The sequence below is a fragment of the Furipterus horrens genome, unplaced genomic scaffold (genome assembly GCF_987537825.1).
Source record: "Furipterus horrens unplaced genomic scaffold, mFurHor1.1.pri manual_scaffold_11, whole genome shotgun sequence".
Taxonomy (NCBI): domain Eukaryota; kingdom Metazoa; phylum Chordata; class Mammalia; order Chiroptera; family Furipteridae; genus Furipterus; species Furipterus horrens.
This window is the reverse complement of record NW_028327181.1, coordinates 863,018-1,003,110: the sequence shown is the minus strand read 5'-3', so window position 1 is coordinate 1,003,110 and position 140,093 is coordinate 863,018. Positions and strand designations below refer to the sequence as shown.

At 59.4% G+C, this 140,093-nt stretch overlaps 2 protein-coding genes and 1 long non-coding RNA gene across 3 annotated transcripts; 1 reads left to right on the top strand and 2 right to left on the bottom strand.

Moving 5' to 3' along the window:
• The first annotated feature begins 23,401 nt into the window (after positions 1 to 23,401).
• On the top strand, positions 23,402 to 37,559 carry PIWIL1 (piwi like RNA-mediated gene silencing 1). Its single transcript, XM_090291427.1, has 20 exons — positions 23,402 to 23,479; positions 23,731 to 23,842; positions 25,834 to 25,959; positions 26,213 to 26,427; positions 26,761 to 26,882; positions 27,700 to 27,780; positions 28,337 to 28,534; positions 28,878 to 28,989; positions 30,665 to 30,791; positions 30,950 to 31,067; positions 31,439 to 31,553; positions 32,414 to 32,601; positions 32,915 to 32,987; positions 33,764 to 33,964; positions 34,053 to 34,156; positions 34,837 to 34,907; positions 34,996 to 35,149; positions 35,379 to 35,504; positions 37,150 to 37,297; positions 37,443 to 37,559. The coding sequence occupies exons 1-20, from the start codon at positions 23,402 to 23,404 to the stop codon at positions 37,557 to 37,559; spliced, it is 2,586 nt and encodes an 861-aa protein (XP_090147553.1).
• Positions 37,560 to 41,365: 3,806 nt separating this feature from the next.
• LOC149996700 (uncharacterized) lies at positions 41,366 to 42,043 on the bottom strand. The gene is made up of 2 exons (XR_016513958.1): positions 41,832 to 42,043; positions 41,366 to 41,580 (listed from the first exon to the last, which is right to left on the bottom strand). It is a non-coding gene; the product is annotated as an uncharacterized LOC149996700 (long non-coding RNA).
• A 50-nt stretch (positions 42,044 to 42,093) lies between these two features.
• RIMBP2 (RIMS binding protein 2) lies at positions 42,094 to 130,736 on the bottom strand. Its single transcript, XM_090291044.1, has 23 exons — positions 130,679 to 130,736; positions 106,165 to 106,299; positions 83,672 to 83,761; positions 82,339 to 82,461; positions 77,920 to 78,024; positions 73,190 to 73,240; positions 66,962 to 67,166; positions 65,765 to 65,910; positions 64,605 to 64,681; positions 63,203 to 63,312; positions 61,615 to 62,418; positions 61,154 to 61,305; positions 60,293 to 60,733; positions 58,722 to 58,865; positions 56,168 to 56,326; positions 52,963 to 53,595; positions 51,426 to 51,543; positions 49,507 to 49,691; positions 48,847 to 49,015; positions 45,915 to 46,018; positions 45,559 to 45,630; positions 44,644 to 44,778; positions 42,094 to 42,709 (listed from the first exon to the last, which is right to left on the bottom strand). The coding sequence occupies exons 5-23, from the start codon at positions 78,019 to 78,021 to the stop codon at positions 42,521 to 42,523; spliced, it is 3,996 nt and encodes a 1,331-aa protein (XP_090147170.1). The 5' UTR covers positions 78,022 to 78,024; positions 82,339 to 82,461; positions 83,672 to 83,761; positions 106,165 to 106,299; positions 130,679 to 130,736; the 3' UTR covers positions 42,094 to 42,520.
• Positions 130,737 to 140,093: the final 9,357 nt, after the last annotated feature.

Below are 140,093 nucleotides of genomic sequence, written 5' to 3'. Positions count from 1 at the left end.
ATGTCCAGGACTGTCCCCATCTTCTCAGATGGAGCACCCCACTGGACTCTGCACATGTGGCTGGCTGCAAGGGGAGGGGCCCGTCTGAATACCTCCCCAGGGCTTCAGGGGCCGTGTCTGGATGTGGTGGTTTTACTTTACACGCCGTCCATCAGCCAGAAAGAGGGTGATAAAGAGTCACTTAGGCACAAAGGGACCCAGGAATAAAATGCATCAGCTTGTTAAAAAACTCGGTTGACTTTTCTGCATTAATTATAATGCTTTACCCATACAGAATCCTTTATGGTTGTTGAGAGTCTTGTTGATATATCTCATTTCATCCTCAAAGTCATGGAATTAAACAGATAGTATTATTATTATTTATGGAAATGAAACTGAGGTTCAAAAATATTCATTTTCTTACTAGAGGTCAGACGGCCACTAAGAGCTGGAACCAAATGCTGGTCTCCTTGTTTCCCCTTTGATGTCTGTTATACACATGCCTGCCTTGATTCATGAAGTCTATTGTCCTTCAGAAATAGCTATTTAGGTGAAAGTAACAGCCCTCCAGAATTGAGATGTTTAATCATTAAAGACTTAAGTTATTCATTAGCCATATTCAATAAAATAATGCACTTCTAGAGTTACTGGGTCTCAGGCATTGTTCCAAGTGCTTTTATATTTACAAACTCTTAATGCTTAGAGCTACTTTATTAGGTGTTTCTCATCACCACCATCATCACCATCATCAGCAGAATCATCAGCATCATCACCATCACCATCATCATCACCACCATCATCACAATCATCACCATCATCACCATCACCATCATCACCACCATCATCACCATCACCATCATCATCATCATCACCATCATCACCACCGTCATCACCATCACCATCATCATCATCATCATCACCATCATCACCATCGTCACCACCATCACCTTCATTTCTATCATAAGCTTCATCTTCATTTTAGGGGGAGTCTGAGGGGCTCATCCAGGGCCCAGCAGCAGTGAGTGATGGTGAGGGGCTGTCAGCACCGGCCATGTGACTGCAGGGGCCACCACACGCCTCTGGAAGCTCAGCATCTACCTGAGGCGGCCGCAGTAGACACGTTGATATCTTCCTAACACCGAACGCGACAGCAAGGCACGTGAAAGTAAGGAAAATGCTTTATGTCTTTGATTATGATCCAAATTTTCACTTTAATGAAAAATTTACAATATAATTTATATGCAGAATATTTTGTAGAAAATATCATTTTAATACGTACCAATTTTAGGTGTTCTTTTTGTGTACCTACTTCATGAGAGCTATAGCAATAGACAATTTTTTCTTGTATTTTCTCATTAATGTTCTTTTTATGTAGTATTCCCTATATTAATGTAGCTGCTATACTTGATAAGCTGAATTTATATCATATTCTATCATATATCATATCATACTAATGAGCTGTTTCCCCAAGCGGTCCCCAGTTCCCAGACATAGAATTCCACCTGGTTTCTCACCATTATAAATGCTTAAGCTGTGAATACTCTGGATAAAGTGTTTTTAGATGAGCTGTTTCCTGGGTTGTAATCCACAGAGTGGGATTTTTAGGTCAAAGGCATAGATAATTTCATTGCTGTTCGGATATATTTCCTTAAGCAGGAAAAATTATGTCTCTATTTCTGTAACGCTAACAAAATAGGTCCATTAACAGAACTTACATAAAATTGATATGTATTAATGTACATTCTGCAAAATATTCTGCATATGATTATATTTTAAAATTCTTACATAAAGTGAAAAAATTGATCATAATAAAATATAAAGCATTCTTCTTGTTTATTTTTACCTTCATTGCTTTTCTGTTCATTTAAATTAAGTCTGTAACACATGGAATACATAATAATTTATGATGACTTTTAAGTCTGGGTCTATCAGTCAGGATGCCTTTAGCTACAAGAAGCAGGAGAGGCACCAAGAAGGTTGGAGGGAAAACGGTATTGGTATCGGCCGGGACCCCAATTTTTTCCACCGGGCCCTCTGTCATCCGTGACATGATGGCTGATCTCTCTGGGTCCCAGGACAGAGGCCAAGGTCCTGGAGAGGAAGCAGCGTGTATGGGGTCGAGGCCAGCTGGCTCACTGTTATCACAGTGACAGCGGAGGGGAGAGTTGGGGTGCTCAGGCCCGGGCTGCAGCAAACGAAATGGTCAGATTCTAGAAATATCTTGAAGGCAAAACTCAGGGAACCTTCAGACAGTTGGCTGTGGGTTGAGCACAGGAGCAGCTGCCCGGGATCCACAGGAAGACAGAGCCGCCTCCCCCAAGGACGGGCCGCAGGACAGATCGTTTGGGGAGAGAACCGAAGCCGCAGCCTTCAGCTCCGCGGGGATGTGTTTACGCACCCCCAGGTGAACAGGTGGGGAGAGGCAGGGAGACAGATAACAGAGCTTAGCAGCCATGCCTCTGGGGAGAAAACCCAGACCTGAACAGCTCCACTTCTAAGTGAGGAGAGAAAACCAGTCACTCTAAAGGCATCCAATCAACACAAGTCGGTAGATGTTATCGAGCCCGGGCTCCCAGTTAGGCATTTGCCTGCTGTCTAAGGGAACAGATATGACGCTACGTTATTTTTGTGGGAAATAGAGTCACAGCACTCACAGTAACAACGCCAGCAAACCCTCAATGACCCCGTAGCTCCGGAAAGGGCTCCAGGTCCCCTAGGACAGAACTTCCTGCCGGCAGCAGGACAGAAGGGGCCCCGCCGTCGCCGTGGCTTGGGGGGCTTGTCATTCTTAAGCGTGTTTAAATGTCTCCCCCTTCACTGTCTAAAGCAGCGTTATTAGCCTGACCGCTCGTGGTCCCCTCGCCCCCGTTTCTGGACAGAACTACTCGGCAGCCACACGGGAGACGAGGCACAGGAGGGCCGCGGGCAGGAGCTGACACGGACCCTCGCCGTCTGGGGAGCGAAGCACCCGGGGCTGCCCCTGGCTGACGACTGTTTCAACACGTCTGAAATGAAGCACAAACATTCTTCAGCCGCCCACGTGTCTTCTGCCAACCGCTGGGAAGCAAACATGGAACAAGCCATCGCGCGATAAGAGGAGGAAGAGGGAGAGCTGTTGACAAGCCCCCTTCCCTCCCAGGCCCGGCCTGCGGCTTGCCTGACACCGCGCGCTCTGAGTGGCAGGCCACGGGGCAGTGCGCCCCAGATCAGATCGCCTGGTGAGCGGGGGTCGGGGGCGCAGACGCGGCCACCTGCCCCGGGCCCGGGGGCGGGGAGCGGCTTCTCAGCCTCGCGCAGTGTCGCTCCCGCGTGGCCGTGCTCCGTCCGCGCCCGCGGCCCCCCCGCCTTCTAAAGTGCCATCTTTTCCTGCGTGCGTCGCGAGGGCGGCACATCCGCTTTCTGTCCTCTTTTATGAAAACGGCTGAGCTTCCTCTGTGCACTTATCTTTTCATTTTGAAATTCTTTGTAGCAATAACTTGAGATAATAACCGACCGTATTTCTGGCCCCTTTAAAAAATAAATGGGGCGGGGCCGGGGGGGCAGGCAGCCTGAACGAGCCGTTTCTGGGCTTTGAACTCCCTTCCCTAATCCCCCCCTTCAGGCCCGCGGAAGGCTGCTCATTTGCGTTTAGAATGGCCGAGTCCCGCGGTGGCAGTTTGCTCCTCCCGGCCCAGCTTGAGGCCGCAGGATTATGCGGCAGCTGCCCGGCAGGGGGGCCGCTTCTTCACCCCCTGCCCCGCCACAGCCTTTGGCTTCCCTTTCTGAGCCTCTTTATCCCCCCAAACCCCTTCTACAGAGCCCGCCCCGCCACAGGGGGTCACTTGAACGTACAGGACACGGGTCACCTGCAGCACCTGACCCGCGCCCCGGCCCCCACCGCACTTGGCCTTGAATTGCACAGAGTAGGCGGGTCCGCTGACCGTGGCGGGTCCCTCTGCTTTCAAACGGGGCCCAGGCCGGTCGCTGGGGCCGGCGTCGGGGGTTGGGCAGGTTTGAGACCAAGCGCTGAGACTCCCTCTCCGGACTTCCTGCATCCATCGGCCTGCTTCCTCTGAGTGTCGATGAAGTGGGGACTCCAGGTGTCGGGGGGCGGTCCCCTGGTGACGGCGAGGAGACGCCGACCGTCGCGTGGACACCGTCTGCGGCGACCCTCGGCTCCGCTACAGTGTGACGACCTTCCGGGGGTCCCTGCCGGCCGCTCAGCTGGGCGCCCAGGCCCCTGGCGCTATTCACCCTGCAGGGCCGGCGGGGGCTCTCCAGGATAACCAGCCGCGAGAGCGGGTGAGACTGGAGGGGACCGTCCAGGTTAGAAGGTCACTGCTGTCGAGGCCCCACCCCAGTGTCGGCACCAGAAACGTGGAAGGACGCCCAGGTCAGCTCCCCAGAGCATCAGGGCTGTTAGCCTTCCCAGGACACGTGACAACATAGAATCCGCAGCCGGGGCCGAAATCCGGCTCTCACACGGACGCGCCCAGCCTGTGCCCGCGCCCTCGTGCCCCGTGGGGGCGGCCCCGGAGTCTCTCGTCCTGACAGCCGCCCCTGCTCTCCGTGTGGCTCCAGCCCGCCTCCCAGCCGCACCGGGGGCGTCGGGACAGAAACAGGCCTGGCTTCCTGGGGCTCCGCGGCCGTCCAGCAGGTCAGGCCCCGCGCCGTTTCCTGTCCAGGTGCGGGCTGCCCTCTCACCTCCACGCCCGCGGCGGCACAGCAGGCACTCGGCCCCCCGCTGCGGTCCCTTCCTTGTTTCTTTCTGCCACAGGGCGGGGGGGGGGGGCAGGGGGGGGGCAGCAAACACACCACAGTGGAGGGTAAATGAGGAAACGCCGTCCCCCTTCCCAGGACCCAAACCAGGAACCCACACCGACCGCGTAATAGAAGGAGGAGGCTCCCCTGGGAAGGGGCCGGGCCGGGCCTGGAAGAGCCGCCCCGCCCCAGGGGGCTGAACTGGGCATCACCCAGCACGTCCTAAATGAGGCTGCAGGGCCGGGACCATGTCCTGTTACTGCTCCCGCTCACACCCACACTGCACCCTGAATCAGTCGCTGGGAATGCCTGGGAATGGCGTGTCGCCCAGCTAGCCAGGGTCCCTCTGGGCTCCTACCAGTCAGGACGGCTGGGGTTGTGCTGCACTAACAAACAAGCCCCCATCTCGGAGGCTTGAAGGACAGAAGCTCCGGTCTCAGGGGTATTCTGAGGCCACGGGGGGTGACTGCTGCCACCCCAGGGCCTGGTGGAGCTGTCCCCGTCTGGGCGGTGGAGGGGTCCCTCCGGCAGAGGGGAAGGGAGGGACCACACACTGACTTTGAAGCTTCTGCCACAAGTCCCACGCGCCTCTTCCACACACACGCCATCGATCAGCACAGGCCACGCGGCCGCCCTCAGCTCCAGGGGCTGAAGAAGGACAGAAAAGACCGCGAAACTGTTGGGTGACAGTACTGACAGACGTCCTTGTCACCCTGCATCACCCGAACCCTGAGCGGGGGTCTCAGGAGTCTCCCACATTACGCAGACTCAGCAGGCAGGTGAGCCAGCCTCGGCAGCCAGAGGCACCCACGGGAGACTCAGAATCTGCCGTCAGTGTCACAACAAGGAAGGAGCGGACCCTCCCCCCTCAGACAGGGACAGGCAGCAGCAGCACGTGGCCTCGACGCAAGACAATGTCACCGTGACGCGGCAGGGGAGGCGTTCGCCCAGCTCTGGCTGTCCTAGGAAGTCTCCTCGCTGTCAACACCCTTTCTTCCTCTTAGCTGGGGTAACACACACGACGTGTACGTGACCACTTGGTGGCCTGAGGCATGGTCGCGTGGTCTCCGGCGCCGCCGTTCCACTCTCTGTCCCTGCGGATCGGCCAGCATCCTTCCCGCGGCCTGAACGCGCCCAGACCTGCCCTCTGCTCCTCACAGGGAGGCCGGGGCTGAGTGTGACCATGCTGCCTGCTCCCAGTTGCTGAACTGCGTGCTGCCCGTGACTGAAAGCCTGGCATCGCGCGAGGCTGCTCCAATCACCCACGGAATCATCTGCCGCAACACTGAACGCGTATCATTATGTTCTGCCTACAGCAGATGAAAAATCCTTTTTTAGCAAGAAAAGCAAGTGAACCATCACCAAGGATTCTGTTTTCTGAAGCGATGATTCACGGGATGTAGAGGATTCACGCCCTCGTGATGTAATGCAACGGTCTAACCCCGGGCAAACTTGTCCCTGAAATTACCGAACGGGTAGAGCCAACGTGGGGCTGGTTTTGTGGGAGAATTTCACGTTCCCATTATCCACAAAGATGCCGTGGAAATGCGAGTTTGGTTCCGAGTTCACGGCCCCACAGAGCAGGGTCGCAGCCCTGAATCCTAGGACCGGCGTCACCCAGCTGTGTCACGTGTGTGCAGAAAACTGCCCCGATTCAACGACCAGCCCTTGGGTCTCCGGACTTGAGACCCTGACCTTCCCCAAGGCTCTCCCGCCCCCTGCCATCTGTCCTGCCTCTCACCCTCTGCACGGCTCCTCCTGCCGCTCGGCCCCATCCCTGCGCCGTGGGGACCCTGCTCCGAGCCCCGCCACTCCCACCATGCCCGCCGCCCTCGCTGCCCCCAGTGCCCGGTCCTGCGCCCTCCAGCCTGGCTGGCTCCTGGCCGGGTCCTCAGTGACAGTGGCAGGTCCGTGCCCACACATGTGCGCCCTCAGCCAGGCCCCCCATGCTGCTCTGCACACCCCGGGGCCCCTCTGCTCCTCCCTAAGTAGCACAGTCCCGAGCGCCAGCCGCGGCCAGAAGTGTGGGTGCATTTTTGCACAGATGCCACGCCAAACAGGCTCCCTGACGGCCCCATGCTGCCTGACCTCGTTTTCCTAAGAACTGCCGCTGGCGCAGGATGTCGAGGTCCTGCCGCCCTGAGTCTCTGAGTCCAGGCAGCTCTGCCGGTGCCACAGGCGGGGCCTCTGTTCTGTCCGCCAAGTTCATTCCCCTTCCGGTACACATCCCCTTCTACCACCTATCACAGTGGTCCCTGTGAGGATGTGTGCACGTGTGTCTCATGTCTATGCATGCATGCCTATGCGTGTGTGCGTCTGTGCATGTTGTGCATCTGTGTCTTGCATTTGTACATGTGTATATATGTGTGTGCATGCATGTGTCCATGTCTGTGTGCATGTGCGTTTGTATATCTCTATGTGTTGTGTGCCTGTGCATTTGTATGCAAGCGCACATGTGTGTGACATGTCTTGTGTGTGTGCATCTGTGCACCTGTGCATGTGTGCCATCCATTTGTGTTGTGCATGTGTGTACATGTCTCTGTGCACATGCATGTGCATTTGTGTGCCTGTGTTGTGCTCCTATTTGTGTACTTGTTTGCGTGTGTGCTGTCACGTGTCCACGTACATGTATGTTTGTGCATAAATGCACATGTGCACGTGTCATCGTGTGTCTGTGTGCGTGCGCGTCTATGTGCATGCTGTGTCTGTGCATTTGTGCCTGTGTGTGCGCACATGTGCGTGTGCATGTGTGCTTGTTGCACAAACGTCCCCCACAACTAGACAGTGGGCTCGGTCAAGGCAGAGACGCCGTCCACCTTCCCGGCCTCGATGAGGGCAGACCCCCAGGTAAGCCCATTCTGGAGACTTCCGCCCCGCACCGCCTTCATTTCTTGGTCTTCCTCTCATACGAGGCATCAACAGGCCAGGACTTTGGTCCCTTTCTCTGAGCACTTAGAACAGGCCCACGACTCCCTTCCCAGACGAGGGCCACATGTCCAGGCAAAGGCGGAGGCCACAGCCGCGCCCCTGCCCCTCCCCCTGCTCCAAACCCACTTCTGTCCGCACTGCCTCTGGCAGCCACGTGGTGGGATGTGACAGACATTTCGGAGGTTGCAGAGGCCGCACCTGTGACCGGGGCTGCGGGGGAGGCAGACACCGGGCCTTCCCACTCCCTTCCGGTGCCGGGGTGAGGGTGAGGCGCCGTCACCCCCCGAGACGGCGGGTGGACCAAGAGCCGAGGGCTGAAAGCGCCGAGTGTGGGATCCCGCCCCACGTCGGAAAGGCGAGGTGCAGGCGGCGCGCAGACACCTGCCGCCCTGGCCATCAAAGGCGGGCCCGGAGCAGAGAGGCCACGCTGTCAGTCATCCGCACATGCAGCTGCATGAGACGGGGCAGGGGCGGGGTGGTCTACAGCGAGCCCTGAGGACCCCAACAGTGGATGACCCTGGAGAGAGGGAGGAGCGGACGCCGAGAGACAGACTATGGAAGGAGGGGAGCAGAGGGGGGCATTCTGAAGGGGCTCAGCCAGCGGGTCCTGCAGACACATCACGGGGCCTCGTCATCTTAGGTTGTCCCGGGCAGAAGGGAAGCGCGATGCAGGCCAGGTGTTAGCCTGATGCTTGGCCCCCATCATGTGACCCCACGGGGGGCCTGAGCTGAGCAAGGAGGCTCCCCTAGGACTCGGGGCTCCCCCAGTTTGCCCTGAGCCTCCCTGCTTAGGCCTGCTGTCCTGGTCTAGCTGATCAGCGCCCCTCCGTTCTCAAAAGCTCCCAATCTGGACTTTCGGTCATATGATTGCTCCACCATAACAGGGACCATTAGCACAACTTCATGGAGTGGGAGTCAAGGACATGAACTTGGGCTAAACTAAAACCCCGTCTTCCCTAGGAGCCCATAGGGGTGGCCCCACGAGGCGCCTGCTTCAGAGCAAGGGCGTGATTCCCAGGCAGCCGAGTCAGGGCCCTGCAGCGAGACGTTCCTGGCTCTTCACGAAGCCAGTAGAGTTGTCAGCCCAATAAAATCCACTGTCAAGGTCTTAGAAATCTATGACATTTATTCCCACATTTAAATGCCCTTGTAAACGAAACTCCGTTGTAAAGTGCGGCTTGACATATTCTAGCCTTGAGAAAAAAATTTCATCTAGAAAATGTCCACTCATAAATGAGTCATGCAGGGTTTTTATTTTTAATTTATATTCCTTTGATAAATAGCTATCAGTGCTGATAAATATTCCAGCGCTTTCAACAGAGCCTCAGAGATCAAGTCCCGATTCTGCGGGCGAAGCGGCAGCCCGCGTTACCCCGACTGATTCATCCTCAACCAGCGCTGTTAAAGAAGATTTATAGGGTGTGGGGAGCACAACACTCTTTAAAGAGAGACTTTGATGTTGACAAACAAAAAATGCTTTATTTTATCGCTGAGAGGCGATTATTTTTTTTAAGTTGAGATACTAAGACGTGTTTAAAAGAGAAAAGAAAACAAAGACCAGCGTGACAGGATCGTTGATTCCAAAAAACGTGTCATGTTTCTGTAAGTGTAACATGAAGGAATTTGACCACCGTGCCAGAGAGCTGCTCTTGGGCCCCCGCCCCCACCCCCCCACAGAGCAACCCCCCAGGAAAATAAACACACGTGACTCAGCTGAGAAGAATATAAATTACATGGTAACGGGATAGTACTACGGGGTGATTCTCATGAGACATGTCAAGACCTCCAAATGATTTTATTAAAATACAGATTTTTTTTAAACAACGATCTTGGCAAGATCACAGGAAAATAAGTTATTTTCAAGGGTCTGGGGTTTTTTTAGATCAATTTACTGAGCCGTCCCTCCCAGGCAGTGAAACTCGTCCTTTAACACGGCTGCGGGGCGGCAGGTGGACTCAGTCTACACACTGACTCCCCGTCACAGTACGTGACCTCAGGACGTCCCCGCCGGGACAGAAAGTGCCCACCTGCCTGTTAGCCGTCACTGCCCTCGGCTCTCCCAGGCCCAGGCGCCCATCGATGCCCTTCTGTCTCTGCGGATCTGCCTGTTCGGTGGGGTCTCCCCCTGGGACCTCTGTCTGCCGCCTCTCACCCAGGGTGTGCTCCGTGTCGGGGCAGGTGACCCCGCTTCCTCCCTGTGACTGAGAACTTTTCCGCTTTAGAGACGCGCCACATTTTGCCGATGCGTCTCCACGGACGAAGAGGCGGGTTGTTACCACTCCCTGGCTACTTGGAACACTGTTGTAAGTGGGCGCGTATTTTTATTTCTCTTTCAAAGTTTTTCTCTCTCTCGCTATCCGGGTGACCATGAGAGAGTCACAGGCAGGGCTGTGCTCCCTCCTGCAGCTCCTAGTGGCTTTCGGTGGTCCATGGTGGCCTTGGCTCGTGGCCACCTCCCTCCCGTTTCTGCCTCTGTCCCCACACGGCCGCACTCTCTGTGGCGCTTGTTCTCTCCTCTCCTTATGGGGACACCGGTCACGGGATTTAGTGCCCCTCCAAACCCAGGATGACCTCACTTCAGGGTCCTTACCCAAGTGGCCTGCGAGGACCCTGTCACACCTGGGGTCGCATGTGGACAGGAATTTGCAGAGTCCTGACTTCCCCATGGGCAGCGTCCCCCAGGCTCCCTGGCTGGCTGGGCTTCAGCTGGGCTGAGTCAGGGGGCAGCAGCCAGAAATCAAAGGGCAGGAGGGGGGAGGCTGGTGTGTCTTCCTGCTCCCCCCATCTCAGCATCCCGGGGGGGGGGGGCAGTGGCTGCGTCCTGCTTACTCTGTGGCTCCGCCTGTCTCCTCTGCGTACCCCTCAGCACTGCCCCCCTTTGCAGGGGGTCCTTGGTTGAAATGTCTTCCAGTGCCCCATCTGAAAGACACCCTCGTCCTGCTGGGACCACAGTGGATAAAGAGGGCCCCTGACTTGTTTTTCCTCAGCGCGCTGATAAAGGCGATTCTTCCTGGAACGAGCGACTCTTCATTTTACCCACGCAGTAGCAAATCGTGGCCGTGCTGGGCTGGGCCGGGCCTCCAGTGGCCCTTCTAAGCGAAAATTAGCTCTTAAAACGGGAGTCACAGAGGACAGACATTCGGTGCCATCAGCGGGCGTTGTCACTGTCCCCATGTGTCTGCCTCACCTTCTCCCGGAACGATCCTCCCGGCCACACCTTTGGGTGTGATTGCCACGCCCCCTGGGGGCCCTTTGAAGACTCTCAGCGACAGTCCCACAGACGTCTCCTTGGCTGCCACTTCCTTGGGTCCGTTTCTGAAGGAAGAGACTCCTATGGGTGTCATTCCCCGGGAAAGTTAGGCGAGGGGGTGACCCGGGCGGCATCAGTGGACTGCGGCCACCGCCTCGCCCACAAAAGTCATTTCAGAAAGACACGGACAAGGGCAGGGAGAGGAGCCCCAGTTGTTCACGCTTCTCCCTAAAATAGCTGCACGAGCCATGCAATGCATTTGCCCGTAGACGCCCCTTTCCCACTGAAAACACACTGTGAGCCTTTCCGCACAGATACCCGCCCGACGCGCTCGGCCACCCCTCGCCTGCCGGCCGTGTTTAAGCGTTTGGTTCATTTGCAGCGCGTCCATCTCGCGAGCAGAGTCATACGAGCACCCTCCCTCCACACCTGCGGGCTGACCTTTGACAAATTCCTCAAGCCACGTTCCTCGCTGCAGGGTCCCCGTGTTAGAGGGTTGCATACTTTAAATTTCGAAGGACACGCCCAGATATCCCCCCGGAAGGCCCTGCTGACGTCGGTTCTCGCGAACTGGCCTGCACCCGCTTCGGCTTTGTCGCGGGCTGAGCGCAAAGCGCGAGCCCTTTGTTTGCCTTTCTTTGCTTACTCGTGAGATTCACTGGTTTTTACAAAATAGGCGTTTGTGTGAATACAGTTTCTTACCCATATTTCATTGCTCGTATCAGCTCTAGTTCATGAATTAATAAGGAGTCTTTCTAGAGACAAAAATTTAAGCCTTGATCAAAAATATCCTCCCTATTTGCTGTCTGCATTTTAACTTTGCTTTTGAAGTTCTTTAATTTTATGGGGAAAGTTTGTGTCTCTATACGGTTGTGCGCGGTCTGTCCCATCTTCCCTTCATCCCAATCCCTCTGCCACCGTCGGTCCCGTCTCTGCGGATCCCTAACCAGCATCTCCGCCTCTCGTCTCTGCCCCGGGGAGATGTCCGGCAGATGTCATGACTGAAACCCTGCCCGGCCCCCGGCTCCGAGTCCCTGCCCTCCACCAGTGTCCTTGGTGTTCAGGCGTCAATTCCAACGTCTGAGCACAGATCCCGCCCTCGTGTGTGCTGTGTGAGCAAAGACAAGTTACCTAACCTCTCTGTGCCTGTTTCCTGATTGGTGAGCAACAGTAGCGATGACCCCCAGTCGGTTCTCTGGGGCTGCCCCAACAAAGCAGCACCCCGATGTTTGCTGGAGACAGTTGAGCACAGAACTTGGCAGTAAGCGCTCCCTTTTGAAGGCGGGCGTGTGTGTGGCTTACCTGTTCTCATTTCCCATTTCTGGGACTTGATGTATTTTACAAGCGCAGCCGTCCACCGCACGTTGGACGTGAACAATGACCCAAGTCCTCCCTGCGGACGTCGGGGGCGACCGTTAGAGCGAGCCTGTGCCCCTCGCCTCTCCAGAGAGCCCAGAGTCCTGGGGCCACGGGAGACAATGTCCAGAGCAGCAGGGCCGTGCTCACGCCAGGTGCTGTGTGCATCACGCGCGTCAGGTGTAAAGGGTCGTGTCAGGTCACCCACATTCCCAAGCCACTAACTGAGGCCGAGATGCTTCAAAAACCCCTCGGGGGCTCAGATCTGGGGAGGAGCAAACACAGAATTAAAATTCAGAGCTCCCAGAGTCAGAGTCGTGGATCCCAAGTTCTTCTCAGGTGACCCAAGAACTTGGTGGCCAGGGAGGGAGGACATGAACGGGGGGGGGAGGCCAGAGACATCTGTCTTGATTGCTGTTGAAGGGATCATCTTCTGTTTGCCCCCAAGCTCCTCTGTCCAGCCCCCGGCAGCACAGCGAGAGAGAGGCCTAGTCTAGTGAGCACGCAGGTGCCTTAAGAAAAAACCCAGGGCACGCGCTCGGATTTTAAACAAGAAGCTTGCAGGCGTGAGCCGTCCCCACAGCCTGTAACCAGAGCACCGAATTACAGTAGCCAGAAAAAGCAGCCTTTCAGACCTCGTCCTCCGACAGGAGTTGTCTTTTTATTCTCTTTCTCTCTTTCTTGTTTTTAAGACAAAATGTGGCTCCAAGATGCAGAGCCCCGGGTGCTCGGATCCGTCCTGAGCAGCCAGGCGGCGATTTCTCCCCCGTGACCCCGCCTGCGGATTAAAGGCAGGCGTTTCAAAACTGACTCTGTCGCTTAAGAAAACATACTTCAACAATTACTGCTTCCTCTCCCGTGTAACCGAATTCACTGTACATCACAACTTGAAAGCTGAGATCTGAGGTTCAGCTCAGCCCTTTAATCCTGCCCGTGGCTTCAGGTCCTTCCTGCTCTTTACGAGAAGCGCTCCAGGCCAGCAGCTGCCTGTGAAGGAAAAGGAAAGAGAAAAAAGAGAGGAAAAGCAAGAGGACTGAGCTGGCAGGGAGCAGAGTGCAGCCTGGCACGGGCCACACGGGGCACTTAGCCAGTGGCCACTTGAGGAGCGCACAGCTAATGGCACAGGTGACTTCTTGTCCAGTTGTAACGTGAAGACCGTCTTCCGTGCCGGGAGCCCCTAACCTTGTTTTCCAAAACCAAGTGCACGGCCGCCCTTCCATGCACAGCGTTTTGGGTTTACCGGGTCCCCCCGCCCCGCTCACTGGTCTTCCACGCTGGCTTCGTTTTACCATCCATGACGGCGTTGTCATCGGGGGAGTCTGACACCGACTTCCCCTTCACGGTGCAACACAGACTCTCCACGAAGCCTGCGTTCACGTGCGTGGGTCTGCATTACTGCTCGTGACCGGCGGGGGCGTGTGCTTGAGCAAGCGGCCCGACCTCCGGTCTCCCCATGCATCTGCAGGCCAGCCTCGGGGGCGCGGACGGTGAGGTGGGAAGGCCGGCCCCTGCCGCAGCCCCAGCGTGCACCTGTGACATCACCGCCAAACCCCAGCGTTCCGTGGCTGAGGCGACCGTCACCTTACAAGCCCCCCCGAGAAGTCAGTCACGTCGGCCTGCCCTCGCAGGAAAGCAAGAAGACGTTCCGGCTGTACCTCTGTTAAGTCAAAACCGGCGTCGGGGGCAGCGAGACTTCTGTCCCGGCTGTGCCGCCCGGAGGCAGGTGGAGGTGCAGGCTCCAGCGCGTCACGAGACGAGGGCCCCCTCCTGTCCGTGCCCCTCCCATTTTTATACACCTCCTTTCACCTGAAACGCTTGCTGGGTGCTCAAGATTTTCTAGAACACATTTAACACAGCACCGGGTACCCTGTGGTCTCCCAGTGAGCCCCAGGTGGGGAGCAAGCTTTTGGTCCTCATTACACATAATTACCGACACCCTAACGTGAGCCTGGTCCCGTTACACGTTCCGGCTTTTCTTCTATAGGACCAGGATGTGTCGGAGCGCGGCTCAGTACAGAAGCCTGGGAAAGACATTGGCCACCCCAAGTCACCGCCAACCCGACCCTGAGCAGCTGGGGAAGGTCATAGGCTCCCCTGACCTGGATACAGCTGGCGTGAGAACCAGGCAGAGGGAACACTCTCAGACTCATTCAGAAGTCGGTTCTGCGGATCTGCAGGACATACTGGTGCCACTGAGTAAATCAGACACGGGCAGTTCTGCGGCCACAGACGTAACTTACACAGTGAGCCAAAAAGCAGGAGAACGGCAGGGTCCTCCTGCCGCCTCTCCTTTCCTGTGTCTCTTCCTCCGCGCACTCGGCGAGGGCCTCTCCCGGGCAACGGCGACGCGGGCTCACAGCTGGCCGCCCGGGGGATCCGGGCTCCCCAGGCTTCTTTCCTGTTTACACTTGAACATCAAATGTGCCTTTGGAAAATTCCCTGGTTTCTTTTGTCCTGTTTTCTTTGTTCTGTTTCCATTTAGAGATGACATGGAAGGGAAATGGGTTATTGAAGCAACTGGAGATGATGGGGAAGGGAAGCTGAGAACGAGAAAGGAAACACACATGCACGCACGTGCGCACACGTGTGTATGTGCACATGTGTGCATATGTACACACATGCACACACAGGCTATGAGAAAAACCCGAAATAACTCCTGGCTGCTGCTTCTTACAAAGGATCAAGAATGATGAAAGGTAGACCTTTTGGGGGAAATTTTATACAAAATGGCCCATCACAAGCTTTTCAGGAACTTCCAGCTTCAGGCGGGCCTTATTCTCAGCAGGTGGGCCTCAACATTCAGCTGTGGAATGCATCCTGCACCCCACTCCCCAACCCATCCCACCCCCGCCCCACCCCTGCCCCAGGTACTGACTTCAGGTCTCGTTGGAACCAGCCACCTCCCACAAGAACACACGTATTCATGTCACGCAGACCACTGTGGTGCTAAAACATGAGTGACTTGGCAATCAGTGTAGGAGTTGGTCCTCATCAAAGTCACTCCAAATGATCCTCGCACTGAGGTCCCTTCAGACTGGCATGTTATGTAGGACACACGGCCACCTCTAATGCCCTCAAGGAAAATTTGGGGCTGCCACTGTTTGCTCGAGAGCTGTGACGAACGAAATGCCCAGGAAGAACAACAATCACTGACATTTGTTTTAATTTGTAGCGTTTAATGGGCGGGCGAGAGGCCGGAAGAAGACACCCTTGAACAATCCCCAACGAATGACACTCCGTATCTGTGACTGTAACTCGGGGACATTGGGGGTGGGGCGGGCGCTAATAATCCTTAATATTTCATGGAACAGCCACTGATGTTCTGGGGTTTGGTTTTCATTAGACGTCCCAGCCCGGTGCGCTCACCCCACCCGTGGCGGGTACTGAAACAATACTGTGATGGGGCTTTGATGAGCCTTCTGTTTATCTTTCCGGCCACACCGGGCCCGGATGATTCTGAAGTCATATTTCTGTGGCTTTAACCCCGTGACCCCCGGAGAGCACAGCCGGCTGCTCTGTGAAAAAGTCCCCGCCGTGGGGAAGCCCTGGGAAGCGCACGGGGACGGAGACGGCCCGCTTTGCACGGCGCTGCTCTGTTTTGATGAAATATTCATCTGTGTGGGCACTGAAGCCATAAATATCAGGGCTGAGAAGTCCCCTAACCCCTTCCAGAGCTCAGCCCACGTGTGCAACGTCACCCTTTCAAAGGGTCACCGAGCTCTGGGTTTCAGGGGTGGGTTCCTGGCCTTTACGACAAGAACTGCAGCACCGGGGGGACCTCGAGTCCACCAGGGCTGGCTGGCATCAACTGCCCGTCCTTTCACCACTCTTTTCACGGAAAGAAGCTGTTTTTATTATTTTGAAAAGAGTGTGGGTCCACAAAAGCCCAAAGGATACAAACATGTATAAGGCAGGGCAGACAAGCGGTGAGTCCGCCACCACGCAGAGCATCTCTCTCCGACCTGCAGGCTTGTGCACGCACACACCCAGACACACATGGGAGATCATTCTACACACGTGGGGAGAAAAAGGAAGAGCCACAGGGAAGGGAGAGAGGAGAGGGGCAGGGAAGAGGGCCAGGCAGGGGAGACGTGCTGGGGCGCAGTCGCGCTCCTCTGAGAGTTGGCCTGCCTTCCACCAGTGACAACGAACTGATGCCGACGAGCAGGGACCTGCACGCCACCTGCCAGCGGCCCTGTAGGGTTACTGCTCTACGGACCCCCACGCATCCAGATAGCCTCCTGCTACCACGCACCCTGTTGCTTCCACACAGCCTAGCGTCAAGGTCATGTCTTCTTCCTCACTTTTAGGTAGCGGCTGAGCAAACTAACAAGGTCAAATTTGAACAGAAGTGTCCGTGAGCCGATGCTCTGCTGCCATCAGCTCATGGGTTAGGGACCCCGTTTGCCCGCTAATGTACCAGATCTCCTGGGGGCTCCCGAGTGCTGGGCGTGGGAAAGAAGCCCAGGTGACGCAGAAGAGGACAGATCTGGGGAACAGTCTCAGACCCTAGTAGGAGCTGTGTGTGTAGCTATGGCAGAAATCGAATGTGTATCCCCAAGATTAGAGTTATGTCGCATGTGTTAATAACTTCCGTTTTCAACCAGTGATACCTCATCTTCATTCCGGTACCATGCCCATCAAAGGCGTTTTTATGTCTTTTTAATTAATTAATTAATTAATTTTAATTATTTATTTGTTTGTTTATTTATTTTTAGAGAGAGGGGAAAGGAGAAAGAGAGGGAGAGAAACATCACTGTGTGGTTGCCTCTCACTTGCGCCCCCAACTGGGGACCTGACGTGCAACCGAGTCATGTGCCCTGACTGGGAATCGAACCGGCGACACTTGGCTCGCAGGCCAGCACTCCATCCACTGAGCCACAGCAGCCAGAAAGCCAGCCGTTCGTCCTGGAAGGGACACCAACAGCCGCAGTTGCTTTACGGGCGTCCACAACGCGCAGTCCCTTGTGTTAAAGGCTCTGACAGAACAGAACACGCACTGGGGTCACGCCATGAGCGGCTGTGACGCGCGGAGGCACTGAGCACTGAATGGGCGCGTGCTGACTTGCGCAGATAAACACACACGTGTAGACTCTGTGCTTAGAAGAACCAATCACTTCGCAGTTACGGACACGCGATTCAGGCCCAGCGAGACCTGCACCTAAGACGGGTCGGGTGCTACTGCGTGAACAAGCCCCCGCTTCTTGGTCTGAAAGGAGGACCCAGACAGTGCTCACCGTGCAGGAGGGGTGAGGGCCCCTGGGAACATGTCCTTGAGCCACGCCAGAGTCCGAGGCAAGGCACACGGCACGAAACCGTCCGGCATGAAGACGGCGCAGGTGAAACACTGCAGGGCTTTCGCACGTCGGAGCTGCTGCTGGGCATGAACACTGGACACGGATGTGTGGCTGACGGGACCAGGCCGACGCAGCGTGCGGCGAGCAGTGGCCTCCGCGAACGGAAGGGGGCCACGTGTTGGAGTGACCTGCCTTTCTCTTATAAAGATGCCGCTATCCCCCAAGTTAACTTGTAGGTTTTTTTCCCATTGTCAACCAAAAGGGACTTTTCCTGGAGGTAATGGGGGTAGTAGTGCCATGAACAGCCGTGGCTAAGCCGTCACTGGCATGTCGCGTCTAGACACGGAGCACAGCCCTCCCTGCGCCATCTCGCCTCATCCCCGTCACACCTTTGCTGAAGCGTCACACAATTCGCCTGGCAAAACCGCGCAATTGCATAAAATTCAGGGGCCCTCGGGAGACCTGCTGGGTGCGGCCACTGCCAGAACCGTTCTAGAACATTTCCATCGCCCCCAGAAGGAGCCCCCACCAACAGCTATTCCCCATCTTACATCCGTGTGAGCTTGCCTCTGGTGCACCCCGAACTGGGGACCCGGCCCGCAACCCAGGCCTGTGCCCCGACTGGGAATGGAACCAGCGACCCTTTGGCTCGCAGGCCGGCGCTCAACCTGTTGCTTTTTGCACGTTTTTTGTAAAAGTCTGTGAGTAGTTTATATTTATTCTTCTTTATGTGGGGTTAAGTTCACCAGCGAAGGCATCAGGTAGCCCAGGGAAGTGCTAATGACGGGTTTAGAGACAGAGACCCGACTTAACTCGATCAAAGTGCTGCATTGTTAGCAGCTGGCTTGCAACGTGCGGTTTGCTCGCGAAGGCCTGCTCCCTGCCGCGGGTTCCGTCGGACTCTGCAGCCTTGCTCACGTGAGCGGTCTGCCTCAGAAACCCTCCTTGAACTACAAAGACAAACTTCAACCCAATTAAGATTGCGTTATCCCTGGTTCTCATTAACCAAACTTAACACAGTAAATTTTCCCAAGCACCACCACTTACAGGCCTTGTGTTCATTAAAGTAAATAAAACCAGAGCAACTCAGACTCCATCTACCTGTAACGCGGGGTTACAGACCCCATCCTTAACGCGACACCAGGTTTCAGCTGTTTCACTTAAACGACCTCACTTAAACGACCTCATTTAGTTTGCACGGCGCTCCCCCGAGGCTGGGCGTATTGGTCCTACTACAACGCTAAGGCCCTGCCGTCAGAGGGCTGGGACTGGCTCCGGGGCACGCGCCCGCAGGTGTGCGCTTCATCATTGATTCTTTCAACGGACATTAAATAAGCCCCAGCCTTTGTGAGGTACCCACAGTGGCCTGGGGGGGCTTTAGCCACCCACCCTGATCCCCAGCCCCCACTCCAGCCAGCCCAGACCCACAGAGGACCGGGTGACCAGTGTGCTTGCCACACACACACACTTGCAGACAGCGTCCCAGAGCCCGCCCACTCCGTCTCCCGTGGCCCCTTCTGCTCAGGAATGCCAGCCTTGTCCCTGGGTCCGGGCTGGGTCCCCAGGCTACAGAAATGCCACGTGTGGTGCGGTCAGTCTAGTCCCCAGCCAGGGGCCAGCACCGGGGGTCCCTTGAGGTCAAGAACCTCCTGGTAATGCACAGAAAACCGCAAATGCGTCCACGTGCGTGTGTGTTTCTAAGGCTGGGAACCGCGGCTTCCAGGCTTCCAGAGGAGAACGGGCGCAGGTGCTCAGTCCGCTCTCCGGTGCACACCCATTCCGGGTTACGGTTTTAGCCGAGTTCTCTGCTGCCTCCCCGAGCGGGGTGGGAGGAAGGCCCTTACCACGCACAGCTTTTCACAACGCCCCAGTGAGATGTCACATCGCAGGGCTCAGCGAGCGCAACGTCCTGCGACTTTGTGACAACGACAAAATACAAGTATTAATATTTGATTTTTGCTCTTGAAGTTTAAAGATTTGAAGTGAAGCTGGACAAAATTTCAAAGGCACCAATTCGTAAATAATAATACAGCTCAGGCTGATACATGACTCAAACCTTTTCTACATCTGCCACTGGCCAGTTCATAAGCTCAACCATTTCCAAAAAACGCATATTTCAGTCTAGTCAGAAATGCAGCCAGAAACTAATGCAAAGTAATATTGCATATAAACTGTCATTGTAAAATAAACATTTTTTAAAGCTTCTAAAACAAAGGCTTTTAAGACGGAACTCAGAAGGAAGGAAGGAAGGAAACTCAGAGTAACTATGTTATTAAACAGAAAGAAGCTGAACTCTCCGCCAACAAATTTAGATATGTGTATGTGATTTTATTATCGTCGGTTGAGACAATATGAACCTCTTTCTGACTGATGTCTTTCACAGTACTCACTCTCCCATGAGCATCCTTCCCACGCTCCGGATGCTGAAACTTTGTGAGTTTCTACCGACCTATAAAGTAACTCGGGTGGAGGGTCAGCCGCTCCAGAGCAGAGACCAATGAGCGCCGGATGCATAGAACAAGAACACTTAATTTTCATTCATTCTCCCAAGTCCAACACCCAGTTGCCTGCCACGGGGGTCCTGTGGCCCGTCCTGCGGTCAGTAGAGAAACCGTGTTTCCCTCGTTTCTCCCTGGAGCTTCCTTTTTAAATTCTAAGGGAGTTTGGTGAGATGTCATGGCCGCAGCATCAGAAGAACGAGGGTACAAGAATGACCTACCTCTCGCTGTTCACAACTTCTCACGCCTTTAGAAACCAAGAGCGCGTGCACTGCCCGCGCCGAGACCCTCCGGAACCGCCCGGGCGACACAGGCGCGGTGTCTTTGGCAGCGGCCAGGGGCTCAGGCGCGCAGACGAAATGAACGCAGAGGGACAAGCGCGGCTGGTGCCCTCTCGCCGGTGCAGGAATTTCTATCCCTTGCAGCTGAGGCTGCGAAGACGTTTCCTGGTTTATGGCGCCATCTGCTGAAAGAGGGACAGCACGTCTTCTCCACCAAAAACATCCCCCCCCTCCTGCCCAAGTCCCTGTTCTGTCGTGTTCCAAACGGTGCCCGTTCTTTTACAAGAAGTGCAAACCTTTGTGAGGCCGGGTTTTCCTTTTTGCCCCAAATGAGTCCTGTCCTCCAGTGCCTCGCCTTTTCTCAGAGGTTCGTTAAGTGTGAATAATGCCCGGGTCAGAGAACGTGCCTCGGATTACTCAGGTCTCTGAAGCTGTAGGAATCACTCAGTGTCTCATTAAAACCCTTTGCTCCCAAACCTACTGGATCAGCAAGACCTGGGAATGTGTGCTTTGCAGAGCGTCCCCCATAGGAGTTTTACAATCAAGCTAAGGTGGGAACAGGGAAACCTAGCCCATTCCCTTCGCCCCACAGACAGGGTTGTAGGGCTGGGGGAGGCGCCTTAGGGAGACGCAGCCCTCCCCCGCCCCCCGGCTCCCCGACCCATCGGTATACACACTCTTAAATGTGCATAAAAAACAGTATGTTTGCCCTGTGAATGCAGCTTTGAAACAAGCCCCTCGAGGCGACCATGTTGCCACTAACCCTACATTTCGTTATAAAGGAAGCACTGAAATATCACAGGCTTATCTAGTCGCATAATTCGTTCCCATCAGCCGCACTTCCCAGCTGACAAACGACTCCTCGATTTTGCAGTATTTACAGCAGTTTCGTCCAGCGAGGAAACAGACTCCCGCGGGGGCCAGTCCAGCACCCAGCCGCGCGACTCGGGTCACCGTGGCCCCTGAACCAGGTGCACGAGCAGCACCTGAAACTTGTTAGCGATGCGCGCGAGCAGGTCTCCCCCCGCAGCACCTGCTGACTCAGCCTCCAGGGTGGGCGGAGCGACGTGTGGGTGCCCTGGCCCCGGGGTGCTGCGGGGCGGACCAGCGCGGGGACCTCTGCCTGGCGCGTTGGCGCGCACGCACTCAGCACGCAGTCTGTCACTGGGAAGGTTAACCGTGTCAGGTACGCAGCCGCCTGCCGTCCCGGCCTCGCAATGCCGCTTTATTTGCGGGGGGGTGGGGGGGCGGGGGAGCAAACTTCAAATCTCGTTTCCTAGTTGGTGAGTGAATTGACTTCCAAACCCCAGGCCAGCCCAGGCCTCAGCCCGCTGTCCACAGCGCAGCGCCCGGAGCGCCCCTGCCCCCAAGGTCACCGCTCACCGCGGGCGCGCTTCGGCCCGGGCAGCTCCCCAGCCGCCAGCGAGCCGGGCCCTCCCTGCTCCGGGGACCACGTGGCGGGGGCGGGGCTCGCTGGAAACCGCAGGCCGCGCGGCAGCCAATCAGCGCGCAGCGCGAGCCGCCGCCTCGACGTTAGTCCCGGTCACGTGCGGCGCAGGGGCCTCGGAAACCCGTGTCCGTCCACCCGACAAAGAGGGCCGCGGCCGCCTGTACCTGGCGCGACGGCGAGCCGGGCGGCGCCTCCCGGGGCCCCGCAGGCGCGGTCCGTTGGGCGCGAAGGCCGGGCGCGGAGGGATCCGGCGCAGGCAGCCGTTGGGGCCGCGCGGCGACTGTTAGTGCGCGGGCGGCGGGGGCGCGGCCGGAGCCCCGGGGGTCGCGTCGCTTCGCGGGCGGGCCTGGTGAGGCGGCGGGGGCGGGCCGGGCAGCCGTGGAGCCGGCCCGTGGGGCGCGGCGATGGGCGGCCGGGCAGAGGGCGCCGGGGAACGCGGGCGGCCGCCTGGACGGTGTGGCGGTGCCGCAGGGTGGCGGCCGCGGGGCCGCGCTTGGAGGCACCCGCTGCGCGTCGCCGTCGGGGGCCACGTGGTGGGGCGCCGGGGCCGGGGCCGCGGGAGTCTGCGCTCCGCCTCCATGGGCATTCCTGGAGCCTCGCGCGTCGGACCCTTTGCGCCTCCAGCGAGGCCCGGGGGCGGCCCCGGAGAGCAACGCCCGGCGCTGCCAGCACGACCCCCGCTGGGGACGGCGGCCGAGGTTTAAAACCCAAGTCACCGGCGCCGCCAGGCCCGGGCAGGGCGCGCAGGGGCCCCTCGGGGGAGAAGCGGGGTGTGGGGGTTGGGGGGCGAGGCGGCGGGCGGCCGGAGCCTGTGGTGCCGGCAGCTTTGCGGGATCGGAGCGAGTCTCCAGCGCCCGGGTGCGGACCCCGCGTGGGGCCCAGGCCGCGACGGGGTCGGGATGCCGTTGGGCTTGTCCCCGTGGGAAGCGGCCGTGGAACAGCGCGGCCGGAGGTGTTGCAGCCGCGGGGCGTGGTGCCGGGCTGACGGCCAGCGCTGCGGCCGGGGCTGAAACTCAGGCCCTGCCGCCTCCCCTGGAGAACGCTCTGCTTGTTTCCTTCGTTAAACGTTTAGCAAGTGACACGTCTACCGTCCTCTGCCGCAGGGGCGACTAGGTGCTCGATGCTTCTGTGCACCGGGCGCTGGATCGGCGCTCCGCAGGGTTTGCAGGTCACCCGGGCGGCAGGTGAGCCCGACCGCACCTGCAGGCGGGGGAGCCCGGCCCGCGCAGGAGGGGCTGCGTCCGGGGCAGCAGCAGCAGGGAGGTCAGGGAGGGCTGGCTCGGCCGGGGGTCTCCGGGGGCCGGGTGCGCGGTGAGGCCGCCCGCCAGGGACGAGATCAGCGGACGGAAGTGGCCACCCCGCCCACCGCGCAGCAGCTTAGGTAGTTGCCTGAGTCTCTCCGCGCCCGCGCCCGCGCCCAGCACTTGCAGGCCCCAGAGCCGGAGGCCTGGCGAAGGTGCGCCCTTCGTGCCACAAGGAACGAGGCTGAGTTAGTCACTCCCCACGAGCTCATTTTAGAATCGCCACTAAATCCATTCAGAGGCAACTTTGCGAAGCAGCCGAATGTTATTGTGGACACTGAGTTTTGTCTTCACCTTTATTTCCTTTCAAGACGGAAGAAAATGACAGGGCGAGCCCGAGCACGGGCGCGGGGACGGGCCCGCGGCCAGGACGTGGCGCAGCACGTGGGCACTGCTGTGGTGAGTGCCCCTGGTGCCCCCATTTTCCACTGGGGTGCAGCCAGGCAAAGCCTGCGGTGCAGGGGGCCCCACAAGTCGAGGGAGGTGGGAACCGGCCTAGGAGGCTCCACTCTGCTCCCTGCAGACGTTAGAAGCTAGCGCTGGACTTGCGCGTCTTTGGTGAAATAGTTGATGACTAACATCAGTTTGGGTCGGGGGCACCTGTGGCCCCTCGGCATAAAAAGGATCCTCCTCTGTTCACATGGAACTAGAGTCAGCAGCCGGGGTACAGCCAGCCTCGGCGCCAGCCATCGCTGACCGAGGGGGAGCTGGGCAGCCTCGGACGACAGCGAGGACCAGGAGGAGCAACAGCCAAGTCAAAAGGTGAAGGGGGAGCGAAAAGTGTGTGTGTGTGTGAGAGAGAGAGAGAGAGAGACGTGACCCGGCACTGGGGTACAAACCCTAAAGGAAGAGGGGCCCCAGTGGCCCTTGAAGGTTGAAGAGCACAGCCTCCCTCTCCAATGGCATGGTCCGCTGCAGGGTGGGCATCTCTTCTCCAAGGAAATGAAAAGACACATCCTTGTGGGGCCCCCAGCTGTCATGAGGGACCTAAACTCTAAACTAACGATAAATGTGCTGAAAATGCATTTTAAACCACTTTAGAAGGTTCCCTTGGCTTCTTTGTGATATCACAGCTGGGCCAGGGTTAATACCTGCCACTGCTTTATAAAACTCATGCAACACTGAGGTCAAAGCCGTGACTGCTGGTTGAGTCCGAACACCCGCTCTGATTCCAGACACTGTACTTGGCCGCAAAAGTGAATCATTTGGATGCGTGACGTCAGCTTCTTCTATGGTTATTGCTTGTTTTTTTAAGTAGGAACAAAGAGACCCATGTCCACACTGGGGTGCGTGTGAGAACGGGGGGCGGGCGGGCATAGGAACTGCTGCTCCAAGCCGCGGTGCGGAGGCGCGCAGGTCACCAGGGAACAGCTGCCTCCCTGCTCCGTCCCCTGCGCTGCGTTCCCATGTGCTCCACGTGCGTGGTCGCGACCAACGAAATGCGTAGACATGAGCAAACACGCAGCTGAATCTGACGTCCGGGACAGCGGTGCGCTGACTGACAGTGTCGATGTTGTGGGACAGCAGACACTGTTGGGCACAGGATGGACGTGCTCTTCTCTCAGCTGCGCCTTCAGAGCCTTCATCCTCACACACCTGTGCCGTTGAGCTGGGGACAGGGAGCAGAGGGGGCGACAGGACACCGCGCTGAAGAGGCAAAGGCCGGTGACAGCGGGAAACCTGTCCTCACGCTTGCACCGCGCTGGGTGGTGCTGACCGGCTCCTGCTCTGTCGTTGGGGAAGGGGCAGCTCTGGGTGGCGCGGCACCAGGCAGCGGTGCTCGTGGCCCTGCACCCAGTGGGTGCGCACGGGAGCGCCCAGGGTTGTCAGCAAGCACAATACCACACCCCTGACGCGCCCGAGCCACCAGGGGCAGGCGGACCAGGTGGGAGAGGCGATGGGGCGGTTACAGGACCGTCCCAGGAGGCCGGGTCAGCTCGGGGCCGGCGGTCAGGGGCACCGTAACAGCCGGGTACAGTGCCGGGCAGATGCTGGCAGATCTCACCGCCATGCTGTGCCCTTGAAACTCCCGTAAAACTGTGTTGACGGTCAACTGTAAGTGACGTTTTCTCACAAGTCCAGCGGCACCTCCTGTACCTCCATAGCAGAGAGCGCACTGGCTGCTTCCGGGAACGCGGAAACGCCCTGAGCCGCGCCCCATGGGAACGAACAGCCTGTGAACCAGCAGCTTCTGTGTGTTTGTAACACGTGCACGTGTGTGTATGTGTTCTCTGTGTGGAAAGTTCCGAGGGAAATGTGTATGTTGTTGGCGCTGCTCCATTGGAAGAGTCAGAGGACAGGGGTCGTGTGTGTGTTGGTGATGGGTGCGGCCACGGGTGTCACCTTCCTGGCACAAGGAGCTTCACTTTTTAAGTTAAGGTGCCCACCGAAAGCTTACTTATGGGCTTTACTCTCTTCACATTTGAGGGACTTCACGCACTTTCTCTAGTCTCGATGCCTCAGTTCTTCCGAAGCCCAGAACATCTGGCTCACGGGGCTGTGCTCAGGATGTTCAGCGAAACTTCACTGAACTAAAACCGTAGCGTTTCTGTGTCAACGCAGCCTTGAAAGGCACAGATGTGGGGAATACTGAACTCTGATTTCTTAGCCAATCCTCACTGCTTTTTAACAGTTACTGTGACCTCTGTGACACGCAGGCCCCCGTCCGAGGGTCACCGTGCGGGTCAGCAGGGGCCAGGCCCCGTGTCACCTCGGCATCTCATTTTCTACACCTTTTTTCTTTTTTTTTGAAGAACTCCAGATTTCTGCTGGATTTCAGGAGTTGTCTTTAGCAGAGAGGGGAGGTCGGCGCAGGGACTTCCATGACCTCGGTGTGAACACGAGACAGAACATCGACCATGTGAAAGAATCCAAAACGGGTGGGTTAACAGGGACACGGCCGTTTCCACGGCTCCTGCCGTCGGGACCTGGCTGCCCCAGCCGTGCAGCACCCAGTCTGAGGAGGGCTCACCTCTAGGCGTGTGCTTTCGGGGGTCGACGCAGCGAGCGCAGAAGTCCCCAGGGCCAGGCGTCCGAGGGGGCTCGGGCGGCTGCCCTGCGTTCACCGGGCGGGGGCGGGGGTCCCAGAACGCCAGCCTCGCGTCTGGCTCACGTGCGGGACCTGCTGCACAGGCTCCTCGGGGATCATCGTGCGGCTCAGCACCAACCACTTCCGGCTGACGTCCCGCCCGCAGTGGGCGCTGTATCAGTACCACATCGACTACAACCCGCTGATGGAGGCGCGCCGGCTCCGCTCCGCGCTGCTCTTCCAGCACGAGGACTTGATCGGGAGGTGCCACGCTTTTGACGGGACAATCCTGTTTCTACCTAAACGGCTGCCACACAAGGTAACTTCCAGGGGCGTCTTGGGGAGAGAGGGGTGGGGACTCCACTTCAAAGGCGCCACGGTCTAGGGAGCTCTTAGAGAAACCCTGGTGGCTCCATCGGGCAGGACCTGTCACCCTTCAAGGGTGCGTCAGTGCGTCGCCCTCACGCCCGCCAGAGGGACTTGGTGGCCACCCTGCGGGACTGCGTGGGTGCTGCGCCCTGTCCTCATTGCCATCCCTCACGTCTCATGGGGGCACCATGGTGCTTTGCGCCACTGCCCCAGGGAGCAGGCAGCACCCATGGGGCTTGGCTTCCAGTGAACAGCTCCCTTCCGTCCCCCTCCCCGGCCGCAGGTGACCGAAGTTTTCAGTCAGACCCGGAACGGGGAGCAGGTGAGGATCACCATCACGCTGACCAACGAGCTGCCTCCAACGTCACCGACCTGCCTGCAGTTCTACAACATCATCTTCAGGAGGTAGCAGCGCCCTGGACGTGAGGGCCGTGCGGGGGCCTCGGGCCACCCTGAGTGGGCGCCCTGCCAGGCGTGGTGCGCTGACGCGGACTCACTGAGGGTCGGCACCAGGTCTCTCAGACCCTGTGGGTGCTTGTGCTGGGATCGTCCCTGGCTCCTGTCCCTTCTCCCCGGGGACTGCCCCATGGGCAGGGCTGCGTGCAGTCTGTTCAGGTTTGCTTGGTTCATCGTGGGAGATGGGCTGCGTGCTCCGTGGTTTGCTCTCAGGGCAGATCCCACATTTCCCAAATTCAAAACCAGAGGCCTATTCCACGGAGCTCCCTGGGTGAGAAGCTGTCTGCTCAAGGCTGGAGCCTGCCTGAGAACAGTGAGGCACCATAGGACCTGTGTTTACCTTTTCAAGTGGGTCCTAAGATCTCAGTCACTGACACTAGAGTGTTCATTTTGGAAGGCAATTTTCAATTAATGTAACTCATAAATTGGTTTTTCTCTAAACAAGGAGTTAGCGAACTTTTTCTGGGAAGGGGAAGATGCTCCCACTGGGGGCCATGTGGTCTGTCTTGGCCACAGAGCGCTTGCCAACGAAGATGGCGCCAGCAAACCTTGACAGACGGATGCTGACATGGGGTGTTCATGCTATTCACACAGCCTTTGATTTTTCCAACCTTCACAAATTGCAGAGAGCCCTTCTCTGCCCCTCGGCCACGCAGAAACCAGCAGGTGGGCGGGTCTGGTCCGAGGGGCAGACATGCCTTTGGGACTGTGGTGTTAGAGGTACTTACCTGCTGTCATGTCTCTGTGCTGACCTTTCAACTCCTAGGCTTCTGAAGATCATGAATTTGCAGCAAATTGGACGGAACTATTATAACCCAAGTGACCCAATTGATATTCCAAATCACAGGTTCGTATGAAGTGGGAGATTCCTACTCCTCGAGCTTAATCACAAGCTTTGAAAGCGATGCTTGCATTTGAAATGACCCATTTTACTCCTGTGGCTATTCCTGGTGCCCATCACACAAAGTGACCATGTAACTGGGCTTGAGAGATAAAGGAGACGTCCCAGAATACCTGGGTCTTACAGATCACACAACGTAACCGTGTGTCCCTGGGAGCTCACACGGAGCTCGCTTCTGCTCTCAGGTGACAACACCTGCCACCTTGCTTCAGAAGGTGGGGTGTTGAGGTTGTAGCCCAAGTGGTTTGGTTTCTTATACAAATTCGAGATGTTTCTGTTAGATTGGCAATTTTTTCAGGTCTTGGGCTGGGATACAGAGCAGTTGAATAAAGTTAGTCTATTAATTTACAATGGAACTTATAAAATTGTTATAAAAGAACATCACTGAAGACCTCAAAAAGACAGGTCTTTGTCTGAAACCACGTAAAACTGAGCTGCAGGGACGTCCAGGCAGGCCCAGCCCCGGTAGCGTGGTGCAAGCAGACAGTGTGGTGTCTCGCAGGTTGGTGATCTGGCCCGGCTTCACGACCTCCATCCTGCAGTACGAGAACAACATCATGCTGTGCACGGACGTCAGCCACAAGGTGCTGCGCAGCGAGACGGTCCTCGACTTCATGTTCAGCCTGTACCAGCAGACGGAGGAGCACCGGTTCCAGGAGCAGGTGTCGAAGGAGCTCGTCGGCCTCATTGTCCTCACCAAGTGAGACGCTCGTGACTGCGCACCCGGTCCCCCTGCAGGCCTGGCCCAGCCCTGTGGCGGGAGTCCGTCCCCAAAGACGGCCCGGGTGTTTGTATCCCCCTCAGGAGCAGAGGTTTCGGGGAGCATACACCTCTGTGGAGGACAAATACCTAACGACTTCTCCCCCTTTCAGTTTTAATTGTACGTTCCAATAGTCGTGTGGTCCCTGCCCCACCGACCCAGCAGTCTCAGCAGTTCTTTTCCCTTTTTCGTCCCGTGACATTGCATATTACTAGGTGACTTTGAAGTTTCGGTTTTCAGTCTACGTCTTAATAAAACACCACTAAACGCACTTGTTCCGCAGGTACAACAATAAAACATACCGAGTGGATGACATTGACTGGGACCAGAACCCCAGCAGCACCTTTAAGAAGGCAGACGGCTCTGAGGTCAGCTTCCTGGAGTACTACCGGAAGGTACGGACCGACGCCGGCAGTGCCCCCCCGGGGCCCGGGAGCAGGCTGCTGTAACCGCGTCCGGGGAGGTGGGCCCGGCCGCGTGGCGGTGGCTCCCCATCATGTGAGACGTGCCTGCCCAGGTTCCTTTGCAGCAGAGCGAGCGTGGGTGCATGTAGGGCAGGTAGGGGGGGTCCTGGGGGTGAAGGCTGCAGGTGGCCGCTCATCACGGTGTCCCTTAGGCTGTTGTCAGCGCTTTTCAACCCCGCCTGGGGGTGTGGGCAGCTCAGAGCTGTCCCGGTGCGTCCTGACGGCTCACACAGGGGGACTCGTTTCCCGGGCCGTCTTCCAGTACGGGCTTTATAAAGATGACTAGCTTTTGCCACAGAATCGCTAAACTGGAAAACACCAGAGGCAAATGGCGGCTAGAGAAGGCAACCCCTGCCTGGGAGAAGGTGAAATGTTTACGCAGCAGTGCACACTGACGCTGTCTTAGCCTTCAGCAGGGAGCAGATCTGGCCCCTGAGTCTTGTCGGAAAGAACAGTAGCTTCCTGCCTTGGAGGGCTGGCGGGGGTCCAATAAGGAACAGAGTCCCGAGCAGGCTGGACGCCACGGCCTCTCAATTCATGAGGCCAAGCAGCAGGAACGTGTCGGGACAGGAGCAGGCACCGGCGGGCCCCTCGCAGCCCGTTGGCGAGAGGCTGAGGCCAGTGGGGTGAGGCGCGCGCGGTGCTTTTCTGATAAAGAGTTCCCCGCAGCGCTCACGGGTGCTAGCAGGTCCCGGGGTGACGGAAAGCGGGCCTTGAGGACGCGGCCGGAGGCTGAGGCGGGGCCGGGCAGAGCGCCCTCTGGTTCACTCGTCTCAGGCCTGACTGCTGCTCTGCTGGAGTTCACCTTCAGAGGGTCAGCGTCCGTCCCGGCTGTTCCTCCCGACGCCGGCCGTGGCGTGCAGGCCTCTGCCCGCCCCCCGTTTATTGGTGCCAAGGGGGGGGTTAAATACATGCTCCCTTACGACCCCCCAGGCAGAGCCCATGTTCAGAGGTGGACGGTTTGAATGCGGATCGTTTTAGTATGAAAAGCGATTTTGTGCAGAAACCTGGGGGCGGCTCGGGGGAGCGCCGGCACGGCCGCTTGATGCGGACCCTTGCTCAGGTGTGTCCCTTACAGAGCGCGGTGGGGGGCTCGGGGGGCCAGCTCGTTGCCCAGGGCTGACCAGCTGAGGGCTAAGCAGGGTGGTCCCAGCAGTGGCTGAGGAAGGGGTCACCCCAACTGCCACTCGTGCACCTGGAAGCCCCAGTGTGACGAACAGCCAGACACGGAGCCTTCCGACCTGTGGCCCCTGGGGACGGGCAGGCGCTCAGGGGATGGAAAATGCGGTTTTAACAGTGTTGACCGGTCACGAGAAAACCCGTGTCCCCAAGCCCAGACTTTAATCTGTGTTTGCATAGCTCTTAAAGCTGCGAGGAAAGTAGGGTTTTGTGAAAAAATTTTGTAAGTTGTTTCATTTTCATATTCAATTATGAAAAAAATAGCCAGTGATATAGGACAGCTTTCGTGTAAAATGGCTGGTCAGCAACGTGTTAAAACTGGCCTGGGAGCGACGCCTGCTCGCGGCCGCCGGCCGCCGCCTCGGCCCCGACACGGGGTGGCCACAGGCGGTTGCCGTTAGCGGGGCCCCCGCCTTCTCTCGCACAGCAATACAACCAGGAGATCACCGACCTGAAGCAGCCGGTCCTGGTCAGCCAGCCCAAGAGGAGGCGCGGCCCCGGCGGCGCCCTGCCCGGCCCGGCCATGCTCATCCCGGAGCTGTGCTACCTCACAGGTGCGGCCTTGGGGACCCGCCGGCCCCGCCTCAGCGCCTCCCTGGGACCTCCCTGTCCCCAAAGCACCCTCTTCCCCGCATCACCGCCTCATGCTCCGAATACCGAGCTGTGATTCTTGGTTCTGGAAACAAACACCTCTTAAATGTTTCGTTTAAAGGTCTGACTGATAAAATGCGCAACGATTTCAATGTGATGAAGGACTTGGCGGTGCACACGCGGCTGACCCCGGAACAGAGGCAGCGGGAAGTGGGGCGCCTCATCGACTACATCCACAAGTGCGTTGCATGCGTCGCGCGTGGGCGGGGCCCGGGCCGCGCTGGGGCCTGGCGGGGACTGTTTCCTTCGGTGCTGCAGTAACGGGGGCATGGGGGGGAGGCCTGTTCTTCCCATTTCTGAGTGGGGACGCTGGGTACAGTCTGTAGCCTGCGGCCTGTCCAGTTCTTCTGTCAGAACAGGGGAGTGTTTGGGACAAACCCAGTTCCTTCCTCTGTACGGTGGCGCCGAGGGGCTCACGGTGAGGGAGGGGGCTTGGCCGCGGAGGGGCCTGGTGCAGGGGCTCCGGCCCGGCAAGCGCGGGCGTGGGCCGGGCGGGGGTGGGTCTGCGCACACGCGCCTGCTGACCACGTGTGGTGTGTCCCATCGGCAGGGATGATAACGTCCAGCGAGAGCTTCGAGACTGGGGTCTGAGCTTCGACTCCAACCTGCTGTCCTTCTCCGGGAGGATTCTGCAAGCAGAGAAGATCCACCAGGGCGGGAGAACAGTAAGGCGGCCCTGCCGTGCTCCCCGCGGGCGGGCCGGGCGCACGGGGCAGCCCGCGCAGTCCTGTCCTCCCCGCCCCGCCCCTGCCAGTGACCGCGCAGCAGCGGAGGCCGCAGCGTGGACGCGCAGAGAACGCCAGCCGGGGTGCGGTCCTCGGATCCACTGCGGGGCTTCTCCCAGGTGCCCCACGCCATGTCAGTGCCCTCGTCCGAGCCAGTGGGGTGTGGGCGGGTGCGCAGCCTCTGACGGCTGCTCTTTGGTCTGCCTCTAAGTGATCTTTCCAGGGAAAACTCCCGTGATGTGGCTTCCTTCCTGCCGGGGCCACATGTCTGTAGAGGCATGTGGGAAGTGTCACGGGGCCTCGTCTGGCTTGCCTTCAGAAAGGGAAGGCGGTGTCTGCGTCTGTGTGTGCACGCGCATGCGCCTGTGACAGAGGCGGCGCGAGTGCCCAAATGTAAGGACCACCTGTTCAGCTCTGGCTCCGCCTCCATGGGCTCTGTGGACAGCCTGCCCCGCAACTCGGGCTTTGCCACCCGTGCACAGACGCCACAGAACCTGTCCCCGTAGGCCGGCTGGGGAGGCGGGGGTCACTGGGTTCTGGGTGCCGCGTGTGCCTGCGGTCCCGTGTCACAGCTGTCAGTGCCTGGCATCTCTCCCTGTGAACAAACCTGAAGCTGCCACCGTCCTGCCTTCGGGGACACTTCTGCCTCTTGCTTCCCCCTGAGCGTCTCTGTTGGCTCCCGCAGCCCAGGTGGAAGGGGATGCTCTGGGGACCAGACTTGTCCTGGCAGTCGGTGGTGGCTTTGCGGCTTCCCCCCAGACCCGCACACGACTGCACAGCGTCTCCAAACTCTCTTCCAGTTCGAGTACAACCCCCAGTTTGCAGACTGGTCCAAGGAGACGCGCGGGGCGCCGCTGATCAGTGTGAAGCCGCTGGACAACTGGCTGCTGATCTACACGCGCAGGAACTACGAGGCGGCCAACTCGCTGATACAGAACCTCTTTAAGGTCACGCCGGCCATGGGCATACAGATGAAAAAGGCGGTGATGTAAGTTCGTCAGGTCGTGTCTACTCTGAAACGGACGCGTGGGGGCCCTGGAAGGGCCTGGGCCCGCAGAAGGGGCGGGAGGGTGAAACCACGGCCTTGCCAATCTCACTGTGAGGCCCGGGCGCAGGCCCGCAGCCCGTGGGGGCAGGCGCGGGCAAGGGCTGAGCCCCAGGGGCGGGCCGCGCTGTGTGTCAGGCCCGGGGCAGCTGCTGGGCGACTCATCCCGTCCTTGCCCAGCAGGGTCTCACGCACGAGCCCGTGGGGGCTTCTCAGCACCCTCTTTCTCAGGGTGGGTTGCGCATTTCCGTTCCAGGATTGAAGTGGACGACAGAACTGAAGCCTATTTAAGGGTCTTGCAGCAGAAGGTCACGTCCGACACCCAGATAGTGAGTAGCTCGTCGACCCAGGGTGGCCGCCCACGGTGGCCTGTTTAAGGGGCATCTGGAACCGCCGGCGGGTGCTTTTCGCTTTCCTGAGGAACAGTTGGCAGGACGTGCGGCTCACCGTGCACAGAGTGTGTGTGTGTGAAATGTCAGCACGCAGGGGCATCAGCACCTCCACCAGCTCCCGTCCTCACCGCCCGGTGTGTGGCAAGAACCAGGAGCTGCAGGCTCTTCAGCAACCGTCGCACGTCCCACGGTCCTGGTAGCCGTGGCTGCTCCCCGGGTCGGGCGCGGCTGAGTCCGCGCCGCCCTGTCTGTTCCCAGGTTGTCCGTGGGCTTCCTCGGACGTCGTGTGGCGGGTTCTCCGGCCAGGGTTCTAGCAGCTTGGGAGCCGCGACCCCGGCTCCTGGGGGACCGTGTGCAGACGGGGACCAAGCATTGTAGGAAGTCTGCCCTGGTGCACCCGTGGCCCTCACTCCCTCGTCCGACCGTGTCCCGTCTCAGCCCCACGTGGCCATGGAGCCATGGCGCAGGCGTGGCAGAGCCCCCAGGGGTCGTGGTGCGCGGCTCTGAGCTACGCGCTTCACGCGTCTCCTCCTCAGCACCCGCGGGCCGCAGCGCACAGTGAACAGAAAAGCTCACGCTGTGCTCAGCGGCTGCGGGGCAGAGACAGAGGGAAAGGAGCCGCCGCCCCTTGTGCTGGGGGGCAGGTTCCGCTGTCTCCCCTGAAGGTCTTCACGGCTTCCTCACTCTGTCACGAGGCGTCTGCTTGTTTGCAGGTTGTCTGCCTGCTGTCGAGTAGTCGGAAGGACAAGTACGACGCCATCAAAAAGTACCTGTGCACGGACTGCCCCACCCCCAGCCAGTGCGTGGTGGCCCGCACTCTGGGCAAGCAGCAGACGGTCATGGCCATCGCCACGAAGATCGCCCTGCAGATGAACTGCAAGATGGGGGGCGAGCTGTGGAGGGTGGACATGCCTGTGAGTCCTCACCGGCCGGGGCGGCCTCGTGGGGAAAGCACAGGGTTCCCTGCCGTTGGTGCCGCTAATGTGGCCGCGCTTCCCGCAGCTCAAGCTGGTGATGATTGTAGGCATCGACTGTTACCACGACACCACAGCCGGGCGGCGGTCCATCGCGGGCTTCGTGGCCAGCATCAACGAGGGCATGACACGGTGAGTGCGCGGGGCCGGGCTGCGTCCGCGCTTCCGCCTGACCCGCTGACGGCGCCGCTCCTGCAGGCGCAGAGGTGGGAAGGAAACAGGCATTAGCTGCGGTGCGCTGTGACTTCCTCCGCTGGTCTCCGTCCTGGTCGGCAAACCGCATTCCAGGGCCTTTTGCCCTTTGTGCTGGGGGGGAGGGTGACCGTCTGCGGTCGGCCCAGCTGTGCCGTGTCCACGCACCGTGTTCCGCTTCAGTGCCTGGGGCGGCGCTGAGAGAATCGGGGAGGCCAGCGCACGTGACGCTGTGCTGACGCGCCAGCATCACCATTCCGAAGGTCTGAAGCTTCCGAAGGGCGACATCTGTCCTGAAGGGCCCTCGCGGCCACAGGGGAGTGTGTCCCCGCGCGTGCCACGGTTGAGCCCGGGGGCCCCCGTGGGGCTACCATGCACACTGACTGTCCTCAGCCTTGGAATTACAGGACTGAGTGCTAAGAAGAGAGCGCGCAGTGTGCGTGTTACCACGGGCTGGCTTACCTGTCGCTGCTGGTGCGGCGTCCTGCAGTGCTGGGGTGTCAGCAGGTCCCTGCGGGGAGGCGGGGCTCCTCAGCCGCGAGGAGCGGAACCAGCACAGAGTGCTCGAGGGAAGGAGGGCCGCGCGGCGCTGCCACCTCGGCTGTGTTCTCTCCGGACAGCTGGTTCTCCCGCTGCGTGTTTCAAGACAGAGGCCAGGAGCTGGTGGACGGGCTCAAGGTCTGCCTGCAAGGTCAGTCCCGCCCGGGGCTGCAGCTGCATCCTGGCGCGGGGCCCGCTGCGCCGCTGGCCGCCGCTGAGCGTGTGTGGCTCTGTTGCAGCCGCGCTGCGGGCCTGGAACACGTGCAACGAGTACATGCCGAGCCGCATCATCGTGTACCGCGACGGCGTGGGCGACGGCCAGCTGAAGACCCTGGTCAGCTACGAGGTGCCGCAGTTCCTGGACTGCCTGAAGTCTGTGGGCCGCGGCTACAGGTGAGCGATGGTCCAGCCCACGCGCCGTCCCACAGCGCCTGCTTGTGCCGAGGCCGGGCTCGGGGGGGCACGGGGGTCCAGGGATGCAGGGGCACAGCACATCCACAGCCCCCCCACCTCGCCCTGACCTCACTCCTGCACCCCCAGCCCCAGAAGGGGGTGTGTTTCTTCCTAAAGGGAGCGGCTGATGCCCGGACGGCCGCTCAGTGTAGCTCTCCTCGTCTTTAAGCCCCAGACTGACGGTCATCGTGGTGAAGAAGCGCGTGAATGCGAGGTTTTTTGCTCATTCCGGAGGAAGACTTCAGAATCCGCTTCCCGGCACGGTCATCGACGTGGAGGTGACCCGCCCGGAGTGGTGAGTCGGCCGATCGCTGGCTCTGGGCGCAGCCTGTCCCGTCAGCTCCGCCCCTGCGTGGCATCGCCCGCGTTTCTCACACGCTCTCCGGTCTTTGCCTCGTTTGTGCCGAGTCTCGTGCAGCTGCGTGTCTAAAGCATGAGCCGAGGCTTCCGTGTGCGCGTCTCTGCAGGCCGAGGTGGCTGCCGGGCACCCATCACACACGCAGACGTGGGAGGGCCTGGGGCGGGTCTTGCCATCTTGCACTTGTCTCTGCACGTGACCCTTGTCCACAGATGGCTGTCTCCCGATCAGAACGTTTAGATCTGTGACACACGTAGTTGTCCCAAGGCCAGAATGTGTCCCCGAAACGCAGCCGCAGAGGAGGAAGCGGCTTCTGAGAATAAAGCCTCCCTGTGCCCTGGGGCCGCTCTGCCGCAGGCCAACAGGAAGCCACGCGCAGGCACACGGGGGCTCGGCTCAGAGCCGTGAGCTTCTCCTGCGGAGTCCACGGGACGCCCTCCTTGTGAGCGTGGTGGCGGGGACGATGTCTGTCTGTGTGGACACACATCTGGGAACATCCCCTAAAAGGCGCCGTTGTCAGGGTCAGAGCCGACCGGAGCGGTGCTGCTCTGTGGGGCTCCCCCTGCAGAAACCGGGGGCCAGGGGCCACCCCTGCACTGGCTGCGTGACCGTGCGTCCAGTGACAGCGCCTGGGACGGCCACTCTGAGCTGCACACTTGGACTTCGCCTTTCTCTCGGGCGGGTGGCAGGGTGGCCACACTCCCAAGGGGCCTCTCTGTGGGGGGAGTCTGCAGGGGGAGACAGCGGCCACGACGCACGCTCAGCAGGCAGCCCGGCCGTTGGGCATCGCCCGGCACCGGCGCAGCGCTTGCCTGAGGGCACCCGGGGCCCCACAGCGGAAAATCCAAGCTGCGTTAGATGTAGGAAAACTCCACTCCTTGTGCTAACACTCAGCCAGTGCTGGCGAGGCCACTGGGTGCCCGCGTCTGCTCTCCAGCACCGCCAAGGACAGCGCCTAAGTGGGGCTGCGGCACTGAGCCCCCTCGGCTGCACCTGCTCCACTCCTGGGGGGAGTCGTTTCTAAAACCCTCGTTTTCCCAAGAACCCGTCATCTGTTGCAGATCAGTTCTGATTTTGTCATTTCTCTCATTTCTGTGGACAGAATAAATTGCGTAGTTAATTTCCTCATAATCTTTATCAGACCAGGCCACAGCATCTCTGGACCATGTGCTGTTGGTACTAAGAAAACGAGAAACACAGATACTGGGTATTTCTCGGGGCTCCCCTGCAGGTCCCACTCACGTTCTTCCGTGCTCTCTTGTCCTCTTCAGAACTCGCTTTGAAATCCCCAGTGAGTGAAATGAGCACCTCTGTGAGGCGCAGTGGGAACAGCTGGGGGAAAGGTTCTGTGGCGAAGGGGCACTCGGCGGGGACAGAGCCTGACGCTGGGCCGCCCCGTCCCCAGGGCTCCAGTGACGCGCCCTCGGTCCCGGCAGAAGCAGCTCAAACCTTGTCCACCCCCAGGGGGCCTGCAATGGCCACGAGCCCCGAGGCCCTGTCCCTGCGGAGACCTGCGTCCTGTGCCCTCGCGCCGCGGGACGGCGGGCCTCCCCTCCACGTGCGTGCGCCTCTGTGGTTGCAGGTACGACTTCTTCATCGTGAGCCAGGCGGTGCGGAGCGGCAGCGTGTCGCCCACCCACTACAACGTCATCTACGACAGCAGCGGCCTGAAGCCGGACCACATCCAGAGGCTGACGTACAAGCTGTGCCACGTCTACTACAACTGGCCCGTGAGCGTCTCCACACGCGGCCCCCGTTCCCACCGGGGGAGTCGCCTTCGGGACGGGGTGCTGGGGCTCTGGCCTCAGAGCCGCACGAGACTCAGCGTTCGGAGAAGCCAGACCTAGCGTAACAGGAGCTGTTTTCTCCCCCAAGGGTGTCATCCGCGTCCCCGCTCCGTGCCAGTACGCGCACAAGCTGGCCTTCCTCGTGGGCCAGAGCATCCACCGGGAGCCGAACCTGTCGCTGTCCAACCGCCTCTACTACCTCTAGCCAGAGCCGCTGCGGCGCCAGGCGCGCCCTGTTCACGGGGAGCTTCGGGATTTCTTCAGGCTGAATTTTTTAACTGTTCTCTTTGTAGGTGACTCGGGAAGGACATTAGCAGGTCTAGAGTCTTAATTCTAACACTGCTACTAACTTATTTTATAGGTAAAAATTAGGATTTTATATTGTAAGTTGTTTGCCTCTCAAATATATTGTAAGGAGTTTTGAAAAAAATGGATAAGGTGCCTTCAAACTATTTGCAAGTACTTTCATGAGTAAGAAAGTCCTACTTGTAACCTTTATTAACCTTATTTTTGAAACATTTATGTTGAATGTGAAGCAGAAAAGGCAGTAAGTGGGAAGCCCACCACGATTGTGCGTTGCGGCCCCACTCGGGCATCTCGTAGCTGACGATAAACACTGCCATTAACGACCGCTTCCCAGGCGCAGGAGGGCGGGGTCTGTGGGGGTGGGGGCAGAGAAAGCTGAGAAGTTTTAAATTTCTATTCAAACGTTTTAAGACCCTTTAACAGAAGAGGCCGTTGGCCTATATTAACGTTACTGTTTGTTTTGTTTTGCAAGTGGGACGTCAGTTTATTATAAAATAAAACTGAAGTGATTGGCACCTTATTTGAATTGCAGTGTGGTTTTTCTGTTTTGTTTCTGTTTTTATTGAAAGCATATGCATTTTTTCCATTTAACATAGTTTTCGAACTGTTGGAGAGCACCTTCAGTCAGAAGGAGATTCCATTTCTACAAGCTAAATTCAAGTCATGAACGAAGTCCAGCATCAGGGTACATTTGTGAGGAAGCTCTTCCCCTCCAGGGTTAACACTCTGCACCTGGAGAGAACGCAGCCTTGGGTTCGCACCGGTAGGAAGCGGGTGGCTATAATGAACTCAGGTCTATACATTTGTACGAATTTACAGGAAACTTTGTAGAGTAGGCTTGAGGTTGCTGAGTAACTGCACGAGGTCTGTCCAGAAGGTGTCCAGCCATGTATTATGAAAAATAGAGACATTTATTGAAGAAGATACAAGAAACACTGTACAGAGGACAATGATGCCTCAGTCCCCTTCAAAGTAGGCACCTTGGGACCTCACACAGTTCTTCTAATCGCCATCAGCTGCCCCATCATTTTTCCTGAATTTCATTGACAGTCTGAAATCGCTTCCCTATCAAAGATGACTATAGTTTTGGGAAAAGCCAGAAGTTGCAGGGCACCAAATATGGGCCATGAGGGTGCTGAGTCACCAGGTGATTTGATGTTTCACCAAAAACTGCCGGAGATGCGGTGTGTGAGTGGGTGCATTGTCGTGACGAAGCTGCCAATCACCAGTTGCCCACAGCTGCAGCCTCTGAGTCACCTGAATATTTTCCACAGAGGGATGTTCAAGCTTAACACAAAATTGGATGCAGATTTGTCACTACTCGGTCGCTCAGTCATTTTGACTGCGACGGCCACACAGCACACACGCTCACTCAACAGCATCTACTGCCCCTACTGACTAGTACAGTGAGGGCGGCATTGTTCACGCATGCGCATTCCAGTCCACGCTCCTTGGCTGCCAGGGTACATCGATGTTGCGCAAACTGTTCTCATTATTAACAATGGCCGGGCTTTTTCCCAACAGAATTCATGCATCACGACCCCTTTACACAGTGCTTGTCAGTGGAATGAATGTAGCACTGCCTGTGTGCAGGCTGTGAACAGTAATTTCATGCAGTTCAGCGAAGCTACTTGTCCGACTCTTAAGTTTACTTGGTCCTGCACAATAGCTATCTTTTGGCCCTGGCTGGTGTGGCTCAGTGGGTTGAGCGCCAGCTTGTGAACCAAAGCATCACTGGTTCGATTCCTGGTCAGGGCACATGCCTGGGTTGCGGGCCAGGCTTCCAGTTGGGGGGGTGCAAGAGGCAACCACGCAATCATGTTTCACTCCCGCTCTTTCTCCTTCCCTTCCTCTTTCTTAAAAATAAATAAAATCTAAAACTGAAAATACCTTTTGGAAATAGCCTTAACATTGTGAATGAAAATCTTTTTTTTAGTTCTTTGAGCTGATAACTGTTGTTAACATTGTTCTTGGCTATTAGTCCTGGTTTCTTAACCTGTTTGATTTCAAAACATCAAAAGAAAATGAGAGGATTGTGACGTTTCAGAAGAATGCCAAATGGAGACAAGAAATCAATGATAAAAATGGTCACAGTATTGAGGAGAATAAGGAATTCTGATCACGTAAAACATTGATTTGGGCGTTAGTTTACTTATGGATCTTTACGGTGGGTCAATAACTTTAGTCCTTAAAGTCTTAATCCTTAGCAGTTTTTAAACCATCCCTTAAAGTTGAAAGGCTTTAGTCTTTAAAACCATGAAAAACTGGGCCGTCATTCGCACCCGGCTGTGCTGCCTGCAGGCAGACGTTGCTCCTTTTCTTTCCCAGGCCTGTGGCTTCCATCCGCTGCTCTCTCCCTGTGGGGCTGCAGAAGCCGTGCACAGGGTCCCACGCAAGTCGTCAAGGGATGTCCCGCCTGGGTTCCGACGGAAGGGGGCGCGGCCAGTCCTCACCACGAAGGACTAAGGACGAAGGACTGCATGGGCCGTGAACTGCACCTACTGAAGGATTCAGAAGGGTTCGTTCTGCCAATGTTTCGTTAAGGAGTTTTCTTTAACTTCCGTGCATGGCGCTGTTGGTCTGTACTTCCCCTGCAAGGTATTTGTCTAGTTTTGGTATCAGGATGATGCCGGCCGCCTTAGTTTGGGCATTTTTTTTCTCTCGTCTCTGAAAGAACCTCTACTCAGTGAGCACATTGTGGTCCTTAAATGTTTGGTGATTTCACCAAAGCCAAGTCCAGCTCATCACTGCTTTGGGTTTTGCTGGGAAATTTTTAAGTATTTCAAAAGATTTAGAGAAACATAGTCCTGGCTACTTTTGCTGATTTTTCCTTTTGGAGCAACTGTCATCATTTTATTTTTTTTATTGTGGTGAAGTACGTATAACATGAATTTTACCATTCCAATCACTTTCCAGTGGGTGGTGGCATTAAGTACATTCACACGTTCTTGTATCAGTAATTCTTAAACCGGAATTAAAAAAGAAAAAGAGCATCACATTTAACCTAGCATTTCTGCTTTTTTGTTGTTTTTACAGTAGAGGGCCAGAATTTATCTGCATGCAGCTAAATGTATTTGTGTGCAAGTAAAGCTTTGTACACATGGACTTCCATCCCTGCCGCCCCCACCCCCCGCCCCCGCCCCTGGAGGCCAGCACTCTGCTCTGCTTGTGTGGGCTTGACACTGCGGCCCGGCCGCCCGTGGCCTCCCCCAGCACATTCCTGCCGTCAGCTCTCACGGGCAGCTGCAGGAGGAGGCCCCGTTCCACCCGAAGGACGTCAGCGTGGCATTCCGGTGGCTGACTTGGCGGTCGTCGCATGAAGTTACTCACTTGATCCCACTTCATCTTGCTGTCACGTGCTGGTCTTGCCTCTTATTAGGATAAATCCTAGCGTTGGGAGAAGGTTAAAATAACGAGGGCTTTGAGGGAAAACATCTGCCTCTGAGAAGTGGCGTTCCACGGGGCTTCCCGGGCGCCCACCGTGCCCACGCCTGCCATGCCCAGGGGCACGCGCGGCTGTGCTGGGTGGGGGTTTCTCGCGCACAGGAAGCACTGACCGGACGCTGATGGCCCGGCTCTGCCGCTGACTGGGCCGTCACCAATGCGAGTGCGACAGCATTTTGTAACATGGGTCAGAAGTGCTTTAGGAAAGAAAGGTGCTCCCCCAGGGGACACCGTGCCCCAAACAAGACAGGATGCGTGGCGTTGTGCAAAATAAGAGCTTTATTCCTAGAAAACGTTTGACACTAGCAGACACATGCACACACCCACACGGCACGTGACCACACACAGTCATTTCCTTTTAATAGGCCACACAGGTTCCATTACAGTTGACAACATGGTTTGAAGACACAATGGGGGAAGCTGTCATTTGTTTATAAATCTTCCACAAATTACAGAAGAAAGGCAGCCTGAAAAATCTGTATAAAGAGTAAAAACAAGTTACAAGTGGACAAGACTTACAAAATAGTAACCATCAAAGGCACCCGCCAGCAACTTGGGAGTCCTGTCCAAGTGCCAGTGGGACGGGTTGGTTGGAACTGCCGGGACGGACTTGGGTCTGGGTGTTCTGCTGTGGCTTATGGGTGAGGGGGTGGCTCTCCGTGGGTGCTGCTGGGGTCGGGGTCTGTGTCTGGCATTTTAACAAACAGTGAAAGTAACAGAAACCCACATGCCACAAGCGGTCACAGAGTGGGGGGCGGTGTCAGCTTCCTGGCAGGCTGGCCTGTGCTTTCACTGAAGGAACCCCTCTCGCTGCTCTGCTCTGCTCCGCGCTGCGTGGAGTAAGCACATCTCTGTGGCGCCTGGCTTGCCCGCAAAGACGCAGCCGGGGGTCTGCAAACCCACAGCCCGGACGGGCGGGCCTGAGAGCCTTGTGTGTGTGTGTGTGTTGGGGGGGGGGCGGAGAGCACTGGACGCACCACACGAACGAGTGGACAGCGACGTTTTATTAGACAGCACAGACCACGGTGCAGAGTAAGGCAGAACATCAGGCGGCTCGACTAGGAACTTCAAGACCAGAGTTAAGGGACAGTGAGAGGCAAGCGTCTGAAGGGGGGAGGCCGGGGGGGGGTGCAGATGACGAGGGCGCAAAGACTGGGGTCGGTGGGGGTGCTGCCAGGGCACTGGCCCGTCTGTGGGGCCCTCCCTCCCGTCAGCTCAGGCCGGGGGCCACTGCCCGCCCCCCACCCCCCAGGGAGGAGCCAGCTGCGCCCCACAGGCGGGGCTCCCAGGTGGGTGGGCGGAGGAGCAGAAAGCTCTCTGCCGGGGCTGGGGGCGGGGCGGGGTGGGCTCTGGGGGGTCCGGGGGATGCGGAGAACCCGAGAGCCGCCCGGGTCGCAGGTCTCCGGCAGCCGTGACTCACTTCGCCGCGCCCAGCTTTTTCAGCAGCCTCTTGCCTTTGAAAAGCAGCCCCTTTTTCTTTTTCGAGGACATTTCCCTGCCTCTCCCAGGACTACCAGTACCCACAGGTGATGTGGGCGACCCCGAATGGAGACGGGCTGTGGGGGACGGCGCTGTCCTTGCTGTACCTGACCCCTCAGGAGGAACCTGGTAGGCACAGTGTGACAGTGTGAGTTGTCAGCGCCGGCAACACCAGGCCGCTCGGCCACCTCACACACCCGCCCGCCACACGGGGAGAGGGAGGGCGGTCTTCTCTCGAGTGTCCGCGTGCCAGGAGGAGGCCCCGCCCCAGCGCCTCTGCCGCCCGGCCAGTGGCTCAGCGTGTCCCCAGGGCAGGGTGGCATGCTTTGGCAAGACAGAGCTAGGGAATCACGTCCTTTGTAAATTAAGACCAAAGGGTGGGGGAGCTGTTTTAAATTGATAGTAAAACTGGCCGAGTGCCCGTCAGTAATCTCAAACATGAACGTTCTGGAAGGGAGTTTTGTTGTCTTTGAAAGCTACTTGGGTCTAGAAACCCTGGAGTGGTCGCGTGCGTCCTGGGTTAGAAATATCGGAGATGGCTCACTGGTGTAAAGGAAAAAAAAACTAAAATGAACCTTAATTACAATCGAAGGAAGCTTAAAGGCCCTCATCGCATGCGGTCCCTATTCACACGTGACTGGAGAGGGAATTTTGTCCGCTGTGAGCAAGTGGTTAAGTTTCAGTGTCTCCATGACCTTGACCTTAAACTGGGAGCAACTGAGCTCACATGGCGCCTGGTGGCCCGGCCAGGTCCCGCCTGGCCTCACGCCCGACGTGGACCCCCCTCGCTGCCTGACCGGCCAGAGCAAGCCTCCCCTCCCAGGGTCCAGTACTCAGCAGGCGAAGGGCACCAGCCAAGGGGCTTCAAGCTTGCTTGGATTTGAAATCAAGGTCTGACTCTAATGGAAAACACCTCATCAAGCATCCCAAGGTCACCTGAAGATACCGTGTCCTCCGCCGGAGGCACCCAGTGGAGCTACATGTCTCAGAGAGCCGGGTATTGCATTGGGGGCCACTGCAGCAGCCTTTCCCCGCGTCTTTGTGCTTTGAGGGGACGCTTGGCCCTCACGACATACAGGTCTGGGGACTGAGGAGGCACCCCGGGCCTGCGGGCCAGCGCGTCCCTCCAGGTCAGCCCTGCTCATGGCCCAGCGGTGAGCTTGGTCTCGAGTTAGGCTTTTATAGAAGAGCGAATGTCCTGTAGTAAACATACACGTGAGGTTGTGCTTTTCCAGGAGTGGCTCGCAATGCAATACGCAGCTTCAGTTAGGAGTAGACATTGGAACTCGCTACGGAAACACACAATTCGCCTCTTAAGAAATATGTTCCCAATGTTGGCCTTTCAAGCATTCTCCACGTGAATAGTAGGAAATGACCGTGAAAGGCGGTTTATCTCACTACGTATTCAGTGGCTTTACAACTGAGACCAAGCGGTATCCTCGTACTTTAGGTCCAGTGACTTCTGAGACATATTTCTCGTTTTTAAGCCCACAGCAAACCTGAAGTCTGCCGCGTCAGGCCGCTAGGGTAGCTCAGGCCGGCACTTTACAGTATCTCCAGTTGCTCACTTACGTGAAGGCTACATTGCCTGATTAGGGTGTGAAATGAACACTCTTCTTCTGTTTCCAAGCAGATGAGCAAAGAAATAAAAATATATATATAAAAATATAATATAGAAAAACTCGCAGCGATGAAATAAAACAAGGATGACACTGAACGTGGACGTCATCTAAGACTGCGCTACGCTCACAGAGTTCTGTGCTCTCTGCAGGGACTGGGACCTCGGGGCAAGCCTCGCGCCAGCCCCTCGCACTCCTTGTCAGACCGAGTGTGTGTCTGTCACGTGGGGTGGGGGGCTGGTCAAGTAGAATCGGAAGGGTGATTTTTCGTGGAACAGAAGTTTTAGAAACAAGCATTTTTAGGCACGCCTCCCCACGGAAGGGTGGAGGGAAAATTCAGGGCGTGTGCTTTCAGCTCGAGATGCAGGACTAACAGGAGATTGTATGAGCGCGTAGGTGGCAGTGGCAAGGGCGCGAGACGCGGTGGGGGCGGCCACTTACCCGTTTAGCCTTGGAGCGCACCGGCGTGTCCTGGGCGTGGTGGGCCGGGACGTCCGACAGATAGACTTCCACGTCGTCAGGCACTTCTTCTAGGAAGTTCGAGGGCACAAGGCCTTTCTGCCCATTGAGCTCCCCCTGGAGACACACCGGGGGCAGGAGGACCCATCACCCCGCTGCCCTCAGCAAACGGACAGCTTGGAGGACAGTGGCATGGGGGTTCCTTCCGGTTCCCAGGGAGCACAACGCGGAGGTCCCCTGACTGCGACCGTGACCTCTGCAACCGCCCCTGATGTGGCCTGTGGGGTGGAGCCAGGTCTCATTTGTCATAGGGCCAAGGTGACCCTCACACCAGGCATGTCTGGCGACTCAGGTTATCTCAGCTCATGGTTCTCAGCCCTGGGGCCTAGCGTCCTGGGGACACCGGCCAGACAGACACCCTCCAGCTCAGGGTCGGGGGCAGCGGAGAACAGGTCGGGGAGTTAACTGCGGCGGCGAGACCGCGCAGATGGATCTGTCCAACCACGTGACTCCGTCCCCCTCCTGCCAACCACGTTCTCACTGAAAATTCAGACTTAACCGATTAAAAAGGGGCACAGGACTCGAACAGGCATCTCTCAGAAAGGCCTGCCATAGCCAGCAAGCATCCCTAACCGTCAGGGAAACAGAGCGAGACCCTCAGGCGCTGCCTCTGGCCCCTGGGACGGCCGCCACCAAAAACAAAGCCCAACCTTCCCCAAGCAGGAGTCCGCGCTGGGGAAGATGTGGGGGCGCGGGGCCCGGCACAGCCACCATGGGACCAGCTGCCCTGGGACCCAGCACGTCCACCCCGGGCCTGCACCCCATGGAGGGGGCAGAGCGCACAGGCCGGGCGCACCCAGGGGAGAAGTGGTGCCTCCCGACGCGTCACAGACTTACGTAGTAAAACCCGTCTTCGTCAATGTCACCGAAAACAGAGATGATGTCTCCCGTGCAGAAGGTGAGCTCGGCCTGGGGAGAGAGCGTGCAGAGAGCGGCCTTGGCCTGCGCCCAGACCCCACGTGGGGTTCTTGAGCCTGTCTGCAGGAGGGCACTGTTGGGCTCTCTCCACTGGGTGTGGGTCACAAACCGCCCTGCCCACGGTGGCTGCGGTGGCCTCAGCGGGTCAGTGGGCTGCAGCCCCCCCCTCCCCCCATGGCCATTCACTGCTCTGGGAGATGCTGCCGTGGAAGGTTCCAGAGCAGGCGGGAGCCACGCACCCCGAGCGGTGGGGGGTTGGGGGGGCAGGCTGGTACCTCCACATCGATGTTGGGCGAGCTCTCTCTCGGGTCGTAGTCGTACAGGGCCACCATCCTGCGTGTCGACACGGAGTACCGCCTGCCGCCTCTCCTGCTCCTCTCTGCTGGCACCACAGGGGAGAAAAAAGCCATTGTGACGTTACCGCACAAGCAGGGGCCCCACGTCCTTCTCAGTGTGGCAGTGGCCCGGGACGACCACCCTCTACCAGGTCTCCGGCTCACAGGCACCAGCGACAGCTTCTGCTTTGGGGGCCGTAGCCTGGGCTTCCTATTCCTCCATCTTGTTTTAATTGTGAATAAGCAAGCACACCCTCATGGGCCTTGGGGGTTATGTTTCCTTAAAACGAAATACATGTTTTCCGGAAGTAACAACAATGCTCTGAGGAGCTAGTCTCACAGGGAAGTTACAACTGTCAACGTCGGCAGCTGACAAGGACGCCTGCGTGTATTCTCCGCCAAGGTGAGACCCACACCACACAGTCCGCTCTTTCTGGTTACAGTGCATCGGGCCGTGTCACCGCTGGGACCTGCAGCATATGCTGCCACCCCGAGTGCCTGCACACCCCCTTATCGTCCCCTCCAGCCTGGGCGCCCACGGCCGGGCCTCTGTGCCCGTGCGTCTGCCTGTTCCAGAAGTTCGTTGGAGTGGAGCCAGGCAGCGCGTAGCTTTAGGACGGTCTCTGTCACCTGGGTAATGCACCTGAAACCCATTCGTTACGTGTCCTGTCTGTCCTTCCTTCTCTTTTCATTGGAGAGAAGGTCCTACTGAGTGGATGCACCGGGGTTGTGGCATCCGTTTGCCACCAGAGACACTTGAGTTGTCTCCAGTGTCACCGTCAGCCCTGTGTTTCCTGTGTGAACACTGCTTCCATCTGAGCCGCTGGGCGACACCACATGTTTTGCAAAGTGGGGGCGGCAGCAGCAGGAGGCAGGCCGGTGCCACACTGCGGCCCACGGCGTGGTCAGCCGGTCTCTCTGTGGCTGAGCTGTGGGTGCACCTTGGTGTCCATCTTCAGCTCCCCCAGTATGTCACCAACGAGGTCACATGTCTGTCCACGTGCTGATTTACCCGCGTGTATCTTAGGGGAAGGCTCTCTTCAAATCTGTCCACACTGCTACAGGGTTGTTTTCTTGGTGTTGAGTTTTGAAAGTTATTTGTGCGTCCAAAATACAAACCCCTTTTCGGCTGATTTACCTGCAACTACTTCCTGCCAGCCCGTGGCTTCCCTTCCTTCCTCTAATGGCATCTTCCTAAGCTCTGAAACGTTTAATTTTGATAAAATCTAACATCAATTATTTTTCTTTTATGCATCATGATTTCAGTCTCTTGTTGAAGAAATTGCTGCCTGACCACCACGAAGTCCCCCCATGTTTACTTCTAGAAGTTTTACAGTTTTGGTTTTTATAAGGTCTGCCCAGAAAAAGCCCAGCTGTTGTCAACATAACGAGAAAGGTTTGCACGACATCGACGTGATCTGGCAGCTGAGGAGCGTGGACTGGAATGCGCCTGCGTGGACAATGACGACCTCACTGTACTAGTCAGTGGGGGCGGTAGATGCCATTGTACTGTGTGGCTGTCACATTTAAAATGACTGAGCGAGCAGAGCAATGACGCTGCATCTAATTCTGCATTAAGCTTGACCATCCCTCCCTGGAAACTCCAATGCTCATCGCTAACATGGAAATGCAATTGCTTTTGTGACTGCTGACCTTGCTGAACACTTGCTAGGGACACGTGGGAACTATTCTCTTATAAATTCTTTGAGATTTTCTACACAGATGTTCATGTCATCTCCAGCCTGTGCACCCTTTACCCCTGTCCTCCGCAACTGCGCTGGTCGGGAGCTGGAGCAGGAGGCTGGATGGAGAGGTGGGGGCAGAAGTCAGGCCTCACCCAGCTTTCAGCCTCCCGCCCGAAGGGTGAGAATTCCCAGGAACTGCAGGGCAAGCAGACGACTAGCCACACTTCGAACAGAATATAGAGACATCAGATCTGATGGATGATAAAAATTTGTGTTGCTGGCTCTTAGCAGACTGCTTCCAGGCTTTCCGGGTCAGTAGTCACAGCCTACCCCCTCAGTGGCTCCATCCTCGCTAACACCTGGCAAGGAGGTCAACCACGAAAGGCAGGGTTCAGCGGGCAGGCGCCAACAGCTCTGGCTCATGGGCTTCGTGTGGGCAGCAGACCCGCATGAAACCTCATTTCACTGACACCAGGGAGGATGACACGTTTCATTGCATTTGCAATTTCCTTAAAATTATGTAAATTCTTAGAACCATTGATTTCTTGTCTTTGAAGTCTGACTTAGAAGTTAACCTCGTGTTTTCTTGTACTGAAACCTTAACGATGAAAGACGTAAAACTGATCTGTCTCCATATTTAGAAAAAGCTAACACTTTTTAAAGAATGGTGCTGCTTGCCCAGTGGAGAAATAAAGAGCAAAAAGGTAACGCTGCTTCAAAGCCTGGTGTCTGGTGATGGGTCACTCGCTGGTTCACAGAGGCGTCCTCCCGAGAGGACAGGGCCCAGTGCTCTGGGGTCCGCTCTCTGGGGGCACTAATCCCATGACGGGGCCCCACTCTCATGACCTCATCGCCTCCCTAACATCTCACCTCCTGACACTTCACCCTGGGAGTCAGCATCTCAACCTGACAGTGGGGGAAGCAGGCGCCCATTTCTTAAGTAAGTCACGTCAGCCTTTGGTGAGCAAGCCGGGGCTTCACCTCCGTCAGAAGGTCACCTGTGTCCCTATTAAGGGGCATGCGCATCCTTGCAGCAGCGGGACCCTTACCACACTGCTCTGTAGGGTGTGTCGCGCCCCAGGACAGTCGGTGGTGAAGTTGCAGGTGCCTCTGGTGCAGTAACACGCTCGTGGCCGCCGGGGGAACAGCCCCGCCAGCGGGCCTAGACGGGCAGGGGCCGTTCTTACCTATTTTCTCCACGGGCGTGTTGAGAGGCAGGAAGCCTTGTCTGAAAAGCTGCTCCATCATCTCCTCGTCGTCGGCGTGGATTTCAGAGACCATGTTACAAGGAATGAGGCCGACCCGGGCGCAGGTCTCCCCGCGGTAGAAGCCATCGGCATCCTTATCACCGTAGACCTGTGGCCACGGGAGAATAGCCGAGGCCTTGTGATTGGTGGGCTCAGAATGATGTCACCAGCTTACAGTGCAGTGATTGGAGGGCTCAGAATGACGTCACCAGCTTACAGTGCAGTGATTGGTGGGCTCAGAATGACATCACCAGCTTACAGTGCGGTGATTGGTGGGCTCAGAATGACGTCACCAGCTTACAGTGCGGTGATTGGTGGGCTCAGAATGACGTCACCAGCTTACAGTGCGGTGATTGGTGGGCTCAGAATGACGTCACCAGCTTACAGTGCGGTGATTGGTGGGGTGTGGGAGCACTCATGGAGTCGTTTCCTCCCGAAGACAGTGGGGTCGGCAGTCAGAACGCTCGACCACCAGGGACACTTCGTGTGTGACCCTCCAGGGCACCAGCAGGACGAGGGTCACAACCCCTTCTGAGCCTCCCCGCCCCGGGGACCCCAGGCCCGCGCCCCCCAGCATCCCCGGGCACAGCGCGCCCCCACCTTGATGATCTGACCCTCCTTAAAGGGCAGCTCCTCCTCCGCGGCGTCGGGGTTCGGGGACATGCTCAGCGGGTCGTAGTCGAACAAGGCCACGAAGATGCGGGCTGGGGACTCCTCGGCGCCGGGGTCGGTCTCAGACTCCTCGTAGAAGTCGGGGGAAAGCCGGTCCCGGTCGCCGTATTCATCTAGGGGCGTGAGGCGTGCAGGCCGGGGCTGGGGCGTCGCCGGAGCCCGGGCGCCCGGGCCCCCTGACGCGTCATCGTTGAGACCCGCAGGCAGCGTGCGGGCGCGGGTGCGAGGCCACCACCCGCCTTGCACACTCTGCGGGGCAGAGCACTGAGCGGGGGCCCCGGGGCGCGCGCCACTGGTCACGCTGTGACAAGCCAGCACGCTGTGCCCTCGGCTCTGAACACGTGACTGTCCCCCACCGCACTCCTCGCCTGCGTGATGGCTGCCTGGCACCTCCCACCCAGCAGAGACACTGATTCTTTCTGAAACCCCAGCGCATGTGCAGGGGCGGCGCTAGGTGTCATGGCAGACATGCACCTAGATCCTGCGGGACCATCGTCTAGGGCAGCAGTTCTCAGCCTTCCTAAGGCCGCGGCCCTTCACTACAGCTCCGCATGGTGTGGTGACCCCCAGCCGTAAACTTATTTCCGTTGCTACTTCATAACTGTAATTTTGCTGCTGTTATGAATCGTAATGTAAATATCTGATATGCAGGGTGTATTTTCATTGTTACAAATTGGACATAATTAAAGAATAGTGACTAATCACAAAAACAATATGTAATTATATATGTGTTTTCCGATGGTCTTAGGCGACCCCTGTGAAAGGGTCCTTCAACCCCAAAGGGGTCGCGACCCACAGGTTGAGAACTGCTGATCTAGATGAATGTGCATCTCTATCGTCACGTATGTGGAGACAGAGAGAGAACAGGGGTTATCTGCGGGCGGACGGCGAGGCTCCAGTCAGCGAGCAAGTGAGTGAGGATCGCTCTGTCATCAGAAGAGGGCCGGGCTAGGACAGCCGCCAGCCAGAGCCCTGTCACCAGCCCAGGAGCACGCGGGGTGCGCTGGCAGGGCATCACGGGTGTGCGCAAGGACAGGGCATGCAGACACAACCAAGCCATGGGCTTCTGCCACCAGCAGAAACATTTCGTGGAAAAAATAAAAAGCACCTCAGTTGGGGGAAAGTGGATGTTCCAAATACAGCGAGCGCTTTACATCATTTAAATTCGGGATCTTTTCAGGATGCTTGGATCCTCTAAAAACTCAGCCATCTACCTTACTCGAGGGAAGAAAGCTTCAACAGCGGCCCATTCACGGCTCCACGCAGATGTTGGCTTTGTGGACAGTCAACAGCAAGATCTGTTGTCCCCAGTCTCTAACCTTATCATCTAAACAGTGTGACTACAGCAGGACCCACAGAGCTGAGGTTCCGCGGGGTGCTAGCGACCGCCATCGCACGCCTGGGCGCTCCTCTCCCTTCGGTGGGACTCGGTCGGAGATCTGTGCAGTCACTGTTACACGGAAGGGGCCACTCCTCTCTGGGCAGGGACACCCGCAGGAAAGAGGACGCCTTTCCAAAAGGTGGCCTCGCTCATCTAGCACTTCATTTCTAACTTCTCCTCTCTAGATGTCGAGACATCGGGTGCGCATCTCGTTCTGGGGGGCTGCTGAGCACCATTCACTTTCGTCTTCTGGAACTACAGTGGGACCTTCTCTGTGAGAATCCTGACAAACAGGTATTATTTCCCTTGTGCTGTTCTGCTTCTTTCTGCCACAACTAACTGAGAGTCCCCTGTTTAGATGAAAATGCTCTTCCCGATCATTAAAAAATATGTTTGGATGGAGGGCTACACAGCCACGTGCCCTGTGGGTGACAGAAAGACAAGGGCATCAAGCAGGCGCACTCACCGATGGAGGGGCCCATCCCCGGCCGGGACCTCCGGGGGCCCACGCTGCCGTGGGGGAGCCTCCGGCCCACGGAGTCCAGCCTGTCAGCCCGTCCTGCAGATGCCGGGTTTCCTAAAATCTGAAGATAAAATGACCCAGTCATGAGCCCTGCCACCCTCAGAGCCCAGGACTGAGTCAGCCAAATCAACTCAACTCAGAAGCAGAAGCTGTAAAGGCAACTAAACTTAGTTTTTAACTGAAAGGTTAGCTGAAGGACCTGGGCAACAAGGCCGCTGACCCAGGCACCCCGACTTCCACAGCAGGGGGGCAGAGCGGAAGGAATTCCTCGGGGGCCATCTTTGTGGTGCTGCTCCTGCTGCAGAAGCCCAATATTCTGACCCAAAATGAAATGGCTTAAATACAGCTCATGCCCCTGGTGGCCCCTGTGACCAGGTACGAACCACCCTGAGCAACAGGCCCTCCTCCCATGGTCACACATGTGGGAAAACGGTGCACGGCCACAAAGTCGTAGGTGAGTTTGCCGGAAACTCAGACAGAAGTCTCCGGGTGTCTGAAGCTCAAGGCAGCGTCCTGGCCCTGACCTGAAGGCACACTCGGTGCTGCTAACACGCACTGAAGGTTCGTTAGAACCAACCAGAGGGTCAGAGCAAAACCTCCAGCTCCCTGTGAGCAGTCTGAGTCGGGACGCTCTCAGGGACGAGGACGGAGCAACGCTTCGGGGTTCCGGGCTCTGGTGACAAGAGGGCTTGTTAAAGGCGGGCCCTGGTCTGCGGTGCAGCCCTGGGGCCGTGGGTCAGAGCCCCTAGTGGGCAGATGGCGAGCTGCACTGTCTCCCAGCCAGGCTGGTCCCACCTGAGCCCGCACTTGGGTGTTCACTGGAGGGTCGGGAATGCCGGGAGCAAAGGCTCTGGAAAGGGGTCGCAATGTAGCGGTGAATGACGCCCCTGACACCCCCTGACAAGCCTGGGAGACAAGGCGGGGCAGCGAAGGGGAGGGCGTGTCTAGAGTTGATGACGGAAAATTCATTCCGAGAACTGGATGCAGGGATAAAAATCCTTTGGGAAGTATGCCAAATGGCTCTCTCCAGTAACTGTGCTTTTCTGTGGCTGCGGGCAAAGGCCACACACCGGCAGTGACCGCAGCAGCAAACCCCCACCCACAACAAGAGGAAAGTCTCCGTAACACCGGGGGTCGGAAGCCAGTCCCTGCGTTCCTTTGGGAAAACGTACGTGTTGTCAACCTTTGGGGCAATCGTAGTTCAGCTAACCCTTAATTAAAATTTAGATTCAGTTGTCCTTTAACTGAAGCAGCCATAATCATCGCTGATTTGGGGGCGGGGGTGGGGGATCATTATTCGAAAGCAAAACAAAGATCTTCAGCACAGTCAGAAGATTGGGCAGCGAGGGGCCAGTCAACCAAACGGCATGGGAAGGAAAGACAGCCCGCGAGGGTCCCGGAGGCGCCCGAACAGGGAGGGAATGAAGGAGCGGACGGGCTGGTCTGGCAAGCGGAGGCGCGGAGGGCTCACGTCACACACCACGGGGCCTGCTGCCACTCGGGGAGGAGCCTGTGCGTGTTGGGCAGTCGCCCTACTGGGGGGCGTTTTGGGGCTTTTCTTCCAGAGGTCCAGGCCCATGGGCTGTTCCCAGCCAGGTGTCCTAGGGGCGGGCGTCTCGGGGCTCGGGCGGGCGGCGGCGCTCCAGACGGCGCTGGGGTCCACTTGCTCCCCAAAGTCCTCCTCGATGCTGGTCTGCCGGGTCAGCGTCCGCCGCCGGGCCAGCAGCGGCCTCAGGCTCCTGCAGGGACAGAGGCCGGGGCCCGGGCTGCCCAAGGCGGCCACGTTCCAGGAGCCAAACCGCGGGTCCTCCTCTTCGCTCCCACAGTCCAGGCCGCTATCTGGGCTCCTGGTGGCCGAGCGGCTGAACCGAAAGCCTCTGTCTTCGAGAAGGGGGTCTTCGGCGTGGGGCCCGGCAGCGGGGAGCCTGGGCGTCACAGGAGCCCAGGTCCCCGACAAGCCCCCGAGGCTCTGTCTATGCCGGGACTCCCAGGGCTCCGCGTCCTCCTCCGCCACTTCGGGGATACTGAACAGCCTGGAGCCGGGCAGGGCCTGCAGGGGGCACTCGGGCTGCTCCGGGAAAGCCCCTCCAGAGGTCCTATGCTGAGGGCACTCCTAGGGGACGCATGCACAGACGGCATGCGCGCAGGCGTGAGGGGCCACGGGCGGGAAGAAAACACAGACAGCGTTAGTCTCGGGGGCCCCGAGGGGGAGCGTGCTGCCGGGCGGCGGGGCGGGACATGCTCTGGCCAGGCTCTGCAATGAGAAGGGAGCGGAGCAGGCAACAGGGCGGAGCCAGGCCAGGCAGGAGCAGCGGCGACAGGTGGACCGTGCGCCAAACCAGGCTGCAGGTGGGGGCTGGGCAGCGCCGATGGCACGGAGGCAGGACGCTGCCTGTGGACCAAGGGGGCTGCTTCTGGGAGCCCGCTGTGCCCAGAGTGCCAGGGAGACCACCCGCTGCCCGCCAGCTGCAGCCCAGTCTCAGGGCAGCTGCCACTGGGCACTGGGTGTGGCCGGGCCACGTCGCTAACATCCCTGTCCTCTGTCAGCCTCTCTCCAGCACTGAGCTGAAATCCCTCCTTGCCCCCTAAGTGTCTGGGACCAGTGTCTGCCCCAGTCTTGCCCTTCAGTGTCTGCGAAGGCCCGGCAGGCTGCCTGACCCTCCTCCATGTCCTGGACTTCGAGGCCCGAGCGGAGAGCCACGTCCAGACTGCCGAGGGCCCGGCCCCGAGCGGGCTCCCCTGGGCCCACGCTGCTCACCCAGCCTCAGCCTCTGCTGCGCAGGAGGAGCAGCGGGGTGGGGTGGGGGTCACCTTTGGGAAGGCTGGCCCTCCAGGCCAGGCACGCCCCCGCCCTTCCCCCAGCCAGCTCCCAGGCGCTCGCTGGACACCCTGCGTGGGAACAGCATGACCTACCGTCCTGCCTGCCTCCCCACTGGCCTGCGGGCTCCGTGGGCACGGGGCTGCGGCAGGTGCACCTGTGCGGTGTCTGCCCGGCGCGCAGGGCCCGCGGGGTGCCAGTGGCAGGTGGATGGCACGCACTCTGCTGCCCACAGGACAGCGAGGCCATCGGCTCCGGGAACAGTACAGTGAACGCGGCTGCGGTGGAGTGCAGGGGTCTACCCGAGCTCCCCGGGGCCAGCAGGGCCATGCGGGGCAGCCACGGCTCAGTGGGCCAGGGGCACCAGGCCCCACCCCAGTCCTGGAATTCCTAGAAGCAGCCAGAAATCCAGATCTGCCTGAGAGATGCCCTGATTTCTAAAACTGTCAGAACACTGTGCACAAACTAAAGTGACCCTGACACTGTGGGCAGCCCCGGCTCCTGCCCGTCCTTGGTCCCTGCTTCCTGCCCCATCCTCAAGCCCACTTCCTGCCACCTGTGATGTCCTGCTCAGCTGCTCCCAAGGGGCTGGGGACGGCGCTTGTGGGATATGGCCACAGCGAGTTGTAACGACCTTATTGCCCTCTGGGCCTCCTCGCTGGGAGAGGGTGACCTCCCATTTCTCTGTCAGCAGTTCTCAGGGAGCACCACCCCAGGGGCTCCCACCTCCAAAAGGAGCAGCATCATGGGACATGGACGTGTGCTTCACTGGCCCAGCTGGGAGTCCTGAGGAGTCTTGGGGGAGATCAGACTGGACCCACACGGGGCAGCCAGGGGCCTTCCTCCATCAAGGAAGGCTCCTGAGTCCTGCTGGACAGGGTGACCTGGGGAGCTGGCGGGGCAGGGGGCGAGGAGCCGGCGGGAGGAGCAGGCGCTGCAACCATGCAGGGTTTGCGTAGGGACCTGGCATGGACTTCAGTGCCAGCCTTTGCAGGAGGACAGCCATCAGCCTTTCTTTGCAAGGATGCCCTGGGTTGGCAGCAGATTGGGGTGTTGCTTCTGTCTACCATTCAAACCGCATGGCCCCGAGTTCTTGAGAGATGCCACGCTGGCCCTTTCTCCTCCAGCCTGAGTGTCCTCTCCAAAGCCTTATCCATCCAAAAGACCCACAGAGGTCCTACCGGTGCTCACCCTTCCATCTGCCTCCCCCACTAGGTTGGGAAGGACTAGAGGGCAGGGGTCACATCCCTCCTTGCACCCTGGCCCAGTGCGGGACTGGGCGCACAGGGCCGAGCAGCCTGCACTGCCCGTGGGATGAATAAACCCCTGGGCCAGAGCAACCAGGAGAGGGGCAGCCAGCTTCCCAGATGAGGACAGGGACGCGCGAGGGCCAGCCTCTCACTGGGCTCGGAGCCCATGAACATGACCTCCCATCAAGCCCTCCGCTGACAGCCACACTGAGGGGATGCTGAGGATGCCCCATCTCCGATGAGGGAGGTGTCTGACCCCACTGTCCGCCAGGACGGCCATCCCTCCTGCCCTCCTGCAGAGTCCAGCTCCGTCACTGACCCTCCCCAGTCCCCAGCCGGCCCAGGGGTCCCCGACCCCCAGCTCTGACGCAGGCCGGCCCTGCTCTCCTGGCTGCCCCTTCCCTGGGTGTGGGCGTTGGGTCTTCCTTGTTCAACTCTTTGCCATTCACTTCCCGATGCGGAGCTGGGTGCCCCCAGGAGGGTGCCAACTGGCCGCTCCCAGACGCCTTCACCCAGGCTTTTAGCAAAGAGGACAGACCGAAAAGGACAGGGAATTCCTGGATGCACATTCAATGGTGGGAAAGGAGCCGACCCGCAGCCCCAGCAAAGGCACTGACCTTGAGGGCACTGTGGGATGTGCCGCTGGGACGCCGGCGGCCCCCGCCCTCCAGCTGCATCTCCGAGCACAGCTCCTCCTCGTCCTCCTCCATGATGTCCGAGAGGTCCGAGCCACGGCTGCTCTCCGTGTGGTACCCGTCTCCGTGGCAGCAGGGCGGCTGCGGCGGGGAGGGGCCGCGTGAGCCCCCTCTCGGTGAGAGCAGCCCCGCTGGGCTCTCCTCGACGACCCCGTCCCTGCTGGCTCGTGAGCGCAGAGACGTGTCGGGCGTCCGCGCGGGGTGCGGCATCCCCGTACTCACGCGCTGCAGGGCGGAGGGCGGGCCTGACGGGGCCTCCCCGCTGAGCCCCGATGGGAACCAGCTCCCGGCGGAGCACCGGGGCTGGAAAACTTGGCTCTTCTGGTGCCACCAGCATCTCCAACTTAGCGGCTGGACAGGCTCAAGCCCGAGGTGCACACCAGTGGCCGACAGCTGGGGCCCCGCCAGAGGGGGGGTGCCGTGGGGGAGAAGACGGTATCTATGCACCTTGTCAAGGCGTTTAAGATTTTAAATAATGGCATGGGGTCTAAAATACACACGTGCACACACGCATGCATGCACACACACACATCCATGCGCATGTGTGCCCATATGCACGAGCATGGGGTTGCCTGGAGAACAGCCTGCTCTAGCCAGCGTGGAAGCCCCGTGAGGCTGTGCTCACTCCACGCCCAGCTTGTCACGGGCACCAGCTGGGACCGAGCCCCGGTGAAGAGGCTGGGGAGAGCGTCAGAGGTGTCACAGAAAGGCCCCCCACGAAATGGAGAGCCCATGGTAACGTGCAGGCTCCAGTGCCGGCAGCCCGACAGGGCGCCCCGGGGGGCTGCAGCCGTGGTCTCACACCCTCTCTCACCCCCGAGCCCTTAAAGGGAGTGAAACGGCAACAGCTGAGCGGCACACCCGGCGCGCCGAGGGTTACGAGCACAGACACCATAGCGGCGTTCTCCGTGTGCTTGGCGGTGCTGGCTGAGGACAGGTCCCCGGTTTCCCTGGCGGATGACCAGACCAATGTGTTTAAGAGCACCTGAGACACACTGACTGGAAATACTCCACTTTCTAGTACTGCCCTCGATAAAGATGGCCTGTGGGGCAAGAGGCAGTGGGAGCGCTCCTGGTAGGAGGTTCCGGAAGGTTCCACCTGCCCCGTGCCCCAGAGGGGTGGTCTGGGACGTCCTCAGCTGGAGCAGTTTGCTGCATCAGCTTCTGAGCAGCTACGAGCCTAATTCTCCCAGTGAGGCCCCAAGGAGACAACACAGGTGGGCGGGCTTCCGGTGAACTAATGGAAACCAGGCTGGCTATGATGGGGTCTTCCAAGGCCCATGGGAAAGAGCGCCCTGCACGGGAACAGTGTCACCCGATTCAGACCCGGGGATGGGTTAGGAATTACCCATGGACGGGACAGGCTATCACCTGCCAGAGAGGCCACCTGTAAGCCATTCCTAGGAACCCTGTGTGTGGGAGGCGGGCACGTGACCCCGCCCACCGAGTGCGCAGTCTGACAGAGGTTCTGGAGCACGTTTTCCTCCCAGTTGAGAGGGACGTGCCAGGGAGAAAGCCCTTCCTCTTTCACGCCTTCTTGGGATGCTGTCCTATGAGGGCGTGATTATTGGAGCTATGGCAGCCGCTTTGTAACCATGAGAAAGGTCAGAAGAATGGAAGATTCAGAACCCAGAGCCCGGACACAGTGGAGAAGCTGAATCGACCTTGCAACCTCCTACCTGAGACCCCCTGGGACGTGGGGCCATTTGATACCTTTGTTACCGTAGTCACGGTTAGCTGGGCATTCCGTTTCTCGTGCAGACCTTAATGCACATAGAATTAACTTAGTCTTACAGATAAAGAAGCCGACTCTTGGAAAAGCTGGGTGACATGCCTACAGCTTCAGTGGTGGCGGCAGAGCCAGGATGTGACACCCTTGCCTGTGGAGGTCCTGACCCTGCCCTGCTGTAGAAGGATGTGTTGAGCGTACTGGGCGTCTTCAAGCGCGGAGGCCCCAGTTTTAGGACTCTAAGGCCCCACCTTCCTGTTGCCCTATTTTAGTTCTTGGCACCGTGCAAGGACATGCCCATTGGAAGATGCCTGGTCAGAACCTGCAGACAAACGCACACTGGCTGGATTTCCTGCGCATGGGCCTTAGTTGGACGTTTTGTTGCTCGGAGCACCGGACAGCAACGGTTTTATGTCTGAATCTCCCGTGATGCCCCACAAGCATTCGCCCGACTCACGGAGCGGCCAACAGACGCAGGCCCTGCCCGCATCCAGCCCACTACTCGTCTGACTCACGAGACGGCCATGACCAGCTGCTGGAAGAGGCCAGTCAGTGTGGGGCCTCACAGGCCGGCTTCTGAAACTGTCCCCGAGTGAGGCCCCAAACGCACAGGTGGTGCTAAATCTAAACGTCCCAAATCGACTAAGACGGCTGTCACGTGGCCTGACACCTCGCCACCATCCTCAGAGGCCCAGGGGCATCCTGACCTCCAGAGGCCTGGGCGGAGCGGCGGCACCCGGCACTCACCGGCTTCCCGAGCTCGGAACCTTTCAGGAAGTCGTCCACCGACGTGCCTCTCCTCCTGATGTCTGGGGACTCGTAGCCGCCCTCCTCCTCGTCGGAGTTGGCATACTGCCCGCTCCTCTCCTGGAAGACGCTCCTGTTCTCTAACTTGGAAGGAGAGGAGAGACGCGGGTGACGGGCTGTCGGGATGGGGCCAGCAGAGAGGCTGCCTGACCCCAGGGCTGCAGAGGGGAGGGGACGTCCAGACTCCCGGGCCTTCTGCATTCGATCCCTCCCTTCGCCCACCCCACAGACGCCCTCGGAGCCACAACACGAAGGGCCCCGGGTCCCGGAAGGGCTCCTGAGGCCTCCCGGGCTGTGACGCAGGTCAGCCCCCCGCTCCTCCCGCGACACTCATCAGAACCAGGCTGGCCTTGCTGAAGTCACCTGTGGGTCCCAGGGACAAGCCTGGCTCCCAACGTGACCACCACCTCTCAGGTGTGTGCTCTGCCCGCCACTGCCCAGAGTTGCTGGGAGCCCGCAGCCCCTGGCTGCCCCCAGGGCCCTCCGTGGGGTCTGGGTGGTGGGGGACTCGGCTGCCGCCTGAGAGGGAGGGGCAGGGCCAGCTGCCAGGCCTTCCTGCCTCCGCGCGTCTCTGCGCTCCAAGCACCACCGTGGGGCCTCTGCTCTGAGAGCTGGCGGAGCAGCGTGTGGCCCATGAGGAAAGCGCACATTCGGGAGTTTTCCAGTCCAGTCCACAGGTCAGGACGCAATGGCTTATGTATCAGCGGCCAACACTGAACAAACCGGGGGTCCACCTAAAAGCCAGGCCTGTGGTGGCTCTCCTCCCCCGCCCCTGGGGTCCTGGATGTGACCTTCCACTCAGCCTGACCTCCTGGCGGTCCCTGACCTTCCCCCAGCCCTTGGGACCCTCAGGAAGTAGGGGTCTCCAAGCACCAGCATTTGGAGACGGTGCTGCCAGGGGTCCCCATCCTGGAGAGAGCTGGCAGGCTGGCTGGGAGGACCGCTGAGCCCGCAGCCTCTGCCAGGGCCCCGGGCACCCAGGGAGGACGCAGGCCGACCCCAGGCAGGGCAGCGCCGCTGCAGCTCAGTTTCCGGCCCTGTGAGCGATGGCAGACACAGCGGTGTCTGGGGCGTCCCGTCTCACGACCACAACACCTGCACTGCGGCCTCACCTTCCCTGACCCCACGGCCAGACCATCCCTAGTAACACAGCCACGCGAACATACTTCTTCATTCTTGCACCACGCTTGCACTCAGGCACACGGGTCTCCCTGTGCATCTCACACACACACAGGGAGACCCGGGACGTGAGCAGGCAGGAGGTGCCCCGGGTAGGGCGTAGGTGCCCAGGACACATACAGGATCCCGGGGGGGCGGGGGGGGGGGGCTGGTCCCAGCAGTCCTCTAAGCCCTGGGTTGACAACCATGGCCTCTGGTTATTTGGGTCCCCATTCGCAAAGTAAAACACCCTTGGATCCCATCAGGATGGAGCCTGAGAGGCAGCCCCAGGGGGGGCCGGAGGGCACGCAGGCTGCGGGGGGGGGGGGGGGGGGGGGGGCGGGCAGCCTTACCCTGCCGCTCTCGGCCACTCTCTGCGCAGCTTCCCGGGCCATGGCCTTGGCGACGGAGGTGGGCACAGGGGTCCCCTGCGGCTGCGGGAGGATGCGGCTCGGGGAGGGTGACCGCCGCCCCTGCAGGCTGGGTGGCTCCAGCATGTGGCCGTGGGAAGGCGCCCGGCCCTGCTCCCAGGCCCCGTCCACTTTGATGTGGGGGCCCAGGCGGTCATCTTTGGTATCGGGGACTCCGGCACTTGCTAATGGCTTGGGTGTGGGAGCAGTTCTCGGGGGGGCTGGAGGCACCAGCAGGTGGGGGGGGACAGCAGCCACGGTGGAGTCCACAGACTCTCCCTGGGCCGAGAGGGTCCGCACAGTCACCCCCGCGGCTTCCAGGCTCCGCAGCCGTACCAGCTCCACGGCCATGCCGTCTGCCGCGGGGGCGATGACCTCAGCCACCTGCCGCAGAGAAAGCCATTAACAGGCGGCCCGACGCTGGCGTCAGGGCCCAGCCACGTGTTAGTGCCCCTCTCCCCAGGAGTCGGTCTAGGGGATTCGTAAGCCTGTCGTCTCTAGAGGGGCACTGATGCTGGGGCACTCGAGGCAGGCGGCCTTTGAATCCCGGGGCAGAAGGAGGAGAAAGGTGCAGAGGAGGGTGAGCAATCAGTGGGAGGCAGGCAGGGAGTTCCGGGAAGTGGGGCAGGACAGAAGTGGGGGCGCTCGCTGCTCTGCGGCGCCCTGGGGCGGCCAGGTGGCTGGTGCCGAGTGAGTGTTGGGGGGCTGAGGAGGGAGGGAGGGAGGGAGGAGGCCCCCAGGGGTCACACCCCCCCACGGAGCGCTTATCTGCGTCCGGGATGAACCTCCGCCCCAGCAACTCACCCTCTGCCCTTTTGCGTACACGCCGTAGCCTGTGACATTGGCCCCGTTGGACAGTCCGGTGGCAGTCAGGGCGGGTGGCTTCCAGGAGACTTGGACGGTTGCTGGGGTGGCCCCGGCTTGGACAGTGACATCTTGTGGGGGAGCCGGAGGACCTGGGGACAGAAGGCGGAGGGGCTTTCATGGCACGGCCCCAGCCTCACTCTGCCCACCTTTCACAGGACAAGCGCTTGGTCACGCAAGCGCAAAGGGAACATTGCCAGCCCCATGACGCTCCACACACCAGCGACCTCTCTCTGTATCAAACCCACCCCCCCACCCACACACCGTGTTTCACAGGTGACGAAGGGGCTTTCCAGGTAATGCTGGATACACGCAGCTTCCCCTCTGCTCCCCCACCGCCCTGCCCCCAAGCCCTGCACGCTGCTCCCCCCTTCAGGGGGCCCCTGGGAGGGCAGGCTCACCTGCAGGCAGCGTGGAGAACTCCACGCAGGCCTCCTTCTTCTCCCTCTGCTCCAGGGGAAGCTGCCACGGCATCTGGTGGGGCCGGGCCAGGACCTTGACCTTGTAGGCCGTGCTGGGCCTGAGGCTGAGCAGCTGGTACTGGTACCTGGCCGCGCGGACCACGTCCAGCTCCTCCTCGTCGAGGAAGACCACATGGCTGTAGTTGCTGTTGGTGGGCAGCCAGGAGAGCTGGGCCGACATCTGGGTGATGCTGTCCACCCTCAGCTGGGACGGGGCCACCACCACGTCCTTGCCCACGAGCAGCGTGCACCGCAGCGGGTCCGAGCTGCCCCTGCTCGTCACGCACTGCACAGACACACGGTGGGTGCAGGCTGCCACGTTCAGCTTCTCGATCAGGGCCTTAGTTCTGCCCGCGAGCGGCAGGCTCAGGCGCGGCTCCTGGTCCACCAGCACGGTGTAGCCGCCCACGGTCCCCCAGCCCGGCGGCACGGCCGGGGGCTCCCAGCCCACAATGACACTTTTGGCGAGTTGTTTGATGAGGGTGATTTTCCTAGGGTAAGGCACAACGTCTTCTCCAATGTCATCGATGTTCACCTCCAGCGCCCCATTGTCGGTGAGGCCCGCGTCCAGGTGGGCGGGTGACTGCAGGTCAAGAATGTTCTCCCCGCCCAGGCTGAGGCCAGACTGGTTGATGAAGTTCTGACCCAGCTCGGTCCCCAGCGCACTCAGTCGGGACTCGCTGTCCTGCACAAAATCCACGAAGTTGGAGGGCACCAGACCCCTCTGCCCGTCCAGGAGCTCACCTGCTGAGTGCAAGACAGAGTCACCGACCACCCAGCACGTGCGGCCCTAACGGGATCCACTCAGATGTCACCCGCTGGGGACCCAGGTCCCCCTGCCAGCACCCACAGCTGCCGCCTGCCCAGGGCCCTGCAGTCGGTCTGGTTTACTCCATGGCACCCGAAGCCACTACGCTGATGTACCTGCGTCTGCCCACTGACCACCTGCTCCACCTGCAACGACACCGCGTGACGGCCAGGACCTTTGCCGCTCACCACGAGTGAACAGCCCTGAGGGACACCGGGCTCTCAGTACGTGTTTGTTGGAAGGACCAACAAGACATGTAAACTACGTGGCCTGGGGGCTGAGCCACAAACACCTTGCTCCTAACCTGGGCATAGCAGCCACACAAACAGAAACTGGAGGCAGCCTTTCCAGAAAAGTGCCGTGTGCAGCTCCGTGGGATTCCCAGGGGTTCCGTTTGGTGCCAGAACCACCAAAGCCACCCACCCAGCTAGCTCCTCCTCCCAGGAAGACTAGTGGCCATGGGTGGTCTCAAGGGGCCCCTTTCTTTCCTGCAGTGGTCTCCCGCCTGCGTTCTCTCTCTGAGAGCCTTCAACACCAGCCGGAGCCAAGGCTCAGAGAACTGAGAAGTGTTTAGAACTTTCCGGCACCCTGGGAATGGAGCGCTTCCCCCCACTTCAGAGTCTGCAGAGAGGGCTAGCGGTGAGGCTAGGGACCCCAGGGCGCTGGGAAGCGCTCACTGCTGCACCACATGCACCAACCGCCCGCCACATTCTAACAGACCTTCATAGAAGCCGTCCTCGTCCATGTCCCCATAGACATAGAGGTATTTCCCCGCCGTGAGCGGCAGCTCAGCTTCCGGGTTCTCATTCGGGCCGTCGAAGGGGTTGTAGCTGCAGGAGAGACAACATGCATTCAGTGATGCGCGGATGGAGGCTGGTCGCAGCCTGGGCCTCGCCAACCCCGGGCGGGCCCTCGCCTTCTCCCCGGACCACGGGACAGCGCAGCAGCCCAAGCGAGTGCTCTGTGCGCTGCAGGTCAGGCCGTCGCCGGTCCCCGCTCACAGAGTTCAGACACAGAGATAATTCTGAAACCGAGCTGTACATCTGAACATTTGCATCAGGTGGCCATATTTATAATTCTGCTATTCCTGCTCACACCTGTCACTTCCACCATAACCACTGATTTCCAGATTAGTAAGCAAAGAAGGAGATTATTAACCTTGCAATCTTTCCATATATACTCTTTAGCAAAGGCATAATCACACTCCATCCACTATTCAGTAATTTGCTTATTTTTCCCACCTCCTTGACTTTTTCATGGGTGTATGATATTTCACTGGGTAGGGTAACATGCTTTGACTTCCTAATGTTGGGCATTGACGGTGCTTCTGACATTGGGCTGATACAATCGGCGTCCTTATACACCTCTTCGTATACTTTCTTCCTACAGACGGAACGCTTAGAAGTATATTCGTTTGGTCAAAGCCACGCACGTTTTTGAGGCCTTGGGGAGGCACCTCCAAAGTGTCCTGATAAGTGGACGCCCTGTTTCCCTTTCCCCTCCCTGCCAGGAGAATAACCGTGCCCACAGCCTCCAGTCCTCAAAATGTATTGGAATTATCATCTTTTAAAGTCATGTCCAACTTGCAAATAAAATGTATGTTACATAGATTTTGGACTTTCTAATGACAAGGTTAACTAACTTGAAACAACAGCAGAGTCCGCAATAAGAACACACAGGGGGTGACCCTCGCAGTGGGCGGGGCGGCCGGCCGCCCTGAGGCAGGGTAATGATGCCCCGACGGTCCGCGCAGCCGTTCCCTTGAGGGCCGCGTGTTTTGTTTGATCGCCAGAGAGTCCCGGTGCGAAGAGCAGAGCAGCGATTCTCACTCCCAGCAGTAACAGCCTAGTGAGGAGCGGGCGTGCCCAAGGCTGCAAGCTCATTCAGGGGTGGGGTAGGGCCAGAACTCAGGCCTCCTGATCCCTGTCCTGTGCAGGTGGGACCACGCCAAGCCTCTCCATCCCTCACGTCCACATCCAGAGAAGTCTTGCTCAGCCTGCGCTCGGGGCCTGAGAAGGGACGGCGGCAGCTCGTGGCACGTCCCACACCCGTCACCTTGTCTGCCCTCAGGCCCCACGCTCAGAGGCCTGTGGAGAAGAGGAGCGTGGCCCATGGCCCTCACCTGTAGCGGGCGACACACAGATGCACCTTCCCTGAGTACCTCTGCTTGGAGGGGTTGGCGTTCCGTTCATTGTCCATCTATCAAAGACACAGAGGACATTCGGTCACAACGCTGTCATCTCACATTCGTGGGGGAGACGCGTGGGACACCCCTTCCACGGTCCCCTGGGACTCCTGGGAGACACGGCTGCCCCCGAGCTCAGGGACAGAGCCATGCGGACCCCTCCGTCACACAGAGGACCTTTATGAAGCATTCCTGTCCCCACACCAAGATGGGACTCGGGGTAAACCTTCATTTATGGTCAGGGATGCTGCTAAGCCAGGCCCGCGAGGGCCCCCGGGAGACAAAGGCCACCTGCTCTCAGGGGACCGTTCCAGGGCGGAGACACCCACGCCCACCACGTGCGGTGCTCAGGACACAAGGCCCCCGGGAAGGCTGCGTGGAGAAGGCGACACAGGGTCTGTCCTCCCAGTCCCCCCCCCCGACTTCTCCACTGTCTCGGGGGCCACAGAGCATAAGGACTCTGCCCATGGTGGCCCGTTACCATGGCCACAACCAGCTCAGGGCGGAGGAGAAGGCGCAGGCCTGTCCTGGGCACCAGGCTGGAGGAGCAGCCGTGGGCACAGTCCCCGGGACAGGGCGACTGCATGGCCACACGCCCTCCTCACCACACACTCTCTGCCCTGCAGTCTGAGTGGGCTTCTCAAACAGGGGCTAGACCAGGTCACCCATCCTAGACCCTCCCTGGTCCCCACAGCAATTGGACAACAAATGCAGAGCTTCCCACGGCCCACGCCCCTAGCTCCCTCGTCAGCACAACGTGACACAGATGTCCCCATGGCCATGCTGGCGACAAGCACCCTCCCCTGTGCCTCGGGCTCTGGGTCACTGGCTACCATGTCGTCAGGGTCACCTGGCTCCTTAAATGTTGGCTCGTGTGTGGTCTGTCCCCCTGGGAACGCTGTCTCCAGGACAGCAAAGCTCATGGCCATGTGGGGCCCGCCCCTGGCAGACAGCAGGTGCTCAGTGGAGACGGGTCGAGGGAGTTCATGGGAGCCGGGGAGGACGTGGGAGGAGGAGGCGGGTGGGGAGGCCAGTCCGTGTCTCCCAAGACGTGATGGCCCAGGCCAGCCAGGGGCCCCTCCCAGGAGAGGACTCACGTCTGACTCAAATCTGCATCTTGGGCTTCCAGGTCTTGACAGAAAGGTGGGCTTGATGGACAGAGGCTCCGGCTTGTCCCTGGGGAGTGGGCGGGGCCGGATGTGGTCACCAACCGTAGCGCGGCTCCCGAAGGGGCTCTCCTGACCTGGCCGTGACCGGAAAGACGACGGGACACAGACATGAAATGATAAAGCATGTGGTCGTTTGCCCCCTCCCCCGTCGTTGGCATCAGCTTAGGATCTGCATCCGGGGACCCACCCACCTCCCACCCTCAGTCTGGCCTGACCACACTCCACACTGGCCGCCCACCAGGCAGGCTCCCCGCAGGGCAACCACGATTTGGTGGTGATGAGGGTGAGCATGTGAGGGGGGACATTCTCGTCAGACAGAACTGAGTGGGTGTCATGGGCAAAAAGCTCCCCATTTCCTGGCTTCAAACCAGGGGACGCGAGGCTTCTTGAGGCCGCAGCCCCGTTAGCACCAGGAGGAGGCCATCGGTCCCAGGACAGAGCTCACTCATGGAGGCAGAGCCCTGGGCTGGACTCGGCGGCCCAGGAGGCCGCGCCTCCCGGCTCGTCACCCGCGCTCGATGACAAACTCGCCTTTGCTCACACCAGCTGGGTGAGCTCCGCTGTCACTCATGACCCAAAGGGTCCTGACAAGATACAAAGTGGCCAAGGGGCCACACTTATGGCTACAGCTACTTTTGACCAGAGGCAAGGACCAAAGTCGCTCTCTGCCCGTCCTGTTCTCATGGGTCTCCAGGCGGCTGCCGAGCCCTGTCCCGGTCACACGGAGGGAGAGGGCACTGCGGCCTGGGCCGGCCTGGACCGTCCCATTAACATCGGGTTCTTGGCTGCCCAGGGCACCGAGGACGCCCCTCCCCACTGCCTCTCAGTGGCCATCACATCCCAGGACTGTCTCACTGAAGAAGCGACCTGCTGAGCTCAGGTCAGCGAGCCCCCAGCGGTTCAGAACGACATGCTGAGTTCCCACGCGGGCAGCCCGGCCCACCCGACCCGCGGCTGCAGCCGATTCAGAGACGATCAGGAAGCCTCTCTGCGCCGAAGGGCCGCTGCCGACAGGCCCCAGGCCCCCTGCGCCGGGCACCCTGCACGCTCTGCGCCGACACCCAGCGGTGCTCGGCCCTCGGGGGGGCCGCCGGCCACCCTCTCCACCTCGGCCCAGGCACTCACCCGACCCAATGGAGGGAGCCAGCCCGTTCAGGAACTGTGGGAAAGGCTTGCTGGGGGACGCGGGGACGTCCAAGGGGGCCACAGAGCTGCCGCCCAGCAGGTCGATGGTGCCCGCGTGCTGCCGGAACTGCTCCAGGCCCCGCGACAGCAGGCGGAACTGCTCGCTCTGCACCCGGCACTTGTCCTCCAGCTCCCGCACCTTGCACTGCGAGGGACACGCGGGTCAGCGGGCTGTGCGCCTGTGCGCGTGTGCTGCACGTGCGTGTGCCTGGGTGTGGCCAGGGCTGCCTCCCGCCTCCCTGGGGAACAGCCTGCCCGCTGCCCAGCTCCTTCCCAGCGCGAACGTGGACCCGCAGGTGCCACGAAACCCTGCAAACACGCAGCTCCCAACCCAACACAGACTGTCGTGGGCTCTATGCGCAGCCAGGCACTCTGTGCTTGAAATTTGCAGTAAGAGGTGGTGGCACGGCCCAGACTCAGGGAGCACAGTCACCCGCCCCACGACACACCTTCCTCCCGGGGACCCCGCGCCTGCACCTGCAGCACCTCAGGACACCGCACTAGCGGGAAAAGGGAAAATCTGTCAGCAGGCTTTCTCTGGCACCGTGGCCGCCACTGCAGACACCAGGAGACGGACCGCTCAGGAGCCCCAGGAGGGCGTCTACCCCAAGGACACAGTCAGGGAAGGGGTCACCTGCCCCGCCGCGCCCTCTTTTCTCAAGCTCCTGCCCCGGCTGCATCCTGCCCCCTCGGTGTCCCTCTCCGGACGCTGCGCCTCCGGAGTCCGGGAGCAGAAGCCAGGCATGTGCACGGTGGGCGCTCACCGCAGAAGGGCACACGGAGAGGCCGCTCGTCCTCCCCGCCCCGGCACTCTCTGTGTGGCGCTACGGCCCCCCCTCCCGCCCCCCGTTTACTGGCGCCCTGACTGTCTGCTGTCGGCTCTGTGGCTAGATGGTGAGCGCCAAGCCTTGGCCTTCCGGCCCCGATACATCCTCAGTGCTTTGCATAGAATCAGCCGCGGCAGGTGCTTCGCAGGCATCAGGTGCTTGTTTGTCTGCACGGAAGCCCCGCCGTGGCCGCGGCACGTCTGGCTCCTGCGTTCCTGATCTCACCTGGCATCTCCAGCAAGGACAGGTGTCTTTGTTGGCTTCTTTCCCACCCTGTCCCCAGCACTTGGAAGAGAACTCCGTCCCGTGCCGGCATCCCACACGTTGGTTTAACACGGGTGCGTGTGCAGGGAGAGGGGCCGCAGGACAGAGACGACAGACCCTCAGACTGGAGGGCCCACGACACGCCTCCCCCGCCACTGGCACCAGGGTCCTCAGCGCCTCAGCCCAGAATCGAGCGCTATCTGCAAACCTGAGACTCATCTCTCCGATTCACTTAAAAGCATCAGCAGGATTCTTCTTTTAAAGAGCTGAATGCGCGGGCACTGCTGTGTCTACAGAGGAAGGTGCAGAACTGCAATAGCCCCCCACCCCCACCCCCCACAGCTGGGGACGCGGGAGAGCATCTACACCCGGGGCCGGCTCTGTCCCCAGAGCGCAAGAGCATCAGCCGCCAAGGCGGAGGCTCCGGGACTCGCCGCTCACCCAGGCGGGGCTCTCGGAGGGAAACAGCCACCCAGCACCCAGCACCCAGCGCAGCCGCAGGCACAGACGGCCTGCGAGGCGCCCTGAGGCGGCTGCCACCACGACGCCTGCCCCCTGCAGCTCCGCTGCGGCCCCCAGTGTGCCCATCAGCAGGGACAACGTCAGACGGCAATGGTGAAATTATCCGCTTTTCCTGAGTGCGGTGAATAGAGAGCAGGCGTCCCTTCGCTGGGGAAGTTAAGGCGCTGTGTCTGCCCTGCCCTGGAGGGGACAGGGCGAGAGACCGGTGGGCCTCGGGCTGGCATGTGGGCTCAGGTCCCTGAACTGTCCCAGACGCTGGTTCGGGGGACTTCTGGTTGCCTCAGGCCACCAGGAACTGCTCCGTGGGAGCTGGGGGTGGGCGCTGTCACAGCACCGGGCTACAGAACACACACAGGTGCACTGGTGTCACGTGATTCACATGTGCCAGCACGTGTGTGACAGCACCACCGGGGGGCCCGTTACACCCACGTGTTTGCACGTCTCTGGTTCCTCGGTGCGTGTCTCCTCGGGGCCTCAGAGGCGCCCAGGGGCAGGGCCAACCTCAGACCCCGGCGGCTGCCAGACACCTGTCCCCACTTGGTTCAGGGCAGCAAGGACGCGAGAACGAGGGGCTCACTGAGCCCCAAGTCCGTCTCCTGGAGGGTGTTCCCTCTGGAAGCTTCTCAGGCTCCAGCAGAAGAGGCGGGTTTTCCGCAGGAGCCTCCGGCCCTGCCTGTTCCCAGCGCGGCTGCGGCTGTTGGAGCCAAGCGTCTGCAGTGGCCCCGAGTAACAAAGAGCTGCTTCCAAACGCTGTGGAGAGCAAACAGCCCTTCCCCACGCCCGGCGGCTTGCTCAGATACCAGGGTTTGCTCCAGGGTCCAGAGCAGGCAGCCCCTCGCTGGGCGGCCAGCCCCAGCGCCCCGACACCAGCACTTTGTCCTGACCGCCTGGGAGCAGAGCGTGACGTCATCAGGCAAGTGAGCTCCGACCGGAACAAACAGCAGAGACTTGCAGATTTGGACGTGGGCGTCAATAAAAACCAAGGAAACACACCCAGCGCTGCGATGACTAGTGTCCCCAGTTCCTCCCAATTCCAGCCCTGTGAAGAGCGTCTGAACCAGGGTGGCTTGAGAAGATGGACGCGGTGAAAGTCCCTCCCGGACCGCAAACTTGGAGCGTCCTGGGCAGGCTGGGTCACAGGGGTGAGCAGGCCAGGGCTGCGATGCTATTTCTCATTTGCTGAGCACGTACTACATGCCAGGCCCTGCCAGGGGCTTCCTGTGCGCTGTTGAGGATGCTCAGGCTCATGGGTGGAGCTGGTCTGAGCTCAACACAGAGCGAGGGAGACGAGGCTGAGGAGCCAAAGCCAAAGCCACCCAACCTGGAAGTGGCAGAACAGACCCACTGAGCAGGACCTGCCCCTCACACACTCAGGGGACCTCAGTGGGCCTCAGTTTCCTCATCTGTAGATGGGTGCAGAGTGCCCCCAGGCCCCCAGGGCATGCCGTGGGCGCAGACCTCAGGCACCCCATCTCTGTCCATTCTCGGCTTCCTGGACGTCTGCCATCAGCAAAGTGTGACGGCAATTTGAGCCACGTGAGCACATGAGTGCTCCCTGCTTTTATCATCAGCCAGAGACTGCCCACGTTTTTCAGGGTGATCCCCAGTGAAGGAGCACCTTTCACGGCCCCTACGGTGCCCATCTCTGCCTGGCTCTTGCCCACAACGATAACATGCACAGAAAACCCATAGTCACCTGAGCAGCCTCTGAGCCCGGGACCCTCACAGGACGATGCTCTCTTGACCCTGCAAGGTGACAGAGCCACCCTAGGCAGAGGCTGGGAGCGAAGCTGACGTTTTACACCCTGCACCCTGTGGGGACGCGGCCTCGTTAAGACACAGGCCACCCTGGTCCCTACAATTCACGCGTTTGTTAAACTGCCCAGCGGGAGCCCCGTGACTGCCAGGCTGGGTCTGGCTCACCCGAATATTCCTGTTTCTGTGCCGTGGGCATTTGCCACACAGGTGGCAGGGGCGCAGGGGGGTCCCATTCTGAATGGGGGCCTCGGGGCACAAAGATGGAGTCACGATTCGTCCCTGGCCAACTGGACTCCCAGCTACAGGAGCGGGCACAGCGTCTCTGCCCCCACCCTCTGCCCTCCCTGCAGGGACACAGGGGAAGGCCGGCCAGAGGTGGGGGCTGGGAACACCGTCTGGCTCCCAGAAGGAGAATTCCTAAGGGATCTAGGGCACAAAACACTGGCAACGTGCACCTCTTCATCTGCGCGCTGCAGGCTCTCAGCGGCCCCGGTCCTGCCCCATGGCACACCACACCCCCTCGCCTCACTCAGGTCCTGCGTCCAGTCGGGCACAGACGATGCCCCAGGCCACCGGCCAGGCCTCACTGCCCTGCTTCCGCCTGAAGGCGGCCACGTCACTGGCTCAGGCCAGTGGCCCAGAGCAGAGGGGCAGCTGGTTCTGCAGCTGAGGCACAAAGCGCAGGCACAAGCTCCCTGCCACCTGCCGGCCACACAGACACACAACCTGCGACACACATGGACACGCAGGTGCAACCTTCAGGCACCAGGTCTGAACTCCGGGGACCCAGGACCCCACTGGGAGCCCGCAGCCGGCTGGCCCACACTCACCATGTCTCCCCCCTGGGGCCATCTGAATTCACGGACCTGTCCCCAGCCTGAAAGTTACAGCCTTGGCAGAAAGTGGGGAACCGGGCTCACTGGGCCTGCTCAACACGCCAGAGTCCAGACCCATGTCTCGGGGCCCAGACGGAAGTCGGACCCCTCGAGGGGGCTGCATAGGCAGCTGCTGCACCCCCGCCCCCACCCCCACCCTCCGCAGCATCAGGGAGCTGCGGCTTGGGGAGAAGAGGGTTGAGCGGGCCCGGGGAGCTGCTCCATGCACGGGGAAGCGGCGCCAAGCACACGGGGGGAGACACGCTTCCCTGAAGTACCTGCATGCTCTCCAAGGTGTTCTAGGCGCGGCAGTGAGACAATCACAGAAAGACGTGTGAAGACAAGAAGCGCGGCTCTCAGCGCATCGCATGGCTTGTCCGTTTCCAACCCAAAGCGCGCACAGCCGCCACGCATCAGGCAGGCAAGCAGCGCCACCAGCCCGGGACGTGATCTCCGCGGGGCTGTCACAGCGGCAGCACGAAGGCCGTTGGGACCACACGGACCAGCCCCTCAAGGGGCTCCGGCCGCCTGGGAGAAAGTGGCTGCGGCTGCACCTGCAGCCAGAGCCGGCGCACGTGGAGGAGTGGTGGGCGGTCCGGGTGCGGCCCGGCGGTTTCTCGGGGAGACAGGGGCGGGGGCAGTCTGCAGGTCTGTGCCTCCTCCCCTGCCATTCATCACACTCACCCCCCGGACAGTCATTAGCAAATGGACGTTTCCCTAAAGCCCATTTTATTGTACGTGATAATGATGGGACCTGTTCCTCTAAGAGAAACAGACTCTGAACAGCAACGTAAGAGATGCCTGGATTCTGCCCTAAGTGGTCGCTATTCCCCCTGGGGACAGGACAAGGTCACCTCAAAGAGGGCGACCGCATCCTGCGTCTGGAGACGGGGGGTCCAGAAGAGGCCGTGTCTGCCTTCCTCGGTGGGAGGGCCCCGGAGAGGGGCCATGGAACTGCGGGGTCAGCACTGCGAGGGCTCCGTCCCAGCCGGGGCAGGCTGCAGGCGGCAAGGGCCTTCGGGATGACCCCGGGAGCTCCATCCAGGCCCACCTGTCCGCCTGCTCCCCAGGAGGCTGGCGGGGGGCCAGGACCAGGGACAGAGGACGGTCGTTCCTGGCACAGCACGCGCACCCACGCTGGTGGGCTAGGAGCCCCATCCCTGCCCCCCCACCTGGGCGGCGAGCGGAGCCTCTACCCGTGCTCGCTGAGGACAGCGCCGGGCACGCCTCCGAGGGCCTCCGTACTTTGGTTCCCGAGGTCATCCTTTCCCTCATTCTGCAGGTGCCTCCCCGACAGCAGCTGCCAAAGGCTCCCTCAGGGTTAGTGCTCTCCCCTAAGAATATACTCTGCACTGTTCACTGGGTGGCAGGACGCCCACAGCAATGGCCCACCCACCCGTTCTCCTCAGGGAACAGGCTCCTTGCCTGCTGGCCTTGGGCCTCAGGAGAGGAGAGTTGGGAGCAGCTGCAGCCATCTTGCCACCACAAGGGGCCTCCACGTGGAAACCAGAAGTCCTTCCCATGCCAGGCCCATCCTCCCTGCTTCCCACCCTAGAGGGGCCAGCAGAGGCGAGAAGACCACATCTGAGACCCCCAGCCCCGATGCTGGCTGTGTGGCCGAGGGAAAATTGCTTAACCTCTCTGTGCCTCATTTCCTCACATGTGCAATGGGAATCACAATGGCACCTATCGTACAGGCTGCTTGTGCTGACGAGACAAGAGGATGCATGCACAGCACCGGTGACCGGTACCCTGTAGGCACTCGGTAAACGTAAGCAATTCTGTCTACTTGGCCTGGGCCACCCCAGACCTGACCTCAGTCATTCCAGACGTGACCTCAGCCGCTCCAGACCTGACCTCGGCTGCCCAGACCTGCCTGACCTTGGCCGCCCCAGAAAGAGCCATGGGCTGCGTCTGCTTACCTCTAGCAGCTGCACTGCACCTTCGTGCTGCTTCTTAGCTTCAACCTGAGCCTTTTTGATAAAGAGAAAAGCGAACATTTAAAGGAGGAAGATCGAAAAGAATGGGATTAATGTCTGAATTATTAGGGAGAAGCCACTGACAGGCCCCAGTTCTGAGCATCGCTTCAGTTCCACTTCCCTGCCCCCCTGGGCAGGACGGGTGGACTTCCATCGGGTTTCCCTCCGAACAGCTGGGACGTGTGCTCTGATCGGAGGGTGCGAACAGGCGGGGCTGGGGTGGGGGTGGCAGCCCTGCTCCTGCTCCTGAGAGAAGGTCACACCACAGCGGCGGAACCCAGAACATCAGGATGACGCTTCCCGAAGCCTCGGGTCAGTTCCCCAAGTGTCCTTAACTGTTTGAAACAAAACGCAGTCCTAGGAGCCTGTCCCCAAGTAGCTGGAGGCGGCCAAGACCACACGGGCCGAGGGAAGCGCTGGTCCGGGGCCTCCCTCAGGCCGCCAGCAGCTCGGCCTGCAGTGGGGGGCCACCTGCTTCAAAGCCTGCGAAGCAAAACCATCTGCTGCGCAGGAGAGAAAGTTCTACAAGCTTCACGAACAGAACTTCTCAGGTCGGCCGCTGCCCGGGCCAAATGGCAAACTGACACAAAACCGAAATGCAGCATCATTAGTCCTTGTCCCCAGAGACCCTGAGGCCCCGGCGTCGTGAGGACAGTAAACGTCCGCTGCTTGCCCGTCTGGCACTCGTGTCCTGCTTCCCATTTGTGACTCTGCTGGGGACCCAGCCCTCCCCTGTACCGAGTGCCTGAGAACAGGTCCGACTCTAGCTACCGGCTTACGGGTGAGGAGAAAACAGCACTGGAGCAGAGACCTTGCCTGGGACTCGGGAGGCCGGTGGAGGCCCCTTGCCTACGGGACTTGAGCCGGCGTGACGGAGAGTTTGGAGCAGCTGCAGCCTTTTGCCACCACGAGGGGCCACCCCTCGGGAACTGAGATTCACTAGAATTCTCGGCTCTGTAGATACCATGGGACCCAGTCATCTCTCTGCTGGGCGTCTACCCACGGGTCCGAAAACCCGTATTTGTGAAGGCACAGGTCCCCCTGTGTTCCCTGCAGCAGTGGCCACTGTGCCGAGACACACAAACCACCAACGTGCCCTTTGATGGGTGACTGCACAGGGAAGGGCTGTCCGTGTCCACAACGGAGCACGACTCAGCCCTGAGAAAGGACGGAACACTGCCATCTGCGAGAACACGGGGGGATCTTAGACTCTCCTGCGGAGTGAGGTCAGTCACCTGGAGAAGGACAAGGACCGTGTGATTTCACTCACACGGGATATAAAACAGAGCAGCAAACCAACAAAACAAGCAAACAAACTCACAGCCACAGACGGAATGGGGGTCACCGGAGCGGAAGGGGTCAGGGGAGGAAAGAGGGTCACGGGCCCAAACGCAGTGACAGAAGGAGACTAGACTTTGGGTGCTGGGCACACAGTGCAGTGGACAGATGACGTGTCGCGGAACTGTGCACTGGAACTTCTATAATGTTATTAACATACGTCACCCCAATAATTTTATTTTTTTAAAAAAGAGCCCTGACCAGTGTGGCTCAATTGGTTGGGTGTTATCCTGCAAAGCGAAAGGTCGCCAGTTCGATTCCTGGTCAGGGCACACGCCTGGGCTGTGGGCCAGGTCCCCGGCGGGGGGCAGCCATCGACGTTTCTCTCCCTCTTTCTCCCCATCTCCCCCTCTCTCTAAAAAATAAATACATAAGATCTTAAAAAGAAAAGAAGAGGATTCTCAGTTCCAGAGGGGTGTTCTCGCTCGGTGCCTGGAGATGGTGATGCAACCACCCCCACCAGCGTTACAGCGCCTGCTTGTCTCTTGCAAACTTCTGTGGGTCGGAAAAGGGAGAGCCTGGCCTCCCGCGGGAAAAGGCACGAGCAGCCTGAGATTTCTGCGGGGTCCATTCATGGGCATTAATCCATTCTCACATTTTTCAAATGAGGTTTTTGAAAGCTGGGGACGTGAAGAGAACACAGGCCTTTAATTACACCATTCTTGAATTCGGCCCAGGCTCCAAGTGCTTAACATCATTCCTTTCAAAGCAGAAGCGACGCCACGGAACAGAACGGGAGGGGAAGACAAACCGGCGGAGACACACAGGGGTTATATAACTGCCAGCGCCCGGAGCCGGGCGAGCTGAAGACCGTTTCCAAGCGGCAGGATGAGAAGAACAACAGGAAACGGCAGAGAGGCTGTGAACACGCAGCCAGGTTGGCAGGAGCGGCTTGGCTGCGGCTCCGACTGAGAATCAGGAGACGCGTTTGCAGGCCCCCCGCAAGCTGGGCCGCGGGGCCACCAGGAGGGGTGGTTAAAATTAACCGTTAGAACGGGCAGCACCGAGTCCTCGCAAAACCTAAGCAACAGCATAAGCAAGGCTCATGTCAGGCCCGTTTGTGGGGAAGCTGTGAGCTTCATGTGCACAGTTTCCTACCGAGCACAGTGACCTCGACGGGGACGAGGACCCGGGGAGGCTCAGGGTCTGGACGTCAGGAGAAAGGAGTGGCCACCGGGAGCACACATCGGGGGTGGCTCACTGTGCAGACCGGTGGCTTCGGGGGGACAGAGACACGCAGGCATGATGGACGTCCTGTGGCCAGTTTTGACTACTGGCTGGTAGACAAGGTGCCCCACTCAGAGCAGCGAGTCCCCCAAGCGCCACGGCACCTGGGTGGGGCGGTCAGTGCTGGTTAGGAGGGACCGCATGAGCGTCACACGTGGGCGCTGAAACTGGAGCTCCACGCAAAGCTGAATGACGTTCGTGGCAGCAGGTGGGGTTAGGGCCGGTCTCCCTGAAGAGCACTGGTGGGGCATGTGCAACTGTGTCACCTCGCCCGGCTGAGACCGTCGCCCCCTCCATCCCCCGTCCGTCACTGCGTTTCATGCTCGGAGCTGGTTTCCTCTGTCTTCCACAGCCCACTGTCCCCCCTCAGGGAGGGCGGAGGCCCGGTCTTGCCAGCCCACGTCCCCAGTTTCCAGAGCCACCACTGAGCAGCCCGCGTTAGCCGAATGAACGAATGGATGAACGGATGAATGGACGATCCTGTCAGCAGCTGCGGCACGATGGCTGCCCCTCGGGGGGAACAGCAGAAACAGGGACTCTAGAAAGAATTCGCCCACCTCGTTCCGCTCAAGCCTCAACCTTTCTCTTCTGACCCTTTTCAAAATCAGAGCTCAGAGAAATGACAGTGGGCACATCCGTGTTTCCTGAGCTCCTGCCCTGCCGCTCCCCCCTCCGAGGAAGCGCCGTGCGTGCCCAGCAGAGACAAGGGCGAATGCGGAGCCAACGGAGCGAGGAAATCAGTGCTCGGGCGCGTGGAGCCCAGAGCCAGCTTGGGGCGCCTTCCTCCGCATCAGACGCTCGGGAAATAAACCCCAGGCTCTGCTGCGACACCGACCTGCCGCGCTCGCAGCGCGACTTCGTGCATCCGCAGACTGTTATCTGTCTCAGACGCACCAGCCTGGGGACACGGCTTCCGGCACCAGGCAGCCCCCGCCGGACACCGGCAGGTCTCTACGCACCGCGGGTGAAGAGAAGAGTGATATTGCGGCCCGCGTCTCAGCAGGGTTCTTTCTAGATAACATCTAACGAAATATTGCCTCTCCGTTGCCAGCCACCTTGCTATGACAGGTAATAAGGGCTGTGACAGTCCCCATCAGCGCTGGCTCAATGGAATCGGCCCTTAACGCCAGGCCTCAAGAAAGGAAACAGGACACCAAGGTGCCGCCCGGTGCAGCGCCCTCTGGTGGCAAATCTGGAGGGGACGCGCCGACCGACACCCCTCCCGGGCCGCTGCCTGGGGTCCCAGACCAAGGAGGATGCCGGAGGGCGCGGGGCTGCGCACCTGCAGGACCACCACCTGGGCCCCAGCCGGGTGGGCTGGGGGTGCAGGGACGGCTGCCCTTGGGGCGGGGTGAGCAGGGGCAGGCGGGGGACACCGGGCTTTGGGAAGAAAATGGACGTGAGGCCTATACACTGGGACCCCAAGCCCCGTGGCTCCGAAGGAGAGAGTCCCATGTGTATTTGGGGGGGGGGGGGGTAGAAGGACCATGACTTCTGAAGGTCACGCGGGGCCTGTCCGAGCCCTCAGTCCCATCCCAGGTGCGCTGGGTACACAGTCTGAACTGCTCAGTCCCCTCCTTCCTCCCCCCCCCCCCCCCCCCCGTTAATGAGACCACACTAGAAACACACAGCACATGATCTCCCCAGATAACGGACACAAACCAGAGTTATCCGGTGATGTCACCCGGGTCCGCGGTGTGGCCGTAGCAGGACGGACACACCCGTGCCCCCACAGCACTGCACGAAAACCCCGAGCCCCTTCAGCAGCCCCCTGCGCTTCTTACAGGCACATCCCAGGGCGGGGGCGCAGGGGGGAAGTGGGTGTGTTTCCAGTTCCAACTGCCGCTGTTGGGCTGTCCGCCCCAAACGCTGAGGCCGTCCCCACCCCACCAGGGATCAGAGTCCTCTCCCTGCAGCGCTCCCCGCCCCCCCCCCCCCAATGAGTGCCAGCCACTGCGTGTTTGCTTGTGCGGCGTGGACATGAACACGGGCCGTGTCGGGGGCAGGGAGGGAGCTCCGGGGAGCACAGAAGGCTCCGAGTGTCTGCAGGCCAGAGTCCCCAGCCCGCGCCCCCGCCCACCCTGGGCCCACTGCCCGCCCCCGCTTACCTTCTGCAGAAGGTCGATCTCCTGCTGCTTGGCGGTGAGCACAGCCAGGGCCTGCTCATGCTCCAGCTCCAGCTGCTGCCGCCTCTCCGCGGCCTCTCGCATGTGCTGCAGGGACAGGGCGGGTCAGGCTGGGGTGCTGTGCACAGGGGCCCCGCTCGGACTCCCCCGCCCCCTGGTTGCTTGCCCCGCTTGTCCTGGGGGTGGCGGAGCCGTAGGGCAAACTCTGGCCCCGACAAGGCTTACACCCCCGTTTTCCCTTTTTACGTGTTAAACACAAGAACTACAGGTTTCTGTGCAAAGGGGCAAAGGTGAAGCCCTCCTGGCCTCATTTTGGAGAAACTCTCTGCCACGTCTGCATTTTCCCCGGTGCTGCGCCAAGAGCAGCCAGGTTTCTCGCTTCCTTAACATGCAGTGGGTAGAGCCCAGCCGTCACTGCGCTGTAAGGCACGTCGTTCTCCTGCCGTGCTAATGACAGGGCGTGCGTGGTGCTGGGAGCAGCCCTGTCCCACAGAGGCAAGGCCGGCACACCGAGAAGGCTCCCTTGCTTGTCGCACGGCCGGTGGTGGCTGCTGAGTTCAAATCTGAGCCCCTGAACGGAGCCTGGGTCTCGGCGTGGCCATCAGCTTGCTCTGCTGAAGCGAGTGCTCGGCCACAAGTCCAGGGGCCTCGCCAGGCCCACCGTCAGAGCAGGGAGGGGCCGCGCCCCAGCTGTGCTCTGTCCTTCGTGGCTGGGGACAGGCCAGCCTATGTTTCAGGAACAACGAACGAAGCGGCTAACGTGAATTATTAATGAACACCTGCCTCAGAGGTGTTCTAAATATTACATGAATTAGAATAATACCTGTCATGTATCAGTCCTGTGTTCCCCTTTATCCAGAAGGTAAGAAAACCCCTTCCTACTGACCTTGTGCAGCATGACCTAACACTCACGTAACAGTGTCCTGTAACAGTGCCACGGGACACCGTCACATAACACAGTCACATAACTGTCACACAAAACTGTCACATAACACACAGGCACATAACACAGTCATGTAGCACAGTCACATAAGACAGCGCCACATGACTCAGTGCCGGGTAGCACCGCACCGTGTAATACAACATCACGCATGGAGCTGTGCGGTCAGGGCCACGTAATGTTGCTCTCCCACTACACGCCAGGCACACGGCACGTTGTCAGTGACCAGGGGCTCCGCCCGCGGACGACGTGGAACTAGGGCAATGGCATGGGTATACGCGTGATGGCAGGGCAGGCGTGCGGTGCTTTACCAAGCCCCGGCCACATGCCACGCACTGTCCAGGTCATGCCCTGCCGCATCAGATCTGAGCCAGTGCCCAGCTCCCCATTTACAGCACTCAGGAGGCGGGGGTCTGTGCCCAGGGCCACCCGGGGCCACACAGCAGGGTACAGACACCCCGTGGCAGACCTCGGAGGTGGTGCACGCCTGGCCACTGCCCGGCCGGCCAGCATCTGTGTCTCCTTGGCCACTTCCCTGTGGAGCACAGGCCAGGCCAGCACTTCCGGCTCCCGCACAGGGAGCCTCGTCCAGATGCAAAGTCACGCAGCTGCCTAATGACACATTGTTCCAGCAAATTCTCCGGGAAGATGAGTCCATCATCCTTATTTAGCCCCAGGAAGGAAGTTGTCAGTGGGAGGAGGGGACCGTCTTCCTCACAAGGGTCCATGAAAAACATCACGCGGACACAGAAATCGCCTCGGGGGCTCTGCGCCGGCCGTGGGGTCACGGGAGGATGAAGGGTGACGGACACCCCTGCCGGCTTCTTTCTCAGAGACGAGAGGGACTCGGGCATATGAGCCGAATGGAGAGGACAGGGCGGAAACAGCATTTACATTTCTCAGGCCGATAAGCCAAGGCTGCATGAAGTGGTTCTCAGAAAAGCAGAGACGTGTAAAAATATGCTCCCTCCAGGGACATGGCACGTGAGGTTACTGATGGTGACAGTGCAGAGGCGGGCCGACGACCAGGGACTCAGCCCCGCCTGCTCCTCCACAGCCGCGTCACCCGCAGGTCTTCCTCACGGCCGACTCCACGCTGCCACGGCCACCATGCCGCCTCCTCAGTCCCATCCCCCCACCGCTCAGCCGACTACAGCTCCCTGCAGCCCGGGCCTGCAGCCACTTCTCGGCCTGGGGGGGCCCCGTCTCACGGGGGCACTTGACACGAGGGGCCCCTCCTTCGTGGCACTTTCTCTGCTCCTGCCCGGGAGCCACACACACGCCTGGTTTCCCCTCCTGCTGGTCCCCAGATGCCACACTTCTCCTGGGAGGGGAGCTGCAGTCACCCACACGTGCCACGAGCCTCTGCAGTTCCCGTGGCGCCGGGGTTCTCCCAGAGCGTCTGAAGCCCCCGCCTTTCACCCCACGACAAACGCCCCCAAACTCCTAACATGTGGCTTCCACCTCCGTCTACAGGTGCCGTCCCCACTCCGAGGGCACGTGCCACGCACCACAGGGACACCTCACACCGGGGCAGCCCCGAGGCCCACAGCACCACAGCGCCTGCCCACACGGCTCTGCCGGGCAGCGTTTATTTTTAAAGCCGTGCTATTTACGGCAGGATGTCGACATCAGCACCAGCACTGAAGTAGCCTACAAATGTCACCGAGCTGCTTCTCCGGGGAGCTCAGATGTGACAGGAGAGAAGGGACGCGGAGCAACTGAGTCACCTCCTTAACGTCAGATCCACAGGGGACGCGTCTCCTGCCTGCACCCGGCCCTGCCTGGGTGAAGAAATTAAGAAAAACTCACTTCCCTTCTCAGGAGTTACCAGGGACGCTCTTGCACTGATTCATGCCCTCAGGAACTGCCCGTGCCCTGGCTTGGGTTTGAACCCGCAACCTTGGCACAGGGGGATGATGCTCCACCACCAGAGCTCCCTGGCGACGTGGTAAGTGTCACGTGAGGGGTGCGTGGCGCACAGGAGAAAGAAGGAAGCGTCCAGTGTGCTGGCGGGACCCCTGGAGCAAACCCAGCGCTGACAGCGTCCCCGTCTTCAAACAAGAAAGGGAGGCATGTACCTTCGTCCGGGCTCCACGGCGCGTGACCCCCGCCCTGCTGTGGAGGTCAGACTCATCCATGACAAGAATTCCTGCGAGTGTTGGAAGCTGAGGTGCGTCTTTGTTCTCACGTTGCTTCCTGTGAGCGTTTTCCCGATGACCAGGGAGCCGACGCCTGACGTGCACAGCTCTGGGCCGAGCGGCCGGTCGGGGCTGCGCGTTGACGAGCAGGTGGTCCCCAGAGAGAGTCCCGCGGTCACAGCGCACTCTGTCACCAGGCGATCCCCTGACCCCCAACGGCCCGACCCAAGTGTCCCCAGCATTACTCACCCAAAACCTGGCACGCTCGCCCTCAGTGGCGCCAGCGCCTCCACCTGCCACGGCCCCGCCCTGCCCACCAGCCGATCCTGTTGCTTCTGCCCTGAAACCAACCCAGGACCCAACACCTCCTCCCCATCGCGCTTCCAGAACGTCGCCCCCGACCCCGGTCCCTGCGTCCATGGCTGCCCCACATGTCCCCCTCACTGTGGCCCCTGCAGTGACGCTGCACAAACGAGGCGCAGATCGGTCATCAGCTCTCAGTCGCTCTGTGTCCACGCGCTTGGTGGGCAAGCGCCCGGCTCCCGCGTCCCGCAGATGGCCTGGGCCTCACTTGGGCTCATGGATGTGACACAAGGGACAGTGCCACCCTGGCCTAGCCCTTATGAGGACCTCACGGGGTCTCCATGCGTCTGCCCCTCCAGACCCCACACCCTCCCCTCCCGAACGCAGTACAGCTACCCAGACCCTGGAAGTCCCGCCCCAAAGTCCCCGAGCTCACCCCGAGCTCCTGCACAGTCTCCTCCCCAACCTTCTCCCAAGGGCATGTGACACCCTCCTGTATCCACCACTGGACGGGGCGGGGGCACCAAGGCGAGGGCTGTGCACAGAGCAGGGTGGACAGGACCTGCCAGAGAGCTCATTCGGCTCGACTCAGTGACATCAGACACTGAAGGCGACCCCCGCCCAGCAGAAGAGCGCGGGGAGACCCCTGTTCCCAGTGCCCTGACACAGCGGGTTTCTGACTTGGTAACGAAAGCCGTTACATTCATGTCGTTTGAAAAACCGACGGAGATGCCTCCGCTCTCCACGGAAGGCAGCCCCCCTGCCGCCCGGGACGGCTGCCTACCCTCTCCCGCTCAGCTGTGTTTAGCAGCCTAAGAAATGGGAATGCATAATTGGTTTCTCGGGATCACTTCCAGAAACACTTGAATTTTGTCATTTATCACATTTTATACCATAAAAAGGGTGAAAACAGCACCAAGAGCCCTGAATTTTTATGACAAAGAAGAGTTCCAACCCCGTTCTGCTCAGGACCCCCCCTCCCGCGGACCCTCGGGAGAGCAGGGGAGGGCGTCCCACCTTTAGGACCTGTTCTAGGTTCTCCAGCTTGGCGCGCAGCTGGTGCTTCTCCTTCACGGCCAAGTCGCGTTCCCGGGTCACGACAGCGAGCGTGTGGCTGAGCCGGGCATACTCCGCTCTCACCTGCAGGCAGCCGCGGTGAGAGAGGGGGGCTGGTTACACTCGGTAGGAGCCGCGGGCATCGTCCCCGGCCAGCGGGCACTTCCTCTCTAACTTCTCCGTGTGCGGCCCTCCCCGCCAGCTTCGCGTCCTGGTCCTCGGGGTGGGTCCCCTCCCGCTGGTGAATACACAGACCAAGGGCTGGCCAATCAGCACCCCTCTCCTGCTTCACCCCGCCCACAGCCCGTGATTGGCTCAGGACTGAGGGTGTGCCCCAGCCTGGCCAGTCAGTGTGACTCCAACCCTCAGTAGTGATTGGTGGGACAGGGGCACGTGACCCAACTGCATCCCCGGTGAGTGGGGTGTTACACGTGGAGCCTGGGGCAGACTCTCTTTTTCCCGGTGAACTTGGGAAGTTGAGGACAAAGTCTACAGCTGAGGTGCCATTTGCCATCGAAAGGGAATGACCCATCTGAGAAAAGAGCCAACGAAATGGATGTGGCACCAGGAGATGCAGAGGAAGAAGCAGTGTCCTTTTGACATCATTTGAGCGCCTGGATCAAGCTCTGCCTGAAGCTGATATTTTCCTTTCTGTGCACATGGGCCATGAGAGTCCCTTTGCTTGCTCACACTGGTTGGAAATGTGTTCTGTCTCTTTGAATTGAAAGTCTTAAGAGATACAACAGTGTCACCCGAATTGTCCAGGATACCTTTTGTCTAAAAATTTCACCCATCTTAAAAGTGGGTAAAAATGGCAACAAGGCTCCATGTGGATTAGAATGATGGCTGCTCCACTAACCTTGGGAGCCTCGTCCATTTTCAGACACGACCCCCAGAAGTTGCCTGGGGGCCCCTCACTCGAGGTCTCTGCAGTGGCTTCTTTGGAAAAGAGCAGGGCACACCGCAGTGAGGAGTCGCCCTGGTTTGACCCCCAGTTCCTTCTCCTTGGGCCACACGGTAGCCCATTCCTTCCCCCGGCTCACCCCTGGGGCGGCGGGAGTCAGGATTCCCTTCCTGTTTAAGGCTCCATCACCGTGGACTGTGGGGACAGACCTCACTGTGTCTGTCCTTCACCCGCTGACAGGCTGACGCTCGGGCTGCCTCCGTGTTCCAGCCTCTGCGACGATGGTGCTGTGAACACGCGTGTGCAGACCCAGAGGCAGAACAGCTGGATCGCCGGTCCCCTCCCGCCCCGCGCCCCCGCCTCCTGTGGCCTGGTGGCGGTGTGAGTTACCTGGTCCGGCTGCCAGGCCCTCGCGGGCAGGCCTGCATGCTGGAGTCTCAGGCGAACCGCTCCCTGGGCGGCGGCCGTCTGCTCATTTTCCTAGGACAAGAGGAAAGGGCACCGTGAGTGACGCCCCGGCCCTCGGAGGCGAGCTGGAGCGCGGCCGGTCAGAGTCTGATTTGAAATTAGACCCGGGGCCAGTGTGGCTGAACCCACCGGCATGGAGGGTGGGGCGGGTTTTCTTCTGCCCGAGCCCCGAGCTTCCTGCTTGACAGGAGGGCAGGGACCACACCTCACAAGGACGCTGGACGAATGTAATAACGTGTAACAGGCACACAGTGGAGCCCAGCAGACAGGCCTCGTCCACACGTGGCCTGCTTACCTGCCTCCCACCTCTGTGTCCGAGAGACGGCAGGCCCCGCACCAGGTGGAGTTCGTCAGGCGTCCCCGCCCTGCCCCACAGACGCCGCTCCTGGCGACCGGCCGCGGTCAGCACGAGAGAACGCTTCAAAGGCCTGTCCGCTCAGAAGCACGGCAGCCACCTGTGAGGACTACGACTCCGAGTCCAGAAACAGGCAGGGAGGGTCGGGAGCCCCTTTGGAAGGACAGGCGGGGCCCGCAGGTTCCCAGAGGCAGGACCTGAGCGCCGATGTTCAGAGCCACCCGAGGCTGAGGCCCGAGATCGGCCGCCCACGCCCGGGGACGCTGAGCACGTGCAGTGACACTGCCCGGACCCCCAGCTCGGACACCACCCCCCACAGAGGCAGAGGGAGCGGCCCAGCGGCTCGGCAGGGCAGGGGCGCCAGGCGGGGCCACAGTAACTGAAAAGAGGTGAGACGGGGCCAGCACAGTGGGAGACGGTGAGGTTAGCGCCTCCCGTTAGGCTGAGTCTGAGAACAGAAGTCCCCGAAAACAGAAAGAAAGCTCGCCCTACTAAAGTGAGCCAACACAGCGGGCCATCAGAAGGACCTACTCCCGAGGACAGGGGAGTAGCAAAGCGACCTGGAAGTGACCTCTGGAGCGGGCTGAGGGTCGTCCCCGAGAGCGACGCAGGAACGACTGCCATGCAAAAGGAGTCAGAGAGAGGCACTGGGGACCGTGAGTGGCCCACGGGGCACAGCGACCAGCAACTGCCTCCTTTTCCCTGTTTGCCTGACCCCGCCGTGTGTTCTCTGTCCATGTCCCACATGGGCACGCACGTCCCGCACCGTCAGGCGAGTCCCCATGGCCCTGTGCACGCTCCGCTCACGCAGCAGGAAGGGGTGGGGCCTGCAGGCCCCCACTCAGTGTCTCCACCCTCCGCCGCGAGCACCCCGGCGCCTGCCTCTTGGCGCCCGCCACGTTTCCAGGGATGAGACATGGGGAAGCAGCGCCCACACTCCTCACCCGTGGGGACGAGAGTGCCCCGGCCTGCGGGAGAGTGCTTGCTGATGTGACGGTCACCTCGCTTCCCCTGACATGTCCCCCCGGTCATGCACCCATCCTGGTCTGTCTCAGGCAAAGCAAGTGGCCAGATCTGGACCGCTGCCCTCTGAGCTCTGAGGACACACGTGCCTCCCCAACCAGACGCTGTGACGATTCCATGGGACAGTCCTCATGGAGCCCCGGGCACACGTGCCTGCACACGACCGCGGCTCAGAGCGCGGCCCCTCCCTCCCGAAGGCGCCCCTGTCTGCCCACGGCTCCCGCCGGTTCCTGCCAGGACTGTCCTGGCACCGCGCCCAGAAGCGGGGGCGGCGAGAAGGACACATCAGGCAGAACGGGGCTGACGTGTCACCCGGCCGCCGGTGGCTGCAGAAGCATCACTTAGAGCCCCTCCCTGTGACTCGGGGTCAGTGCTGGGGCTGATAAAATCAGTCTTCCCAAGGAAAAGAGCTCAGGATGTCGACCCGGCCCAGGAACACGGGTCCACGGTGCCACCAGGCAAAGCGAGAGAAACAACCGTTTCTTCATGGCACCATTTGCCTGAACGGGCGCAAGCACCGCGTCCCTCGGGGCCCCACACACGCCTGGCCCCCCCACTGTGAGAGGCCAGCCACAGGAGAGCTGCTGAAGCCCAACGATCCTCAGGACAAGCAGCCTCGCCTGCAGGTCAAGACCACCAACCCCCAGCAGGTGCCCAGGAAGCGCGCAGAGCAGAGCGAGCAGGCCCACCGGGGCCCCGGCAGGCTGCGTGGTTCGCTCACCACAGACCAGCGTCTCACTCATCCCCACGTGCTGCTCACCCCTGGAAAGGCCACAGGGTGAGACCCTGTCCCCAGGGATGCAGTCACAGCACTGCGGTCCTCCCGCCCCACCCCCTCTGGGGACCACTCGGATGCCCCTCTGCCAGGCGGGGAATTCAGAACCTGCTGCTCCAGCTGCTGATCTGATTCAGATGCTGAAAAGCAGCAGGACAGACCCTGATGGCTCCCACCACGGACAGTGACCGGAACTGCGCGCCCAGGGACGCTCTCTGCCCTGAGAGCACAGAGCCCTGCCGGAAGAATCAGCACCAGCAAAGAAATGCTGCCAAGCTGACCACAGACCACCTTACGGACCGGCCGCGTGCCCGAGACCACAGGCCCCCAAAGACATGGGCTTGGAGCAGGCGCGGTGGCCCCAGCCAGGCCAGCGGGAGCTGGGTGACGCCACAGATGCTCCAGGAGCAAAGGCTGTGCAGGAGTCTGAGGGACGCCAGGTGCGGAACGCCAAGCCCGTTCACAGCCGACTGCCGACACCCCTTTCTCACTGCAAAGGAGAACTTCGCTTTGGTAAGACAATACCATCCGACACACCAAGTCACAGCAAGTCTGAGTTTCGAACTTACTGCCTGTCCCATTTTCCCCCTCTAATCTGTTCATTCATTTTAGCTTTATGGTTTACAAAAGCTGTAAAAATGTTATAGACCACTTTCATCCCTGACTCATGTAATTACTTTATGAATTATAAACATGTAATCACATTAGGTTCAAATACAATATAGACTATGTCATTGTAATATGCAAGGCTACTGCAACCATCTTATATAAGAATGATGTGATCATCACCAATTATAACATATAATAAGAATTATTTAAGTCAACCCTGGGAGGTGTCTGGTCCTATTTTCCTTTCCGAAAAGGCTTCCTAAGTGGTCAGAGAATGAAGGCACGGGCGGAGGAGGGAGTGGGGCGGGGTGGCGGGAAGGGAGGAAACTATGGTGTCGGGGAGCCGGGCTGGCAGTCGGAAGGGGGGCCTGGGAAACCCTGGCGTGCCCTGTCCGTGGTCCTGACGCTACGGGGCCGCCCGCTCCGGCCCCTGTGATCACGGCCCCAAACAGTGGGCTAAGAGGTCGCAGGGAGTGGACAGGTCCCAGGGCGCCGAGACCTGGCTTGGAGGCCAGACCCCACCACTCAGCCAGCGTGACGTGGGGCAAGTCGCTGAGCTCCTGTGAGGACTCCTGGCACATGACTGCACCTCGCAGGCTGTCATGTGAGTAACGGGCCGCCAGGGACGACAGCGCCTGGTTTCCTGCCGCACTCTGGGCTGGGGGCAGCGGGGACAGACCGGCCCCCCCAGTCCCGCCTGCGTTCAGGGAAAGCTGTGACCTTGTCCAGATGCAACAGTGACACACGCGCCCTTCTGACCTGCTTGACATTCAGGCGTCAAACAAACGCCATCGATACGACTACAGAGAAGCGCACTGGGGCCCCTGAAGGCTGTTTCCTAGCGCAGGTCAGACACAAACTCGTGCGGGAAAACAATGTGCTCGGCAGGTCGCAGTGAAAGCTCACGGCCGGGAGACACATCTGAATGTCACATGAAGCTTCTCTCGATCAATGAGCTCCAGCCACTTACAGGCACTTGCAACATACACTCTGTCCCACTCCTGGGAAATAACACAGTTAAGTTTATGTTGGAGTCCCGCTGCCGCAGGACACAGGCGGCCCCGAAGACGGCTCTTCTCCAGCCACAACAGCTGGGCTGGGCCTCGCAGAACGGCCTCGCAGGGGAGGGGGCGAGGGGAGAGGAGAGGACAGTGACAAGGCCACCTGGCTGGGGAGCTAGGAAAGGTGGCACCTTGTACCTTGCTGGTGGGGACATAAAATAGCGCAGCCACAGTGGAAAGGTTTGATGGTTCCCCAGACGAGTTCCACAGCATCACCCTGAGACCCAGTAACTCCATGCGCAGGAACATACTGAGCCCCAAGAACTGAAAACCAGCGTTCAGACAAATGCTGAGTGTTCACTGCAGCACAATTCACAGCAGCCAAGGTGCCCACCAGCTGACAGATGGACAAACACACGATGGACGGTGACTCAGCCGTGAGCGGGGACGGAGCTCTGACACCAGGTACCGTGTGGAGGACCCTCGAGAACAGGGCACTGCGTGAGAGACACCAGACACAAAAGGCCCCATGTTTGTGTACACAGGATATAAAATGTCAAAAATAGGTAAATGCGTGGAAACAGGCTAATGGTGGCCAGGAGCTGGGGACGGATGGGGAGGGGCAGTGAATGGGGATGGGTCTCCCTTTGGGGTAATGACAGCATTTTGGAACTAGACTGGCCTATGTCCCACTATACTGCCCTGTAAAATGGCCAGTTTTAGGTCATGAGGATTTTACCTCAATTACAAAAATAATTGAAGATGGCGCCCAGCCCCCCAGCCACAGGGCCTGAGTGCTGCGGGAGGAGAATATGTCTCCTCGGAGAGATGCTCGGGATGGCCGGGCCCTGGATGCAAACACCCACGGCGCCCGGTGACCTGCACACCTCCCCACAGCCAGAGGGAAAAGCCAGGCTTGTGAGCTGCATCTCCAAGTGGCTCCTGCCGAAGGGATGTCCAGGGTCACTTCTGTGTGATTTAAGCATAACCTGCTGATTTCAGAGCTGAACTTCTGCATAAAATGTGACTTGCCATACACCACTCACCATATACAACATGCATACTAATGTATAACTACGTCCCACCTACTCCCTCAAAGCCCTCAGGGACGCATGTGATAAAGGCATGTACGCAATATGGCCGTAACGACAGGAACGGAAAAGGGGAACACGTGAAAGGGCTTATACCAGCAGCTCACACACAGAGACAGTTCGCCCGTTGAACGGACACCACGTGTATGCGCTGAGTTTGTGAGCTGCTGGTGCGCAGAGGACAACTTGCCGATCGCAGCTCTGCTAAGGTGAAGGGCGAGCCTCCGGGGACCCGTCTACAAACAGCTGCTCACGCTGCCGCCGAGGCCGGGCTCGGCCGGGCAGGGCCGTGACGCTAACAAGTGTGTCAGCACGACGCGGCCACTGGCACGAGGCTGCGGCACAGCAGTGATGTCAAATCAACGAGGAACGAAAGAACGACCACTGTTGTGTGTTTTAGGGGAGAACTCACGGGGGCCACGTTCTCTGCTCTAATTTCAGGCCATCGGGGAGCTGGGGCACAAAAAGCAAACTCCGTCCTGTGACAGGGCAATCACCCCCGCAGAGCTACCTTTGACACAAACGCCCTCTTCTTCCCCAGGGCGGCCTGATAAGTAAATAAAGTCATGAAATGAAATCAGCATCGCGATACATGTTCCAAGACGAACCACACAAAGGCGGTGAGTTACGACGAGATTTGTGTCTCACGTGGGAAGTAACAAGGGCGATGAAGGTGACGGCTCAGCCAATAGCGAGAGGGTCCTGCCCCGAGACGGTGCTCTGCTGAAGTACCGCACCTGTGACGCTGACGCGGCCTCGTCAGTCCCGACGCGAGGGGTGAGACTGTCCCGTCACGTTTTCACACCAAATCCCTTGCTGATTCTGCCAGTTTGGCATAAAAATCGGCAACAAACCAGTGAGTAAAAGTGTCCATCAGGCTTCCGTCTGCACTGACTGACTGAACCTGTGCCCTGGGCTGGCTGCGCCACGTGCCCTGTCCAAGGTGCTGATTAGACAGCGGCCAGGCCGTCCCATCCTGTGGCAGCAGCTACCTCTGAGCAAATGGCACAAAGCACCTCCAGATGGGGAGAGACACCAAGAAGAATAACGGGTAGCGTTTGTGGCTAGCGGCACGCCCAAGAGGCGTCTGATCGCCTGACTAGCATTAATATTAGAGTAATGAACACACTGAACACTCTGTGTTTCAGCTGCTGTTACACACTTGACGTACATCTTCTCTTTAACAGTCACAACAGTCTTTTAAGACAGGTATTGTTATTATCGCCCCGATTTTACTATGTAGATGGGGAGGTTCAGGTTAACACTTGACCCAGGGCACAGAGCCACCGGGTGGTAGTGCTGGGCCCTGAACAGACCTCTCTCTCCCCCCACACTCCGCCCGGGGAAGCTGCGCCTGGACTCATTGGCTGGTGGTGGGCTCCTGACCGCTGACGTGCGTGGGCGTTAAGGACTCCAGGTTCCCGAGGTGACAGGAAGAGATCCAAGGACAGAAGTCATCAGCGATCACCCATGCATGCAGTGGACAGTCCCAGGTCCCACGTAGGAAGAGAGGGCAGTGTCACCCCACTGACCCCAAGAGTTTAATAGAGACAGAAAGAAGAAGTAAAAAATAACAAGGACAGGGACCCCGGGGCAGACACAGGGACCCGACGTCCAATTCCCACGCCATCTCTTCCCCGCAGTGGGACCTGAGGCCAGTCACAGCCACCGTGACCTGCAGCTTCCCCCGCTCTACCCACCATGTAGGCGTCTGGGGGCCCCAACGACACGACTCAGATGAAATGCTTCCCACGGGGCCTGGCCCGCGGCCAGCGCTCGGAAATGCTACAGGTTCTCCCCACTGTGTGCCGTCCCCGCGCCCCGTCAGCAAGTTCCTGAGACCCAAACACACCGACGGGAAACCTCACATTTGTGGTCATGAAAACGGGTATGACATGCTGTCCCCCCCAGGGCGACCCGATGACCCTCGCTCGCAGGTTCAGTGACAGTGACGGAGGCCTAAGAATCAAAGTAAAAATGAGGGCACGGTTGACAAATGCCTAACCCTTCCCTTACTCACGGGGCCGAGGTTTGCGTGTCGGGCACGTGCTGCCACTCAGAACACTGTCCAAATCCGCGCCAACTCGGGCTCACGGTGACGACTCCGGGAGGCACCTGCCACGCCCGCTTCCACATGAAGGAAAGCCGGGACCGGACGTGTCCGGTGGTGGCCCGAGGTCACACGCTGGGACTTGGTCCCAGCAGCCTGGCCCCGGGTCTGGGCACGGGACTGCCACCCTGCTGGCTGCCCGGGTAACTCCTGCTGCCGGGAGGCCAAAGCAGGAGGCCACGCCTGCTGAACACCCACACTCGGCACAAAGGCTGCAGGGAAGCTTCCGAAAGGCCGCGGCAGCCTCCGGTTACGGCAGCGATGAGACAGAACGGGGCGGGATGCGTTTACTTATGCCTCCCTGTCCTGGACACAGGCGACTTCGGGTGCTTGTGCTGAACCTCGGGAGTTTATTCCACGTAATGAACCCCAGGCTCACAGAGGCGGCTCTGAGCACACACCAGTGCCTTTCATCGGCGGGCAGAGATGTGGGTATATTACCGAAAATAATAGTGTAAACGGATCTGTGTTACAGGAAAAAATTAAACGTGTTAAAATTTAACAAAGGACCTATCTCGGGGTGCGGCAGTGAGCTATTTAACCAGCAGCCTCTGATGTAGGGGAGGCATTTTTCCCTGATGTTTTTATGGCTTTGACCTTGGGAGGATTTCTATATAAAAACATAAAAGCTGCCCATGCAGAAGCCAGCCCATAAACCAGGGGCAGGAGCGAGGTGGAGTCCTTGCAAACACTGCTCCGCGTTTGGCAGAAGTTCATAATCATCTGTGTCTGCTTTGAGCAATAATCGCAGAAGGCCGGCAGCCCTCAGAAACACGCCTCCCAGCCGGGCTCAGTGCACAAGAGGAAGTGGCGCCAGCAGGGACGTGGGCGGTTGTCTGGGCAACCGCAGGGCACCAGGTGAGCGCCTCTGCCCCCTGGAACTTCGGGAGGGAGGGGAGAGTGAGCGGAACGGGCAGCTCCGTGTCTGATTCTGACGGGGCCAAGGCCTGTGCACCTTGGCTTCCGGCTGAGAGGCCCTCTGTTCAGAAGGGGGGTTCTGCTGTGTGTTTTAATCCCGGCAGCAGGGGGATCTCATTCCCTCGTGGGCTAAGGCAGAGGTGCGGGGCGGCCAGCCCTCCTGGCCACGTGGTGACAGACCCACAGCCAATGGCCACAGGTGGCGTCTCAGCAGTCACGGGGGCCCGCCATCCCTGCCGGTGGTCTGCAATGTTTCTCTCTTCGCGTCAGACTAGGAGGAGTGACTGGGCTCGGGATGCCATGCCCAGGTGGCCCTGCCAGCTGGGAGCCAGACCCTCAGAGGAACGGTGTGGGGAGGGGGGGGTGAGCATCCCCGGAGCCCAGGATGGGGAGGCTGTCACCCCCACATCTGAGGGACGGGACAGGCAAGCTGGAACCTCGGGGGGGAGGTGCAGGCCTGCCAGAAACAGGGCACCTGGGGAGGCGGACCGGGGAGGAAATCCCCGACCTCCCCTGCCCCCCAGGAGGCGGGGCAGAGCACAGGCGGGGGAGGGGGATGCCAGCACACGAGGCCATCAGGTGTGAGCCTGACTCCTGGGCCCCCAGGGACAAGACCAAGAGGCCATTCGGCCCCTCTGAGCCTCGGCGTCCTGACCACACGAGACGGCTACACCCCGAAGGAATTCACACAACGGAGTCCTGACCCCAGAACCTGAGAACGCAGCCCTGATCTTAGTGGGGTCTCTGCAGACGGACTTGGCTGGGAAGGCCCCCGCGCCCCCCGAGCGGGCCCTGGCCTGAGCCCCCACCTGTGCCCGCGTCTGCACAGAGGCCAGTGCTGTGCGCCGGGCTGTCGCGTCCTACACCCGGGGCACCAGGCACAGGACGCGGCCCCCGCCCAACGCCACTCGCCAGCCGGCCGCCCCTCGGCCTGCACTCCCGGTTCCCCCGGCAGCTGCGTCCCCAGCAAAGACTCCAGACACCAACCAAAAAGCAGCTCCTTCCCCGGGGACCCAGAAGAAAACTTCCCAGGCTCCTCCTCTGGCTTCCAGGCTGGGGCCAGGCTCCTTCTTACCGGCCCCCGGGGCTCAGACGTGGCACCAGGAAGGCAGGGCACCTCTCGCCCCGGGCCCAGGCCACTGATGCAGAAGGTGTTCGTCCTGTCGTTGATTCTTTCACAGGAAGGCCCCCCACCCTGTGAGAAGGGGGCACCCACGCGGCGTCAGAGGCTGCCGGTGCTCCCTGACAGGAGGCCCCAGCCAGTCGGCGGCAGAAGACCCCCTCCTGCTAGAACCAGCAAAGTGGCCCTGGTGACCGGCACCCCCACCGCCTCCGCTGCACACAGAGGACCCTTTACCATGAAAGCGCCCGCTGAGGGGCCGGCCCCAGAAATGGGCGGGAGGCTTCCTTCCAAGGGATAGCGTCAAGTTCAGAAGTCAGAGAGTCACGGTCCCCGGGGTCTGTGAGCGCCCCCGGCCCCTCAGCCACGTCCGCCTCAGCGCAGGCACAGTGCCGCCGCCGGGACCATGTCCACGCCACAGGGGCGTCCCGGTCACTGGGCGGCAGTGAGTTCCACCAGAGTTCTCACACCTCTGTGATTAAGAGGGAAGGGGGCTCGGTTAACTTGGGGGGGGCTAAGTGTGGGTACAGCCCATCACCTCTCCGTCTCTGTGCAAACGACCGATGCGGCTCGTGCGGCACCAACCCCACTACTGACGGCGGCACTCCTCCCGAAACCAGGTCGCGGAGAGAGCACGGCGTCTGTCCTGGGGCCTCTGTGGTCCCCTCTGCTTCTCGGGCCCCTCACTCCGGGGAGACCCAGCTGTCATGCTGTGAGCGGGGAGGCTCACGGGGACGCGTCGGTCCAACGGCCAGCAGGATCCGAGGCGCAGCGGCCAGCGAGTGAGCTGGGAGGCGACCGGGAGCTTGGCCAAAGGGAACCGTGCGTCCCAAACCCGGCGGCCACGTCTTCCCCCTCACGGGCGCCTTGAAGCCTCCCTGTCCACGGAGCACAGCGCCCCGACCGGTCCCTCCTCTCTCACTGGCTGCGTCTTTCCCAGCAAATGGAACGCGGGAAACAGATGTTACCATCGCCAGCTCACCACTACACAGAAGTGAATTTGGGGTAGTTCCAAGATGCACCCCAATTCTCACATTTCAGCTCAGGGACGAACCCTCGGCAAACATAGTAAGTTTCAGGAAGCAGTGGCAGCAACGGTCCAGACCTGACACGCACCCCACGCCCCCGCTCTGTGCCCGTGAGGCTGCAGGACACGCCCGCCACCGTCCAGCAGCGGGAGAGTCTTGAACGTGCCCAGACTGCCCTCTCACTGATGACGGCCTCCGCCTGATACAGCGGCACAGGCTACTGCAGAAAACGCATGAATGTACAAAAGCACCTGAGGGGACAACCAAACCCCTCGAGCCCACGGACGCGCCGGCGCCTTTGCTCCGGGAGGCAGAGCGTGAGCAGGGACCACCTGCGCCCCGCGTTGAAGCCTGCGTCTCCCTCTCCCTGACACTCGGCCAACGAGCCGCTTGTGCCCAGCCCGACACTGGATTTTATCCAGTTCCTTCAAAGCTGCCCTCCGAGAAGCTGGGTGCTTTATCCGCAAGAAACAACAAGTACAAAATCCTTGAGAGTGGGGCTTATCCACCAGAAACAGAAAACCAAGGCAAAGCAGCGCGGGGTCCGCCCTCTGTGCCTGCTCCCCCCGTCCCAGCCACCGAGTCCCCGTGACCTGAGACGGCCCAGCGGCGGCCGGAGGAGCTGCCCTCACCGAGGACGGTTCTTCATTGCTTTTGGAGAGAAGGAGAGAGAGAAACACGGACCGGTTGCCTTCTCTTACACTTGGTGCCCCGACCGGGAATGGAACCCACGACCTTCTGGTCTACGAGATGACCTCCAGCCCACTGAGGCACACAGGCCAGGGTGGCTGCCTCTTGAATCTCACTCAGGAGAAAAAGAGCCCTTCCTAGGGGCTCCTCGAGTCTCCCCTCACCCACCCCGTCCAGGGCCAGCCCTCTACAGAGCGTGGCCCTGACAGCAGCGGGGTTCTACTGACCCCAAGGCACGGGGGTCACCTGGGAAGAGTGGGGGGAAGCAGGAAAAAGGGGGCAGGGGGTGGTACTAGGCACCCAAGTGCCCTCTCTCCCTGCCGGACACCGTCCGGGGCGAAGGGAAGTTGAAAGGCAGGGAGGCCGCTGAGCCAGGAGTAAGTCACTGTGCGTTTAGTGACATCTAAGCCAAAATCCCTGACGGCGGAGCTCAGGGATGGGTGCGTGCAGAGAGCTGTGACCAAGGACCGAGCCGGAGGCTGGGAGCCACTCACGCTGGAGAGAAGGTGCCGTCAAGGGATTGTTGTCCTGTGTCCAGGTGTAAACCGAAGAGGGCTTTTCAAAAGCCGCTCAGAAGTCTTAAACGCAAGTGACACGAAAGGACCTGCCCTGTCAGTTCTGCATCTTCTTGGCCCTTTAGACCAGGCAACCTTCTTCCAAAACCAGGGAACCACAGACGCCTGCACCGCACCCTGCGCCCAGGCGAGCCTGTCTCAGCCAGGCATCTGGGCGGCACCTCAAAGCCAATAGCCGGCTTCAACACAAAGACACTAAACTGGCTCAAATACAAGATGGAAGAAAAGATCAAATGTGTGTCTGAATGTCACGGGGGTTGGGTTTCTATATCAAACGTGACGATGAAAAGGTCTGGGATTGGTCTCTAGTTATTAACGAGGCCGTCAAACTACACAGGAAACAAAATATCAAAACGGTAACTCGTGGCTGAGACCAACCTGGAGCCTTCATGTTCAAGGCCGATGCCCTCAGAGAGGATGAGCATGCACCCCTTCCTGCAGGACGGGCTTCACTCAGGTGAGGTCGCCGGTCAGCCTTCCACGGCCACGGCCCGCGCCTGAGTCACCCCGTGTGCTGACCGACTAGTCATCGTGGCCTGGGTGCCACCCGTCCCCCAGCTCAGCTCCCATCGACCCTGCTCAAATGTGCAACAGCTCACGCATCCACAGCGTGTGGGGGGGGGGGGGGGGGGCGGGGGGGGAGGAAATGCATCGGTTCGGGTCCAGGTGTGTCGAGTTTCACCGAGGAAGGAGCCGGCCCCACACATCTTGAACCGCTGCTTCCAGGCCCACATGTCTGGGGTCCCCACGGGTTGGCTAGGACCCTCAGAGCCTGAGCCACCCCTGCCCCCTCCAGCCCTGGGCACCCGGGTTCTGAGCAGCAGCGGGAGCTGGACCTGCAGAGGGAGGCCTGGGCCCCTGGGCACGGCGGGTAACCCTGTGTGTCACTGGGCTTGGAAGGCCGCGGCGGGACGTGGAGATGGAGCCGGAGCTGGCAGGGCCGCCGCCAGCAGCCGCGGGGCGCGGGAGCCAAGAGGCATATGTGTGCGCCACGGGCTGTAAATGGAAGCCGAGTCCTGAACGGGTCACGCTGGGAGGGAGATTAGGAACGGCCGTCCCTGCTGTCCTCGCAGGTGCAGCGTCGGCAGGCAAAGAGCTTCCCGTGGAAAGAAGCCCGAAAGCATGGCAGCAGGTCAGGCTCGTGGGGGGCTGAACGCGGGGGCAGTGGCTTCGGCCCCAAGGCGGCCTCTCTGGGTCCCTCCGCTTGGATGTGCTGAGCTGTTGGCTGTCCTGGCCAGAAGCCCCACCCGTGGCGTCTCCACTGTGGCTGTCCCCTGATGTGGGCCGCAGTCCCCACCACTCCCTGCTGCTGGTGCTTAGCAGCGACTCACATTTGGTCAGATTCCCTTGTTTCACTTCTTGACCAGCCCCCCTGGGCTTCTAGTTTACAGTCTCCAGGGGTCGCACCGGCAGAGCAGCTCCAGGGAAACGGCACGGAGACTCCCACTGCTCCGCGCTCCGGGCCCGCGGGAAGCACGCGTTCTGGGATCTGGAGACAAAGGTAAACTCTTGCAGCTGAAGCCAGAGGACAGGAAGGCCAGAAAAATATGAGGTTCCCAGCCCCCAAAGTGCGTGGCCACAGCCCTGGCGTTTCTCCTGGACACAGAGCGGGTCCGTGCTCCTGTGGAGACGGTCGCTGTCTGCCAGGAACAGCCAGCGTGATGCCCACAAACACACTTTATCTCTGGTACTTTCCAAGCGGGGTTGGTCCAGAGACTCGCCCGGAGGAGCTGGAATGGCAGAGACTCCACTTTCCATCTCACCAGCACAGCAACCCATGCCCCCGCGCCCCCCAGAAGGATCGACTCCCCTGAGCCGCTCTCTGCTTCCCACCTCTGAGGCCACAGCGTCTGCAGGGTCACACCCCCACCCCCACCCCGGCTCCAGAACGCCGCAGCCTCCCCTGGAGCTCAGCGCTCGCTGTGCAGGGACCCTGGTAACGTCACCCCTGCGTCCTGCTTCCCTCGGCCACCATGCGCCCGGCTGCAGATTCCCCACAGAGGGCCCTGCCTGCCTGCCAGCCCTGACCCCGACACTCCTCAAGGGCCCCCTCGGCCGTGCTGGGCGGCACACCCTGGGGTGACAGGCGTGTTGGCACGGGACTCGGCCCCTCACGGCGGGGTCCCAGCAGCACGCAGACCCACAGCAGCCCTGCGTCTCCCTGCACAGTCAGTCCGCGGCGCCAGAAGCCCTGCCCTCCAGGGGAAACGGACAAGCCTAACCCCTGCCTGGAGCCCCGAGGCCGCCCACTGGCGTGGGGGTGGGGGCGGGGGGCTGCAGCCCGGCAAACGCAGTTGGTCACCTCCTCTGCTTCCGGCCGGACAGGAGCTGCTGGGTAGTGGCCCAGTCATCGTGCGGAAAAGCGAGCTGCGTCATGGACTAAAAATTAACTTACTGCCCAGCCTGGCTTCTAGCCGGGTCCTTGATTGGGTTTTGTGAGGACAGTGGCGCTGAGGCCCCGGGCACCACAGAGCACAGTCCAGGGGCTCGCGTGGGCGCAGACCGGGGACTCTGCGGCGCCGTCACACTCGCGCCCGCGGGAGCGCTCCCTCCAGAGCTGCGCGGCCGTCCTGGGCACTTGGCCTGTGTTGCCCACAAGGAAGCACGGGCTCTGCGGTCTGGGTCTCCCCACAACCTGACCCACGGTGACAGTTCTGCCCTGAGGCGCCAAAGGGACACCCGCACCGTGAGCTGGGGACCAAAGCCCAGACACACCCTCTGGGTCCGGAGACTGAGTCCTGGAGCGCCCTCCTGCCCTTCAGAGGGAGCCACAGATACGAACTCGAGACGGCCCAGCACCTTCTCCTCGGCCTGAACTGACAGCCTGTGCAGACCTCCGCCCTGCGGCAGCGAGGTCAACGAGAAGGTGAAGCGATCCAAAGCCGCAGGAAACGGGGTACCCGGCCGCGACAGCCGCCTGATGTTCCTCGACGCAGACACAGCCGGCCCCGACCCACGGGCCTGAGTTGTCGGACGTGGTCCGCACATCAGTCCAATTTCTACATGAAGACGCAATGCAAAGCCTGCAATGATGCGCTGGGCCGGGGGCCCGGGCACCGGGAAGCCCTCACGGGGAGCCTGACGACGCTCCTTCCAGAGGGAGAAGGCCCTGAGGGGACATCCACGCTGGGGTCCCAGGTACCGGGCTGGTTCGGATCGTTCAGAAGAGACAGCCCCTCCATTAGGAAGGTTCCCTCGAATTCGCCACACACAGCTGAACATTGCCTCTGAGTGTTCGCATGTTTTCTTCACAGGATTTGGGCGACGCTTCCACCCCCGGGGCTGGGTCTCCGCACCTCGGTGTGGACACACGGCTTATGACCCTCTCGAATGCCAACACCGCCTCCCCTGTCATCTTCGCAGGCCACACGAGGCACCCCAACACGGACAGTCCTGCACAGGAGCCCCTGGGACACTGGTCACGGGCCACATTTCCATTCGGTCCTTTCCTGTCCTCGCTCCACTCAGACCGAACTGAAGCCCAGTCTTCACAGCGTAGGTTCTGTGCGGGGAGCCAGCGACAGAGGCGGCCGTGGCGGACATCACCATTTCCCTGGTCCTTCGTCAGCCCCTCCGGGGTGCGGTACTTACATCGGCGCTGCCTCGTCTTCAGCTGGAAGAGGCGGCAGCAGGGACAGGCCTTGACTGCAGGGCTCAGGTGCAGGGGACACACCTCAGACAGGCTCCTGGGGCAGCCGGGTTCACAGTTGTGACTGGAAGACTGTCCGATCGCTGTCCCCTCACACAGCTCTGTTCCGGCCCCACGCAGACAGGACGTCTTGTGTCCCCACTCGACATGCTGTGAATTGGGCCCCCGGGCGAGCAGGACATAGCACGCATGGCCATGTTTGAACGAACGTCCCGGTGGCGGACGGGACTTCAGAAAGAAGCTCAGGCAAAGTGCCTTCCGCGGGAGCTCTGAGGAGGAAATATCCTGATAGCTGTGTGACGTTCATGGCCTTGGGGGAGGCTCCCAGCACTGGAGAGCCACGCAGGCTGAGCGTGAACAAGGCGGGAAGAGGTGTTTCTGCCACATCCGGCGCACAGTGACCCTGCCGAAAACCCAAGGCCAGCTGTGGGGAGGGGGAGGGGCAACAAGGAGGGAGGGGGAGGGGGGAGAGAGAGCATCTGGACCCCCAGACTTTCATCAGAGACAAGGACAGGTCTTTGTCGAAAAGCCAGATGTTGACAGCTTTCTTGCTAATGAAGTTTCTGGTTTGTTTGGTTTTTTACTTTGTAGGAAGCTACCGTCAAACTGGGGCACCAAACTGGCAAAACTGGAAAACAATGTGTTTTGATTTGTGGTATTTACCTCCTCCCTCACTCGTTCACTCACTCATTCACTCACTCATTCATTCACTCACTCGCTCATTCGCTCACTCACTCATTCACTCACTCACTCATTCACTCACTCCCTCACTCACTCCCTCATTCACTCATTCACTCACTCCCTCACTCACTCATTCACTCACTCACTCATTCACTCACTTCACTCCCTCACTCACTCCCTCACTCATTCACTCACTCCCTCACTCACTCATTCACTCACTCACTCATTCACTCACTCGTTCACTCACTCACTCGTTCACTCACTCGTTCACTCACTCGTTCACTCACTCGTTCACTCACTCACTCTCATTCACTCATTCATTCACTCGTTCACGCACTCATTCACTCATTCACTCACTCACTCACTCACTCGTTCACTCACTCACTCATTCACTCATTCATTCACTCACTCACTCGTTCACTCACTCGTTCACTCACTCATTCACTCACTCGTTCACTCACTCACTCGTTCACTCACTCACTCATTCACTCACTCGTTCACTCACTCACTCGTTCACTCACTCACTCGTTCACTCACTCACTCATTCACTCACTCACTCATTCACTCGTTCACTCACTCATTCACTCACTCACTCGTTCACTCACTCACTCATTCACTCACTCACTCACTCATTCATTCACTCACTCATTCACTCACTCACTCACTCACTCATTCACTCACTCACTCATTCACTCACTCCCTCACTCACTCCCTCACTCACTCACACATTCACTCACTCACTCATTCACTCACTCACTCACACATTCACTCACTGACTCATTCACTCACTCACTCACTCACTCACACATTCACTCACTCACTCACTCATTCACTCACTCACTCATTCACTCACTCACTCACTCACTCCCTCACTCACTCACACATTCACTCACTCACTCATTCACTCACTCACACATTCACTCACTCACTCACTCACTCATTCACTCACTCACTCATTCACTCACTCCCTCACTCACTCCCTCACTCACTCATTCACTCACTCCCTCACTCACTCATTCACTCACTCACTCATTCACTCATTCCCTCACTCACTCACACATTCACTCACTCACTCATTCACTCACTCACTCACACATTCACTCACTGACTCATTCACTCACTCACTCACACATTCACTCACTCACTCACTCCCTCACTCACTCACACGTTCACTCACTCACACATTCACTCACTCATTCACTCACTCATTCCCTCATTTACTCACTCATTCACTCACTCATTCACTCACTCATTCACTCCCTCCCTCCCTCACTCACTCATCCAATCGTTTCTTCAGCCATCACACGCGCTTCCTGCTGTCAGAGAGGCACCCTGGGCGCAGGGCACTGCATACACAAGGCTGACTACCTGTCCTCGTGGGGCCCTCAGTGAGCACACAGGCCACAAGCAGCAGACAGACAGACAGCCGTGGCTGCAGGCAGCATGGTGCTCTCCATTAAAGCAAGTGCATCACAAAATCAGCTCTCACAGCCGGGGGCTGCTGTCCCGTGTCATCCAGGACTGAAATGCTGCTGTCCCCACACGACCATGTCATCGATGGCTGGCTGCTGAGCTCCCTGGGAAACAGACCCCTCAAATGCAGAGAAACCTCACGCCCCCTCCCTCCCATTTCCAGAGGGGAGCGTGCGCATCTGAGCTGCCTGCAGTCCAGGGGGCAATCAGCAGGGCAGCCAGCAGCTCTGCATCATGGGGCCTGGGGCACTCAGTGCAAACCACAGTCACTGCTCAGCTCAGACCCCTCATCTAAGAAGACACATCATCATGGGAACCAGGAGTATTCCACGGGAGCAGGTTAAAAACTAAGCCCCGCCGGCACTCACACTCCCTCCTCACCCTCCCGCACCCAGGGCTACATCTGCACCAGCGGCACTGGGCTCTGCCCACAGCGTCCGCCAGTGGCAAACCCTCCGTTGCCTGGGTACTAACTGGTGACAGGGACAAGCCCTGGCTGGTCAGCAGGTCCAACGTCCATCACCCTCACCCAGAGGCTCCTGGAGGCATGGAGGTCCCTGCCTCGGGCTGCCATGCCCACCCACACAGTGACACGAGGGGAAGGAGGCAGGGGCACGGCAGCAGGGCATGAGGGTCCCAGGGCAGAACCCACTCCAGGCCTCTCCCTGGCTTCCGGAGTCTGCTGGCCACTGGTGGAGTCCCCAGCTCGAGGGTCACTCCCAGATCTGCCTCCGTCTTCACATGCGCTTCCCCTGGGGCATGTGCCCCTCTGTGCCCAAGTCTCCCCCTTTCCATCAGGACACCAGCCATGTGGGCTGGGTCCCGTGCAAATGACATCCTTTCGGCCTGACTGCCTCTGTAGTGGCCCTCTCTCCAAATAGTCACATTCTGAGATCCTAGAACTTAGGTCTGCAGCCTCTGGGGGACACACATCGAACAACAGATGTCTGAGTGATCCAGGTGGGTCACCCAGGTGGGCATTGGAAACCAGTGAACCGAGATCCCATGGTGAAGCCGGGTCCCCTGTTAATGCACCTGGAATTGTAGCGTCCGCAACAGGTGGGCAAGTCACAGGCCCAAGATCTGGCTGGCTGGCTGGAGAGGCCGCACGTGCAAGAAGAAACCTCTGTGAGGGAAGAGGGGCGCTCCTGGTCTCGGGGCAGCACGGCCGTTGTTCATTGGGGACAATAACCTCCAACAAAGGTGAAAACTCTGGGTCCTGATTGCGGACTGCATGGAACGTACCCTCTGAACGATGGGTTAAGGTGATAGAATTCGGGCGGATCCTTCCCGGGAGCAATCAATGATAGTTATAAGTTATACAAGACCTTTTGAGCCTCACTGTAGACATGTCAAGGAAAACAGAAAAACAGCAACAGGTTTATGAACTCTAAGTGCATGATTAAGGGACTCCGATTATAACTGAAACTAACAGGGGAAACTGAGATCTGTAAAACATTGTTTGATCTCCTGGATCAAGCCATTCCTGAAGCTGTACCACTTCCTCTTCAATTATTCCAGTCAATGAACCACCCTTTCTGCTTAAGCTCGCAGAGCTGGCGTCCTTTCATCGGCAAACTGAAGAACCCCGGCAAACACACGAGCACAAACCTTTCTGCGAGGCCTGCCACACCGGCAGCCGCACGTCTGGTCCACAGAGCAAAGGAGAGAGGCAAGTGCACCCGCGGTCTGCTTTGCCAGGCAACCAGAGGGAAGTAGACACTGTGAAGAGCCACACGCCAGAGCAGAAGGCCAGCAGTGTCTGAGCCTTTCCTTCTTTCCGCCCTACTGTCAACAGCGAGCCGCTGCCGCCCAGCCTTGTGGGCGCCCCTGCCCGGCCCGGGGCAGCGCTGCCGAGGCCAGGGCCGGGGCTGGGGCCGGGGCTCGGGGACCCACACAGCCCGCTCGGCTGACTTGTCTCCTGTTTTTTAAAGGAATAAACAAAATGGAATTTAAAATATGTAATTGCTTTAGTCAAAAAGGGTAATGACATTAACTGGACATTTTCACACAAATAACATTATGCCGAAACAGTCTGTCCTGAGGCTCCAACCAGACGTGAGCCCGGAACCCAGGGACGGTCCTGTCTGATCACCGTCCCGGGCTTCATCCTGGGGCACAGGAACCATCGGCGGCCCCCCAGTCAAATCTGAGGTTATCGGGGACTGGTTCCCCCAAACACCGCGAACTTGCCATTTCTGTGTACCAAATATTAATGCCCCCTTTTCCCTTAAGCAAGGGTGTTTATGGACATAAAGATATTGAAAAAGGAAACCTCATATCAAAACAACTGGTCCAAATGCTAGTTATAATTTTTCTAATAAGTAACACTTTTCCAGCAAACACATGACTGTGTCTGGGTTCTGTGACTGCGTCTGCCTATGTCATTACCTGTGGGACACTGGCAACACCAGGTTGGTCCATGGATTCAGGCCACGCAGGGCCGACAGCCAGCGAATCCTTCCCAGGGCAGAGAAGACTGGCCCACGGCTGTGCCCATGGCTGGGGCGTGACCGCCTCTGCTCCAGGAGTGCACGGCGCTGAGTGACAGTCCTCACCTGCCACCCCGGAGGGAGGAGCGCCAGACTTATCTCAGGGGAAGGAGCGAGCAGATGGCGTCGGCCAAAGTCCCAGGTACGGTGGGTCCTGGTTTTAGCAAATATTGACTGAGCACCTATAACATGCTGCCATGTGGTTACACCACCCACACGTGCGCACACACCAGAAACATGCAGAGAAAGGTCCAGAAAGACCTGACTGGTGACAGTGGCTAGCTTGGAGGGAGGAAGAGTAAAAGGCCTTTGGGTTTTCACAAACTGAAACCCTTACTCGCTGCCCCGTCGGGACAGATGAATATGAAAGGTAGCGGGGCAGCGTCTGTGAGCACGGGGACACATGCGCAACACACATGTATGTACATGAGCATGTGCATCCTGTTTTCATATGCGCATCTATATCATAACATACAAAGACACGTGCATGTGCGTGTGCATGCGTGCATACGCGCAGGAAAGGCCTGGAAACCCTGAAAGGAAACTCCAGGCTGTGAATAGGGTGGGCCGATGGGCCGGGGAGCTGGTGCAGGCACTCTGACCCCCCTGCCTGACCCACCCGCGTGCGTGCGGGGCGGTGTCCTGAGGTTCGACAAAGGAAACCGGTTTGAAAAATTCTCCCCAACTCTCAGAAGCTCTGCGAGCGTGTTGCGGTGACGTGACCTCTCCCACTCGAGTCTGTGAACAAACACCGCGGGTCTGTCCACACAGAGGGTGCTGGCACCCGTGGGAATGACGGTGGAGCTGCTGAGCTCCACGTCAGACACTCCCTCGGAGCTGAAACCCCGCGACCGTGCCGGGGAGCTGGGGCGAACACGCAGCCCCTGGCCCTCACGGCCCAGGCCCCCCGCTGCCGTAAGTCCTGAGGACCTGTTTCCTGACCGCTTTCCCTTTACGGTGGAATGATGAAGCACCCACTCCCTTCCAAAGTGTGAGCAAGAGCTAAGTTTAAATGCAGTAACTTAACGATGCGTCTGCGAAGCAGCCAACAGTCCACCCAAAAAGTCAGCTCATTCCGAGCACAGGGAAGGTTCACACACGTGCACACCGCTCCTCTCTGCAGCTTCAGCCCCAGAACCACCAAAATAAAAACATCAAGGACCCCCCCTCGAAATCACCTTCCTGCGCCCCCAAGAGAACGAAGGGCATGAGAGTAGGCGCACTGGAGAGAATCACATGCGAGTGACTCCCCACAGCACTCCAGGGGGCGTGGGTCCGCGACAGCACCATGTGTCTGCTCAGGCGATGCGACGGAAGCTCCTCCCATAAGCGCACCCCCTGGAGGTCCTGCTGCCGGCACCCGGGGAATGATGGAAGGTGAGGACTTCCACTGATTCAATGATAGGTGTTTGGTTTTGGGGTTTTGGCTGAACCCGAAAACAAACTGTTCCCAAGTACATATTCTGTATCTGAAACAGCTGAGTTTCACGTATAGAAAGTGAACACATAAACCTGAACTCACAGGAAAGGCTGTGAATTTAAGTCTGATGAACACATAGTGGCTGGGGCCATTCCTACCATCACCACCATCACCATCACCATCATCATCATCACCATCACCGCCATCACCACCACCATTACCACCATCACCACCCTCATCACCATCGTCACCATCACCACCATCACCACCAACATCACCATCATCACCATCACCACCCTCATCACCACCATCACCACCATCACCGTCACCACCATCACCACCACCATCACCATCACCACCATCACCACCATCACCACCATCACCACCATCACCACCAACATCACCACCATCATCACCATCACCACCACCATGTTTACTGGAATGTGAGACTCAGACCCATTTGTTTCTTTCGGGAGCCGCCCCCAACGCCATGCCCAGAGAGCTGGGTCACCTGCTTCGTGCCCCGAATGCCTAATAGCCGCAGCAGCCACCTGGCACATGAAAACCGCTGGCAGAAAGAAGCAGCTGCCATTCCCACCACCTGCAACCATCCCATGACCGCAGGGGTGCCTGGCTGGCCTGTGTTCCAGTCATGCCTGCACACAGGACCCTCCAGCAGACACGCCTGAAGGAAAGAGGGAGCCGCAGGGGTCTCTCCTGGACTCCGGGCCCGGCCGTCTGACGCCGCTTTTCTAGGTGCAGCTCAAACTCCAAGCAGCTGCCGTGCAGCGCAGACTCCGAATCCTCCCCGCAGCCCGCAGGCTCGTCCACTGCTCTCCTCTCGGGAGCCGGGGCTCCTGCGTCCGCCACGCTGCCCACGCAGGGACCCAAAAGCCACGCTCTGCACGCCCGCCCACAATGGCGGGCATGTCTGGCGGCCCCCTTCCTCGCAATCTCTCCAGCGTCCCCCACGCCTGTCGCGAACACCCCGTCCAGGCCCCCGCCATGCCTCAGCCCGACGGCGCAGCCGCCTCGCTCTCCCAGCTACCGCGCTTGCCTCCCCCTCCACATGGGCTCAGAGAGGTCACTTCAGAGGACAACTGTGAGCATGTCGCTCTCCCACCTGAAACCCGGTCCCGCAGGCTGGCTTTGCTCTAAGAACCCAAACCGACAGCCTCCAAGGTCCCGAGGTCCCCAGGGAGCGCCGGCCTCCCTGCCGGGGCCTCTGCACACCCTCCCCCGTGGCCCTGCTGCCTCTGCCACACTTGCTCGGTGGCCCCGCTGTCCTCCCCGCTGACTGACTGACGCTGGCAGCTGACCTACACGTCTCGAATAACAATGAAGAAACGGATGCAGCACCTGACAGACATGGGGCCCAGGCCTTGGAGCAAGAAGGACAACTCACCACAAAGCTCCACAGCCGGGGTCCAGGTCGCAGGACAGGAAGCAGGAAACTCCCGGGTGGGTCTGGCCAGCGCTGGGTCTGACCGAACGCGTCTTCTGGGCCCACGGGCTTCAGGTACGACAGGTCATGTCGAAACTGTAGGAAGAAGCGAGCAACCTTCGGTCACAAAAGGACGGCCCGGGAGTTGGCGTCTCTGCCTCCTTCCCCTCCTGCCCTGCCCCAGGTGCAGGGGACTCAGGGCACGTGCCCCCACTTTCCAGCTCTCAGCACGGAGGCCAGAGTGACTGAACAGACACTGAGCTCATGGCCGCTGCCGGACGTGGGTCTCTCCCTCCAACCACGGTTCCTGGTGGAGAACAACTGAAACGCAAAGCGTCCAGGGCGCCCTGCGTGGCCCTGCAGCTTCCTCGAGGGGCCAAGAGAAGGTGTGTATGGGGTCAGTGACCGCTCTCTGCCCGACTGCGACAGGCCACTGGCTGATGACAATGAGGGGCAGAACGGAGACCACAAGTCAGCCTCCAGCCCCCTCTGTACAGGTCCTCAACTGTGGGCTACCGGAGGGGTGACTGAGGTCAGGTTACTGCGCGGGGACTGAGCGACGGCCCCTCTGACCAGAAGTCCGCTCCCTGCAGCGGAGGAAGCGGCGCCCGCCTGTGCGTCCCTGGCCGCTGTCAGGCGCAGACACAAACAAGGCCTGCGGGAGGCCAGGACAGCCACGTATCATTTTAATTCGAGGTAGACTTTAATAAGGTTTAGGGTGACGTGCGAAGGAGGTGGGAGGGGAAGCTGTCTAGACAGGAGGTCAGAGGTCATTTCCCAGAGACAGTTAATGACAGAGCTGAGGACCCAAGGGCGGCCAGGGGCTCACGGCAATGAGGCATCACAGGGACACAGACCAACAGGGAGCGGGCCTCTCTCCACGCCGCCCCCAGTGAGGCAGGAGATGGGAACTGCTGTCTCGATAGAAAACAGTGATCCCAGGAAGGCTTCCACACAGTGACATAGGAGCTGCCACCACACATCCCATGTCCTTGTCATCGCTCTGCGTGAGCCCCGCGGACAAGCCCCCTGATGCCCAGCAAGCTGTCAAGACCTTGCTCCAAAACCAAACAATAAATGACTTGCTAATTTAAAAAAAAAAAAAAAAAAAACATGGAAGATTAACATCAAAGAACGGAAAAATAAAACCCACAAGAAAGAGAGACAGTGCAGGCAACCAAAGAAACTTCACAAGAAAGAGAACCAGATGGTACGAGGGACAGCGAAGGACAAAGGAACTCGGTAGATAAAGCAGATAGTTGCTAAAATAAAATTTCACTTAAATGGCAGGTGTGGAACATAAAGTTAAGGAAATCACCCCAAGGGATAGAAAACATGAAAGAAAAAAAGAAGACTTTAAAGATGAATCCAGGAGGTCTAACTTCCACAAGTAAGATTTCCAAAGAGAAAACGCAGAGAAGGAAATTGTCAGCCGAACATAAGAAAGTCTGCTAGATCGAAGCATCTCATGAATGCTCTGCAAAACAAGTACAAAAAACTAAAAGAAAAAGCCAGAGTCTAAGGCCAGGAAGCTTCCGGGGGGCAGCTGAGCCCCAGATCCGGAGGAGTCTGGGAAGAAGTGTCCGGTATAATAAAGACCCCGGAAAGAGCTTTCAGTGTGGGCGACACGCGGCATCAGCGAAAACGAGGCAACGGGTAACTCCAGGAGAGAAAGAGCTGCCTGAGAAGTGTGACCAAGCCGCTAACCGGTGGGACAGTGACACAGACTCGGCGACAGCGACAAGGTAACCCTGGGCCTCCCCGGGGCCTGAGACAGCGACATCCTCCCTGCCCAGGTCTCTCCCCCTCAGCACCGCAGGCCCTGGGGGCCGGGCAGCTCTGGAACCTGGGGCCGCCCATGCACTGTAGGACGTTGAGCCCGTCTTGGAATAGCACCCAGAGGCCAGCAGCCGGGGCACCCAAAGCTGTAACAACAGCGTCTCCAGACTCGACCCCTGGGGCTCGAAACTCACGGATCTGCCATAACAAGAAGTGCCTTCCTTGACTGAAGAAAACTGATAAGTCAAAAAGAGCTGTGTGGGCATTTTATTTAGGGTTATTGAGATAATCTAAAGAAGAAACCACGAGAAGTACTGAAAGTGGGTTAAAGGGACAACGGAAAAAAGACAAGGTCAGAGACGGCTGGTTTTATTATACACCCTCGGGCAATATTGATTTTTCCATTATGTTTTCAACTTAAAAATCCACTTGGAGCTCAGAAGGCAAGCCTATGTCTGCTTTGGGAATTCACCGAAGTCTTCATACATGAATCTTGTTTCAAGGGGAGCCTTATACTATTCCATGAACTCACCCGTGCGCCTGTCTCCCTCTAACGTGCGGGAAACAAATGCCTATCCAACATCTTCTCTGCACAACCTCCACACCTCCTAAAGATCCCGGCTGCAGCAGGCTGCCCCGCCCGCCACGTGGGGGGAAGGTCCGCAGCAGCAGGGGAAGTCAGGGGACGGTCTCTCCAGGCGTCACACGGGCCCAGGGAAAGCGAGTCAAAGCACAGAGACCCCGGAAGAGGCCCGCCCAGCACCGCCTGTCCTGTGTGTCCGCCACCTCCTTCGAACGCAGGTCACTCCAAGGCCTGTGGCCACGCGCCCGCATCCTGTTTGTCCTGGGGAATCGCGGACCCTCAGAGAAACAGTCGAGGAAGCCGTAACAGTAAGGAAACAGAAAATGATGATCCCTTACAAGTGATGCAAACACTTCCTAAGTCTATAAAAGAGGGGAAAAACCGTGGGCAGGACAATAATCCCCAGGCGCTCGATGCATTTAGCAAATGTAGGTGCACTCTGCATAGACTGCGGAGATCCACCCCTTTTTTTCCTTCCTTCATCTTTCTGGCTCTGGGTCTCTGCTTCTGCACCCTCAGCTCTCTGTGCACCACCACCACCCGCGCACTCACAGCCGGGGCTCGGGGGGGTCTCACACCTCCCCACCCCCCAGGCTGACCAGAGCGCTTCTTCAGGGCTATGAAGCTTGAGAAGCTACAGTATGTGGCTCCCTGTGATCTATGATGATTATTCACTCAGAGGTGGTCCTGCAAGACGACCCCTCTGAGGGGTCTGCACAGCCCACTCCGGCAGCTGCACAGTACATGTGAGCCTGGGGCGCAAGCACCACTTCGCACAAAGGGTTCATTAACAGTGCTGTTTGGACAGGCTGAGGAGGGGACACACCTGCCACCTGCCACCTGCGCAGGCGGCACCGTGTGGCCTTTGTCCTGAGGATGTTGTGTGTGAGTGTCCCGCCACCATCCCCCTGGGCAGTGACCCCGGTGCGCGCAGGAGCAGACCCTGGGCTATGTGCCCACAGGGCAGCCACGCCACTCAAGCCTCAGTCGAGACCCCCAGGCCTTGGAATCCTGAGTTCTTACTGCGGAGGCTGCCAACGCCCCTCCGCCTCAGCCCGCGAGGCAGTTTTCTCCTCCAGCCAGCGCATCCAGGGGCTGGCTTTCCTACCTCTGGTCTAAGCCTCGTCCCCTTAACCCCCCACTCCCCCAGCCCCCAAAGCAGGTACTCACAGGGTGCTGGGGTCAGCTCGGAGGGGTCCGCAGGACCGGCCCTGGCCACCCGGGCAGCACCAGCTTCCTGTCTGTCCCCAAGGACGGCAGCCTCTCCCAGCCTCCAGGCTCTGAGCCGGGCAGGCGGCAAGCGGGAAGGCTGTTTACTTATTCATGTGCTGTCCCCGCCAGCCAGGAACGCTGCAGGTCAGCTGAGCAGGATGGGAGTTCAATCCCCAGGTGGGGACCGCTCAGCACGGGGCATGTCTGTCACAGCAAGTCAGGCGCAGAGGAAGGTGGCTTCCCCAGCCCTCAGTGTCACCGGCCCCTCTGACGGTCCCACCCCGGTGCACCCTCCACGGGAGAAGAGGCCACAGGTGCAGGCAGTGTCGCCTGGGCCCCTGAAAGGACGGGGCCTTGGCAGCGAGCACGGAACTGTCTCAGAATCACAAGGAACGCTGCAGGGGCGCAGGAGCCCACGGGGAGCTTCGCCCGTGTCACAGGCTTACGATGGCTGGCGCTTGACGTCCTTGCTCTCTGTCCACCCGGGACGATGGCACCAACTACGAAGGCACAGCAAGGCTACTCGGTATGAGACCGTGATGTGGACACACGTCATTACACGTCTGTCTGCCCCCGCGGGACGCACAGCCCAGGAGGGGGCCCCAACGGCCGCTGCGGGCTGCAGGGGTGGACACATGGCCACACCCGCCGAGCAGCCGAACAAGTGCCCCCACCACGAGCTGTGAGTAATCAGGGCGAAGGACTATGGGGCGGAGGCAGAGGGGCATGGGGACCGCCCCTTCTGGTCAAGTTTCCTGTAACCCTAAAACAGGTCTTTTTAAAAAGTCTGTTGATTTTTTTAAAACCGACCCCCAAAGCGCCCCGCCCCTTGAGCTGCTGCTCTTTGGTGTCCGACAGGTGGGTTTGCCGCTGGGGTCAGGGTTTCCTCCTCTTCCCTGCTCTGCGCTCAGCCCCGAGCCCAGGCGACGCGTGCCCTCTGAGGGTGAGGGGGGGGGACCCCGGGGTCACCCAGCTTCACTGTGAAGTAGCGCCCGGCTCACAGACCGCGTCATCCCCATTTGCTGAGTAAATAGATGTCCCTTCTTGTGCTTCCGCTTGGCCACGGGCAACAGACAGAGCACTAACAAGTGAAAACTGAAAGGAGAGACAAAGCCCCCCCCAGGAGCCCCCAGCTGCTCCGTCTGCAGAGACGCAAGTCGATCGAGTAATTCCAGGGCATGGAGACACGGGGTGACTCTGGACAGCCAGTGTGCAGGGAGCCCGGGCGTCCCCAGCTCTGTTCTGGGACGCGTGGCCCTGAGGCGCCTTGGTGGCTCTCTGAGGCCCCCTTGGTTTGAATTAGTAACTGTCCAGGCAGCTCTTTCAGCCAAGGGAGGTGGGAATGACCGGCAGGAGCCAGCGCTGCTCACCAGGAAAGGGCCCTGAGGGCGCGAGGTGGGGCCCCCTTGGGGCCGTGGGGACCAGCGTCCAGGAATCATTCCTACTGCTCAGGAGCCATTTCACCCCTCGCCGTCCTGCATGGAAATGAACTTCGCTGCGCGTGGACACCTCCATCCCAGATGAGCTGCCTCTCAGCCCAGTGACTCCTCCGCTCTCGAAGCTGAGCTCCGTGCAGGCGTCCCTTTAAAACCGCGTTACTCAGGGATCCCGATTCAGTCCTGCTGCTGAGAATCAGCGGGTGCCCGCTGCCTCCCGGGCACGGCCCTCACCCTCTCACGTACAGTCTGTCTCACTGAGCCCTCGGGGACCCCTGTGCGGGCCCCAGGTGGACCCGTGCGCCGTGCACAAAGCAGCCACCTCACAGTCACGCAACGCGGGAGGTGAGGGTCAGGGTTTGAACCTGTGCAGCTCCTCTGTCAGGCGGCCCGCGTGGACCAGAGGGGCAGGGCCATTACTCCCAAAGCCAGTGCTTCCAAAGTAAGAACGTCCTCTTTTCCCGTGTGTGAGAAATGCCCACCTCCACCAGGTGGACCATTAGAAATATTAAATTGAAGCCTTTAATACTAGAGAAACCAGTAGGGAAGACGTACCCCCATTCAAGCTAAGTCAGGCCAGCAGGCAGCCCTCCCAGGACGCAGGCTGTCCCCGTCACCTGGACAGAGCCTCCGGAACCCCAGAGCTGCGGTTTACTCTGAGCCCCTTACACATGCAGCACCACATACGCCGGACCCCAGGCACGTCCGGCTGCCCTGAACCCCGGAGCCTGTCGCTCGCCATTCCAGAGCAAGGAAGCGCAGCAGCAGCCGGGCCAGGCGCCGGCCTGCACACCGAGGCCAGAGCACAAGGCCGCTGGACAGACGCCGGGGCCGACACACCCTGACCTCACCCCAGCGGCTCTGGGACTGCGTCCCCCGCCGCCCGCCCTCCTCCTGCTTCCTAATTGTGCACTTGAGTCACCTAATCAGCCTCGAGGACTGAGAGGCCTCATCAGCAGCGGGACGCGCGGGCTGAGGAAACAGAAAAACAGAGCGCAGGCGCTGGTGCTGGGGTCGTGCGGAGGGAGACGGTGACCCTGCGGGGCGGCCCGGGAACATGAGTCGCCTGACTGTCCAGGTCTGCCTCCCTCCCCTGACTGTGCTGTTGAACCTCAGAGCCTTGGGCCAGCTCCAGCCTTCAATCCCCGTTCTCAGACCTCTGCCCCCCAACAGCCGCCCGCAGGGGCCTCAGCATGAAGCGCCCCCCAGCAAGGCCAAGCTGCAGCCGTGGGCACAGAGGAATCGCCCGCACACAGAGCCCACAGGCACCGTTCCCCGTGGGCTGTGCAGCTCCACGTGCTCTGGCCCTGCGCACAGGCCATGCAGCTCACGGCAGGAAGAGGCAGCCACGCAGGAGGCCGAAGCCGGTGCCCAGTGGGAATGATGGCAGGTCCCGCAGCCCGTGCACCAGAACGAGAAGCCTTCTGGGGGCCAGGGCTACCGGACAGGGAGGGAAAGGGGTTCCCACAGGGATCGCAGAGGTCGACGCAGGTCCATATCCTCCCGATGAGAAGTCTGAGTCCCACAGACACGCAGGGAGGGAAGGCTCGCTGGGCCATGTGATGGGAGCGGAGGATCGGCCGCTGTTCTACATTCACTCCCTCACTCACTCATTCACTCCCTCACTCATTCACTCCCTCACTCATTCACTCACTGACTCACTCACTCATTCATTCACTCACTAGTTCACTCACTCACTAGTTCACTCATTCATTCACTCCCTCACTCCCTCATTCACTCACTCCCTCATTCACTCACTCACTCACTCATTCACTCACTCCCTCATTCACTCACTCACTCATTCACTCCCTCACTCACTCATTCACTCCCTCACTCATTCACTCCCTCACTCATTCACTCACTGACTCACTCACTCATTCACTTATTCACTCACTCACTAGTTCACTCACTCACTAGTTCACTCACTCATTCACTCCCTCACTCACTCACTCATTCACTCCCTCACTCATTCCCTCACTCACTCACTCATTCACTCACTCCCTCATTCACTCACTCATTCACTCACTCCCTCATTCACTTATTCACTTACTCATTCACTCACTCATTCACTCACTCCCTCACTCATTCACTCACTCCCTCACTCATTCACTCATTCACTTATTCATTCACTTATTTACTTACTCATTCATTTATTCACTTACTCATTCACTCATTCATTCACTCACTCATTCACTCACTCATTCACTCACGCACTCATTCACTCACGCACTCATTCACTCACTCACTCACTCATTCAGTCACTCACTCATTCATTCACTCACTCACTTATTCACTCAGTCACTCATTCACTCACTCACTCATTCACTCACGCACTCATTCACTCACTCACTCATTCACTCACTCACTCATTCACTCATTCAGTCACTCACTCACTCATTCAGTCACTCACTCATTCACTCACTCATTCACTCACGCACTCATTCACTCACTCATTCATTCAGTCACTCATTCATTCTCTCATTCACTCACTCACTCTTCACTCATTCACTCACTCATTCACTCACTCACTCATTCACTCACTCAGTCACTCACGCACTCACTCCCTCACTCACTTTCACCACTCATGCATTCACTCATCCAGTCTCACTGATCAAACACCTCCAGCACAGATACATCCGTGAACAAGAGTGACAAAGATAAGCCCCTCCCCCCCCAAAGAGCGCATCCAGTGGGGAAACATGAGCCTGTGAGCAAACAATGAGACAGCTGCAGCTCAGATCAATGCTCTGAGGGAAACAATAGCAAAGTGTGAAAGCCATGCATGCAGGGTGAGGGGGAGCACAGTCAGGGAGGGCCTCCCAGAGGAGGTGTCCTCCGAGGAAAGAGGAGAGTGCTGAGCAGGAGCTGGCCAAGCTGAAACAGAGAGAGTCTCCAGAAAAGGGCACAGAATGAGCAGAGGCCCCGAGGCAGGCGCCCAGGCCGACAGCCACCCTCTCAGACCAGTGTGCTCCTCATGATGGGGTCCACCTCTCTTGGCCTGAAAAGCTTGACTGAGGGTGGGGGGTCTGGCTCCTCCTCCTCCGAGACAAAGGGAAGGAAGCAGAGGGCAGACGAAATGGTGGGGCCTCTAAAGTGCCCGCAGAAACCCTTGCTGTGGGCCGGCCGGCCGAGGAGGTGGCGAGTGGGTGCACACCCTCCTGAGCACTGTGCTCCGTGACCACTGAGCCCTCCCGGCCCTCTCAGCTATGCATCTAGGTGGCGGACACGTGTCACCGTGGCTGAGAGCATGCGAGCCCAGCGCTGGATGCGCGCTGCATTTCAATGCCATTGCGATCAATTCCGGCCCCCCGGCGGCCTGATCCGGTACCCAGTCTAGGAGGGTTAGTCGTTACTAAGAATCCGTGTGCACAGCAGGGACTCCAAGGAGCGTATTTCCAGGAGCCTTAACGTTAAGTGCAAATGAGTTTGCGCAAAGCATCCCGCCCGCACCTGAACCTGACGGCTGAGTGTGAGGCCCAGGAGTTAAGGGCGAGATTGCAGAAGCAGAAGGTCCTAAACACCATCAGCCCTCAGAGCGGGCCCGGCAGGCAAGTGACAGCTGCAAAACCACAGGACAGGCCCGAGCATTCACGCACGTCTGCCCACGCTCCTCGTGCGGCTTCGGCGCCTCCTGACACCCCAGCAGGAGAGGTGACAAGCGCACCAGCAGCAGCGCCGTGAGGCCCAGGTTGGTTCCAGCTCTGGCTTGTGGCAGCTGCAGCCTGTCAGAATTGCCGCCACGGGCCAGTGGCGAGTGACAGAGACCACACGCACCCTGCCATTGTGTCCCGCAGCCGCGCCCACCTTCCCCAGTTGTTAAGATGCCCGGAAATGTGGCGGCCTGAGTCAGCGGCAGTGGAAGAGTTTACACCATGGACTTCAGCAACGATGTCAGTGCTTCCTGTCAGTCTGGTTTCGTGCCTGACAGCCCGTTGACCGGCACACCCTCTCCCCAAACCCACGTGCATTATCCAGACAAGAACGGCAATCGGAACGAAGCGTCCAACACCACAGGTGGTGTAGAGCCCCCCACACACGCACACCTGGAGTTCGCTGCTCCCCCAGCACTGGCGTCACGTGAGGTTATGGCCTGCATGTCGGTGCCCCACCCCCACCAACTTCATGGGTTAAAATCCTAACCTTGAGGGCCTTTGGGAGGCCATGAGGCCATGAGGGTGGGGCCCTCGTGAGTGGGATTAGTGCCCTACAAAATGGACCCTAGAGAGCTGGCTGGCCCCTGCAGCCTGTGAGGACACAGTAAGGAGGCCATCTGCCACCCAGAACCCAGCTATGCTGGCCCCTTGATCATGGATGCAGCCTCCAGAAGTGTGAGAAGCAAATGTCTGTTGTTTGTGGGCCACTACTCAGTCACAGCCAACACGTCCCACCCCTTACCTACAGTGATGACACAGGAGGGAGCCTGTGACCGACCAAAGTGGGTCCAGAGTGAACGGTCATCGGGGGAAGTTCTCTTTTTGGTGTAATTGAATGAAAGGCATGTGGCCCAAGGGAGACATCAGAGGCTCAGTGAGCTCACCAGAGCCGGCTCTGACCACAGACGGCACAGAGAATGAAGACGAGAAACCGACCCGGGCCATCAGCGAGGCGTTCCTGGGCCACAGCATGCCAGATGTGTCCCTGGCCACTACCCTCCCAGGCGCCCACGTAAATACTTAAGCCATTGTGAGATGCATTTTCTTTTAACGGAAAGATTCCCAAACAACGGAAATCTGACTTGACATTTTGGTCCTCCTCGCCTAACTAAATGGATTCATTAAAGCTCTCTCAAATGACTAAATAGCCTTGTTTGTACTCCAAAGCTTTTAGAGCAAAAAGGAAACACAGCCAGCAGGGAACAGCACTTCAAGACTCACCCAGCACGCTCATGCCCACACTGCAGTGGGGACCGGTCGTTCCTCCCCGCTCCTCGTGACCGACCCCCGCCCCAGCCAGACCTTGAGCTGCTGTTTGGAGAGGCACTTTCCCTGGCGTCAACCCAAGGTGCAAACGTACCCATCTCTGTGCTCAGACAGCAGCAGACCTAGAAGCCAGGATGTTTCCGGTTTTAGCTTTAAGCCGGGACGCTGTCCTGAGAGGGTGCCTCGTTCAGAACAAGCCGGCAGGCTGCACCTGGAGGGAGTCTGCTGGAGAACGAGGGAACACAGGCCCGGGGGAGCGGGGGGCTCTCTGATGGCCCCTCACTCATTCCTTACTCACAAAACGCTGTACGCGGGGGGCTCTCGCTGGTGGCGGCCTCCCTCTGTGCAGGCACCTGGAGACCCAGGCCCCTTCCCTCTGTGGCTCCTACACCCTGGGGCCTGGAAGGCCTCCGGGATGGGGAGTGGGGGGAAGGGGTGGAGGAGGAAGACTGTGTGATTTCCACATGGCTCAGCCCTCTGTGACGGGGAGCCTCTCACACACCTGTGCACAGGGCTGGAGGCCCCACCATGGGAGCCACACCGGCCATCTGCCCCCAGGGCAGCTCCCTGACTTGGCCCCTGAAACGCACTCAGAAGCACCTGAAGACAGCTTTCTAATGCAGACGCTGTCCCCTTTCACCAGCTCAGCCAGCGAGGAAGGGCTGGGTTGTTGTCTTAACCCATCACAGTCTTCTGGGGGGTGGGGGAGGGGAGGTGACAAGTCAGGGAGTGCTATGGCCCTTCAGGACAAGCGATGACTTCCCTAGTTCCCATTTCTAACGTGGGCCTGAGCAGGGAACCGCAGGGCATGGATGCAGGCCTTCTGGCTCTGGAGGAAAATACCACAGACACACCAGAAAGCGTTGTCACGAACAAAACTGCACACTGCCTCCTTCAGAAACAGAGAAAGCCACCCTGGCTGCTGTGGCTCAGTGGATAGAGCGCCAGCTGCAAAAAAAAAGGGTCACCAGTTCAATTCCCGGTCAGGACACATGCCTGGGTTGCGGGCCAGGTACCTCGTTGGGGGTGCATGAGAGGCAACCACACACTGATGTCCCCCCCCTTTCTTTCTCTCTTCCCCTCTCTCTAAAAATAAATAAATAAATAAAATCTGTTTTAAAAGAAACAGAGAACCACCCGCTCTGTCAGTGCCACAGGATGGGGCTCAGAGGGACTCAGTGCTGTGAGGGGAGAGGAGGCCCCAGCTCTGGGTCCTCATGGGTCTCAGCCTCCACGGGACTCCGCCCTGTGGAGCTTCCAGGCGGGGACGTGGGGCCCTGTGTCCCCTGGAGGTGGGCACTTTCCAGTCTCACTCCGCAGGGGAACGGCTTCCCGCTGAGGCCTCGTGGGCCGCCGGCTGCCCCAGGGGCCCTCAGTGCTCACAGAGACAGGCGTAAACAGTTAGAGCGGGGGACACGCTGTGACCCCGAGGATTCCGACTGGGGGTCCCCGAGCTCCTCCGGGAGCTAAGAAGGGCCTGTAGGCGTGACAGTCACAGAAGTCACCGGTTAAGCAAGGACGAGTATCGGTCCCCTTTCACAGAACAGCGCAGGGGCGGACGCAGGGCACAGATCTGCGCAAGCCTGCGGGCCAGCCCCCGGGGACGACCCTAAGGATTTCTAACGACTCCTGTGGCTGAACTGGAACGGAAACACTGGCACTTCCAATCCAGGTCAGAAGCACCAGCCGTGCGCCTCGCTGAAGCAAAGGACAAAGTCCTGGGTCTTAGCAGTTACTAGAGCTTTCTGAAAGTCTGTCCTTATAAATGCAACGTTGAAAAATTCTACACATTTTATTTTCTAAGAGGTTTCAAAAGAACGGCTCAGTTCCACTGCTTTTCCCTTTATCCCCTCCTTCCTTCTGCCTCTGATTCATTACTCTGTTGGCCTTTGTCTACTTTCTACCGTTCACTGTTTCGGTTACTTCGTGTTTTTACCACTCTTTTTAAAATAAGAGGATCTCAAGCTCTGTGTTCCTCTGACTCCGGCCTTGTGCCAGTCCTGGGTGTCGCTCCATACGTAGCAGGAGTCAGGAAACAACGGCCCTCCACCTCTGCTCGTACGATAAAGTTTTATCGGCACACGGCCACGCCCACCCGTGGGCCTGTGACCTGTGGCTGCCTCCGTGTACTGTGGCCGTCGCAGCAGAGAATCCGGCCCTTCCCAGAAAAAGTTCTTCTTGCCCTAAATTTCTAAAGACTATTTCAAGTTTATTTTTCTCTTTGACTGCCCGCCCCCTGGCCCCCGATTTTTAAATATGTAACATCCCCATATTTTTATAATGTTCCGTGATGCGATTTGGGTGGGGGCTCCTTTGTTTCCAGCTTCTTAGTGATTGTCCTGGCCCAGGGATCCCCTCCTTTCACGGCACCAGAGCCCGTTCTGCTGGGCGCCTGCCCTCTGGAAGCACACGGTCTACACCGGGAGACATCCACCACAACCATGCGCTGGATGACAAGTGACAGCCGGGAAGAGAGAAGCAGCAAGCCCCTGCCGCCTCCCCACATGCGTACGCACGGTGGGCACTCACCCCAACCGGGCCCAGCCGCGGCGCAGGGAAAGCATCCTGCTCCAACGAGTGTGGACGTGGGACTGGGCGTTCTGATAGCCCAACTGACGCTGCTCGGGGACCGGGGGCAAAGAGGGACATGCGGACCGAGAAAAGCCGATGGCATCGACCTGTGTCCTGCCCACGGGGACAAGGACATACCAGCTTGTGGAGAGGGCTTGGCAGGGGCAGCAAGAGTGGATAAGGAAGCTCCGTTTTATTACGCTCAGGAGTCCCCTTGTTCAAACTATTAGCTTTAATTGTCTTTTACAAAGTATCTGATTTCCAACCTCTGGTGTTAGTGGGAAGCAGCTACCCCGTGTTTTTTCTACAGCTTCCCTTTGGTATATATTTTATGTCGCTTTAAATATGCCCGTGCTGAGAATACTCAAAATCAGAGATTAGAGAGCGGGACCTGGCCAAGCTGTATTTCAGACACGGACAGATGGAGGGCCAGTGTTTGCTCTGCAAGGCGGAGCCCGAGGTGCTCTGTTTTCCACCACCCTCTGCCACCCTCGGCCACCCTCTCTCTTCTGCGCTGACCTTCCAGCACTAATAACAGCCAGCCGGAGGGAGGCCGCAGCCCCCAGGAGCCCAAAGCAGCCCAGGGGACCAGTGTGGCCGCAGGGCTTGCATTTTGACTTCAAGGGCAAAAACCTGCCGGGCCAGGGCCGACCTGACACCTCAGGTTCTGAAACGTCAGCCATGAGAGCGGACAAGCACCTAGCTCCGTGGGCAAGAACAGGAATTCTGCTATTCGTGTTTATATGTTCATAAGAGACGCAAAAAGTCTTGCGTCTCCTCTGTGTTGGGAGAAAATGCAGTCATTTCAACCACGGAAAGAAGAAACGACCACATTTTGAAAACGGGACTGGGAGAATCATGTTTCACTGAGTAAATTGACAAAAGGTCAAAAAGCTTGATCTTTGCCGCTGACGCGCGGGTCTGAAAGCTGAACCACCACTTAAATATTTATTAGCAGGAGCTGGGCTGGCTGCTGAGGCGCTGGGAGCCACAGGACCAATGCGCAGGCAGTCACCCCGCCCCCCTTCCCAGGGGCTGTGTGCTGGGTGAGGCCAGCGCGGGGCCCGCCCCGGGCCAGGGGCAGCAGGCGACCCGGCTGAGCCCTGAGTTCCCTGCAGGGGGCATTAAGCCAGTCAGAGCACTTCCGGGCAGGACTGTGCGTGGAGACAAGCAGCAGTGTTCCGTGGAGTCTGAGGGTGGCCGCGGGCCGGGGCACTCACGGTCACGCGGTGCGGAGGACGGTGCCTTCCGCGGCAGGAGTTCCTTCCACCCGCCGGGCACTTCCCAGCTCTTCAGGTCCCTGCGCCGCCCCCCGGCCCCAGCTGAGCAGAATCCGAGCCGGAGCCGTAACAGCGCAGCCTGCACGGGGCAGGTCACAGGGTGAGGGAGCAGGAGGGGGCACAGGGGTGGGCAGCTGAACCCCTGTGCCCTCACAATCCCCCCAAAACCTCCTGTCAGAGCTGGGCCATCAGACTGGCTGCGGCCAGGTCAGAGGAAAGCTGTGTCCCCCCGATGGCTGGCCGAGCTGCGAGTCCCCTCTGCCTCCCCAGACACGATGCTGCCCAGCCACGCCCGTCAGCCTCTCTCCTGAGCTGTAGCCCAGCGTCCCCGTCACAGCAGACGCCCTCCAGGGGACAGGCCGCCCAGGTGAACGTCCTCTGACCTTCCTTGGCCTCCTCCACTCCTCCCTGGGAGAGAAAGCTGGTGCTGGTCGCCCAACAGACTAAGGTTGTGGGTTCGATTCCCAGCCGAGGCACACACAAGGAGCAACCAAAGAATGCACAAAGAAGTGGGACAACGAACGAGCGCTTCCTCCGCCTCCTTCCCTCCCCCTCTCTCTCAAATTAATAAAAAAAAAATTTTTTTTAAAGAGAGAAACCCACATGCAGACCTCAGAGGCCTCCCAGCACCCCACCCCCACCCCGTGAAGTCCCTCCCTACAAGGCCCAGGTCATTTCTCATCCGACACTCATTACACACGCCTGTGTCACTCAGACGGTGGTCAGCACACGCGTCCCTGCCACTCATCATCCCCGTCGGCTGCAGGGCAGGCAGAGCACAGAGCGCCGCCCACCTGGCACCAGCAGGGCACAGAGGCCACCGCCGCCCCGTCCCCCGCGAGCCGGCCAGGCAAGCAAGGGCCCAGCGTGGCAGTCATGGGGCCGCGCCACACTGGCCATGCCAGGAGGAGGCGGGCGGTGACGACGGCACATTAAGTCACTGCTCGGATTAAATGCCATCGCTGGGCCCGAGAGGGGCTGCGTGTGGCAAGCTGAAGCCCTGACGGGGAAGCCAGCAGCCCGCCCACGGCGCCGGCGGCCAGCGGTTAGCGTTTAGCGCACAGCCTGCGCCTCGGCGGGAACGCGGAACCCGCGGAGCCAGGGCCGGTCTTCCAACAGCATTCGAGGAGCCAGTGTCACCTGCCAGCTGGCAGGACGCCACCGAGGGGCCTCCGCAGCCGGGCTGGGACAGGTGGCTGCGAGCTCAGGTGTGAACGGGAACCGGTGGGGAGGAAGGCGGGACTGGGGCGCGCAGAGGACGGGGCACCGGAGACACAGAAATGACAGAAATAGAGACTGAGACCGGGACAGAGGACGGAGAAGCCCTGCTGGGACCCAGACGCCACCTGAGCTGCTCGCGTCTCCCGGCGCAAACCGGCGCATGTTGGTTCAGACAGGAGGCTCTAGACTCAGGGCATCTGCACCGGAACCTGGCTCTCCCCGGGGACAAACTGGGGGACTTTGGACAGTGACTTAACTTCTCGGTGCTGGGTTTGCTCACCCACGGGACCGGCGTGAGGAGCAGGGCTGTGTGGAGACTGAGTGGAAGGAAGACTCCAAGGGGCTCGGAGAGGCCCTGGCTCTGGGCCGCTGCAGCGCCCGCTCCCCACGGCGTCCTGGCTGCAGCCACTTAGTCACTTCAGGAAGATGTTGCTGCGCTTCCAACGCCCAGACCAGCTCACCAACAGGATGTTCCCGGTAATGTGTGGGCGCAGCCTGGCCGCTCGCCTAGAAGCTCAGAGAACTGTGGCAGGTGCCCCTGGGGCGGCCAGGTGACCAGGACCAGAAGGCCCGTCTCTTGTGCCCGCGTCACCGCCTCTGGCACCAGCAGTCACCGCCGTGTGCGTGCTCGGCTCCCGGCACTGACTACGCAGCTGCCCGGCAGCTAACAAACTGCCAGCAGCATCCGTGTTTGAAAATGGCCGTTAGAGAGCAGGCAGGACGCGGCTTTGAAAGGATCAGTCGTTTCTAAGTCTGCAGCGGACGTTCCCTGTGCCATCCCGCACCCTCTCCTAAAGCCACACCGCACCTTGGTCCCTGTGGCTAGGAGACCGAGGAGCGTCCCTGCTGGGCCTGGGTGCTGCGGGCCTGACGCTGGGCAGGGTGCTGGGCCAGGCCCCTGATCGGGGCTGGAGGAGCGTTAATCCTCACGCGACCGACCGCAGCCCCCTCCTGACCCTGATTAGCCGCCCCCTCCTGACCCTGATTAGCCGGCCCCCTCCTCACCCTGATTAGCCGCCCCCTCCTGACCCTGATTAGCCCCCCCTCCTCACCCTGATTAGCCGCCCCCTCCTGACCCTGATTAGCCGCCCCCTCCTCACCCTGATTAGCCGGCCCCCTCCTCACCCTGATTAGCCGCCCCCTCCTGACCCTGATTAGCCCCCCCTCCTCACCCTGATTAGCCCCACCTCCTCACCCTGATTAGCACTCTGCAACAGGCGGCCCACAGCCTCTGGGCACGCTGGGTTTTCACACTAAGATCCAACGACTCCAATGTGTGGAGTGTTTGGGGATGTGTGTGTTGTTGCTCTGAAATTGAGTTTCCTAGAAGCAAAGAAATAAAAATGAAGTATCACCCCGTAACTGAACAGCCTGGAAAACACAGAGAGGGGAGAGGCACGGAAGCAGAGGTGGCAGACAGCCCAGCAGCAAGGAGGCCCGGCCTCACCCGAACCCCACCGCTGAGTCAGGGCCGGGGGCCGACTGCAGAAGAGGCAGGTGTCCCTCCGCGGTATTTCAAGGGACGTCACCAGGTCCCGCCAACACCGCCTCTCCCTGTGCGTCCACAGTGCCCATCACAGCAGCTCCCTTCTCAAGAGCAGCACCCTGAACCCCAGTTACTCTGAAGGCAGGCGGGGGACAAGCTCACCACGTAGGTTCTCCTGCAGCCCCAGGACCCACAAGGAGGCCGAGGGAGGGAACCCCACTGGGTCCCAGACAAAGCCCCTCCCCTGCCAGTCTCGGCCACGCCTGTTCCTACACAGGCTTTCAGAAAGGGGAGCTTCCAGACTCCAGTTTGAAAAACAAACAACTGTGCCCGAAATGGCAGCTTTTAAACCCTGATGTCACTCCTGTGCTGAGGCTTCCGCGTTCCTGACCTGCTCTCTAAGGGACGACTTGGATCCGCCCCTCCCCCCCATCAGCTCGATGGGCCCGTTTGCCCAACACATGGAACGCCTTCCGGGGGGCGTTCGCAGCAGGCCCTGGGTCTGCAGCCGGCAGAGCACGGAAGGTCCCCCAGGGCTGGGGTCCCACCACCTGGAGGACTCCCCGGAGCCAGCTCTTCCCGGCGTGTCTCTCAGGCTGGCTGCTTCAGCTCTCCCAGCTTGGCCTCTCTGCCCACCGAGAGTGACCGTGTCCCGGGGCCACCACAGCAACTCACAGCAAACCGTGCGGCTACGACCACGGACACTCCTCCTCCTCCTCCGCAGACCTGGAGGCTCCCAGCGCCAAGCCGTCCTGCCTCTCCCACCTCCTGGGGGCGCCAGGCAGTTCTCTGTCCTCGGTTGGTGGCCGGCGCTCCTGTCCGTGCCTCCCCCTGCCCCTCGCTGTCCCGCACACACAGCGTCCGTCACACGCAGGGCCCGCCCAGACGGCGCGGGATGACTGCCACCACACAAGGTCCCTAACTCCGTCCCGTCTTTGGCCGTACAGGTGACATGCCTTTATCACATGGGGTCAACATCCCCCACAGCTCCCGGGACAGGTGGCCGCAGGGGCGGGTGGAAGAGGTGAGCTGGCTCTCACCTTCTCCGCCTCATTTTTAGGCTCCCCCATCTGAGATGATATAAAGATTTCACGTGTGGGGATCACATAAAATTTCATTTATTTTCAGCCCACGTAAATGTCTTTTCAAGGGAAAAGGAGCTCACTGAAACAAGACACTGAGTCAGTAATAGCACGGCCTTTGAGAACTGGAGCAAAAAGCAGGGATGCCGCCGGGTGGAGGAAACGGGAGGAGCGTCCACCAGCTCGAGGCTGAGCAACGCCATCGCTCACCCTGCACACGCACACGCACGCACACACGCGGAGGCACACACGTGGGAGAGGGTGCCTGCAAAACCCAAGTTTGGGAAACGCTGATCTGACATTAACACCCCCCTTCTTAGGAAGCACAGAGACCAAACCTAGAGAAGTAAAGAGACCCCCCTGAGCCTCAGGGCCCGTTAACTACAGGACAGAGGCCTGACCCCAGGGCTCCTGGGCAGAAGTCCCATGTCCCCCTATCCCTCCATGCTGTGAGCCGCAGGCCCCTGGTGCGGGCGGGGCATGGAGCAGCAGCAGGTTCTGCCGGGCCCCTGGCCAAGGAAAAGGCACGGCAGGCCTTGCAGCGTCCTCTGCGAGTCGGAGCCTGTGACCCGCGGCCGCTGCTGCGCCCCCTCACTTTGCCTCAGCAACGTGCCTTGAGCTGGCTGGGCCCGGCTCCTGCAGACGGCCTGGATGTCTGCGCAGGCTCCGGATGCCCCACCGGCCGCATGGAGGCCGCGTGGCCTGAGCTCGGACAAAAGGAGGCCCAGCCGGGCTCCTCGGGCTCCTCACCCGGGGCAGGGTCACGTGACACGCACGCCCCCCCACCCCCACCCCACCCCCCGAGCAGCACCTGTCCTCACGCTCATCTGAAGCAGCTGTGCTCCGAGGAAAAGCGAACGGACTGCAGAAGCGTCACTGAGACCTCGGGGCTTCATGCCCAGACCTGAGTCAGAGCAAACTCCACGGGCCAGCTGCAGACCACCTTCTCGCAGCGACGGACACCGACGGGGCGTCGGCGAGTCCCGAACGCTAGGTCTGCGCTCGACCTGAGCTAAGCCGGGGGTCTGGCCTTTCACGGAGCCGTTCCATCACCCAGGCGAGGCAGCGCCAGCCTTTCACAAAAAGCCGCACGTGAGCCGAGACACAGGCCTGCGAGGCCATCTCCGAGCACCAGTCAAGACACCGAGAGCCGGGCGGTGACGCGGGGTCCGGCGGTCGGGCGTACGCAGACCTGCCAAGCGCACAGGAACCCCGCGAGGGCGGGGAGGCGGGGGAGGGTCTGCACCAACATACCAGACGGGATCGGTCCCCCTGGGGACCATGACCACCGGCCTCCTAGTTCCGTTACCATCTTAACCACGAGTCTAAGCCCCAGAAGCTCAGCGCTGATAATGACACCAGGGTTTATTGGCCCCTCGCTACATGCCAGGCCCAGCGCTCACGTCTCCCTCACTTGGCTCCTTTCCTTGTCAAACACCCCAGCCTGGAGGAGGACGGGGTGACAGGGAACGGTCACTGAGCGCTGACGAGGCACTGAGCGCTCTGCCCTTCCCAGCTCAGTCAGCAACACGCCTTCGAGGGGACGAGCACCACTGTTCTTCTGCTTTACAGATGAGGAAACCGAGGCACGGAGAGGTTCAGAAACATACTTGTGGCCACACAGCCAAGATGAGAACTAGCCGGTCTGGCTCAGGACTCTCCCCTCTCCCCAGGGCCGGTGCCGCCCGGCGGAGGCCAGCTCAGACGAATGCTCGCGGAGCTGACCTGTCACAGGTGCCAGCCGGCCGGGGAGAAGGGGGCGGGAGCTCTGTCCGCCAAGCCTCCGCTCACCGTGCCGGCCCCTCCCTGGCCACGTGAACGTGGGCAGGTGACTACCTCCCTGGTCTCAGCCCCCCACCGCGAGGCAGAACAGCAGCACCTGCCTGGGGTCACCGGGGGATGAAGCACAGTGGCCAGCAGGACTCCGGGGAGCAGGGCCAGCAGGTGGACACCATGGTTCCTGCTGCCCCCAAGCAGACCAACAGTTCGATCCTAGTGGAATGATTCAGAAAACACCGAAGGCCATCCCCTCCCCACTGTGGCAGGACGGTCCATACTCCGACGTAGTCGGCCCCTGCACTGAGCTAACCCAGCTGTCCACACTCGCTGCACACTCCCCTGCTCCCCCAGGGAGTAGAAATGAACTGTGTGAAACCCCAAAATGGTCAGGAAAACACCAAGTAACTGAATTTACCCTCAAGTGATGAGATTAACTTCTCTGCACCCAAGGAAGAGCAGAGACATGAGGCGGCCTGGGGTCCCGCGACAGAGCTGCCCCCTGCCCGCGTCCCTGCACCTGCCTGGCTCACTGCTCCGGCCCGCGGCCTGCACACCTGCTACCCGGGAAAGCGGAGATGGGGTACAGTGGCATCTACTCAGGGGAAACAGGACACAGTCTAAGAGGCCACTGCCTGACAGGAATTGAGGACGGCCTCGCTGACATATTAGGCAGCTATTCTGGAGTCGTTTTTTGCGATTTTTCTTGCCATAAAAAATTGCCACTGTCATGTAAACTTTTTTTAAAAAAACACACTTCAAAACAGTTAACTACATATAAGTCCCCAGGGAGGAAAATCTGGAGGAAAAGTGCCAATATTAACAACAGCTGTGCCCAGGCAATGGGATTATGAGCAATATATATTTTCTTCTCCGTGCTTTTTTGATACGTCCATACTTTGCCATAATGAACATTCATTACTTTCATAATAAAAATTAAAAGCTGTCATTAAAAAAAAACAGGTTCCAGAGGCAGACCGCACTCTGGGCTGTGGCGAGACTGCCTGTGGGGTTGGTCGTCCACCGCCCCAGCCCCGAGTACACTGGAAGGGGGTGCCCAGCTCCGAGCCCCCGCCCCACCCCGGCATCCGCGCCCCCAGAGCGGGCCCCAGCGTAGAGCCTCTGCGGGGCCTCCTCAAAGGCCTGTTACTCTCCAACCGTCCTAAGGTTACATCCCCATCCTGGGGCCGGGGTGGGGACCGAAACAAAGAAGCAGACACACCTGTGGCTGTGGTTTCTGACCACACCTCTGACCCGAGGCAAGCGTGGAGCCACGTGGTGGGGAGTGTGCCGCAGGCTCAGAAACAGCGGGGAAACTAACGGGAAGGACCCACAGCCTGGGCTCCGGGGAGCCAGCTGCCGCGGCCAGGGCCACATGCTGCCGTCGTCACCGCACACACACGCAGGGTTCCGGCACCAGGCGCGTCTCATCAGGTCACAGGGAGTCTTACCGAAGTCCTGCTGCCAGACCGCTGGAGGCGGCCACATCGCCAAGTCCCGCCCAAAAGGACTTCATTCCCAAAGCCTGCGGGGGGGGGGGGGGGGGGGGGGGGCTTTCTCTCCCTGGTGTGGGCGGGGGGATGGGCGGGGACTGGTGGGGAGCAGGTGGGGCCAATAGGGGAAGGGGCGGCCTGGGCACCCCAGGCAGAGGGACCCCTGTGGCCTGCTGGGAACTCCAGCCCCTTGTCATGCTCCAAAAACATTCCGCGGGCACTTCTGCACATCAGTCTGCAAGGATCGGAGCCATGAGAGCAGCTTCCTTCCTTCAAGCAGTCAGGGCCTTTCACTGGTGCCTACACACCTGAGTTTGGTCGTCATTCGTGGCTCAGCATAACCGTCACCTCTTCCAGGAGGCCTTCTGGGATGCCACAGTCCCTCGCATCAGGCTGTTGTAACTCCATGCATGGCACTGCCTCGGTCTTACTTATTCACCTGCTTGCTGTCTAACACACACACATGACAGTCATCTCTGTGAGAGCAAGGGCCTCATCTGTCTTGTTCGCCGCCTGTGTCTGCACCTAACATGCCACTCAGTGTTCCACAGTGCTCAGACGTTGGCTGACTGAGTGAGGGGTCGGCCTTCATCACTGGGCTTACAGGGAAATAAGCCACAATCTTGGGGGTCGACAGCCACAGCGTGGCCGTGGACAGGCTGGATGCTGTGCACCTGCCGGGAGCACCTGCCGGGAGCACACGCCGCTGCACGGAGGGACCTCGAGGCCAGGCCTGCGAGCAGGCAGGGGGATGGGGCGGAGGTCCAGAGCAGGACGGGCTTCCTGCCCCTCAGGACCCCAGAGGCCGCAGCGGCACTGGTATCCCAGAGATGTCAGTTCCAGGCCACACGGTAATGGCGAAGATACACGGGGTGGGGACGGGGTACGAGAGGAGACACAGAAATAATGAGGCCAAGGGAGAGGGGAGAGAGGGAAGGGGCAGAGTGCGCTGGGCCTGCCTCAGCTCCAGCAGCACCGCGGGCCCCCCCAGGACCAGGACAGGCAGTGGCCCTGAGCAGGCCACCCCCACACACTGGGGAGCGGGATCCCCGACGAGATCAGACAGCTCCTCCAATGGGTGGAGCAAGAAGCAAAACTGGGGAAGCACCTGTCATGGGATATAAGGCCGCAGAACAGAATTTTCTAGAAGTTGGTGTCAGCCCCTCTGCTTCATCCACAACAGACCAGGACAGACAGCCCAGTCCCCCCCCCACCCCCCGGCTCCCAGGGCCTCCCACAGACGTGGAGACACAAGAGAACGTGGAGGGAAAACTCTCCGCCCGGAGCAGCAGGGGCTGGCCAGGCTCCGTGGGGGCTCCCAGCACAGGGGCAGTTTGGACACGCGTGAGATGGACCCCTCAACCAATCACTGAGAGGGCAGGACACGCCTCCCCGAGATGCTTAAGCACTAACCGGGTGTTCTCCAACGGGCCCCCGGAGTGGCAGCGTGGGCACCCTGGGAATTGGCAGAGCGAACCCTGGGCCCCCCAACCTGCTCAGTCAGACTGTTTTCGCCCGAGGACTCGGACGGGGAACCGCTGCTCTGGCGAAAACTCCAACCTTCATCCCGGAAACACCAAGGAGGGGCCTGAGGTGGAAGACCAGGCAGCTCAGGACACAGCCTCCCTGCCTGTCCCTCTCCTGGTCGCAGTCAGCGCAGGTTGTCCCCTCCCCGCCACCAGCCGCGCACAAGCGAGCAAGTGAGAAAGTCACCAAGCGGGGGACGGGCTAACCGGGTCTGCTGCGCTTGTCTCGTGAGTGCTGGGAGTTGTCGGCCCCGTCGCAGGCCCCACGCACCTGGGCAGGTTCCAGCCGCCCAGCCCACGCCCGCTGTGGTGGTGGCTGAGTGCCCACGCGCACGGGTGAGCCCGACGCGAGGGCCCCCACAGTTCAGACATCTTCCCGGGCACGTGGACCATGCCAGCCTGCCCTGACCCACTTTGTCATCTTCTCAGAAGCAGGTGGGGGTGCTACCGTCAGCTGCCAGCCACCTCCCCGAACAACCGCAAAATGCTCTGCTGTGTCCGGGTACAGGGCTCCGTGGTGACCCTGGACCCCGGGGCCAGCCCGGTCACGCCACGCCGCAGGGCCCCCACTGGCCTCGCTCCCACACCCCGGCCCCTGCTGCAGCCGCAGGCCCGCCTCACACCCACCGCCTCACCCGGAGGCTCCAAGTTCACGTCCCAGGAGCCCGCAGGACACACCCTGAGATACAAAACCCACGCCTCAGGTGCCAGAGGCCAGGCGCAGATTCCTGCAGGGCCAGCACAGGGCAGGGTGGGTGGGCAGTTACTCCCCCAAGACCCCCAACTGTTCTCCGTGCAGCTGGAAGCGTGTCCCCTCCCAGCGTGCCCCACTCACTCGGGTTCAGAAACTGGGCACAGAGAAAGGGGCTCCACACCCCCACAGCAGCTGCCGGCCTCGCCCGCCTCCCCTCTCATCGGGACTCCCATCTCCAGAGAGCACCCACTCCACACGGCTGCTCCCATCTGCACCCCTGATCCTCCCTTACTGTGGCAGGGGCCCCCTCCGGGAGAGGGGTGGTGCAGGGGTAGACCGGGTGGGCCTGGCACCCGCCCCTCCTCTCCTCCCAGCCCCCCTCCACGTGCCCCCCGACATCCTAAGCATCTGCCGGGACGGAGGCCAGCAGAAGGGTCTGGGAGGCCCCTGCCCTCCATCCCTGCAGGAGCCCCTGGGGCTGCCTCTCCTCTGCCCAGGGCCAGGCAGGGAGCCCCCTCCACCCAGACCTCAGCCCGACAGTGCCCGTGGTGAGGGGACCACAGTGTGGGCTCCCTGGGCGCAGAAGCACCCCTGTCTCTACAGAGGCCTCGGGCTCAGCCTTGCACCCTCCCCCCCGGGCACCCCCAAGTCGGCCTCCGTCTGGGCAGGTGGGCCATGCACTGCATCTCCAGGTGGACAGACAGCTTCCCGGGAGAGGCTGCCCGCACACGGCTGCTGCGTGCACGCAGGCACACGCACGCTCTGCCCGAAACATCTGTTTTGACAAACAAATTATTCAAGTCAGTCTAGGGGACGTGAATTGACAAATTCTTAACATGCCAGTTGCTTGCTCAATGCCTTCCACACCCGAGCAGGTCTGGGGATGAGACGGCCAACTCTTAGATGTTGGGGGGCCACCTCCCCTTCCCCACTCCAGCCCCAGCCCACAGGGAGACCCAGGCCAAAGCCCCACAGGCTTAGATCAGGGACAATGGGAGACCACATCTGGGGTCGGGAGGGCACCGCCTGTCATGAGGTGGAAGCCGGCCCAGAGGGGCTCTTCTGCAAGGCTAGGGGGCTGGAGGGGAGAGGGGGCCCCCCGCACAGAGAGGAACCGGTCAGCCTTGTCCTCCCCAAAGGGATCCGTCCACCATCCCTGGGGGACCCAGCAGCCCCCTCCGGCTGGGCCAGAGGCTGGACTGGAGACGCCCCCTTCCACCTCTCCTGCACCTCGCCGCCCTCGCCCGTCCGCAGGCTTCCTGGACCCCTGCTGAAGGGCACCCCAAAGCCGCTGGAAATGAAGTTTTCAGGGCACAGTTTCTGCCGCGGCCCTGCCATCAACACCGCCCTGCAGCCCCATGGGGAAGGCGAGGGAACCAGAGGCTATTTTTAGGAGAAAAAATAAATCTCAGCCTACCTTCCAAGCAGCAGGGCCAGACTCGGAGCTTCTGTGAAGAAGCGGACTGCAGTCTACTGTGTCGGATTACAAACGGGGGCGGAGGAGGGGCGGGGGAGGGAGGTGAGGAAAGGAGGGGGCGGGGGAGACCGCGAGAGGGGGAGAGAGAGAGGAGAGAGGATCATCCGCCATGCAGCGGTGCCCAGCGCCCACGGAACGTCAGTGTTTAAACACACGCGCACACGCACGCACACTCACCAAGATGGCTTTCCCCTCCCTGCCGGCTTCCTTTCCGCCAAGCTGTGGTCAAAAGCTGGGGCAGGAACAGAAGTGAACCCGCTTTCTTAGCCACACGGGCTCGGGGCTGACTCCCCCTTTGAGGAATGAAAGCGCCCCATCTCCCCTGCTGGTGGACAGGGGTCTCCTGCAGGCGGCAGGGGAGATAAAGCCCCAGGAAGTTACCAGCCCAGAGCTGCCAGGATTTACGTGATCGTGCAAAGACCTGAGCTGCTGGGTCTTTACCCTCCAGTCCGGCTCGCGTCCCCCAAGCCTCTAGTGTGAAAAAGACATAAAACACGCCTCTTCCCCTCCCCCAGGAGTCCAGGTGGCTGCAGAAAGGGACCAGCTACCCAGCCACGCAGGCGAACCAGAGTCCACAGCTGGGAAACTGCCCCGGACTTCTCTCCCAGAGTAGAAATTGCTTCATTTAAAGATGCTAGACACCCTAGTCCCTGCAACGGAAAGCGTGTTGGACCCCCAGCAAGGCAGAGGAGGGTCCTCCCGCCACCCGCCTGCACAGGACGCAGGGACCAAGAGCATATGCAGGCGCTGAGAGCCAGGGGACCTCGCACTCACCGCCTTCCCTCCCCAGCTTCTCCAGGGCACGAGGGTCCGGCAGCGTTTCCCGATCAGGAAGGACCCTGTTGCTGCCAGTACATGGGGAGCACCCCAAGGTGCCTGTAGGAGGAAGGCTCCTTCCAGCCCTGCATTCACAGCCCCGGCTGGCTCGTCGGCCGCAGAGCCCCGTGCGACAGCAGCAGTGGGCGCCAACCCCACTCCCCGTGTCATTCTGCAGGCGCAGCCGTCAGGCCCAGGACTGTGACCAGCGGAGAGAAGAGCCGCCACCGGGGAGACCGGTGCTCAGGAAACACAGGCGCAAGTGCTCACGGCGGCCGCAAGGTGGGACGGGCAGTGTCCACGGGCGGCTGAAGGGACCTCCCCCTGCAGCCCAGCCGTGCGGCAGAATACGACTCAGCCGTGAAAAGGAACAGGGTCCTCACGCGCCACAGTGTGGCGGGACCTTGGAACCACGCACGCTGCTGAGTGCGAGAGGCCAGGCCCCACCGGCCCCACGCGCCACACGGCTCCCCCTACCGGACGCAGAAAGCTGGGTGGTGCTGGCAGGGGGCGGGGTGGGGGCAGAGTGGGATGCGACCGCTGGTGGGGACAGGGTTCCAAGCGGGTGCTTGCACGGCACAGTGAATGTGCTAAATGCCACTGAATGGCTCATGTCAAACAGCCAACTCTATGTCGCATGAACCTCCCTCAGTTAGAAAGCAGCAGCAGCAGCAGCAAAGGCTGGGAAACAGCAGCTGAACTGAGCGTCCCACTCAACCCTGACTCTGTGTGGCCTGAGGGGTCAGGCTGTCCCCTCATTCACAGGAGTGTCACCCCTCCTTCTAACAGAGTGCCCCTTCGTGGGCTGTTGTGGGAGACCTCGCTGGCAGAGGAAGACAGAACCGGGCCCCGAGGAAGGACTCGCTCCTGCAACGGGTCCGACCCGGGGAGGCTGCTCACACGAGAAAAAGAAAAAGAGAGAAACTACTTCACCCACTAACTCCTGGGCCGGGAACAGGAGGGAGACTTTGTGACAGTTTTCTTTAGTTGGCCGGGAACCCCCCGTCAGGAATTTCAAAACTGCGCGTCTTGCCAAGTACAGAGACGTTTCCAGCCACGAGACCCACGTCCCGTCTTCGGCTCAGGAAACTGACAAGCTCCGTGAAAACGTGCTCATCTTGCCCGGACACGGCTTTAGCGTCGCCATGTAAATCAGGGTTCGCAAAGGCGAGGCCTGCGGGGACCAAGCAGGTTAATAAGAGGGAGAGATGGACTGTGCTGGAGGGGGCGGGGGGCACATCTGATGCCAAGATGTGAGGCCCTGCAGCCGCGCCCACAGCCCCAACACTCCCAGTTCTGTGGAAAAGCCAGGCGTGCGCGCAGGGCCCCTGCCCTCCGGCCGCCCGGTGACCGTGTCTGAGGCGGATGCCCACGTCCTCAGGCCGCGGGTCGCCCACTCACCCCAATCCCACCTGCTGGGCCCGGCACATGAGCGGCAGGTCACAGGGCCTAGGGTCGGCACTTCCTCCAGACCCATGGCAGACCCTGCCCACAGCATGTCACACAACAGGGAGAGAAGGAAGCCAGATGCACCCCCAGGGGAGGGAGAGGAACCAAGTGACCCCCTTCCCCAGGGAACACCCGCAGCAGCAGCCGCGGGCGCCTCTGACCGCAGCCGGCCTCTGCCTCACCGATCCCAGCGCGACCCCTCGCCTAAGACTCTCCACCCTTGCTGGGCGGCCCCCGGGCCCCTGTGAAAGGGACGTCCCCGGGGCACGAGAGCGGCTGTGGTCGGGCTTTTCACAGAGCCGAGTCCACTGTTTGGGGTTATTCCACTAACTGAAGAATCAAGGGCACAGCGGATGAAGCGTAACGCCCAGCTTTTCAAGTTGAGAGGTGGCCGCCACAGCAGCCTCAGGGTGACCCAGGGGGTCTGGCACACAGAAACCGAGGTTCCTCACAGAGCGCCTCCCGTCCCGTCAGCCCCTGCGTCCTCTGCACCAGGCCATGGGCAGGACCGTGTTGAGGGAGGACAAGCTCAGACCAGGCCCACAGAGCACATCTCCCTGTTTTCCCTCCCAGAGAAATAAAACTACAGATTGTCCCCAACCTTCACCCAAGTCTGCTGTTCCCAAGGCAGAGCTTGCACCCCTCCCCTTGGTGGCCAGTCCCCAAGCAGTGGGGCCCTGGGATCCTGAGCCCCAGAATCGCCACCAGGATTACCCTGTGACCTGCACTGGCCGCCACGGCCAGGCCAGAGCGCCCAAGCTGCGGAGCCGAGGGACCTAAAGCAGTTACGTGAATAACCACATCCTTCCGAGCAATGAGAAGCTTCTCTTGGACTCTGGCTAATGGGGACACTAAACGTAAACATCCGCTTTGGTTAATTTTCCATCTGGGATTTAGCATTGCATGGCTGCAAGAGAGAGGAATTCTAGAAGGTGATTCCCGATTGTCAAGACCTCACGAAGGGGTGAAAGATAAACATGCTTTGGTGGGCAGAGCAGAAGCCATCAGTGTGGGCGTGGGAGGTGGCGGGGGAGGAGGGAGGACCGAGGCAGCTGGGAGAATTCAAGCCCTACCCAGAGCACCGCAGATTAATTCCCGACTGTGCAGACCTAACCAAGCGCACGCGTGGCCCCGGACAGGTTCTAGGCTGAAGGGGACGTGGCCTTCTAACCTCAGTGGCTGTCACAGCGCCCCTGGGATTGTGCACCCAGCTGCTGCATAATTTCATTCATCCTTTGAAAATTGACACACCCAAAACTAAAACTCTAAAGCTTCCGGGTCAGATCCTAGAGAGCAGGTAAATCACACCTGAGAGGAAATGCCTGGTTTAAAAGGACAGACCAGCTGACACTGGTTTAAGGTACAGGTTCATGGGCTAAGTCTGACCCACCCCTTGTCTTTGCAAATAAAGTTTTATTGGAACACAGTCACATCCATCTGTTTACAGGCACCCATAGCTGCTTACCACACTCTAAGGCAAAGTTGAGGAGTCTCGACAGAGCCCCAAATATTTGCTGTCTGACCCTTAACAGAAAAACCCAGCCACTCCTTGGTCAAAGGCTTCCAAGTGTTTTGATCAGTTATCCCGGCCGATAAGAGAGTTAAGGAGCACGCAGCCCTCACACACGGATAACCTGCAGGACAGTTACAGGCTTCAGAGTATCGCCCCACAAACAGCTAATTACAAAGGGGGAAGGAGTGACCTCAGAGCGGGAGCTCTGGCAGACACCACCTTACCTGGGCACCCAAAGTCACGTCACCAGAGACAGGACAACCGAGGTCACGTGAGTCCTGGTAGGAGGCGCTGAGCACTCAGCATCACTTCAGCAGTCGCCACGCCAAAAACACACGCCAGAGTCAACCGTGGGGAAAACAGGGCAAACCCCACCCAAGGGGCAGCCTTCCCCATGTGCCAAGGTCACGGCTGACAGACAGGAAGGGGCTGGAGGACTCTTCCCAAGTAAGAGACTGAAAAGGTGTGAAGACAGCGTGTGAGGTGTGACCCTGGGCCAGGTGAAACGTGGTTATGCAGAACATCACCGGGGCAATCGACACAGTTTGAAAAGGGGCCATAGGTTAACTAATAGGGTTTCGTCAGCGTTAAATTTTCAGGTGTTGGCCATTGTTCTGCAATTGTGTGAGAGAATGTCCTCACTCTTAGGACAAAACACACTGAAATATTTAGGGTGACGGGGCAGTATATCTGCAGTTTATTTTCAAAGAGATGGTTCTTGGGGAAAATCTCTCTCCCTCTCCCTCTCCCTCTCTCCGTGGATGGACAGATAGAGACATGATCGGCCAGACCGGTAGATAAGATAGGTGATTAGGTAGAAAGACTGGTAGATAAAATGAAATCAGGGTAAATATAAAGAACTGACGAATGTGGGTAGGAGGTAGGAGCTCTTTACGCTACCCTTGCTGCTTTTCTCTGAGTGTTAAATTATATCACAAAGTTTTTCAATGCTAAAATAAGAGCAGTAGGACATACAGTAGAGAAATCTAGAACAGAAGAGCAGAAAAATCCCCGAAGCAGCCCCAGGCCAGAGCTTCGAATCATCCCGGGAGCTCGAGCTTCTGGTTCGTTTACCGATGGGCCAGCAATGCCCCGAGGATTTACCCTGAGACACCGGAGCTGGTTCCTGGGGCCCTCGCTCTTCATCTCCGGTGGTGTGCGTGTCTCCAGGCGCCCGTCCAGCCTGGCAGCCCTGGGCACCTGCCGCAGGGGCTGCGTGTCTCCATCTACCTGGGCACTCGGGAGGTGGCGGGAAGTCACCTTGCAGAGTGTTGCCCTTTTCTCAGGTGAGGCACAGCGTAGCTAGTCCTCCTAAAACAGAAGAGGAGAGATTCTGAATATTGCGAACACTTGGTTTGACTGGGGGGGTGGGAGGGGTTTACACTGCAATTCTTTCTAACACCTGTTTGTCCCTTTGTTCTATGTAAACAGACGCTGATTAATTTGGAGTGGCAATGCATCGCTCTGCTGGAGCGAGAGGCAGGCGTGGCACTGTTTTGGCCAAGGAGCTGCAGGCAGAGGGGGCTGGGCGGGAGGAGTCTAGCAATCCGGTCTGCTTTCTTCCTAAAGGGGAACAGATGAGGTCAGCATCACTCTTCACTCTGCGTCCTGCTCTGGACGCAGCTGCGCTGGCTGGAGCTGTGGCAGCCACGCTGCAGTCAGGAGGGAAAGGCATGAGACTCACCACAGCAGCCCCGACAGCGAGCCATGGCACCATCGTCAGCCGACCATGTTCAAGCTTAGCCTCACGTGAGAAACGTTGGGGCCTACGTGTTTAAGACACTGTTAGTTGTAGATTCTACTGTCTTTGTCAAATCATTTTTAACTGATATAACGATAATTTTTTTTTGCTTAATCTCGGGGTCCGGAGAATAGTTGTGATAAAATATCCTCCCTTATGTTCTCTTAGGTTCCTTCCTGTTCTCCCTCCCACAGGAAGATAATTTCCAGTTAAACTATGGTCTTAATTCTTCCGTCCTGATTCAAGCACAACTCCCATGGGAGGGTTCTTTGCATAAAGCTCATGATTCCTATTTGCCTTCCCCAAACTAAACATTTCCCAATTCTGTTTAATTATTAACATGCCACTGACATAAGTAAGATGCGACCCTAGCGTCGAGTGTATTTAAAACTCTAGCAAGGACTGCATTATGCGGATAAATAAAGGACGAGTCGCTCCAGCCCACCTTCCCCGACTGCTCAGCAGCTCCCCCACGCTTCCCACTTTGCTGGCAGCTCTTCGACTGATCTGTTTGTCCAGCCAGCTGGTAGGCTCAAAATAAGGATCACGCGGAGAAAAGTTATGAGCCCAGGACTCTGCGAAATAGCAAAAGCGAACGCCTGCCAAGACACTGTGCGTGTGGGCCGACTGTCAAGACAGATCCAAAAGTTCCAGAGTCTCTGCAGGTTGGCTCAGTACAGGACGCAGAAAATGGCCACCACAGTGCTCACTGCTCCCCCTAGAGCCCAACGCGCGACCCAGAAACCAGAACCCAAATGCATGTGCCGGGCGTAGGGGAAGCCAACGGGCTCTGCAGAAGAACGGAGGAGGGAGACCGGGGCCAGGGAGGGCGCCGGGACGAAACGTGCTGTGCGTGCCTCAGGCCACAGCTCACATCCCGCCGGTCAGAAATGCTACCACCAAAAGGTGTTCCTTTGGGTTAAGATATTATGACTCCAAAGAGCCCCAACAACTGGAAATTTCTCCAGATTGTGGGGGTTAGGGGAGACCTCAGACCCTTCCTAGTACGCTTATCAGAGACTGCACAGGGCTGGCCATGCAGGAACGAAGTACAGAAGGGGAGGTTCTGGTAGAAGTGTGTATATATACATACAGACCCCTGTACGGACTCAGCCCTGCTGTGGCCAGTGCACTGTGAGCAGCTGTTGCAGGTGTGTGTCATTTCAGGTGATACGCTTTACAAGCCCCCACATTTGCCATGATCTCTTTTCCTTGTCCCCACAAACATGGAAGCATCTGTGGAAATGGAGTTCCCTTCAGCCTGGATCCCTCAGAACTGCAGTGGTGACTTGCCATGGGCACTTAGCAGGATGGAGGAATTAACTTCTTTTTTTTAAAAAAAATGATTTATGAATTTATCTTTAAAGAGAGGGAAGAGAGGAAGAGAGGGAGAGAAACATCGACCAGTTGCCTCTCGCGTGCCAACTGGGGGCCTGGCCCTCAACCGAGGCACATGTCCTGACTGGGAATCAAACCGGTGACCTTCCAGTTCACAGGCCAGCGCTCAATCCACTGAGCCACACCAGCCAGAGCTAAACTATTTTTAAGCCCCTGAGAGTCTGTTTGTTACAGCGGCATACACTAGCCTGTTCTGACTGTTTCTACAAGGCTCATGCTGAGTGTGCACGGAAGTCTGGCTTTGGGTGGCCTTGGAGAAGTCGGTCCACCTCTTCAAGCCTCAGTGTCCTCGTCTGTAACACAGCCGAAGACACCCTCTCTGCTGCCAGGACCACCATGGAACTGAAGCACAGTTACATGGGACGCACCAGAAGCAAAGGTGGTTACTCAGATTTCCTATTATCATCATCGTTATCATTCCAAAGGTAGTTCATGAACACTGGGAATTTAGCTGGACTACCTTGATCTGTTCTCATTAATGGGGAGAGAATCTACTCCACTTCTTCTGAGAAGACCAACCCATAAGTCTCTGGGTTCTAAGTCCCAAGTCAAGGTGCCTTCAGCTGACTATACTGCGTGCATGCCCTTAATCGTATTATTCTCGCTATTATTGTCATTATCATCCATGTGTACAGAGAGGGATTTAGGCTGACACCTCCCCCGTTCCCCTTCTTCTCCCTCGGGAAATAAAGCTGCACGAAATCCCCGCAGGACCGCCCTCCCCAGCTTCCTCGCCCGGCTTGCACCTCACTCTTTCCCACCTGCCTGAGATGGCTGGTTTCGCCCGATGAAGGGCCTGCATTTGTGAAGCCTCAGATCCGCCTGGTGGCAGGAACTCGGCGTTGCCCAGCTCGGCATTCCTACCCCCGTCCCAGCCACAGGGAACCGAGCCCCGAGCAGAGGCAAAAGCCGCAGAAACATGGCCACACCTGCGACCCCGCAGGCCTGGGACGTCCCCTGGGCCGGCGGCTCCCCAGCCACGCCGCACGACGCCCCAGAAAAACCGCTGCCCTCTGGCGCCACCTCCTGGCTCCCGCCTCCGCCCTCGCGAAGCCTCTGCTCCCCACAACAGGAGAAAGGGGAACCCCAGCGCCGGCTGAACTCAGAGCAGGCGTGGGAGCGGCCTGAGGATGCTAACACGAGTCTGTAACTGCAACGGCGTGGCCTGTGAGGACATGAAAAGCTGTGTTTGACTTAAAAGTAATAAGATGAATTCATGGATGGATGTGACGGGTGGAGGGGCAAATTCACGCGTAAGCAAATACAGCCGAATGCCACTGTAGAACCCAGGTGATGGGCATTATCTCGTTCACGTTCTTCAGGTGCTTGACAGGTGCCATTACAGTTGTTGATGGGGAGGAGCTGCTTTTCCTACAAGATTTCGTTCCTTCACTCTCAGACCGTGCAAACCTCTCTTTAGCACATCCTCCTGCAGAGACTGTTCCTGAACGCTGATGTCACGGGGTCTTGCCCCCGACTGTCTCCCTTTGTAAACTGCATCGGCCAGCAAGACTTCAATGCTCCCAGCTCTTCAGCCACCCCTCCTCTGTCTCTAGCGCTCACCCCCTTAGTGAGGCCGAGTAGCATCTTAAATTCAACCGGCTCAAAACCGGCGACATTATTGTCACGAACCTCAGGTCCTCCCCAGTGGCCCCACTCCAACCCTGTCCTGCCAGCTCAGCCCAGTGCCAACTCGTTTCCACTGCGGCCCTGGACCACTTCCTCCTTGGTGGCTTAAGGAAGCACTGAGCCTGACCTTTAGGGACACCACTGAGGGGCCCAGTCTACCCTCGTCCCCCACCCAGCCAACCTCAGCTCAGGGAGGGCTATCGGGATCTGGATGACTGTCGGGGCATTGAGTGCAGTTATATGGCCGGCAGGCAGGAGCGGGAGGGGGTGGTTTTTATTTTTTAATCTCAGGAATTCCAAAGTGACTCAGACTCCCACTGGGCTTCTGGGCAGGCTGACCACAGAATCACTTGTTCCTGCTCTGGTCACCTCTGCATCCCTTGCTCTGAGCCACTTTGTCCCCATTTCCAGGGGGATTACTGGAAGCCACTAAGCATTGTGAGAAACTTCTTGGAGTGGCCTTCTCAGGAGGCCTTGCTTATTAAAGCTCAGGCCCACCATTTATCCCACCTATTGACCAGGGAGCCCCCTGCTGGCTTGGGATCCTTCCTGGGGCCTGAATAGTTGGTTTTACAAAAGCCTTCACCATGGGGATCCCTGAGGCTGCGAGGCCTACAGGTAACCATTGTTCCTGGATTATGTGTGTGCTGCTGGCTTGGAGGCCCCAAGCAGAGGCCCCCCTTCAGAAGGGATGATAAACAGCTCTTCAAGGGTCGCATGGGTCAGTGAGAAAATGGGATCTGACTGACACACATTCTACCAACCCGAGGTTTTTAAGAAAACAATTGCCAAGGAGAAAAAGCAGCCAG

What these genes read in the sequence shown, in the direction of transcription:
- RIMBP2 (XM_090291044.1), bottom strand. Translation starts at nt 78,021, where the DNA reads ATGCGAGAGGCCGCGGAGAGGCGGCAGCAGCTGGAGCTGGAGCATGAG. An exon ending in ACGAAGACGGGTTTTACTAC is followed by an intron (nt 44,779 to 45,558) that starts GTAAGTCTGTGA and finishes GTGTGTCTCCAG; the next exon opens with GGGGAGCTCAATGGGCAGAA. An exon ending in TGCGCTCCAAGGCTAAACGG is followed by an intron (nt 42,710 to 44,643) that starts GTAAGTGGCCGC and finishes TGTGCCTACCAG; the next exon opens with GTTCCTCCTGAGGGGTCAGG.
- PIWIL1 (XM_090291427.1), top strand. Translation starts at nt 23,402, where the DNA reads ATGACAGGGCGAGCCCGAGCACGGGCGCGGGGACGGGCCCGCGGCCAG. An exon ending in ATTGATATTCCAAATCACAG is followed by an intron (nt 27,781 to 28,336) that starts GTTCGTATGAAG and finishes GGTGTCTCGCAG; the next exon opens with GTTGGTGATCTGGCCCGGCT. An exon ending in CAGATGAAAAAGGCGGTGAT is followed by an intron (nt 32,602 to 32,914) that starts GTAAGTTCGTCA and finishes TTTCCGTTCCAG; the next exon opens with GATTGAAGTGGACGACAGAA.